Below are 114,255 nucleotides of genomic sequence, written 5' to 3'. Positions count from 1 at the left end.
ATCATTCGCAATGAAAATTTTCGGCAAGCAAGATTGAAGAAAGACCTGCAAAATACTAAGGAATTATAAAAAACGACCGAAATGTGCTTCACAGTACACAGACATCTTTTCAAATTTGAAAACGAGGAAGTGTTTTGGTTATATGTCGTATTATATGCACCCAATATATCCAATTATTCATTAAATAACCAGTTTTCAACTGCGGGGATTTATGAGTCTGAAGGGATAATGCAAATTAAAGTTAATACATTAAAGGATGGTTACATGGTTTTATAGCCCCGATGATGTGGTGTTCCCCATGAGGTACCGTACACACTGTCATATCTCCTGGCGGCCTATCCTGTAGATCAGATAGCAGAGCTCACTCAGAACAGGACACGTAAGTAAGGGCCTCGCACAAGTTTTGTCATTTCTTATCGTTGTACGAACAACAAGTATCACAATGATTTGTTTACTTATTTTGATTGTCTTCAATTTTCATTGTTTTTATTTCCATCTTCCATCTTTCCTTGTCACGCCTTTGTATATACTGGTCTACAGAAGATGACACAAGGAAGTATGAAATACAAATAAATTCAATTAAGGCAGCCGATAACAGACGAATACTTATCAAATGTATTACATTGCACTTTCGTCTTTTTTAGAAGTTGAACAATGACAAAAATCGTATATAGTTGGTGACCATTGATACAATCTTTATAATGAAATGCAAAACCTGGACATGAAAGTATAACACCAAACCTGATCAAGGTAGTATAACACCAAACCTGGTCATGGTAGTATAACACCAAACCTGGTTATGGTAGTATAACACCTAACCTGGTCATGGTAGTATAACACCTAACCTGGTTATGGTAGTATAACACCTAACCTGGTCATGGCACATCTAACCTGGTTATGGTAGTATAACACCAAACCTGGTTATGGTAGTATAACACCAAACCTGGTTATGGTAGTATAACACCTAACCTGAACATGGTAGTATAACACCTAACCTGGTTATGGTAGTATAACACCAAACCTGGTTATGGTAGTATAACACCTAACCTGGTTATAGTAGTATAACACCTAACCTGGTTATGGTAGTATAACACCTAACCTTAAAACCAAACCTGGTTATGGTAGTATAACACCTAACCTGGTTATGGTAGTATAACACCAAACCTGCTTATGGTAGTATAACACCTAACCTGGTTATAGTAGTATAACACCTAACCTGGTTATGGTAGTATAACACCTAACCTGGTTATGGCAATATTACACATAACCTGGTTATGGGGTAGTATAACACCAAACCTTAAAACCAAACCTGGTTATGGTAGTATAACACTAAACCTGGTCATGGCACATCTAACCTGGTTATGGTAGTATAACACCAAACCTGGTTATGGTAGTATAACACCAAACCTGGTTATGGTAGTATAACACCTAACCTGAACATGGTAGTATAACACCTAACCTGGTTATGGTAGTATAACACCAAACCTGCTTATGGTAGTATAACACCTAACCTGGTTATAGTAGTATAACACCTAACCTGGTTATGGTAGTATAACACCTAACCTGGTTATGGCAATATTATACATAACCTGGTTATGGGGTAGTATAACACCAAACCTTAAAACCAAACCTGGTTATGGTAGTATAACACTAAACCTGGTCATGGCACATCTAACCTGGTTATGGTAGTATAACACCAAACCTGGTTATGGTAGTATAACACCAAACCTGGTTATGGTAGTATAACACCTAACCTGAACATGGTAGTATAACACCTAACCTGGTTATGGTAGTATAACACCAAACCTGGTTATGGTAGTATAACACCTAACCTGGTTATGGTAGTATAACACCTAACCTTAAAACCAAACCTGGTTATGGTAGTATAACACCAAACCTGGTTATGGTAGTATAACACCTAACCTGGTTATGGTAGTATAACACCAAACCTGCTTATGGTAGTATAACACCTAACCTGGTTATAGTAGTATAACACCTAACCTGGTTATGGTAGTATAACACCTAACCTGGTTATGGCAATATTACACATAACCTGGTTATGGGGTAGTATAACACCAAACCTTAAAACCAAACCTGGTTATGGTAGTATAACACTAAACCTGGTCATGGTAGTATAACACCTAACCTGGTCATATTGGAATAACACCACGACATGGCACCTGCAAGCTACAATAAGAACCTTTGTCACTTGATGAATAATTCTTTGATGACATTTTTCTTACCTACTCTTATGTGTAACATTACAAACAAGGGGTTATGACTACAGTTTACGGCACCGAGACTGATCGTCCGCCAGTACCTTGTGGCGTACGTAATAGTCAGAAAATAATCTGCAGTGGATTATTCCTGCCAAATATTGTCAACTTAGCACGACAGCCGCGGTGATATTGGTCTGTTATTACAGAATATATAACAAAACACAATATATTAAATTCCCAGTTTATTAATTGTTTGCAATATGTGTGGTCACGACTGAAGTTATTAACTATTTTTATTTAGTTCACAATGTAATTTTGTGTCGCCGCTTCTTGGCTAACACATCAATTTTAACATAATACTGAGCACTACGCTCCACATAAACAACAACAACAACATCAGTTTCCAAAGTCAAATCAAAAGTTCACAAATGAAAGTCACGAAATAAGTAAAGTGGAATATTATAAATGTTACCCTGGAAACAGCAGTAACATGCCTTAATACTTGAGAAAAATAATAACTGAAGGTTATGCTGCCGCGTAACGCCAACTGGCCGCAGCATGACTATTTTAGTCAAGTCAGGCCACCGCCACCCTAAAACGCTATTTTATATAGTTACTTTGACCTTAATCGCTTGACGACATCGATGTCGGTCATGCCTATTCAAAACTAGCATGGCTGCCGGATATGGCCTTCCAATGGTCATCGCCCGATACCTAACAAGTTTGCTTAACAGTTGATATCGTTCGGAGTCCATACACAAGCGATAACTATAGAACTCTTATCCAAGTAAAAGGTTGACGACGTGGAAGATAAGCATGTAACAAAACATGTTTTATCCTCATATAAGTTTATAATATCTTGGGCATAAAAACAACAGAAAATACCGACATGATAACGAAACCGTAATTCTAGCTCAAAATCGATAAGAAATGGGCAAAATGTAAACGATAGGCCAGACACTGAAGCCACAGACATGCCGCCCTCAGATATTGAGGACATTCCCCATACTTAAATTCTATAATATACAACGCGTGGAGATATGCCGGGTAGATATTTGCAGGAAGACTCCTTAAAAAGTACAAGGATAATTCACTCAGGTGCTGGGGGAGAGCTAGCATCTCCTGCTTTATCAAAGACTGTCCCATTCTCAATAAGAAAACTAAGTCCTTTACAACGGTACCACTACGCATATCAACAAGCATAGAGCACGTCTGATTTAATTTCGTATAAGGAAATAAAATACAATAAAGCTTTCCCATGGCCTTATCAACCTGCATCTCTCGCAAATTTGTGTTGATATTTTTGTCAGTAGCTGATATCTGTCACGACAATTATGGTAATGAGAACAAATCTTTAAATGTCAAAGTAACTAGGACATGTAACCACCATACGTAATGACAGTAGGTATGCTACTATCGAGAAGTTCCCTGCAGTAAGGGTGTACGAATTGTGCTACCCCCATTGCATGATCATAAAAAGCGACTTTAGAGATATGATCTTTTCTCCTCTTTCTAAACATCTTCCGTCTTCCTAATGTCTCCCTTGACACTGTCTCACGTTTGGCCTCTTGTGGAGCGTTCCCCCAATGAGGAAGGGGTTGGGTTCTGTCCCCTGACCAAGACATATCAGAGTCTATTAAATGTTAGTTGCTACTCCTGCTAAGCACTCAGTATTTCTGAAGTGGGACGACTAGTTTGTCCGTTTGTCATAATAATATGACCGGGTTGGGTGTCCTGCTGGATGTCTTTGACGTTGATGTAGAATAATAAAGTTGATATCACATTCGAGATATCACAAGATGACAAACACAAACATACCACAGCCTCCCAAAACACGCTATACACACTACACGCATTCGTTTCGCACACATAGGAGATTGTCCTTAAATGACCATATCTGTTGATAGGGCTGTTAGCAATAAAAAAAAAAACCCAGTCCAGACTATCCAGAAATGGAAAATTCAACACTAGGGCGCATTATACAGCTTGGTTATAAAATGACGCCTTCACATTGGGTAGGATGAAAAATTACCACAATAAGAGATAAGTATATAAATGTTCGTTAATCTTTCTTGATTAATCAATCATCTTGCATTTTTTTTAGATACTTATATGATTTTATCATAGTTGCAATCGTATAGATTCAACCTTAAATTTCCTTCAAATGATCCATGTGTTACAATATATTGCATACAGAAACATACTCGCAAGTAGTAGTAAATGTTATACCAGTAGGTTTAGATTGCGAAAAAAATGCAATTGTATTACTACCATGGCAATGGGATTTGTGACGTTTGATATGAATTTGTGGACAGTATTACGTATCTTGTCATTTTACACTATGTCACGTGATACATAGAATTGTATTCATGGGGGTTGTCAATGAATACATAATTGCGATTTATTTGATATTTCAGACACTATATACAACGATGATTTGGCACATTATCGTGTTCATTAACATCATCCACCGTACGATTGCGGAAGATGGGCACTGTGCTTGCGCTATTGGAAATGTAGCCGTTTACCGTGAAGCGGGGCGGTTGGAGACACAATTTTCGGTAATTCCATCAGGCCAGTGTGTACAGCACAGAGATGAGTTGAGATTCGTGACTCTGAGCAACACTACGTGGACATCGCTGGAGTATGCAGGACAGGTAAGAATACTCAGACCATGTGTATTCGCTGTTTCAATAAATGGTGTATTAAAATCACAATATACAATCATTGAATATGCGTGGTACAAAAACAGAAAATATCGACATGTGTTTTAACCATAGTGTTAAGCATGGTCTTAACCATATTCTTAACCACAGCCTTAATGATAGTCTTAACCATGGTCTTATCCATAGTCTTTTCAATGGTCTTAACTATGGTGTTAACCATAGTCTTAAGTTTAGTCTTATCCATGGTCTTAATAATAGTCTTATGCATGGTCTTAACAATAGTCTTAACCATAGTCTTAATCATGGTCTTAACCATAGCCTTAACCATAGTCTTATCCATGGTCTTAACCATAGCCTTAACCATAGTATTAACCATGGTCTTAACCATAGTCTTATCTATAGTCTAAACTATAATCTTAACCGAAGTCTTCACCATGGACTTAACCATAGCCTTAACCATAGTCTTATCCATGGTCTTAACCATAGTCTTATCTATAGTCTAAACTATAATCTTAACCATAGTCTTCACCATGGACTTAACCATAGCCTTAACCATAGTCTTATCCATGGTCTTAACCATAGTATTAACCATGATCTGAACCATAGTCTTATCTATAGTCTAAACTATAGCCTTAACCATAGTCTTATCCATGGTCTTAACCATAGTCTTATCTATAGTCTAAACTATAATCTTAACCATAGTCTTCACCATGGACTTAACCATAGCCTTAACCATAGTCTTATCCATGGTCTTAACCATAGTCTTATCTATAGTCTAAACTATAATCTTAACCATAGTCTTCACCATGGACTTAACCATAGTCTAACTACACTGGATCTCAGGAAACAATGCCATCATCATAATTACAAGACAATATAAAAATTGTTTAATATAACAGTTATCGTATCTAAGCTCGCCTTGTCTGAAAAACAAAATAATCTTTAGAGAAAGTGTGAATGCGTTCTGTCAGTTTTGTATGATTTATTGTAAAACGTTAAAAGGATACATTTGGAGGAAATGGGTTTAATCTTGTTGTGAGGATTCTGTATTAAATTATACTACGGTTTGATGTACTGATTAATATCGGTTATGTACATGTAGGTATTGTCTTTTAGAATATCATTTGTTTATTTTATGACAGATTGGATTCGTTGATTCTAACATGCTGTCCCCTGAAGTTTGGAATGGTAAGATATCAGTATATGGCCACCGGCAATTAACAATAACTAGAATACATGTATCAAGATTTTTAAGATATGCATGTATTGAAAAATTGTATAGATGAATTCCTGGCAATGGGGTTAACGTTTGATTATCTAACGTATTAATTGCGTGTGTAGAAGTACAGTAAATATAATACAATGATACCAAAATTGGCGCCAAGATTCAAAATATTGAAACAACTACATTTTTTGTACCATTGCCTACGGCATTAGCAAATCCATGAAATTCCTTTAAAAGGGAACGTTTCTGAAAAGTTGATTAAATCTTTGTTTTATCTGACTTTTATCAAGTATCTGTTCCATGTATATTTAGCTGATATATTTCACAAACCGGTTTGTGAATAAATGGTTGATAAGTTTCCCTGGGCATTTGATTATCGTTTTATGGTAGTAGATCTATATATTATATAATATTACACTTATGTTCGGACCTCAGTTGTCCACTACATCTCATCTTACAGCCGAATGATATCTAAAGATTGTATAAAAGACAAATTATCAGTACCTGTCAATATAAATCGAGAGTAAGATAGAAAGAGCGAAAACATGATTAGATAGAAACACAAATTATCAGTATCTGTCAATATAAATCGAAATTGCGATAGAGAGAGCAAAAAGTAATTAGATAGAAACACAAATAATCAGTACCTTTCAATATATATCGAGAGTGTGATAGAGAAAGCAAAAAATGATTATCTAGAAGCACAGGTTATCAGCCAGAGAGAGAGAGAGAACATAAAATAATCAAGAGGAAAAGTTATCACCACCTTTCAATACCAATCGAAACTAAGATAGAGCGAGCAAAAAATTAACTCAAAGAATTTCATCGATAAGGTATAAACGCTTTTAAACATTTAGGACCAGAAAATATTACTTCCTTTTTAAATAACAACTTTGAATGATAAACATAATCGGCCTGTGATCCATTGAATTATCCCGGATAATATTTTACACGTGTCACGAGCGTAAGAAACACAGGAGCCTTTGGGTATGGTAGTCAGAAATCTATTGTGACGGCATAATATGGACAATGACGTGACGTCACAATATGTAAAGGCTGTCTCATTTTGATCAATGCCTTCGCATTTTAACTTTAAAACCTGTCAAAATGTAAATTTTATTAAATCTCACGAAATGAAAACTCATTTAAGATCCTATACATCTTATTCTTGTTTAGTTGTAAACGTGTTGTTAGATTATAGATAACTATGGGCTATAATGCTGTCAAAGAATGCTAAGACACTGACAGCTGTATGGTGACGTTTTATATTTGTCATTTGCCATAACTTTAAGCATTAGATTCTCTTGTTTGGGAAATGTTTGCCCTATCATTCTCACAGAATACCAGTCACAGTGTTGCCGAAATCTAACATCAAATTTAACGCTGTTAATTGGACCGATTCTTGTGACGTCACGAGAACACAGGACTGTTCCTGAAAATTCATATTTCCCTTCTGGGTCTTTTATACAATCTTTTCATCCATTTTTCATGCTAAAAAAATATTGAAATTTGAAATAACATATTTACATTTTTATCAAACATTTACACCAAGGGGGGTGTCCAGATAGATCACAAAGTGTCCGAGATGTTCCAAATCAATGTCCACGGATCATCACACGACAGGAATGGGGAGCTCGGCCACCTTCACATCTAATTAGCAACCTTCCGGCTACCCCGCAGTATGTATTCATACACCACGGGGCAGGTTCACGTTGTTTTACTGAGAGCGCATGCTCAGACAAGGTTAAATCCTATCAGGACTTCCACATGGACACACGTGGTAAGGACACACTTACACATGTTTCTACCACAATACCCTGTGTTGTTCCACTCTCAAGTCATTGTATAAATGTGCCGACTGTTGGATATATATATGTTATATTTACATGTTTTGTTGCATTTGCCTATATGTCGTTTGTAAACCAAATTGTATTCATGAGACTGTATACTAAAATTTACAGTGATTCGGTCAGAGTAGGAATACAGCCCCAGGTGTTGCTGGTCAAAACAATGGCCGCCAGTTACTTTCGGCCTGGAGAGATTTCGAATACTAGCATTTATAATCCACAACAACAAAATAAAGCAACTTCACAAGTTATGAGAGTAATATTTTATAATTAAAACGAAATGTAGTTAACACAAAATAATTTTAAGCGCCGTTCTAGATCTAGGAATTATCAAATTGTCAATGTCGTCACACTCACAGGGGCTCGTTTTCGAATATTTAGAAATGTAAGATACGACAACATTAAAAGTCCAGTATCTATATATAAAAAAAAAATCTTGTGAACAATCAGGAGTATCAACATGGTTTCCGGTTGTGTATCTATATTGGATTTTAGTTGTGTGGTTATTCACTGATGTCAAAGGCCTACCTCACAAAATCGAGCCCCTGTAAAGTTGAAAATCGTCTGCTAGGTTGCGACTGGTTAGACTTGAATCTGTTTCGAACGAAATATCCTTGGAATCGTTTTCACCTACTGTCAAGGCGACTTTCTTTTAGAATTTAAGAACTGATATTCTTCTGAAAATAACGTCAATCCAGTCGAAAGAAACTTAAGCATTTCCGAGGAATCCAGACTGTCCTGTGCAATACCCGTTGACAGCCGCATCACTTCTAATTGTTAACCGTATAGCATTGCGCCCAAAAACGGCTTTGAATAATAAAAAAAATATGCAATTGTGAATAATTTGACGATATCTACAAACGTATATGACATAGAAAATAAAGCTAAATTTACGCAAAACCATTTGATGTGTTTGCTGTTAATAACGACACGAGGGGCTATATTATTCTATCTGGAAATTTCGGCTGTTCCTGCATTTGAAGTAGATAACGTCAGTGATAGGGTAAGCGGCAAATTTAAACGCGTCATAATCTACAGTAAATAAAAAAAAATTAATGAATGTAAATATAAGCATTGAACTGTTACCAAATGGTAGTATACAGTCGATATGAATACAATTTGGGTGACAGATAAATAGAATGTCGCTCGTTAGCGTTGCAAAAAGTCGCTAAAGCTCGTGTCTTTTTGTAACTTTTAAAAAATAACTTACTCGTGTGAAATAAATTCCATATCCAACAACCACTCGTTGTGTAACCTCTATTTATTCCACAGTTGCGCCGAGATTATACACAAATCTGGAGCAATTGAATCTGTAAATAACATTGGATGACTTTCTAAAATAGTATATTATTAAAAGAAATGCATGGTTGAATAACTCTGAGCCGCATAACTTTCACTATTTAAAAAAAATATGTATGAACAGGACCACTTACATAGGATGGTGAGATACCGGATATGATACAATTCCTTTTGTTATAACATACTGTAATTGACATTAATTATGCAATGAGTAGTCCGATATCAGCTTAAACCAACGTTTGTTTGTCAGGGTGAATTAGATATCGGATACAATCTACCTTTTTTTGTCAAGGTTGGTGGGATATCGGCTACAGTTTCGTTGTGGGTGAAGATGGTAACGTTTACGAGGCTAGAGGTTGGGACAAGATAGGCGCCCACACCTATGGTCATAATTCAGTGGGAATAGGTAAGTCTACACACGTAATACAAGGTGTATACCATACCAACAGAAGCTGAAGGTCATATACTTATGTTGAAGGTCATACTGGTGATGAAGGTAATATACAAATGGCAAAACAAATCTGAATTAGATACAAAGTATCGTGACTGTTTACTAGGTTGAAATGATTAAAAATGTTTTATCATGTCAGTTTCGACAATCTAATACGAAATATGTCTGTTTTTGTTAAGCGTGTATTTATTCAAATGTGTAAATTATTTTCGTTCTACACGATTTTCATTTACACACAGGTATATCAGTCATTGGAGACTTTCGAACGGTCACTCCAAACCAGGCAGCTTTGAATGCTGTAACACAGCTAATCGCGTGTGGTGTAAACACTGGCAAGATTCAGACCAATTACACCATGCAGGGACACTGTGACGTAGTACGTACTGAATGCCCAGGGAAATCCTTCTTGGACATCCTCAACACTTGGCCACATTACCACCGTCCTAATGGCAGCTACTGTCCTCCATTTGATGAATCAATTCAAATGAAATAAATTATTACTCCAAAGAACACACTTTGAATTTTGAGTGTATATTGTGGAAAGGCATTGTAATGACATTGATCCTGGTTTAGCGCCTTCGTCGTTACTTTTATCATGTTCAATTGATTCCACCTCTTGCCTGGATACGGGGCGGGGCGGTTTAAGAATAAGTATAAGTAAGAGTAAGAATCAGTCATAACTGTGGTGTAACATCATAAAACACTGTGCAGAAAAAGTAAGTCACGTGACATTAGTTTATAAACGTATCAGACAACAATATAATGCAACCCATTTGTTTGTACCATGGGTCATTTTTCATGAATTCGTTCATTCATTGGCGAAACCGGTAGACGTTTGGAAATAAAGAAAAAGTCACCCTATCCCGAGCGTGTTGTGATTGATTCCTACGATTGGTCCGTCCTTCTACGACTCGTCGGTGGTGTATAGTCTATATATAGTCTGTATGTGTAGCCTGTATGTGTAGTCTATATAGTCTGTATGTGTAGTCTATATAGTCTGTATGTGTAGTCTATATAGTCTGTATGTGTAGTCTATATAGTCTGTATGTGTAGCCTGTATGTATAGTCTGTATGTGTAGCCTGTATGTAAAGTCTATATAGTCTGTATGTATAGTCTATATAGTCTGTATGTGTAGCCTGTATGTATAGTCTATAAATAGTCTGTATGTGTAGTCTATATAGTCTGTAGGTATAGTCTATATAGTCTGTATGTGTAGCCTGTATGTATAGTCTATATAGTCTGTATGTATAGTCTATATATAGTCTGTATGTGTAGCCTGTATGTATAGTCTATATATAGTCTGTATGTGTAGCCTGTATGTGTAATCTATATAGTCTGTATGTGTAGCCTGTATGTGTAGTCTATATAGTCTGTATGTATAGTCTATATATAGTCTGTATGTGTAGCCTGTATGTGTAGTCTATATAGTCTGTATGTATAGTCTATATAGTCTGTATGTGTAGCCTGTATGTATAGTCTATATAGTCTGTATGTATAGTCTATATAGTCTGTATGTGTAGCCTGTATGTATAGTCTATATATAGTCTGTATGTGTAGCCTGTATGTATAGTCTATATATAGTCTGTATGTGTAGCCTGTATGTATAGTCTATATATAGTCTGTATGTGTAGCCTGTATGTATAGTCTATATATAGTCTGTATGTGTAGCCTGTATGTATAGTCTATATATAGTCTGTATGTGTAGCCTGTATGTATAGTCTATATATAGTCTGTATGTGTAGCCTGTATGTGTAGTCTATATAGTCTGTATGTGTAGCCTGTATGTGTAGTCTATATAGTCTGTATGTATAGTCTATATATAGTCTGTATGTGTAGCCTGTATGTGTAGTCTATATAGTCTGTATGTATAGTCTATATAGTCTGTATGTGTAGCCTGTATGTATAGTCAATATAGTCTGTATGTATAGTCTATATAGTCTGTATGTGTAGCCTGTATGTATAGTCTATATATAGTCTGTATGTGTAGCCTGTATGTATAGTCTATATATAGTCTGTATGTGTAGCCTGTATGTATAGTCTATATATAGTCTGTATGTGTAGCCTGTATGTATAGTCTATATATAGTCTGTATGTGTAGCCTGTATGTATAGTCTATATATAGTCTGTATGTGTAGCCTGTATGTATAGTCTATATATAGTCTGTATGTGTAGCCTGTATGTATAGTCTATATAGCCTGTATGTATAGTCTATAAAGTCTGTATGTGTAGTCTATATAGTCTGTATGTGTAGTCTATATAGTCTGTATGTATAGTCTATATAGTCTGTATGTGTAGTCTATATGTATAGTCTATATAGTCTGTATGTGTAGTCTATATGGTCTGTATGTGTAGTCTATATGTATAGTCTATATAGTCTGTATGTGTAGCCTGTATGTATAGTCTATATATAGTCTGTATGTGTAGTCTATATGTATAGTCTATATAGTCTGTATGTGTAGCCTGTATGTATAGTCTATATAGTCTGTATGTGTAGTCTATATGGTCTGTATGTGTAGTCTATATGTATAGTCTATATAGTCTGTATGTGTAGCCTGTATGTATAGTCTATATATAGTCTGTATGTGTAGTCTATATAGTCTGTATGTGTAGTCTATATAGTCTATATAGTCTGTATGTATAGTCTATATAGTCTGTATGTATAGTCTATATAGTCTGTATGTGTAGCCTGTATGTATATTCTATATAGTCTGTATATGTAGCCTGTATGTGTAGTCTGTATGTGTAGTCTGTATGTGTAGTCTATATAGTCTATATAGTCTGTATGTATAGTCTATATAGTCTGTATGTATAGTCTATATAGTCTGTATGTATAGTCTATATAGTCTGTATGTGTAGCCTGTATGTATAGTCTATATAGTCTGTATATGTAGCCTGTATGTATAATCTGTATGTGTAGCCTGTATGTATAGTCTATATAGTCTGTATGTATAGTCTATATGTATAGTCTATATGTGTAGTGTATATAGTCTGTATGTATAGTCGATATAGTATGTATGTGTAGCCTGTATCTATAGTCTGTATGTGTAGCCTGAATGTATAGTCTATATGTATAGTCTATATAGTCTGTATGTATAGTCTATATAGTCTGTATGTGTAGCCTGTATGTATAGTCTATATGTGTAGCCTGTATGTGTAGTCTATATAGTCTGTATGTGTAGCCTGTATGTATAGTCTATATAGTCTGTATGTGTAGCCTGTATGTATAGTCTGTATGTGTAGCCTGTATGTATAGTCTATATAGTCTGTATGTATAGTCTATATAGTCTGTATGTGTAGCCTGTATGTATAGTCTATATATAGTCTGTATGTGTAGCCTGTATGTATAGTCTATATATAGTCTGTATGTGTAGCCTGTATGTATAGTCTATATATAGTCTGTATGTGTAGCCTGTATGTATAGTCTATATATAGTCTGTATGTGTAGCCTGTATGTATAGTCTATATATAGTCTGTATGTGTAGCCTGTATGTATAGTCTATATATAGTCTGTATGTGTAGCCTGTATGTATAGTCTATATATAGTCTGTATGTGTAGCCTGTATGTATAGTCTATATAGCCTGTATGTATAGTCTATAAAGTCTGTATGTGTAGTCTATAGTCTGTATGTGTAGTCTATATAGTCTGTATGTATAGTCTATATAGTCTGTATGTGTAGTCTATATGTATAGTCTATATAGTCTGTATGTGTAGTCTATATGGTCTGTATGTGTAGTCTATATGTATAGTCTATATAGTCTGTATGTGTAGCCTGTATGTATAGTCTATATAGTCTGTATGTATAGTCTATATATAGTCTGTATGTGTAGCCTGTATGTATAGTCTATATATAGTCTGTATGTGTAGCCTGTATGATATAGTCTATGTACTTATATAGTCTGTATGTGTAGCCTGTATGTGTAGTCTATATAGTCTGTATGTATAGTCTATATATGTCTGTATGTGCCTGTATGTATATCTATATAGTCTGTAGTGTCTATATAGTCGTGTGTATCGTATGTATAGTCTATATAGTCTGTATGTGTAGCCTGTATGTATAGTCTATATGTGTAGCCTGTATGTATAGTCTATATAGTCTGTATGTGTAGCCTGTATGTATAGTCTATATATAGTCTGTATGTGTAGCCTGTATGTATAGTCTATATAGTCTGTATGTGTAGCCTGTATGTATAGTCTGTATGTATAGTCTGTATGTGTAGCCTGTATGTAGTCTATATAGTCTGTATGTGTAGCCTGTATGTATAGTCTATATATAGTCCTGTATGTGTTAAGCCGTGTGTTTGCGTATGTATAGTCTATATAGTCTGTATGTGTAGCCTGGTATGTATAGTCTTTTATATAGTCTGTATGTGTAGCCTGTATGTATAGTCTATATAGTCTGTATGTTACCTGTATGTATGTCTATATGCTGTATTTGCCTTATGTATGTCTATTAGTCTGTATGTTAGCCTGTATGTTATGTCTATATAGTCTGTATGTGTAGTCTATATAGTCTGTATGTGTAGCCTGTATGTATAGTCTATATAGTCTGTATGTGTACTATTGTAGTCTATATAGTCTGTATGTATAGTCTTTATAGTCTGTATGTATAGTCTATATAGTCTGTATGTATAGTCTGTATGTATAGTCTATATAGTCTGTATGTGTAGCCTGTATGTATAGTCTATATAGTCTGTATGTATAGTCTATATGGTCTGTATGTGTAGCCTGTATGTATAGTCTATATAGTCTGTATGTGTAGCCTGTATGTATAGTCTATATATAGTCTGTATGTGTAGCCTGTATGTATAGTCTATATATGTCTGTATGTTGTAGCCTGTATGTATAGTCTATTATACGTATGTAGCTTATGTTGTATGTATAGTCTATATTATAGTCTATAGGTATGTATGTATGTATCTATATAGTCTGTATGTGTAGTCTATATAGTCTGTATGTATAGTCTATATAGTCTTATGTGTATGTGTAGTCTTATAGTCTGTATGTATAGTCTATATAGTCTGTATGTTAGCTTATGTTATCATATAGTCTGTATTTACTGTATGTTAGTCTATATGTAGTCTGTATGTGTAGTCTTATATGTATAGTCTATATAGTCTGTATGTTAGTCATAGTCTGTATGTATAGTCTATATATCTGTATGTTAGTCTATATGCTGTATGTCTAGGTATGTGTAGTCTATATAGTCTGTATGTATAGCCTGTATGTATAGTCTATATAGTCTGTATGTATAGTCTATATAGTCTGTATGTATAGTCTGTATGTATAGTCTATATAGCCTGTATGTATAGTCTATATAGTCTGTATGTGTAGTCTATATAGTCTGTATGTGTAGCCTGTATGTATAGTCTATATAGTCTGTATGTATAGTCTATATAGTCTGTATGTATAGTCTATATAGTCTGTATGTGTAGTCTATATCTGATGTGTAGCTGTATTATAGTCTATATAGTCTGTATAGTATGTATAGTCTGTATGTGTAGTCCTGTATGATAGTTTAGTCTGTATGTATAGTCTATATAGTCTATATAGTGCTGTATGTATAGTCTATAGTCGTATGTGTCCTGTATGTATAGTCTTTATAGTCTGTATGTATAGTCTATATAGTCTGTTTGTATAGTCTATATGTATAGTCTATATAGTCTGTATGTATAGTCTGTATGTGTAGCCTGTATGTATAGTCTATATAGTCTGTATGTATAGTCTGTATGTATAGTCTAATATGTCTGTATGTGTATAGTCTGTATGTATAGTCATAGTATGTATGCCTGTATGTTAGTCTATAGTCTGTATGTGTAGCCTGTATGTATAGTCTATAGTCTGTATGTATAGTCTATATAGTCTGTATTGTAGCTGTATGTATAGTCTATATAGTCTGTATGTGTAGTCTTAGTATAGTCTATATGTGTAGCCTGTATGTGTAGTCCTATTAGTCTGTATGTGTAGCCTGTATGTATAGTCTATTATAGTGCTGTATGTGTAGCCTGTATGTATAGTCATATGTCTGTATGTGTAGCCTGTATGTATAGTCTATATAAGTCTGTATGTGATAGTCTATATGTCTGTATGTGTAGCCTGTATGTATAGTCTATATATAGTCTGTATGTGTAGCCTGTATGTATAGTCTATTATAGTCTTGTGTATGTTAAGCCTGTATGTTAATGTCTATAGTCATATAGTCCTGTATGTATGTCTGATAGCCTGTATGTTAGTCTATAAGTCTGTATGGTAGCGTATGTCTATATAGTCTGTATGTGTAGCCTGTATGTATAGTCTGTATGTTAGTCTGTATGTGTAGCTCTGTATGTATAGTCTATATTAGTCTGTATCTGTATGATAGTCATAAGTCTATGTATAGTCTATATATAGTCTGTATGTGTAGCCTGTATGTATAGTCTATATAGCCTGTATGTATAGTCTATAAGTCTGTATGTGTAGTGTATAGTATAGTCTAGTATGTGTTAGTCTATATATGTCCTGTATAGTCTTATGTATAGTCTATATAGTCTGTATGTATAGTCTGTATGTATAGTCTATATGTATGTATGTATAGCCTGTATCTATAGTCTGTATGTGTAGTCTGTATGTATAGTCTATATAGTCTGTATGTGTCTGTATGTATAGTCTATATATAGTCTGTATGTGTAGTCTATATGTATAGTCTATATTAGTGCTGTATGTGTAGTCTAAGTCTGTATGTGTAGTCTATAGTCATATGTCTGTATGTGTAGTCTGATTGTAGTCTGTATTGTGCCTGTATGTATGTCTAATACGTATGTATAGTCTATATAGTCTGTATGTGTAGCCTGTATGTATAGTCTATAGTATAGTCTGTAGTGTGTAGTCTATATAGTCTGTATGTGTAGCCGTATTATAGTCTATATAGTGTCCTGTATGTATAGTCTATATAGTCTGTATGGTACCTAGTCGTAGTATAGTCTGTATGTGTAGCCTGTATGTCTTATGTCTAGTATTAGTCTGTATGTGTAGCCTGTTATGCTATAGTCTGTATGTTGTAAGTCTGTATGTGTAGTCGATATAGTTATGTGTAGTCTGTATGTATAGTCTATATAGTCTGTATGTATAGTCTAATATAGTCTGTAGTGTATAGTTCGTAGTCATATACTGATGTTAGCCTGATGTTAGATGTTGTAGCCTCTGTATGTATGTCTATAGTCTGTATTGTAGCCTGTATGTATAATCTCGTATGTGTAGCCTGTATGTATAGTCTTATATAGTCTGTATGTATAGTCTATATAGTGTGAGCCTTATGTATAGTCTATATGTATAGTCGTATATAGTCTGTATTAGCTATAGTCTGTATGGTATGGTATAGTCTGTATGTATAGTCTATATGTGTAGCCTGTATGTAGTCTATATAGTCTGTATGTGTAGCCTGTATGTATAGCCTGTATGTATAGTCTATATAGTCTGTATGTGTAGTCTATATAGTCTGTATGTGTAGTCTATATAGTCTGTATGTATAGTCTATAAAGTCTGTATGTGTAGTCTATATAGTCTGTATGTGTAGCCTGTATGTATAGTCTATATAGTCTGTATGTGTAGCCTGTATGTATAGTCTGTATGTGTAGCCTGTATGTATAGTCTATATAGTCTGTATTTGTAGCCTGTATGTATAGTCTGTATGTGTAGCCTGTATGTATAGTCTATATGTATAGTCTATATAGTCTGTATGTATAGTCTGTATATGTAGCCTGTATGTATAGTCTATATGTGTAGCCTGTATGTATAGTCTATATAGCCTGTATGTGTAGCCTGTATGTATATGTATATGTCTGTATGTGTAGCCTAGTATATCTAATAGCTGTATGTAGCCTGTATGTATAGTCTATATAGTCTGTAATGTGTAGCCTGTATATAGCTTATAGTCTGATTGTATTATTAGTCTGTATGCCTTATAGTCTATATATGTAGTCTGTATAGTTAAGTCTTATAGTCTGTAGTGTAGCCTGTATGTATAGTCTATATGTCTGTATGTGTAGCCTGTATGTATAGTCTATATAGTCTGTATTGTATAGTAGCATAGTCTGTATGTATAGTCTATATAGTCTGTATGTGTAGCCTGTATGTATAGTCGATATAGTCTGTATGTGTAGCCTGTATGTATAGTCGATATAGTCTGTATGTGTAGCCTGTATGTATAGTCTATATAGTCTGTATGTGTAGCCTGTATGTATAGTCTGTATGTATAGTCTGTATGTATAGTCTATATAGCCTGTATGTGTAGCCTTTATGTATAGTCTATATGTATAGTCTATATAGTCTGTATGTGTAGTCTATATAGTCTGTATGTGTAGCCTTTATGTATAGTCTGTATATGTATAGACTGTATGTGTAGCCTGTATGTAAAGTCTATATAGTCTGTATGTGTAGCCTGTATGTATAGTCTATATAGTCTGTATGTGTAGCCTGTATGTATAGTCTATATAGTCTGTATGTGTAGCCTGTATGTAAAGTCTATATAGTCTGTATGTGTAGCCTGTATGTATAGTCTATATAGTCTGTATGTGTAGCCTGTATGTATAGTCTATAGTCTGTATGTGTATGTATGTCTAATGTACTTATGTTAGCCTGTATTAAGTCATAAGCTGTATGTGTAGCCTGTATGTATAGTCCTGTATGTATAGTCTATATAGTCTGTATGTAAGTAAGTCTGTATGTATAGTCTATATGAGTCTGTATGTGTAGCCTGTATGTAAAGTTAATAGTCTTATGTGTATGTATAGTCTATATATCTGTATGTGTAGTCTATATGGTGCTGAGTATAGTTATAGCCTGTATGTATAGTCTATATATGATGTTATTAGTCTGATGTTTAAGTCTATAAGTCTGTATGCCTTGTAAGTCTATTTCGTGTTGTTTTGATGTCTATATAGTCTGTATGTGTAGCCTGTATGTAAAGTCTATATAGTCTGTATGTGTAGCCTGTATGTATAGTCTATATAGTCTGTATGTGTAGCCTGTATGTATAGTCTATATAGTCTGTATATGTAGCCTGTATATATAGTCTATATAGTCTGTATGTGTAGCCTGTATATATAGTCTGTATGTGTAGCCTGTATGTATAGTCTATATAGTCTGTATGTGTAGCCTGTATGTGTATCCTGTATGTGTAGTCTGTATAGCCTGTATGTATAGTCTATATGTGTAGCCTGTATGTGTAGCCTGTATGTAAAGTCTATATAGTCTGTATGTGTAGCCTGTATGTATAGTCTATATAGTCTGTATGTATAGTCTATATAGTCTGTATGTAAAGTCTATATAGTCTGTATGTATAGTCTATATGGTCTGTATGTGTAGCCTGTATGTAAAGTCTATATAGTCTGTATGTGTAGCCTGTATGTATAGTCTATATAGTCTGTATGTGTAGTCTGTATGTGTAGCCTGTATGTATAGTCTATATAGTCTGTATGTATAGTCTATATAGTCTGTATGTAAAGTCTATTTAGTCTGTATGTGTAGCCTGTATGTAAAGTCTATATAGTCTGTATGTGTAGCCTGTATGTATAGTCTATATAGTCTGTATGTGTAGCCTGTATGTATAGTCTATATAGCCTGTATGTGTAGCCTGTATGTGTAGCCTGTATGTATAAAGTCTGTATGTGTAGCCTGTATGTATAGTCTATATAGTCTGTATGTGTAGCCTGTATGTATAGTCTATATAGTCTGTATGTGTAGTCTATATAGTATGTATGTATAGTCTATATGGTCTGTATGTATAGCCTGTATGTATAGTCTGTATGTATAGTCTGTATGTATAGCCTGTATGTATAGTCTATATAGTCTGTATGTGTAGCCTGTATGTATAGTCTATATAGTCTGTATGTATAGTCTGTATGTATAGTCTGTATGTATAGTCTATATAGTCTGTATGTGTAGCCTGTATGTATAGTCTATATAGTATGTATGTATAGTCTATATGGTCTGTATGTATAGCCTGTATGTGTAGTCTGTATGTATAGCCTGTATGTATAGTCTGTATGTATAGCCTGTATGTATAGTCTGTATGTATAGTCTGTATGTATAGTCTGTATGTATAGCCTGTATGTATAGTCTGTATGTATAGCCTGTATGTATAGTCTGTATGTATAGTCTGTATGTATAGACTATAACATTATGTGTAGCCTGTATAGTATGTAATTACTACAATGGTGAACTGAAGGCATGACTTAAAATATTTGCAAGGTGACCTTAGAAAAGTACAGAGGGAATAATACCATGTGCTCCGGGAGAGTAAGCGTCTTCAACTACGCCCGCATCGAACATGTCTGACCTCAATTCGCTTCAGGAAATAGAATATATTTCCAAATGAGATCATGATATCGACCATAACACTTCGTAGAGTATGTATTGCCCAAATATCTTTGTTTTCTCTCAACATAAAACTCAACACATGAATAACATTGGGGACGACTTTTACTCAATATTTACATAGCAGACGGGATTACGCAGCATCTGAAGCATCGCTATGTTAATATTTGGTCTGATACACACTGTCAATCTCATACCAAATGGAACAGGTAAGACCTTTGATGTAAACACTTTAAAACAACATTACACTACGCTCTGTAGGTACTAGAGTCCGGACTCAATTTTGAAACTTATCTGATTTAAAAAAAGTATCTGCTTTGCCTCAATTAGTCCTTTTGATTTTAATGAATGCAATCAATGCAATCCAACACACACCCGCATTTTTTGATGACATGATATACAGGATGAACCATGTCAAATAGGACACTTGATTTTACATTGATATGACGGACTACAACGCGACCTAATATACAGATAAGGCAGGGAGCCGTTTATTATTTTACGTTACGACATTTTATCATGACGTCATACTTATCACTACTATCATCAATCTACCAAGTAATGTATGCAAATATGAAACCAGTTTCTCAGCGACAAATTCATACTTACAGAAATACGAAGTCAGTATAGCACTAACTGGACTCATTCAAACTCTTACAGTCAACTTAACTTTCCACTTCTTAGTGAACACATAAGATAAATACGGCTTTTTTACTCACATCAATCACATAAATGTATTGTGTTTGTGTCAGGTTTTACAAACATTCATCCTACAAAAATAAATTACTCATTGTAACACTAAATAAATAATTCCCTAATATATACCAAGCACCTGTCATGTATTAATGTCCTATTACCAGAGGTCACTCCTCGTAGTCGTCAATGTCCTTCCATAAAACGTGCATTGCCCATGGAGTGAACATTGTCAAGGATTTCTATGCCCATTAAACAAGAATATAGCACTTTCCTACATGTAAAATATTTCTCCAAGTCATTTACCATTAAAACGTAATTTCTCAAAATCAACACATTCTTATCAAGCATCTCCTGAATCAAGTCTTTTATCGCCTTCTAATGACATCCTGCATATACATTTATGAACACATTAGGTCACCAATTTTCTATTTCTCCTTGCTGTAGTTTTGGCGGGAGAATGTAATAAACACACATTCCCATGCTGATTTAATCACGTCTCAGCCGTACATTAAAGGATACAGCTACATTCGGGATTCCGTATGCCATGATGGTAACATGCAAGAAGATGTAAGCTCATATCAATGTGAAATTTTTAAACATTCAAACTTATTGAAACGTTTCTTACTAGACAAGTGTTCAAACAACTCAGCATACACGGCGGTCCCATATCAATCGAGTATTTTACAGATGAAAATGAACAAGAACTGCTGTCAAACTGAGTATTTTTCTAGACGTCACACTCTAATGATCAAGCACAATCTGAGTCTGGATCACTGATAATTGACAATAAAACAGACATACATGTCGTGGTAGACTCGCGAAGAATCAAATTTGTTCAAGATGGCCGTATAAGATTATACGTCATCTTAGATAGTGAATAGGCGAAATTCCATGTTGTGCTAGATTAAGGATCACGCATGCGTCATACACCTGCGTGGATCACGTGATAGATCGAAGATCATTATTACTGGTCATACATCTGTGATCTTTTTTGTCGCCAGTAATGGCAGTGGTAGATCAAGACTATAAGAATCGCTCACTGTAACATTATCGATGTCTATATCATCATACATGTCAATATCCATGTCACTTACAGGTTCCATGGCGAAGAAGTCATCATCACTCATCATACCTGGTCTGTAGTTATCGTACTCGGACTCATAAGCGGTTGAACCGGAATCAAGGTTAATAGCAGGATCACTCCGCGACATTTCACTGCTGCTAGCCAACGAGGAAATACTTAAACTCTCTAGTCCAAGCGCGTTCCTACCCGACAGGAATTGTTCTATTCTATTAGCATACAAAATACTGTTCATAAACGCCCGCTGCTTTGACTTTGGACTACCACAAGTGGAAGACGCCGCGGAGGATGCGTAGTCCTCTCTATCACTAGGAATATAGTCCAGGCTCCTACAATGCCTCGGAGGAGCATTCATGTGACCACGACGTTTTACTTGGAACGGGTTTATATTCCTGTTGGGAACTTTGTTCGAAGATTCTCCTAATAATTGTAACTGGCCTGGTTTCTTAACTGGAGAGGTCGTGGTTGCCGGCTTCCGTTTCGGATTTCCCTGGTTTCTCGATGCTCCTTGCCGGGCACCGAATTCATTAGACCCCGCACCGTTACCGTGAGCTGGGGGTTTACCATGCAGGGCGTGTTTCACACCATTTGTTTGACTTTGTTTCTCCAAATCACAGTCCTGTGACTGGTCGGTAGTACGGAGTTTATCGAGATCGGAGGAAACTGGTCGCTCTGCTGCCAGTTCCTGGAGTAACTGTGTGAGTGATGAAGAGGCTGCACTACTAAGAATGGGAAATTTTGGGGTTGGTGGTCCACGTGGTATGCTACATATAGTGTCACTCGACCTTGAGAAGTTTCTGTCCAAATGGGGCACCATGAAATCAGTGTTTGCCAGAAATGCTCGAGTATAATTGCTCGTAACCGCCCTCAGAAGGAAATGATAGCTGTTTGACATACGCTGGCCTAGATAGCTTCAGTTCTATTGGTTGAAGCAGTACAACTGATGAATGTTCACTCATTTGTTTAGAACTAGTTGATTCTTTGTCATCGTCTGAATGAATAACAGGGCACAGAAAATCCATATGTCTAAATGTTGGTTGTAATGCCATCGACTTCATTCTAGGACTAGAGTTACTTCGCCTGACACTAGGTGGTTTAGATTCTAGACTTTGTCCATGTGTCACATCTGATGGTATACGCCTCAATGGGAGAGCATTCCCTACATTTGGTGTTGGTTGTATGGTCTCAGGGACTTGGGAGAATGGACATCGTTCTGCCATCAATATTAGCTACGAGAGCAGATGTAGAGGTAAGAGTTGATTGGGACGAGCTACTACTTGTTCGCGAGCTCGAGGACTTACGACGTGATTCCTTTGCAACCAGTTTGGGAGGCACAGGTGGTGGAGGGGGCGAACATGTAGGTGGAGACGTCCTACACTGTTGTGGTACGTAATCAAGCCGCGACTTTTCTATTAAAGCGGCCTTAGTCGGGGTACCTACTGGACTTAGGTGTGGGGAGGAGGTGGTGGTAGCCTTCTGTGGGCTCAATGGTTCTCTGTATGTCGCCGTAACGAATCTTTCCTCTGGAGGCGGCGAGGGAGCTTTGAATTTATCTAATGGAGAATGCTTCTGGACGGATTTCAGAGGTCTGTTAGGTTGAGTTGGATCTACCACTCTACCAAGCTCTTTCATTATGTTCGACATAGCAAATCGAGTTTCGGGGGAAATTTCCTCTTCGACTGCGATATCTTGAGGATTATAATCATTTGGCATGTAGGAGGGATAGTGACTAGAATGAAGGCTTTGAACATTTCTTGGTTGGTGGCATGGAGCTGGACGCATGGCATTCTTCATTGGTGGGACTAGTCCGGAGAGTACTAGTGGTGTTGGCCGAATGATGGGAACCGTAGGGTTGACAACCTGACACGGCTTTGACGTGGCAATGGGCTGATGCATCTCCCTGCCAGACTCCTTTGAAGATTTTCTCATAGGTTGTACCTGTGCATACTGCGGTGGCTGTATCCGTTTCTTTGAGCTGTTGCTGTCAGCCGAGTTGTGAGAAGACTGTGAAACGTTAGAAAGGTTGCTATGATTGCGGCGAATATTTGTTGGCGCGAAATCACGTGACCTCCCTGATGCGTCGCTATGCGCACCCATGTTTACAATTATACCCATACTATCAGCGTGATAATCGTCCTCGTATATGTCCGACATCCCTCGAGTCTTGTACCTCGGACTCATCTGAGACAGTTGTCCATTGGATGATGTGGGCGACATCTGGCCTACGGGAGCAGACGACCTATGATTGCTCCTTTTATTACTGTTAGTACAGCGGGAAGGACTTGCTGGACTATTTTGTATTTCTCCAAATCGTCCTCTTGGTACATGCGTGGGCTGTCCGATATTACACTGTTCTAAAGACATGTTGGCTCCGTTTCCGTCCTTAAGGCCATCAAACATTGAATTATGTATAGGTCGCATGTTTGCGGACTTTTTATTTGCGAAGTGTATAACGGGGAGTTCAGGCGAGTCAATGCCTCCGTATGTAGATTCTGTCTCCGTTTCTGAAATGTGACCCGTAAGACAGGTCGGTAAAGCATGATTTGTAGACTTGCGGGCAGTGTTTCGAGGACTATCGTTCGTGTTTGTGCTACTGTATCGTTTTCTATTGAGACTACCAGGTGGTGTTGGTAGACCCTTAGACGAATCCAGACTGTTTTGTCTCTCACCAACTACAGCAGGATACCCGATGCCAAGTCTTGTTTGGGACTTAAGGGACTCACTTCTGGAAACATCCCGCGGCTGTGTGCTGTCTTGAGACGACAAACTTAGACCACTCTGATTTCTAGCTACGCCTGTATGAGTTTCCTGTTGAACATGTCCACCACTGAGCGTGCTTCCATTGAATGACTCCTTAGAAGGAGGCCGGAATAGTAGCTGGTTCCCCGCCGTTAAAGATGGCGATGATGGGCTAGACAGGGCGCCCAGACCTCTTCGACCCAGCAGGAAATAGGTGACCATCTCCCCCTTTCCCTTGACTTTGATTCTACCTCTACATTTGAAGTCATATTGATGCTTTAGAACACTGTACACATCCTCCGTAACCTGTTAACATAAAATGGGAAACATATTACTTCTATACATATAAACAATACTGCTAACGTACATTTTAGCGGTACTCTTATTTTAGCGGTTTTCGCGCTAGAAGCATTACGCTATATTATGATTGTGCTAATTGTACTGTCAATCAACTGTTACTATATAAAACAATTTTGGCGCGCAAATTCATCAATGCGCTAATCAATTAAAATTCGAAAGATTTGAGTACGCCAAATAATGTAAGCTTATAGTATTGCTTTAGTTTTTACTTCTAAATCAGACTGCAGTTCAGACTGGATTACAAACATGACAATTACCTGTATATAGTTGGATTTCCCGGTACTCTCCATACGGCTGGCTACATTAACGGTATTTCCCCAGATATCATACTGTGGTTTTCTCGCGCCTATCACTCCCGCCACCACCGGTCCGATATTCATACCTACAACAAAATATCAAGAAATATAATTTTTTTCTCTCGTTTTCTGTGCATTACATCGTAAGAGTAAACATATTTTGCATTGGATGTTAAGAATCAACAAACGAACTACTATTTTGCTGTACATTGTATCATTTGCAGGAAGGTTTAAACATTGCAAGTCAAGTTTCAAGTTTTATTAAAAACATTAGGCCATTGGCCCATCAGTATAACGGAGCAAAAATACAGTAGAGATACAATGCAAAACAATGTATAGAGAATGAATCCCCTAGTAGTCAGTACAGTGTATGATTGACATACAACCAATACCTACTGCATATCTACTCAGTCAGTTACGGGGTACCTGACATATCTGTACACTAGCTTTTTGCGACGGACGGACGGATGGACGGACGCATATAGATCAGGCGACACACTGCCCCTTTCTCCTAAGTGGGGGTTAATTACCAATGCCTTTAATAAATTCCATATCATATCAACACTCTTGTGAGTGCTTGTATCTGTCAAAAGCCGACACTTATCACGAACAATATTGGGAATTATTAGATAAACTCGGACATTACATAGCATAGATTGGGAACTATATCACCTGCGGAGCGTTTTCCGGGACGAAGTAGCCTTACTCAGGTATACTCACCTACTTTCAGCATAAAGCTATTATAAGAGTTTTCATTGATGACTTTCAGTTTTTCCTTCATGATAAATATAAATTCCACAAGTAGTCCTAAGTAGTGGATCATGGACACCTCACTGTCGGACTGCGGATAAAAACAGAAATAGATTAGTCTTACACGTGCCTCATCAGATACTGTTTATCAGCTTCTGATCACATCAAGTACAGATCGACAGCCGATATGAATTTCAACATTTTTTATTGATTTAATTACTTTTCTATCTTTTATTTTATTTTATTTTATATTACATTTTTTTCAGTGGAGATTATACGTAATGTAATAAAACATCAAATCATTGTAGACTGAAGATCACCCAACAGCTGATTTCAAGTGCATGTATCATATTTCATCATAAAGTTAAAGGTGAAATGGGATTTTGTCAAGTGATAAACTTGGCTGGTTGACAGGACGTTTCTTGACGTTTAAGTGTTGAATACATTTAGAATATTGATGTTTTATATCAATTGAATTTTCCGAAATAGAGGGGGAAAAAAGAATGAAAAAAGATAAGATTAAGATAACTGAAGAAATCATAGTTATCTCCCTTCCTACCTGTATCATCATATCCGGCATCAGGCCAACCGCCGCCATGTAGGTACTGCCGATCGTCTTAATCTTGTCGATTCCACGAAAACGGGGCTCGTTTAGGGACTGTCAAACAAATAATCAATAACCAATCAATACAAAGGAATGGCTGATCAATTCAAACATAATCTTCATTGTTATATGTTATCATGGCGATTGGAAGCTGGTATCTGTTAATTCCGACATCAAATTTTCTACTTAAAGTGTTGCTTGATGAAAATACATATTCACAGAAATGGGTAAGTTCTAAAGAGGACAAATAACCCGAAATTTTAAAGGAAAGAAATATCTGAATTACCTCATCAAAATCAACAATAATTTCGTTGAGAACCCTTAAACATTCCATCCCTTGGTTATTTGCAACAAGTTCTATGTAGAAATCCGAGAAGTTTGGAATGGATGCGAAGAACACTCCGACTTTTGGGTACTGCTGGCTATACAGCTCCTGGAAAAAATAAATTTCATCTCAATATAACAGTTAAGTATTACATTGCTTTTGAAGGCATCCAAATTGTGTCTATAATATTGATAAATATGAGATCTTTTTACAGCAGGGAACGTTGATTTAAGACACTAAAGAACAGTACAAAAAGAACGCAAACGAATTAAATGACGGATGTAGAAATTAATTTAAACGGGTTCAGTTCTTGATAGCAAACCGAAAATAGATATGAATTGTAATAAAAATTGGTATTATTTTACTTGAAACAAAGTGATAAGAATCTTGTTACTGAAAATTAACCATGACCATTCTTTCTCAAAAACAAGAAATTTTCAGTTTGTGACACATTAATATAGCAGGAAAAATGTCATATATTTGATTTAATATTTTTCGACACATATTTTATATCAAACATATCTATTGAGAATATGTATCCAACCTGGTATTTATGAATGTTCAGATAAATTTGGAAAAAAACAACTCAATATTCCGCTTGTAAACATTTATATTGCCATATTTCGTAGGTTTTTTTTTTGCACTATGCACATTGAGCTCGTATTATGAGAAATAAGCATGACTAATCCATATCAAATTATATATGGAAGAGATGTTGAGATTTCAGGTTATAGAATTACCATGTGACTCTTGGTCTGTGTGTCGATGAAATGGGCTGCCACGTGAGCAGGTAACAGGTTACACAATATTTGTCTGTTATTATCCTGAAGCTCGGTCATCCCTATCTTCTCCTTGGTGGCCGTGGTCTTCCACAGAAAATCCAGACGAGCCGTCCATTCCTGTTGTCGGCCCTGGAGGTACAGCATTAGCATGAAGGCTACCAAGGCAACGATCCCGGTCACGTGGGTTGGAATCACAGACCTATTTATAAAAACATTATAGTTGCACTGTAATAGATTATTCGAAAACACATATGAAATTGTAAAGTTACTTAACATTTATATGTTACATAAACACTGATACTGTTGATTTTCTCCAGATTAAATAACAAAACTGTTTAGATGTTCTGTAAGTCATGTTTATATATACCTTATAATACATTAACATGCACACTACTTGCCTTGACTGCTGATCAAATCCGTCAAATAGTCCACGATGTGTGATCTCCATCGCTAATATATACACAGAAGCCATGATAGCCATGAGGATAAGTTTGATGAGAGCGGCCAGTCTGAGAAATATGGACACGCATACGTAACCAACAATACAGCTCAGGAAGATGTATGGCGGGATAGAGCACGTGAGATGTCCTTCATCCAGCATCTGGATGAAATTGACGCTTATAAGTGTCCGGTACCCGATGGCGTCGCGACAGCAGAACTGTAAAAAGAAAGAGCATTATTCAGTTTTTCTTTGTACAATTGTGATTGTTATAGTAACCTTACCAACTCAATTTCACGTCATATTTCGTCATTTAATACTACTGAACAGAGATTACAATTTACTTACCACATTTACTTGCGATGTTGCATATACTAGTACAATTGTCGTAATCATTGTGAAATGACGCAAGCCCGACGATTTCCGAATGTCGAATAGAGTACACTGTAATAATAATAATACAAAGATAGAACAAAAGGAATATATAAGAATACGTTAACAATGGTTGACACGTACAACAGAACAACAACTGTTAGACAATTGACTCAATGTCTACGATTCCGTCCACAGATATAACAAAAGGAAACTCAATGTATACAAGAGAGATAGCAAAGGGGACATAAACAGGTATGTCAACTAACCAGGTTGAAATTGAATCTGATATCTACTGGAACAGATGAGACACAAATACGGTGGATTTTGATCTCAGTCAGATTCAGATTCTTTTATTTCACATCAGAGAGAAGACATTACAAAACAATACAATGTAATATGTACAGAATACACAATTACAAAAGTACATGTCCATAACGCCCACATATATATGTATGTATACGTACATTTTAGTATTACTATATATTATAAAAATGAACATAACATCATTATGATAGTACAAAATAGTTCATGAACGTTATAAATAGACAACATATAGTAAATAAAACAATTAAATGGCGTTATTATGTTGTTTTGTCGCTAAATAAAGGTATTTTCCTAGCTTACTCAATTCATAACCATTTTGAACACTTTCCCTTACCTTAAGTTTGACGCTGAGAATCAGCATTAGGACGATCGCGATCCAACAGAAGGACGCTAGGAACAGCATCAGCAGCAGCAACGTCCTGAAATAAACAGGTTTAACAAACATCAGTTTCAACGAACAAACACTCCTGCTCATATCTACATAATGATCTTTTCGTTTATACGGATACAAAATAAAAGTGCAAGTATGAAAAACACAATGAGAGAAATCGTGGTATGATCAATACTAACTTGGATTTGAATATAGCTTACCTAGGAAGGATGACGGTTTGGAGTCCAGCTGTACACATCAACATGACAAGGGCACACATCATACTACTGCTGAAGGCGCAGTCATTGGAGGCTTGGTACTGTAAGGGACAAAAGGTCATAACAATGGTCTGGTACATACGTTATACATATATACGTTAATGTCTACAGGTATACAAACATTATTCTATCGAACTCGCTAATATGATATCTCACTAATTCAACATTTTTCATACTAAAACAAAATACGTCAATGAAATCTGACACAAGCAAATCTTACTTTCTAACACCGAGAGACGCCATCTTACTCCTCTGAAGTGAAGGAAACAGCTTACCACGTTTAACAATTACTCATCAATAGACATCGTCTCGAAACTACCCTATATTTATAACGTACTTCGATAGAAACTGCTGTCCCCTGGCATGACCAAAGATCGTTCTTGCGTCCAGTTTAGGAACATATAGGCCTGAATCAGATATCAAGTATTGTATCCATGTGATCGTATTTTTTGCCCTTTCCGACAAACAAGACAATCATACATACCCGTTTTTCTTTGGAAGATTCTTTGAACCTCAGAGTTATAAAGCCAACGTGATCTTTCTTTTCCTTATCTACACTGCGAGCCATCAGGGCGGTGGCTAGATACTTATTTGCTCGGTCCTCCAAAGCTGGCTTGTTGGAATGTCTATAGGGTAGACATATTGGACTATATAGTTTCATTATCAATTGGCAGGATTGTTTTACCTTTTATGTCAATTATGAAAATAAGCGACCTTTTTTCATTGATGACATGTATTATGAAATGTACATCTTGAAACATAAATCCATGTACACAAAACTAATGGGCAAACTGTAACTTATTTCTTGTTTTGTTTTGTATTGTTTTACGGACAATCGACAGTTGGAGTCATTTATGACAAAAAAAACACTTATGAAAAGAACAACACAAATCTAAACAATTAAAAATGATCAAAAATCTTATCGGTACATCAAAGTGTACAATCGTCACTTTATAAGTATATAAAGTAGTCATTGTAATCGAACTCGTCTTCAGAAATCATATTGAGTTTCATTTGTGTTTTCACTAGTCGCGTTATAAAATCCGTCACCTAATTGTTTAGATCATGATATCAAACCTAAAACAGAACCGAGAGGCGATAGAGTATTACACCGTTATACCTACCTTTCCTTAATTGGTTTTCGGCGCTTGTCTGTTACGGAATACCCGAAGGGGCTCTGTAGGAAATGTAAACAATGTCAATTATTTCTGCAGTTTTACGATCCAACTAAAACAATTCGGTATCAATAAAACTATTATGTTTTAAAAAGTAAAGATGTTACTTTCATGCGGAATCGCCTTAATCACCAGTACTACTATGTTTAAGATATGGTTACCGAACGGTTAATATCAAACTAAATGAAAAAGGACTTTTAAAATTAACTGTTACGTCGAATATCCAATTTAAATAATTATACAATATCCTATGCTTGCCTTATCCTAAATTATCAAAAACCACATTTTTATACTAATTCATCCTTGCTTGTAACAAGCATTTTCATTTGTTTATAATTCAGAATATCAGTTCATAACGTAAACAATATGTCGCCATTTGTAACGTCGCCTTTGATTGGCTGATACATGCACAGCGGCGTAATAATTTCTATGAGAAAAGACTTCATCAATAAAAGTAGATTTTCAGAGGGATTGTGTAGAGGAGATTAACTTATATTATAGAGTAATATACTTCAAGCAGTAAATCATTTAATCCAGTCTATGTAAAGAGGCATAATTACAAAAAGGCTGTTCTTGAGTTTCTTGCCCTCCTCGTTGGTTGGCGTGAGTACATTGGAGAAAGGGATCTCGGCGTTGAACCTTACGGACTGCATTAGCCTCACCACACAGTTGGACACATTTCGGAAGGACAGTCGCTTTGGTTTGATGTTCTCCAAGTTTTTGTCAAGAAACCGGTTTGAAGCCTGTATTGGGATAAACGTAACATGTATTCCTACCTATATCAGTTGTACCATTGATTTTGTGTTTAGGCATTCGTGTCTATTAAAGATATTCCGGAAGATCAATCTTAATATTAAAAGAAATATTACTACGATATCAAAAAAACATACGTATCTCATTTTCATAACATTCGTTACATTGAAATTTCATACGAGTAATTAAGGTCCTAGCTGGACAAATACATTTTAAAAACGTTAAGAGAATACATAGATGAAAATCACCGTTTTTCGACTTGATTCAAACACGACTTATAAAGTATAGTCTACCCTAGAATATACAACCTAATCTGTAAATTACTTCTTGATTTCAAAACATTTGCCCCTACCATATTCCTGACAACTCCGAGAAGGTGGAAACAGTGGTACGTCGCAATAAAGAGCTATTACTAGACACTACTCAATGTTAACATGTTCAGATCACCGTGACGAGGCCTTACCATGCGTGACGGCACATCCTTGATGAGGAAGGTCTGAACGCCATGTTCCCGGAGGTAAGGGTCCCGATCTCCGCCGTTACCTGGCTCGACCTCGTACTGGTCATCGAGGTGTCGAAGGGTCTCTTTGGTCAAGTGTACACGTCTGTGGAGAGCCATATGCTTAGATGTTAGGGTCTAACAGATATTTTACGATATTTAATTACTACAGGCACATACCTTTACATAAAACATCAATAAAGGGTCAGAAAACAACAAAGAAATATGATATACAATAATTCAAAAACGATTAAATAAGGACAAAATATAAACAAAAATAAAATTCACACGGAGACTCTTGAAAAAAGGTACAAGAAGAATAAGGCAAAGTGGACCGGGAGAGCAAGCGTCTTTTGGTCAACGACTGAAGGACAGTACATATTTCTTTCTACATAATAATATACTATTTTCATATTAAAGAAGACGTTCATTTATTTAAGGAATGATTGTAAATTGTCTTGCTCGATGGACGGTGTAAGGAAATGAGTCTCCTACAAATGATTTGAACTGCGAAACTGTTGTTCATTTGCCATTTAAGGATTTATGTGATATTATTGAAATATGGGATTATATTGTCGCATTGTAAATTGTGAAAGAAGTAAGCAAAGAACCATTTATTGGACAATTGGCGGTATTTGGCAGCCACGAATGTGTCTTTCAATGTCACACGTCAAATGCAGGGAAATCTTACGTAAGTGACGTGTCCAAGCGCATGATTATGTGCTATCTAACAGTGTTTGGACAGTACCTTTTCACATATATCCAATATCGCATTCGATAGATTAAAGGTCATGAACTCGGAACTATCAGGACTGTCAGTGTTCTGTCACATGCATATCTAAACTGTCTACATTAACCTGCCATTTTTTTGTTCATAATTCAGCGACTCCACAAAATTTACAAAATGAATGTGGATTCAAGTCGGCAGCGGTATAAAACAATATCGCCAACGTTTTCAATGTCCAAATGTATCACACTGAATAGCCGGTAAGGACAGCAGCGACTAACCCCAAACAATTCCCCGGGAAATGAAGTAATCGGAGTGAAAATGTAAATATTCCTTACTACATAGCAGTATACAATATATAATACTGCGATCCAACAGGTTCGTATATGTCACCATTAATATGAAGGAGGGCCAACGCCTTCAACTAATACTGTCTGTAATTTGTACAACACACATAAACCATGCGCCATGATTAATGCTAAGAGTTCAGTTTCAGCAGAGCGAAACAAAGCCAAAAGGTCAATCTAGGCCAACAAGTAAATTTGTCATTTTTTTTTCATCACAGACACATTTTGCTGACACTTATAGCGAATCGGTCTCTTTGCGGCTAGAGCATAACAAACGTACAGTAAAGATGTTCCAAATTTTCGCTTTTTAGAAAAGCAAGAAAAGTTTTTAACGGAAGTAATGAAAGAAGTTAACACCTCTTCAACATATTTGTGATGTCTCTTTTTCGCGAGAATTTGGCACCTTGGAAAACATGTAATTGAACCCTAAAAATTCTAGATATATAAAATTATCATCTAAATAAGGACATATGCCAACATCATACCACTTACTTCTGACGTCATTAGAATGATGTGTCTGTCATGAAATGTTTTATCCGTGCATTTTTTTCAGTCATCAAAGCAACCTACCCTGGTATGCCTCCAGATTCCATGTGGTTTGCTAGCGTGACGTCATTACTCCAAACGTCATACTGCCATTTCTTCAATCCCAGAACTCCACAAAGAACTCTTCCGGTGTGTAGACCAACGCGCATGTTCAGACGTGCATCGCTAGTTTCACACACAGAACTGTAACAGACATTTAGAAGAAAAAAACATCAAATAAAATCTGGAAACGGAAACTATTCTTTGTTGCAGCAATTGATACATATCCTGCAGTTAAACTTTATTACTGGTACTACCAGTTAAAACTCATGAACTCTGAGAGATTTTATCATGTTTTGAGGTACTGTAAAAGTCCTATTAAATTAAAGGTTCAGTATCTGATAGGGCACAGAAGTGGGTCGTCACTGGGTCGTTAGTGTACACGGTGATGGCTTCGCTGACAGGACACAGACAGACAAAGATGGATGGAACAAATCAAGATTACAAGTTTAAAACCATAAAACCTACAATCAAACAAAGCTGGTTAAGTTTTTATATTATATGTTCCAGACAGAACCGGAGGCTAATAAGCAATTATACTGCCTAGTAAGTGTTGCTCAGACTAAACTACCAATATCTTTGGTAAGAAATCCCAGAAAGTAAACCTATAGACGTATGTCGTGAAAAATACATTAGCCATTGTAACCTGTCGAGCATGATTTTATAGTTTCGATAACGATAGAACATTGCCTGTGGGCATATGAAGAATGAAGAGCCAAAATAAATAGCTAAGGAGATAATTCGTTTTTTCCTTTTTTTTCTTTTGTTGAAAATACAATAGAAATATTAACGTATTGTTTAATGAGTATGCTGTTGATCACGTCACATTTACCAAGACTGTCGCCATTAAGACGAGCTAATACTTCAATACTTAAATGACCATTTGAACTTTAGCTATCAACGTAGAGAAGGCGTGTTAATGATTTTATACGCTTACATGTAAAATTACAGTACAAGGCATGTAACTCATACACGATATTGATGTATGTATCACATGCATACAGGCAGGGCTTGGCTTTGTATTGTTTAATGTTCTATCAACACCTACGGCCCCCCTATACTTGTCGACCTCCCTATACTGTCGACCTCCCTATACTGTCGGCCTCCCCTGTCTGCGCGATACATGTAAGTATATGTTTTTTGGGTGGCTCCGGTAGTGCTACTCCACTGAAGCATACTGTCGAAGGCACCAAGCAAGTCACGGTCATATTGTACTGACAACGGGCAATCCAGGCCTCCCACTCCCTACACGCTGCGCGCTAGGCAGGGGCAGTAACCAATTTTTTTATAGTCTTTTATGTATAGCGGGAAACGCGACATTGGCGAGCCATGTATTTTATACAAATGCACATGATATATAGATATTTGTTCTAATTTTTTTCCTTTAATTCGTAAATTATTTCACGAATGTAGAAAGTTTACTTTCACTAGTCTAAAGGTGACGTTACATGTGAACAGCCTATATATATGAAGACATAGTCACTTAAGGAAGGCTATGAAGTAGAAAGAAGAAAACTTTGTCCGTTTGTTTCGTTAGGGCTAAACGTCATTATAACATCTAAGGTCATATGAACATGGTGTCCACTGTTGAAGGGCCCGCCGACAGGCACTTTTAATAGTGCCATCACACTGAAATGTCACCCCTGTAGCAGAATACCATCCCCACCTGGTCATATTATCATGACAATGTGCTAAGCAGCCCGCTTCGCCAATTTAATGTTGAACGTCAAGCTGTGACTTCGGTTTGTCTAGGCAATGAGCCAGAACCCCTAATGTTTAAGCCAAAATCGGAATAATGTGAGGTGAGACCAAGGTGGGAAATTCCTATCAGAAAGATAGGTCAAATATTGATTTCAGAGGTTACAATGGAAACAGCATATCCACAGTGAGAGGGCACAAAAGAAATTCCACAACAAGCTAGCGGTTACCTCATCATTCATAACGTTTATCTTTCACAACTATTTGATAGCAGAGATTAGTCTGAATTAATTAAACAAACGTAAAGAAAAGTTATTAAATAGTAATTCAAAGTATTACATTGATGAATTATGTTTAAAAGATTACAAAGAAAACTTGTGTTGCTCTGATTTTCCTTTGTGTGTATCTCATATAAAACTTAACAACAATGAAACGAACGAACGTTGCACAATATTACAAATTAGAACTGACTGGAAAGGCTGTTCTCCGTAAGTAACATCTGGAAACATTTATCACTTGGCAGGTAAAAACAGATAGCAGTTAAAAGAGACCTCTTCGTGGATGGCAAGGAATATACAACATACCATGACAAAGGGTATTTGTTTTACTATTAAACCATGTCTGACGATTCACCAAACAGCCTTTGTTGGCTGTATTGGCTATACATCCACATTGAAACAAGAATTGATAGGTGAAACATCTGGCATATAGCATCGCGTTCTTGGTGACTTTAATGTACTAGCGTTAATTAATATTTTCATCGTAACACATATACCACAAGTGTATGGCTGTAATCATTCGTAATTTGTGAGAAAGTCCGACATTAAAACAGAGATCTTGGCTTGTCTCCAGAAAAATATGATTCAGTAAACTATACGACCTAAGTGATAGTGTAAAAAATGTAATTTCTCGCCATCGTTAAATGTAGCGGCCATGTATGCACTTTATTTACCTGACACCGTGTCGGATACTATACCAACATTCCGTTTTTCTTTTAAGTTACAGCTTTAAGCAACAGTTTGAGGTGATAAAGCCTACCTAGTTATAAGGAAATTTGATGGGCAGAAAAAGACACTAGTTATGGGGGGGGGGGGGGGGGGGGGGGACATGATGCCTCAAATGCAAATGGTGGAAATAAATATCAATAATATATCTGTGATGTGAGTGACATTCAATGCCGATGATGCGTCGTATCAGGCGCCAGAGCAATTCTATAGAAACTTAATAACTACTTGTGGACATTGTTCTTGATTAAGGTTAGGCAGAAGTTATCCTGGTAATATGTGCCCGGACTGATAGAGAAAGACATACAGTATGGAATGAAAAAGTGTAGAATCGGAGTCAATGTATGGGTGTTTGGAGAACTGCTGCCAGCGTTGCTGTATGGGTGTACGGGAAGGTTCTGACAGAGTACACGTCTGACACCAAATTAGTGTGTATATGCTGTATATGTAGCAGTAAGTAGTCGCATTTTGGCATTCCGACATTGTTAATTATTATAATGTGGGTTTACTGTTACAGTTTATCCATGTTTTATGCCCTACACAGCAAGATGGCATTAATTCCGATAGTTCGGGATCAACACATTTCGGAAATGTTTTTATACATATCTACTGTATTTCTATTTAACTTAACTGCTTAACCAGATAATACACCCCCTCCCCCTTTAATTCCCCTCATTCCAATGTCTTGATGGTAAAGTGAAAGTGTTGATTTATTCTATGTTTTCAGGATTGTAGGTGATGATAGTAGTGCACGAAACCTATGGTATGTGTTGGTTGGAAAGAGTTGTCTCGCCGAAGGAAGTTTGGAATTCGCCCGTCAACCGACGATCTGCTATTGGATCATTGACAAGCATCCATTGCCGAATCTCAATGGGAAAAAGGTTTCTGTCAGACACGTGGTTATCAGTCACTTGTATTGTATCGACCATAATAAAGCACTAGCTGCAGTCGGTTATTATCTACATAACAATGTTGCGCTATAATTGATAAATGGTTTATGTTCGTTTGAATGTGTGAATTAGAACATAACATGTAAAGATAAAACCTTATCTAAAATAACTCCACTTTTCAGAGCAATATATACAGGACGACATTGTCAGACGAAAATAGAAAGTCTTCTTTCAAGTTTACTGCGCCAAAAAATGGCGTCTATGACGGAGGCTTGATGCTTTTCATCAATGGCTCGCCTGCTGTCTGCTTTCTGTTTTTTATATTCGGTCTTGAGAGGTGCTTGACTTCCACTGAGGTACGGTAGGCATAGCCCTCAATAATAAACACCACTTTCAAAGGCGCGTGGGCTGGTCCTGATTAGTTGGCTTGAACAGCTTTATTACAAATGTGCAATGTTACCCCAAACCTAGCTGTCAGAACTTCGATGAACCTTACTCTCCTCTACTTATACCGATACCCTGTCACAAAGATTACTTGTTCTTTTGATGTACATTTGTACTTGGATATGACTCGTGGCCCTAGGTCAGCTGATCCCCCTTGTAAACAGATAGTTTGTAGACTTTTTCAAGCATAATGATTAGTTTTGATCTTCGGCCTGACAGAAAATTGTGTCCTACACATGAGAAATTCAAAATTATACCAGTAGTGTGATTCAGGGGAGATTTTCTTTGTTTGAAGGCGTTTCGTACGGACGGGTATCAAGGGAGGCAGCGCTCATGTTCTAGGAGAGCGTGTGATTACACATATCGCCTTTTATCCTCCAGGAATGTATGCATGGGAGATAAGACACATTTATGATATTTCTGAAGTGCTTTATGGAGATGTCTATAATTAGGAAATAAATGAAGGTTACCATACAGATAATTGCCACTTTAATATGACCTCGTTTACGAGATCAATGTCAAAACACGAATTAGGATCAAATGATGATCCACTGTTGTTCTTAGTAGATATAATGTTCGCCTGTTTTAATTATTGTACAGAAGTGGTTACTTTTGAGACAATTCTTTGAGGAATTAGATATATGTTTATACAAATGAGCATACATTTTCATTAGCTTTAAAGTATAATATCATCATGTTGACCAAAGGAATACCCAACGATCATCTCGTTAACTTTTGTTTTATACGAGTTTGATATGGAACAGATCCATTACACACATATATAGAGTTTCCGAAGATAGAAAACCTGAGAATGTAATGACTAAAACGTGTGACTACTGTAGTCTGTAGTTTGACCACTCTATACAATAGACTAAGTCGCTGGCCGTTAAGTTACTAATACTTAGCTACTTAACATTACGATCCTTAGACTATTCGATTTACGAAGATCTGTTGTCTGTCATTGAATACATGCTAGATGGGTCGTGCGAACAGCACGTGAGATATTAGCACTTTCCAACACAATTGAGAGTTATGTACAGTAGAGCCAAACATTTATTTAAACATCTAGGAATCGTCAGTGATGCTAAGGACCTTAAGTGTATAGATACCTAGCAGGCGACGGATGACACTCGAAATAAGTGGAAAGAAAATGTCAAAATCTTGAAAGGTGAAAATCAACATCATTCAGGCATAGACGCAAGTCTGCATTTCTTTGTTCGTACATCTAGAATAATGGCTTCATTTTAATGTAGCTATTGCTACTCAATATTGGATTCCAAAAGACCGCCATGTACATGAACTGTGTCACTATTCCAATGGATTAAAATGTGGCATGAAGATAAAGGGTTTATTGTCGAACAGGTGAATAACACCTTCAGATATGAGTTGCCTACCGGGACCCATCGATAACACGCAATCGCCAAAAGTGAGGACCTCTAAGTATGACGTGAACATGGGAGATTACGAAGAGGATAAATAGTTACTATCTTAACTTACTGTATGGCATCTATCATGTCAAGGCCCATATCCACACAACATTTCGCGTGGTCAGCTCTGGGCTCGGGCAGTCCACTCACACAGTAGTAACAGTCTCCTAAGATCTTGATGCGAATATTGTGATTTTTCTACAAACAGAAATACATTCCATCAGCATTTAAATATTTTATAAATTAAAACTCTAAACTACAAACCCTTGTCACAAATCGAAGACTTTAACGAAAAGCATTGGCACAAAAAAGCATCTGAACGTTTCTTTTCCAAATCGCCATGTATTCGTAAGGGCTCTCTAATCTTGGTTCCGCAAAAGAATTGATTAAAATTGACTGTCGATACAGTTTTTTTTGTCTTTTTTTTAACAATTAATACACATATATACATATATAATCAAAGTTTGTTCCGTAACTTTTTTCAATGTCCGAGTTTGGTCATTACATAATTTGTAAAAAAATATCAAAGGTCATTTTTATTTTCTATACTTTCTTATTTCTTATATCTTTTAAATCACGGGACACACTGAAACATCAATTGAAAAAAGGTGACATAATAAGTATAAAGATACGGTTTGCGTGCATGGTTACCGTGGCTAGATAGTCGAAGCGTCCGAACAATTCATTCAGGATACGGACCAGATCCTGTGCGGAACAGTGGGAGGACAAACTGGTGAAGCCTACTATATCTGCAAACAGGATGCTGCAAAAGTGATCAGATAGGATATGGATTTACTATCAGCAGTTTTCATATTTCCTTTTCAATTAGAAGGTGGAACGTTTCGGATTAACGTTTCGGATTAGTTAAGACAATGAAGACAGTTTAGACACAAACAATTCGTTAATCAGATCACAGGCGTCTGCACTTGGTTAGTATTTATTTAAAAAAAATATATTAGTCCCTACTCCAATAATATCAACAAGGTATAACACTCGAAAAATTGGAAGTTGGAGTGAGTTTTAATTCACTTTTAATTAAAGTTCAATCCGACTACAGTATCAAATGTACACAGATTTCAGTAATATACCTTGGTTTAGAAAAATTAGATACTAATTCTTGTTCGTGTGACAATGATTTAAAGACGAGAAAATTGACCAAAAGCAGCCGTGATAGCCGACAATGCATCGACTGTGGGACGGAAGTAAGCTAAATATTTTAAAGCAGTTTTTAACGGGCAAACTGATTGGTCGACAGCTCTATACAAAATACTAACTATAATTGTTGACCAATCAGACTGTCCGTTTTAAAATAGTTCGAAGATAGATAGTCTACTTCCGTTCAAAGTCGATGCATCGTCCGATCTGTAAGTGTTACACCTTGTTGATAAATTAGGAGTATTTTCTATTCATACTAATCAGATGTAAATCTAGAGATGTCGGAATGTTTCTGTCCCTGGTTTTCAGCTTTTGCTCCCAGACATACCCTAACTCTTCTATTATTGACCATCTTATATTTCACCTTACTTTCTTTTCATCAAGTAATTGCTTAATGATCATCTTCGTGTCCATGTTTTCGCCCTACAGAAACGGCATATGGATTATCTAATTATTACAAATGGTAATGCCAATACTATACGCTGTAACAATAAAGATTGAGACGCTTAATGCCATTCCACGAGCTGATTTAGCGATACCTGACGTTGTTGTGTCGTTGGATGTAGATCTGATGGAATTGCGTCATTTGAGGATTCTGGGTAATATTCTTTTTCACTTCCACAGCGATGTGTTCCGGAAGGACACTGAGGAGCAATTTTTCCTGAAATTGACAAAATGCAAATGTGAATAATTTGATTGTGTGTAACTACGTTTGGGAATCTCAACTGTCCGTCTCGACAAAGGGTCTGACTTCTGGAACTAGTGTTCGCCACAATCCGTCTACTTGGAGTTATTTGTCTTAATCAACAGCATACATGCGCCATTCCTATCTATGATGGACATTTATAGTGTTGTTTATTGTAAGAACTAACAACTACAATTAAATGATTTTACTACATTTATCACTTAACTATCAACCATTACAGCGCGCATTCTGTTGCCTTCGTATTCGTCATGCTGGGATTTTCTAGAATATTAACGGATTTATTCTTCTGTACAAAAGATCACAATCGGCTATTTCTGTAAAGCCTAAAGTGTTATTTAATAACTCGTGACTGAGCTTTTTATAAGAAAAAAAATGGAGTATAACAGGATTTAGCTTAAAATATATGAAAGTCAGTCAAATACGTAGGATCCTTAACTATGGGGTTGTAAATTGATACAGAATATGCCTGATAATGAATGAAATAAAAATGTATCACATGGTCGTCAGTAAAGATAGGGGCCAAAATGTTCTGCCTTGCAGGTTATGACCTATGATTGTACATGCTGTCCCATTGCATGATCGTAAGAGGCGACTTAATTTGGGATCCTTTCCTTTCTCTTCTTTCTTCCAATTTTATTCTTCCTTATAATGTCTCCCTTGACGCAGCCTTACATTTGATCTTTCTCATAGCTCGCCCTTGTGAGGAATACTTTAGGTTCTGTCCTCTGGCCGAGATATAGCTGAGTCTATAGAAATGGTAGTTGCTACTCCTGCTTAGAGCTCAGCAGTTTTGAGAGAAGGACAACTGCTTTGACCGTTTCGAGTATAATGTGACCGGGTTGGTTGTCCTGCTGGTTTGTCTTTGGCTGTATGCTTCAGTGAGGCAGCACTATAAAGTCGGCATCAGTTGAGCACTATCGCAAGAAGACATATTCATCACCAGCATGTATCTCGAACATAGGGAGCCCGTCTTCAAATGACCTTAGCTGTTGATAGGACGTTAAACAAAACCAAACCAAAACCTAACCAAAAATGTAAAAAGGTCGAAGAGGTCCCTAGTGAATGGTATTTCAATACCTTCTTTTACATCTAAATACCTTGAGTTATCATCGGCTACGCAATTCATAATATAAGATCTACGACAAGTATTTCGGACACACATTACCATCATAGCGCTCCCTTCCTTCCGAGAACGACATTCTTACAAGTGCACTACATCGATGGTATTATTGAACGGAATCCATACAAGTACATTATAATCGGATATTTACTCGACAAAGCTGTCTCCATGTCACTGCAGAGAGTGCATTTTAATGACAGCCTCATTACATCACTCTTCCATTGCAGAGCGACACGAGAACCAGTTAAACAAAACGTTATAAACCCTATTCATAATCCTACTAGTTCTCGAACACGGTAGTGTCACTTCACTGTCTCTAACAACAGAGACTGGGATTGTCAAACACAATAATCACTTGTTCGTTACAAAGACATGACATTCCAAAAATATTGTTTTCATGATCACATGGATTAAAATCGGGATATAAATATCTTTTATGATGATGAAGATACGTTCAGGCAAATGAATCCGTCTACAAATCGATACACATTAATCGTCATGTACTCTATTTGTTTATAGTGACAGTCTCGTGCCCTCGTGTCAACCAGTGCTGCGTCATTATCCAATCTATCCAATTAATTGAGGAAGGTATTACGGACTTTTAAATGAATGCTTTTGTTAAAGAGCGAGTGGTGATTTCATACACCGACAACTTGATTTACGAAATAATCCGTACCAAATAAAACATGATGTATCTTAAAATACAAATTATAAGATGTATATCGCTTCACTTGTCTGCCTTGTTTTGTTAGAAAGCTGAATTTATCGGAGGGCTTATCCGGATGTGTCACAAAGACCTTTTATATTGCTTTAATCGATTATGTGTTGTTTTAACTGGAACGGTATAGACCATTTCGGCCACGCATCTTACATTCTGGACACGACAGATTTGTCTACGTCACGGGTTTCATTATCTCAATTCCAATTAGAAAACGTAATTATCACGACATTTTACCATTACTTTGTCGTGTAATCAACGCGATCATTACATATTTAACATCCCTATATGGAACTCTCCATAGAAAGTTATGTTTCCCCAGCCTCACAAATTAAACAAATGTAACTGAGGTTGACAGTCAATTACTTGTTAATGACGAACAATGTAACTGAGGTTGACAGTCAATTACTTGTTAATGACGAACAATGTAACTGAGATTGACAGTCAATTACTTGTAAATGATGAACAATGTAACTGAGATTGACAGTCAATTACTTGTTAATGTGAACAATGTAACTGAGATTGACAGTCAATTACTCGTTTATGATGAACAATGTAACTGAGGTTGACAATCAATTACTTGTTAATGACGAATAATGTAACTGAGGTTGACAATACAATCAATTACTTGTTAATGATGAACAATGTAACTGAGATTGACAGTCAATTACTTGTTTATGATGAACAATGTAACTGAGGTTGACAGTCAATTACTTGTTAATGACGATCAATGTTACTGATGTTGACAATACAATCAATTACTTGTTAATGAAGAACAATGCAACTGGGGTTGACAATACAGTCAATTACTTGTTCATGACGGACAATGTAACTGAGGTTGACAATACAATCGATTACTTGTTACTGAACAATGTAACTAAGGTTGACAATACAATCAATTACTTGTTAATGAACAATGTAACTAAGGTTGACAATACAATCAATTACTTGTTAATGACGAATAATGTAACTGAAGTTGACAATACATGTAAATGAGGTCCAAATATGTGGTTAGTTGGCATACATCGGAGAGAATTTGAAGGGTTTAGCATTAATAATTTGAAAATAGGAGTAAAGTTAATCAAAATTTGAGCGAAACAAATATACAAAATGTATGTCACCAACTATTCTTAATAAACATAATCTGTAGATGGTCAATACGCTGATCATTCTGATTGCGTTCGTAAACTTCTGACACAGCAAAAGATGTCGATATAATTAGTAATGAGCTCATATTTAACGGGTCGCCCTATAGCTACGACATGTCAATACTCTTACCAGCTTTTCGTTCTCATCCTCGATGTCCTGACGGGCTGCTATGCAGTTCCGCGTGTCCACAAAGGTCTTCCGCTGTGAACGCTGAGTAACGTTATGGATGAAAATGCCCGCCACATTCACACACAAGAACAGGATTCCATTGGCTACCAGCTGAAAAATTATAAACAATATTATTATATACATGTATATTTATAGGTAAGCTCACTCAAACACTATTTTCTTCTTTTATAACTGTACCACTTTGAAAATATGGACTTAAAACAACAGAGAGTGACGAAACCGTATTTCCAACTAAAAAATTGATGAAAAGAGGGTAAAACACCAACAAAATAAAGATTTGACACGAGACCATTGAAAAATTAACAGGAGAAAAAGAAGCGGTTGGACAAGGAAGCTGGATAGACAATTTAAAGGTATCTGTAACATTGCTGTACAACTGCAAGTGCATGTCACTTAGAGAGAACAAAGCTGGATAATCATTCACTGCCAATAATATCACTTTAAACATTTAAATAGTTATTAATTTACACGGTTGTTACAAGTCCATCGGATTACTATTTTTTTATATTTTATTGAAGAACTTCTTTCCAGACATTGATATCAACAAAAGCTGATATTTCCTTTTCATTTATAAACAACGACGATAATGATGTAAAACTCTGTGCTGAGGACAATAAATATGTCTATTCGAGGCGACGAAATACCCACACTATAGTTATAAGTCAGATCAACATTCTATTTTTCAAAAAAATAAAATAAATAATAACGAAACCATAATTCCAACTTAAAATCGAAAAACAAAGAAGCAACAAAAGAAGATAAACCAAAGACAAGCTATGAGCAAAATGATTCGCACCGAGACTCCTGGAAAAGTACAAAGAACGTAAGACCAGATGTTCTGAAAGAATGAGATTCATCGAAGACACTCGGCATACAAATCTACGTCAAATCCAGGTTAAGTCACATTCTCCAAATGGGAACAAGGATGGTGACAACGGAACCGCCAGACACATCAACAAGGACCTAACACGTCGAACTCGCATAAGGAAACAGGATATTTTCAGATCATGATGTCGGCCATAACAGTTGCCCATGATCTTCATCGACCTGCATCTCTCAGGGCCTTGAGTTGTTAATTTCTCAGTTAGTAATCGACATATGTCACGGAAATCGTTATAACTAGTACAAGCTCTATCCTACCAAATCAACTGGGCATGTAACCCCCGTAAGTATTGGTACCAGCTCTATCTTACTGAATCAACTGGTCATGTCATCCTCGTAGGTAGGAGGAGCAGGGATATTACTATTTAGAAATGGAAAATTCATAATTGGGAAATCGAAATCATCACGGTTATCATACCGCTGTGGGATTAGGGTCCGTCGCTACACAATACATACAGATACACGTATCGAAATAATGATCCAAAAGGAGACAACATACATCGCCGTTTCGGCATCAAGATTTATTGCTCCTACATTTGAAATCGGACAAGATTGGACTTCTTTGCGTTTCTCTGTATGTGACAAAAAAGAACATTAGCAATCGACCTCACTGAATGTTACACCAATTTGCAAAGCTGTGAGAGTGATTTTCTTGGATTCCAAAATGACAGGAGCATTAATCGGTAATAGCGCCCGTACTGTGAAACACATAATTCAGAGAGACGTGGCAGTCAGGATGAATGTCAGAGGCATATTTGATTATTTGTGTTGTCATTGGAATGAACAGTTGTTTGTCTTCTGATTACAACATCAATGTCCAACTTAAAAAAAAAGATTGTCAGCAAAACTAAGGGATAAGGAGAGTTCCAAGGAGAGTACCAATGGAAACTCCGTCTATACTCAACACAAACTGCAATATGTCCGATATCGATATAACCACAAAAACAATCGTTTCCGTGCATCAGTTAAGTAATATAGATACAATTATCAATGTGGTGTAACCAGTTCTATTCCTTGTTGATATTGGTCACTGTTCCGTCCTTTAATGACCTGTTGTTGACGTTAAAGAATACCAGCTTCAGTAACTGTAATCACGCTCGGAAAGTCCGAGAGAGAGAGTGACATGGAATAACGGCTGACGGAGACATCTCATTATCGGTGTCGAGATAGAACCGACCGAAATTTAGTTTCACGTTATCAAATACTACACTATTGGCAGAGGAAGAAAATCAAGGAATCAAATCTCCATTAAGACGTCACTGCCTATTCACAGTAGGAAAATAACAGCCTCTTTCGGTTTACCAACACCATTCCAGTCGCCTGCCATTAGGGACGTTGGCAACTTCATTTGATCAATGTCTCGCCCAAATACAACTTATCACCTTGATTTCTCGCTGGAATTATCCCAAGTCCATTTTCATTAGAATCTCAGCTCGACTTTTATTAGACAGTTTTATAAACGGCAGATGGTTTTCAAATAAAACATATACACATAGATACATTTAGAACGCAATATCTCTGATCTGATAGCGTTTTATGAATGGAGAAAGTATCTAACAGTAAGTGCTTCGAGACAGAGCGCACGAATAAAACAATTGATGTTATGCCACGCATTAGTGTTGTTAATTTGTCTTCAAGATTTCAACAAAGGACTCATGTGAGGAAAGCATTATATAGGGGCCACACCATTAGACGCTTCCTTTTGCCCGGTTTAGTAAATAGTTTTCTTGACATTTAAGATAAGGGCTTGCTTGTTTTTCTAAAACCTAAAGGTCGTATTTAGATTGGTAGTGTAGTGCTCTTCTTCAGACTAAATTAATGTATTTTGTACACTATTTACGGACTAAGCGTTCTTTCTCATGGAATATATACACTTATTCGTTTACGCTGAAAGTTCTATACAATATAGGTGTATCGCAACAGCGTTAATATACAATTGAATTTCTATGTTAAAGCCAACACAAAAATATTTAGGGCAAAGTATGTACCATACATGTATCTGTAATGAAACATCGAGAGACTAAGAAATTCCCGGCGCAAAACTAGGTGGTCAATTAAGATGATCCATAAAAATATCAGATTTTCAGAGTACACAAATCACAGAATTGAAAAAAAGTAGTTTTAAGTATCTGATGTTAAGGTCCTGATTAATTACATAATTTAATGTTGATTGGCGAACATATTGAAAAGAAGGAAAGCGACAAGAATTTTTTTTTTTTTTCAATACGGGAATTAAATGGAAAGGGGCAACTAAAACGCGACAACGAAAATGTTACAACTATGGCAAGATAACATAACTCTATATCGGTGTTATTATTCAGAGGATTATTACGAAGGGGGGGGGGGGGGTGGTTATATGAGGAACTGAGGGTACTTTGGTTTATTTGCTGAACGTCCTATTTACAGCCAGGGTCATGTAAGGACGTTTCTGGTTTTGGAGGTAGAGGAAAGCCGGAGAAACCCGGAGGAAAACCACCAACCTACGATCAGTACCTGGCAACTGCCCCAAGTAGCTTTCGAACTCGCAAACCAGAGGTGGGGGGCTAGTGATAAAGTGTTGGGACACCTTAACCACTCGGCCACCGCGGCCCCTTGTAGGTACATAGATGAAATACAGAGATCCAGTCTTAAACAGTGTACGCAAGCAATGCTTCATTTGGAGGTGTATTTGTAGTACTGTTCCGTAAGAGAATCAACAGCACCCCACAAAGATTAGCTACACATATGCGATGTATAGCTGTTGATTGGGCAAACTTGGTTATTCCATCGCGGCTCCCATATGAAAACACTCTCGTATTTGATACCTGGAAATATCTGGGTGTGCCACCAAATCTAACAAGTTTTATTATAACAAAGGAACGTTCGGCGCATGTTATTTATCTTACTGAATTCCCAATTGTTCTGGCATCAACCAAACATACACAACAAATGCTGAAGCCGCTCATTAGGAGCGTGCATTACACTGGATGTTTGATCTCATTACGGTAATCACGTTTATACCACGAACAGACAAGTCTTTTATTCCATTACCTTCTTTCAGCTGCAATGTTGATGAAAGCCATCTTGGACCTAACGGGAGAGCACATAACCAATGTGGAGCGGGACTTATCATTAACGATAGGTAGTATTAGATTTAACTCACATTCCTAGTGAATATAAGGTGTAAATGTAAAATGGGATGAGGTTCCCATAGTACGTAAATACAAAATGGAAAAATAATACATTCTTAATGTTACCTGTACGCTGCAGAATTAAACATACCACCATAATACAAAATAGGTCTATAAACTGGTCCAGACAAACTGGATTAATGATCTATATCAAACGAGAGTTACAGCCACGCATATTGCTGGTCCTCAGACTAAGATCTGGAATTACAGCACATGCAGGGAGACACTTTCGTTACTAAGGCTGAAAATTAGAGCAAGAGAGACGCTCATTGTACTATGGCTGTAAACAAGAGTTTCGACTCAAGAAAGGAGACAGTTTCGGTAACAATTAAAACACGAAGGGGACACTTTCGGTACTATGGCTGCAAACTAGAGTTACAACACAAGAGGGGGGACACTTTCGGTTCCAAAGCTGCAAAACAAGAGTTACGACTCAAAAAAGGAGACAGCTTCGGTAGTAAGGCTGTAAATTAAAACACGAGAGGTCAGGGGACACTTTCTGTACTAAGGCTGCAAGCTAGAGTTACAATACAAGAGAGGGGGCACTTTCGGTTCCAAAGTTGCAAAACAAGAGTTTTGACTCCAGAATGGAGACAGTTTCGGTAATAAGACTGCAAACTAGAACAAGAGATGACACACATTTGGTAATCGGGCTCGTGACGCCCAACAAGAGACAGGCCCGCTCCTACTTCATACAACTACAAACAAGAGTGAAGGGGTTATTCAGATATAAGGACTTCCATTCACGACCTTGGAAAGACAGAACCTATGATACAAATGTGCAATGTCTTTAACAATATACGGATGCTTTCGGAAACAAGTAATCCATGACATGTTTGATTATGACTTAAAGAAAACAGCATTTTACCAACATCTAAGACATGCATCGGTTCAGAAGGTTTTAGAAATTATAGATACTTTATAACTTTCAGATAAAACCTAACTGTAACATTTTAAATGTGGAAGAAAATTCTAGTCTTTCCAATATTCAAATCTAATATAAATAGAAAACGAATTCGAACCTAAATAACATAATTCAAACCTGCCGAGTTAATATATGGGGGCACATAAGCTTTAGCGTTACGCAAATGAACGTAAACAAATTACATAATTCCACAGGGTTTACACTTCTATTTGTCACAGCAGGTGGTAGAGCACAATACTTGGTTGTAAAAGGCAATTAGACTTTGGCTCTTCTCTTCTCTTTTTCGTCTTAACGTTTTGTTTTGTATTCGCTCCCGTGACGACACGCTGCGTCACTTTGACCTTTTGTTATTCCTGTGAACGAGCGATTGCCACATTCAACTTGTTTCGTTCTCAATTACCTTGTACTGTTAATAGAACATTGAACATTACAACTAGGCAACAATAGCCGATTTGAGAAATAGTATCTGCCTTATTTAGGCTTAAACCTCGGGTTAATATTCGATCTCATCACTGGTGTTGTTTTAAACCGATCTGTATGAGCTATGAATTTATCTTTTTGAATATTGATGCTCGCACCCTTATTTTTAAAATTTCACATGCATCCCGATATGTAGGATTAATGTATGTTTGTTATATAGGAGTAATGTATGTTTGTTATATAGGAGTAATGTTTGTCTGATATATAGGGGTAATGTTTGTCTGATATATAGGAGTAATGTCTGTCTGATATATAGGAGTAATGTCTGTCTGATATATAGGAGTAATGTCTGTCTGATATATAGGAGTAATGTCTGTCTGATATGTAGGAGTAATGTTTGTCTGATATGTAGGAGTAATGTCTGTCTGATATATAGGGGTAATGTCTGTCTGATATATAGTAGTAATGTCTGTCTGATATATAGGAGTAATGTCTGATATATAGTAGTAATGTCTGTCTGATATATAGAGGTAATGTTTGTCTGATATATAGGAGTAATGTATGTTTGTTATATAGGAGTTATGTCTGTCTGATATATAGGATTAATGTATGTTTGTTATATAGGATTAATGTATGTTTGTTATATAGGAGTAATGTATGTTTGTTATATAGGAGTTATGTCTGTCTGATATATAGGATTAATGTATGTTTGTTATATAGGATTAATGTATGTTTGTTATATAGGATTAATGTATGTTTGTTATATAGGAGTAATGTTTGTCTGATATATAGGAGTAATGTCTGTCTGATATATAGGAGTTATGTCTGTCTGATATGTAGGATTAATGTATGTTTGTTATATAGGAGTAATGTCTGTCTGATATATAGGGGTAATGTTTGTCTGATATATAGGAGTAATGTCTGTCTGATATGTAGGATTAATGTATGTTTGTTATATAGGAGTAATGTTTGTCTGATATATAGGAGTAATGTCTGTCTGATATATAGGAGTAATGTCTGTCTGATATATAGGAGTAATGTCTGTCTGATATATAGGAGTAACGTCTGTCTGTATAGGAGTAATGTCTGTCTGATCTATAGGGGAAATGTTTGTCTGATATATAGGAGTAATGTCTGTCTGATATATAGAGGATATGTCTGTCTGATATGTAGGAGTAATGTCTGATATATAGGAGTAATGTCTGTCTGATATATAGGAGTAATGTCTGTCTGATATATAGATGTAGGAGTAATGTCTGTCTGATATATAGATGTAGGAATAATGTCTGTCTGATATATAGGAGTAATGTCTGTCTGATATATAGGAGTAATGTCTGTCTGATATGTAGGAGTAATGTCTGTCTGATATGTAGGAGTAATGTCAGATATATAGGAGTAATGTCTGTCTGATATGTAGGAGTAATGTCTGTCTGATATATAGGAGTAATGTCTGTCTGATATATAGAGGATATGTTTGTCTGATATATAGGAGTAATGTCTGTCTGATATGTAGGAGTAATGTCTGTCTGATATATAGGAGTAATATCGTTCTGATATGTAGGAGTAATGTCTGTCTGATATATAGTAGTAATGTCTGTCTGATATGTAGGAGTAATGTCTGTCTGATATGTAGGAGTAATGTCTGTCTGATATGTAGGAGTAATGTCTGATATATAGGAGTAATGTCTGTCTGATATATAGGAGTAATGTCTGTCTGATATGTAGGAGTAATGTCTGTCTGATATATAGGAGTAATGTCTGTCTGATATATAGGAGTAATGTCTGTCTGATATATAGTAGAAATGTCTGTCTGATATATAGGGGTAATGTTTGTCTGATATATAGGGGAAATGTTTGTCTGATATATAGGAGTAATGTCTGTCTGATATATAGGGGAAATGTTTGTCTGATATATAGGAGTAATGTCTGTCTGATATATAGTAGTAATGTCTGATATGTAGGAGTAATGTCTGTCTGATATGTAGGAGTAATGTCTGTCTGATATATCCTCTATATGTGTGTATATAGAGGATACGTTTGTCTGATATGTAGAGAATATGTCTGTCTGATATATATACAGGAGTAATGTCTGTCTGATATATAGGAGTAATGTCTGTCTTATATGTAGGAGTAATGTCTGATATATAGGAGTAATGTCTGTCTGATATATAGAGGATATGTTTGTCTGATATATATACAGGAGTAATGTCTGTCTGATATATAGAGGATATGTTTGTCTGATATGTAGGAGTAATGTCTGTCTGATATGTAGGAGTAATGTCTGTCTGATATGTAGGAGTAATGTCTGTCTGATATATCCTCTATATGTGTGTATATAGAGGATATGTTTGTCTGATATGTAGAGAATATGTCTGTCTGATGTATAGGAGTAATGTCTGTCTGATATATAGAGGATATGTCTGTCTGATATATAGGAGTAATGTCTGTCTGATATATAGAGGATACGTTTGTCTGATATATAGGAGTAATGTCTGTCTGATATATCCTCTATATGTGTGTATATAGAGGATACGTTTGTCCGATATGTAGAGAATATGTCTGTTTGGCATGTAGTGGTCTGTAGAGCAGTTGTCTGTCTGGTTTTCTGATTTTAAAAGATGGCTTGCACCACGAAATATAGGAGGGATGTCTATATGATTCTGGACTCAGCCTTATAAAGTTGGTTTACGCCTGTCGGATGGTTTACTTGGATTTCTAGTATGGGTACGCGGTGTTCTTGCTCTATTTCTGAATGCGTATACCCGATGCCTGCTTGACCTAGATTTTCATCCCTAAATGTGTTCACAGGTTTATTTTTGTTCCGGACTAAAATATACAACGTCTGGAAAATGTATCTGCCGGAAGAGGTTAACTGTGGGTGAAATATGACTTTTAATCATTTAATAAGTAGAACATTATCCTCCCAAGGTCACAGGGCAAATGTGTTATGTTTCTCAATCATCAGCAATGCACGTGCGCGTATCTATCAATCTATAAGACTGTCTGGTTCATGTTTATAGAGAAAGGATCTCTATACAAGAATAGACTGACAAAGGGCTAGGTTCTGACACACACATCCCTATCACATGAAGCTGATCGTGAAGGCCTTGAATTTTGATATGTGTAAGATACAAGCAGACAAAGGAAGTATTTCTACTTTCGGTTTGTATTGACTCAATACACCGTTCCTGTCACGTCCTATCCGCCTCTCAAACAAGATATATAAAAGGACCCGAGAGTAAACAGAGGAGATATGTGGAGCGAGGTTAAGTTACTGACAGCATCCATGCCAATCGTTGACAGATCCCAGTTTTTATCTTAGGCTGTCATGATAACTACTGACCCACAACGCATTGCCAAATAGTAATAGCATCATCAAACACGACATCAATTAGATCAAGGAGCTGCATTAATATATATCCCCATTCAGGTCGTAAAATCAAATTGAAACATGGACGGAATCGAATCTCTCGAATGGTTTGTGCAAAGAATCTGGTCCACTGCGCATGTGCAGTGTAACAGTTTATTTACAATGTATTGTGCGCTAATACAGAAATGAAATAAAAATGTGTTGTTTCATAATACCAGGGTAAATTAAAAACCCTTCATTGAGATTTACATTCCTAATATCATAACGGTAGCGCCCCCTGGTAAATTTGGTTAACAACAAAATTAATTTGCATAACACAAAGTAGTGCGTTCTGATCACGAAACAACATTTCGTCTGAAAGATGTATCGGGCCTTAGTACTGTGCTATATATCCTACGCTATCAAACATATTTTCACGGGCGATTTTTATTTCTATAAAATGAATACACTGTTTTAGAATCACGGGTGCTTTTGGTCTGTCGTCCACGTTATTGAGTGTCGTAACTAACCTAACTCTTATCACAATCACATATAAACACACAATATATCGTTTTTAAGTTAGTTGGAAGACTTTCAATACACAGGGTTAAGTGCCGTGCCAGGAAAAAACACCAGATCTGTAAAACATACGTATTCCCCTACTGTGACCTTCATTTCCAGTCACACAATCGAACAATAAATCTTGTCATTTTTGCTCAATCAGAGATCGCCGGATTTAGACCAAAAGGATATAGGTTTCATATATCTTATCACTTCATGCCTTGCCTATAGGATTAAACCGCCGTTGTCTGTCCGAATGGCTGGTGCATTCATCAATTCAGCAATCGGTGTTTAGCAAACTCGGGGTAAATACCGGAAACTGAAGTATGCAGTGCGCCTGCGCCAATCTCGATATGTTCAGTTCCGGTATTAACAGTACTCATCGTCTGGTCCTACGTACACAACACACAGACAAATGTTTCCACTTCACATCCTACCGGATCGATTAAAGTTGTGTAAGCGAAGTTCGACTGAAATCTATTTATTTCAATTTTATTGTCAAATAGTAATGTTCTTCTAATTTTGTTTTTAAACATCATTTCCGTTTTCAGGTTACGCAATGAAGATCGGGACTAATCGAATCCTGCTTCCGAAGACGTGACAGCCTACACAGATCAATTCATGGAGGCAGCGCAGAGAGAGCACATACATCAAGATAGGACACGGCATCATATATTTACCAAAGAGGTCCAAAATCAAATTGAACTGCAGAAAATAGCACAGGAGCATCGAACGCATGAAAAGGCGGCACAGATCCCACAGAATACAATAACATTAATAACAATATGCGAAATTTAATAAACTATTTTACCAAAGAACAGTAGTGCTTCCTTTTCACAATTATTCTCGATAGAGATTTGCCAATAGGGAGTAAATTCATTATTGTGTGCTCCTTTATATCATAAGTCATCCGGCATTTTCAGAACATTTGCGAACGCGTCAAATTGCATGTAGTTATGATGTTGTACGATAACAATGTCAATATAACCAATTCGATTTTGAGTCTTTTGGTTGTTATTCAAACTGACTAAGATTGCATGTGAATTGTATTGAAACTGTAAATCCCCCCTAACAACATCGTAACATGATTTCCGGGGGAAATGAAGCAAACTCGTCAATATTTTCTAATAACCTGAAACGTTATGAACAAAATTTAAATCTAATCTTATTTCATAGATTTAGCCGTGTACCAGGTTGGTAAACCTGGGGAAAAAATAAAACCAGATTAATTTTAACACTACACGAAATGCAAGGATGCAGCAAATGTTGCCAAGACAATTTAATAGCAGAATCAGTAATGATTGATTTACATAAAAAAAATTTACTGTATATAGATTTTATCAAAATGAGGTTTCTGTTGACTTGAAATTGGGAATACTAAAAAAAAAAAAAGAACAAAATACTCTGGACACAATAAGTGGTCGTTCATTGTGTCCGATTATCAGCTTGCATTGCTACATAAAAATATGTCAAGATATATGACACCGTGATATAAATCCAGGGAAACATATCTTTCCTACAGACGTATGTAGCCAACAGCTCAACAATGGCTTTTCAATTATGACTTTACAGCTAACAGTTGCTGGTCACTTTGCAAACCTCTATAGGTCATTGGTCACTCTTATCATTTATTGACACAAACCTAAACTTATATTCAAGTTATTCGTCATCAAGTAGAGGTGCGTTTCTACTTCCGTTACTTTACCACTACTCCTTCATATTCCTTTTGAAACAACACATTATTTAATTACGCTGTCTGACGGCAAAGCGATCTACGCGCTATGCTTCTACTTCCTGTCCTTATCACGGCGCGTTCGATTGATGGCTCCTTTCTATAGATCACAGCAGTCCAGAAACGACTTCAAACCACCTCTTATCAAAATGACAAAAAATCCTTAACCAAAGTCGCACGGTTTTTATGTTGTAGATAAATAGGATACGTTATGTTAAAAATAGCATCGTCTAATCATGGTAAATGGCTTTCAGTGCGTTTTTCAATAAGTCTGAAGATGTATATAAAACTGCATTTTTCCTTGATGATGTGCACAACATCCGGCAATATATCACAACTTGAGATTTTTACATATTCTGACATTTTGTTTTAATAGGAAATGTGAACATTACTAAAGATAAAGCGACAGTGTTCTAACACTTTGCCGCATTGAGGCAATTTGTCACAAAAGGAACAAGTTTCAGTGAAATCGTGGTATTGCCCCACCAGGCAATATGAGAAGTATCTGTAAGTCTTACTTTGTGATGCACAGGAAATGAAATATTTTTAACCTGATTATGATCACGACGTCGGCCATTACATGTTCCTGTGGTCTTCACTCCGCATCTCTTGAAACCTTCTTTTTTTCTGTCATAAGTCGAAACTACCACAGAAATTACAATATACGTATTTGAAACATGCCCTTGGATATCAAATCAACTCCTACATGTAGACAGCGGACGTGGAATGGAAATCAAAACTACACAAGTTGAAATTATTGTAGAGGAGTGGTATGTTTAGTATGTTAGAATTTGGATGAAGGACATGACGATATCTTCCTTGATAACATCTCCGATAAATTCAGTCTTAAACAAAAATAAAAACAAAGTTATCCTCGTGGTAAAACTATTGTTTTTGAATTATTCATTCATTTATTTATTTATCTGTTTAAACCTTTCTTAAACTGTATAAAGGATATGCTAGTCATGTTGTTTTCATATGTTGAAATGACAAAATAGCACAGATCAGTCATCGGTGTTCGTTTCAAATCCTCATTATGAGCTGGAAATATTCCGATTCTAATGTGTCTCCCATACCAACCAAACAGGTTGTAATTTAAAAAAGCATACGAACACAAATTATTCATATGTTGTTTTACCTCTGTCGGATATTTAGTCCTTCCTGACAGCAGACTCGCAAGCAAATGTCTGTTGCTGCTTCGCTTCGTCAATAGAGGTCAATCGCTGTACCGAAATACCATCATCAACCCTTACGGTACCGCCAAATACCATCATCAACCCTTACGGTACCGCCCATCAACCCTTACGGTACCGCCAAATACCATCATCAACCCTTACGGTACCGCCAAATACCATCATCAACCCTTACGGTACCGCCCATCAACCCTTACGGTACCGCCAAATACCATCATCAACCCTTACGGTACCGCCAAATACACCTCGGGATTGGGAGAGGTTTGATGGTGTTCGTGGGGTTCGTTTCGAGTTGTTAGCATTCCGATTGTTTCTGAGTAAACATCAAACATTTGAGAATGAACCTGAATGTGAGAATTGTTTCTCTACGTGGTTCTTAAGTCACACGGATGTAATGATGGAGTAGCACACGATGTGGATTACCGGGATTAGGGCCAATGGCTGACTTACGTCAGAGCACGCGCTACCTCCTGTTTAGTCAGGAAATATAAAACATATCAGTCAGTCTTGTCAAATTAAAGCTCCCCGAACATATGGAAAACTAAACCATCGAAATCAAATAAAAAATTAAGGAACTATTTCCTCTTTTATCGATTCAAACAGAGAAAGTTCATATGAACGTTGTTTTTTTCTAACTGTATAAAATCACATCTGTATTGTCGGAGAATTGGAAATATAAATCGGTGTATTTGGGACCAATGCAGGAAAGATATATAGCGAAAGAAAAAACATACACAAATTGTACGGCGTCTGTATTGTGAGGTAACGAAAGAGGCATATCCTTGGTATCAGGATAAAACATGTTCTGGATTGCTTTCCATTATATAGGAATGATTGATGGAACTTATCACGAAGTCGTCTGTTTTATGCTCTAGAAAGTTCGGTAGATCTTCGCTAGAATGTAATCGTCCACGCTCCTTTTTTAAATCTCGTATATAACAGAATTTCTCTTCGTACGAGATTACAACGAGACAAGGAACACTGATACTTTGTCCTGGTGTTTAGCTGAACAGTACTAGTGCTCGCTACACTGATTCCAGATGCAATAAATAGAGAAATCCTATCGTAAAATCTTTTAAAAAAATCTTTTAATTACGGTTTTGCCAAAAGATTAAATTGATTAGGTCTTCGCAACTACAGAATTTAATAGCTATTTACACAATATATACAGGACTTATCGCGTGATCTACTTCATGATTAGCTGCACGTGAAGGGTGTTGTGCGGCACTATACTATCGCGAGATCTGAGTGAGATCTCGTGGATCAGTGAGAGTGGACACATGCTGTAATACCGGGGTCAGTGACCCGGTAGTTAAATGAAAACAGGTGTTCCGACCGACTTACGGCAGCATGACGGGTAGAATTACACGCGCGAGAGTTGGACTATGGAATACAATACAATTAAGCAATTATCTTGTACTTCCATACACTAAATAGGCTGGTGTTGGTTATAAGTATCAGATCCTTTGTTCGGTTTACTAACGTTATATCACAGAGTGGGTTCATTAGCTGGAAACTCAACACTTCGTGAAAAGCACACCGCAGAGTTCAATGACTGCCTTCTAGTTGTCAATGCAACGCAATCACACTCTCTATCAATAAAACAAAGAAAAGCGTGTAATAATTATATATAATAGGATTACTTATCATTATGTAAACACAGGAACCAGTTTTAATATCGAAGATAAATAAATGAAAAAAAAACGTGTGCGTAAAATCCACAGAACAGCGCTATATACAAATGTAGGTCGCTGGTTTACATGAAAGCCTCGATTTATATAAATCGCTGGAGTGGAAGACATGATAATTGTTCAGAGTAAATTGATGATAAATATCCACGGCGCATTTACTTACTTACAATTTACCCACGGGTACATTTATACTTTGGTATCGTGCTTGTCTGTGCTACAGACAGAGAGGCGTGCATTACGCCCGCCGGGGATGGCTATTCCTGTAGACTACGACCGGTCATCAAGCTTGGTGGGGCGTACATTTTGGTGTTAAGCAATTTCATTCCATCAAAAAGATATGTCAGTCACCGGTGATTTGTCACCATAGTAACAGCCAGACAATCATAGTTCCCGCGTAATTTGATTAACCGTCATTAGCCGTCATCGGCCCGTCATTGTGTCTTACAAATCACTGTCTGATGACCACTTTACACACGTATTTAATTTAAGGTGTAACAGGCCTGACGAGATATATGGTCACATGACATGCCTGCAAAGACACGTGGTCACATGACATACCTACAAAGATACATTGTCACCTGACAGACTTGTAGAAACAAATGCTCATCACGCGACATCTTTGTTGAGACACGTGATCACAAAACAGACTTTTAGAGGACAAATGTTAAAATAGTCTAGATCTGTATTATTGGGTTTTTACACATATAAATTTATAGTTACAAAATACGAACGCGTCCCTTTACCTCCTCCCAGAGTCGGCCAACACATGCTAACATACATGTAGCATAAATGATGGACTTAGTAATGAAGGCTTTGCATTATTCATTAATGCCACCGTAATATCTCAGGTTTGGGACAGAATTTTACGACACCCAATAACATCTAAATTGGGTAAATTATCGCGAAGGAATATCATACTCTAACAAATTTGAGACGAAATCGATAAACAATATCTTATAAGATGTAATATGGTCGATACATAATCAGGAGCAAATTCTGCATGTATATAATGATTATCAATACTTCCTCAAGCTATGTCAAATTGGTACATCGCCAGGCACGCAGCTCGCCAAATGGCACCCAATTTGATGTATTCAAGAACTAATATCATCAAAGTATCTTGGTAAGGTACAAAGAAACAGCAGAGGACTCATAATTCTAGCTTCATATTTATATAACCAGTCCATTAGTGAATGTTTACGTGACGGAGTGTAGTATAGCAGATTCCACGTTATTTATGTATTAGATTTCAAATTTCCCAATAACCCTTATAACTGATCGATTCGAGGACGTAAATTTATAGGCCTATATCAGCCATGTTTTCTTCGTGTCAAAACCAATGACGGTCTAAAATAACTCAAATTCCCAACGTGGGCTTTGCGTTATCTGATGAAACGGCCATTTCTATGGGGAATGCTGGGACGTGGTGGGCGAGTTAACTACCCTTATTGATAGATCTGTCCGTGTAAAATGATACTAAAATCTCGGCATCGATATGGCTACTCAGCAAATAGAAGGTTCGGTTCTCCCCAGACGCCTTTACGAAACAATTACCAAATCATAACTCCACTCGGAAGGTACCGCCTATTACTGAAAGGAATGTACGAAGGTCAAGGTCAAGTCACCATCGTGAATTTTCCATTCTTTTAATGCACAAAGATATACCGAAATGAGGGAACCCGAAGAACACGACTGACAAGGATGGAGGACGTTTTCTTTTCTCGTCTAGAAATAAATAACTGAACGGATATTAACATCCAGAATTTGAAATATCTCGGGTTCGTTACCTGTGGCATGGTGTTGTCGCTGCCATCTTGGCACATATCTGTGTGAAATAACCGGAACTAAAACTACCCCAACTAAACGAAATTTAAAAAAAACGGCATTATTTGATATAAAGACCAAGAGAATGCTGGTGGTCCTTTAACTCAATCCGGCGGTGTTACATGCGTCAGTGCTCAGCAACACTCCCGGATAGCAGCATTACATAGCGGGGCACGCGATCCTGTCAAATCAGTCTATCCGTGTTTATAGCCAATTGTGAGGCCGACTCTCTATAATTAGGTCGAGTAGTCGTGTAAATAGCTCGTCAATTTTAAACATGTATTTATATAAAGCGAACATGTACCTGTCCGCTCTTTATCGTATCTGTATAGACTGGATTGCATCTATAATATACCGCTTAACCTTGAATTACGAGGTCGCTCTAAATGCAGTGAGAAGAACAGAAGTGCGCCGGAACTTAAAATATCATTTGAAATTGCACAAAAATCTTTTCCCTCTAGAATATTTTTGATTTTACACAATTAAAATAAGGCTACTGTTGTTATTTTCGAAGAAAGTTTATGTCTTAACAGTTATGGAGAAAGATATGTATATATACATTCTATTTGGCAAGTACAAAGCACGTAGCGTAAATGGGAACTCCAAACCGGAGTATCGAGACTTAATAATGTACGAAAAGAATAAAACTCGACAACAGCGTTAAAACGCGGTAAAAACGTAAAATTAGGATAAACGCTGATTCCCGTGTCACACGAAACAATACATAATCCCCAAGGTTTCCATACAATCACGCACTAACACAGCGTTCTCACTTTTCGTGATTTTTTCTTTGGATGTCAACATCTCCCTTACAATTCCTTTCTCCGGGGAAGACAGATAAAAACAGGACCATTAAATTCTCCAATACAGTAACCGCAACGTCCTCTCCCAGGGGGAGAAATAGGTCATCTCAAAATACGCTATGGCGCTATCTATTTCTCATCTAAAGGATTTTAAAGTTCATTTAGGTTGAAACACGAAAATTGTTTTATCTCTTTTCAGCAGATCGATGCCAGTTTGTGTCTCTGAGAGCCCTGTGTATGGTTAAACTAAGCACAGCGGGAACCGCTACAAACCGCTGACTTCCTGTTCTAAAAGGGAAACGAGAAAAAAATTCACTGCACGTGCTTTTCATATCTATAGATATAACTCGTCCGACCATTTCTGGAGCATGAGTGGGATACATAAATTAGGTAATTCTTCTCTGATCCTGCTGTGCCGGGCCGCTGGGACGGGGTGCAAGCCAACACAAACATCTGAGTCCAAGTGCGCCGAGCCAACATGTTCCATGTTTTGTTTTTATTGTGATCCGTAGACTGGAAGAATTCATAACCGTAGGTGGATAACGTTTACACTGACCGGCGTTCCGAGGATGGAGAAGGTTATTTTGATTTCCCGGTATTCTGTTAATCTAGAGCTGTACCTGTCTGTTTGGCTACGATAGATTTTGAATGATATAGGGTTAATTAACCATTGTTTTCAGAATCCACGTGACAGGAACTGCTGCTTGTCTGAGCAGCCATTATGCACACGTACGTATACGTACGACATGTGTTTTATTCGATGATAGCCACACGATTAGCAAGTGTACGGCTGATATTGGTAGATAGAAACAGCCATTGGCTGCTGGCCACCTCTCATGTCGGAATAAACCATCTTAACACGTGTAATTAGCTCCATTAGCTTCATCAGGTGTAGACAATGGGAATGTCGAGAAACAACTACCCTCGTCTTACTGGGATACTATGTGTATTATACACTGTCATATATTAATCAAACTACACCAAGAGAGACGTGATGACTGTTCAGACCATTTCGACCCCCCTATACGGCTTTTTTCGATTTCAAACTTCACGTATGTTGCCGTTATCGCTACATGGGGGTCGGCAGATGTTCTGTACCAATGTTGTGTCGTGTAAATTTGGGTTTGGCGCGCGCCATCGGGGCAAACGAACATGAAGATATCAAACACATGTTGATGGATAAAGATCGCATGTAATGTTGTGTAAATAGCGGGAGGGGTAAACTGGCGGCTATATATACCCACTTTAGTCTTACATGTATCGAAAACGCAGTTTTCACATCTGCAAATGCAGAAGTTTAAGCCAAACGCAGCATATACTGCACGTGAGCAACAAATGTGTAAAGTAACGCGAGAGGCTTAATTACTGAACCTATTGTAAAGAGGATGTGTCGATATGCATTGTACACGTGTTAATTAATTAAAAGTTATAAGCACACGCACGTTAATGAATTACAGATATGTCTGCAATGCTCTGCTTCGTGGTTTTAATTTCAAAGTTACATCTACTATTATAAAGCATTACATGCAGCAATCTAATGTACATCACTTGAAAATCCAATCACGAATTTCTATTCTCGTGAGCCTAAATACTTTCGAACACCTTCTCCCGAGTATCAACGGTCTGTAACGGTTGGTAAGTATTTTATTACCCCAACCAAACCCAATCGTTTCTTATTACCCCCATCCATACTGCCCGACAATCAACTTCCTTTCCATCTGACCCAGACGAAGCAGGGTGGCGACCGATGTACGTGTTAATAGGCCCAGACAGCTGACTACCGACACGGCTCGAACTTGTGTCGAACAACTGCATGACATTGCCCACTCATGCGTGCAACGTCAAATAGTCGATTAAGAACGTGAGTAGGAGATCACCGCTGGCTTATTCAAGAGTACATGTGGATAGTAGGAAAGTCAGACAGGCACTAGACGAGCCGGACAGACAAAAACGGTCAAGGAGAGGAACAAACGACGATATTCAAAGCTGTCATGGACATCATGACTGCGAGAGGGCAAGGGAGTTTACAGGGGAGGGCGAAACTACGAGAGGGCAAGGGAGTTTACAGGGGAGCCCGAGACTACGAGAGGGCAAAGGCGTTTACAGGGGAGGGCGAGACTACGACAGGACAAGGGAGTTTACAGGGAAGGGCGGGACTACGAGAGACAATAGAGTTTACAGGGGAGGGCGAGACTACGAGAGACAATGGAGTTTGCAGGGGAGCCCGAGACTACGAGAGGGCAAGGGAGTTTACAGGGAAGGGCGGGACTACGACAGGACAAGGGAGTTTACAGGGAAGGGCGGGACTACGACAGGACAAGGGAGTTTACAGGGGAGGGCGAGACTACGAGAGGCTATGGAGTTTGCAGGGGAAGGCGAGACTACGAGAGGCGATGGAGTTTGCAGGGGAGCCCGAGACTACGACAGGACAAGGGAGTTTACAGGGAATGGCGGGACTACGACAGGACAAGGGAGTTTACAGGGAAGGGCGGGACTACGACAGGACAAGGGAGTTTACAGGGGAGGGCGGGACTACGAGAGGCGATGGAGTTTGCAGGGGAGGGCGAGACTACGACAGGACAAGGGAGTTTACAGGGAAGGGCGGGACTACGACAGGACAAGGGAGTTTACAGGGGAGGGCGGGACTACGAGAGGGCAAAGGAGTTTACAGGGGAGCCCGAGACTACGAGAGGGCAAAGGCGTTTACAGGGGAGGGCGAAACTACGACAGGACAAGGGAGTTTACAGGGGAGGGCGAGACTACGACAGGGCAAAGGCGTTTACAGGGAAGGGCGGGACTACGACAGGACAAGGGAGTTTACAGGGAAGGGCGGGACTACGAGAGGCAATATAGTTTACAGGGGAGGGCGAGACTGCGAGAGGCCAAGGAAATTTACAGGGGAGGGCGAGACTACGACAGGGCAAAGGCGTTTACAGGGGAGGGCGAGACTACGACAGGACAAGGGAGTTTACAGGGAAGGGCGGGACTACGAGAGGCTATGGAGTTTGCAGGGGAGGGCGAGACTACGAGAGGCTATGGAGTTTTCAGACAGGCACTAGACGAGCCGGACAGACAAAAACGGTCAAGGAGAGGAACAAACGACGATATTCAAAGCTGTCATGGACATCATGACTGCGAGAGGGCAAGGGAGTTTACAGGGGAGGGCGAAACTACGAGAGGGCAAGGGAGTTTACAGGGGAGGGCGGGACTACGACAGGACAAGGGAGTTTACAGGGAAGGGCGGGACTACGAGAGGACAAGGGAGTTTACAGGGGAGGGCGAGACTACGACAGGACAAGGGATTTTAAAGGGAAGGGCGGGACTACGAGAGGGCAAAGGCGTTTACAGGGGAGCCCGAGACTACGACAGGACAAGGGAGTTTACAGGGAAGGGCGGGACTACGACAGGACAAGGGAGTTTACAGGGAAGGGCGGGACTACGACAGGACAAGGGAGTTTACAGGGGAGGGCGAGACTACGAGAGACAATGGAGTTTGCAGGGGAGCCCGAGACTACGAGAGGGCAAGGAAATTTACAGGGGAGGGCGAGACTACGAGAGACAATAGAGTTTACAGGGGAGGGCGAGACTACGACAGGGCAAAGGCGTTTACAGGGGAGGGCGAGACTACGACAGGACAAGGGAGTTTACAGGGGAGGGCGAGACTACGACAGGGCAAAGGCGTTTACAGGGAAGGGCGGGACTACGACAGGACAAGGGAGTTTACAGGGAAGGGCGGGACTACGACAGGCAATATAGTTTACAGGGGAGGGCGAGACTACGAGAGACAATTGAGTTTACAGGGGAGGGCGAGACTACGACAGGGCAAGGAAATTTACAGGGGAGGGCGAGACTACGACAGGGCAAAGGCGTTTACAGGGGAGGGCGAGACTACGACAGGACAAGGGAGTTTACAGGGAAGGGCGGGACTACGAGAGGCTATGGAGTTTGCAGGGGAGGGCGAGACTACGAGAGGCTATGGAGTTTTCAGACAGGCACTAGACGAGCCGGACAGACAAAAACGGTCAAGGAGAGGAACAAACGACGATATTCAAAGCTGTCATGGACATCATGACTGCGAGAGGGCAAGGGAGTTTACAGGGGAGGGCGAAACTACGAGAGGGCAAGGGAGTTTACAGGGGAGGGCGGGACTACGACAGGACAAGGGAGTTTACAGGGAAGGGCGGGACTACGAGAGGACAAGGGAGTTTACAGGGGAGGGCGAGACTACGACAGGACAAGGGATTTTAAAGGGAAGGGCGGGACTACGAGAGGGCAAAGGCGTTTACAGGGGAGCCCGAGACTACGACAGGACAAGGGAGTTTACAGGGAAGGGCGGGACTACGACAGGACAAGGGAGTTTACAGGGAAGGGCGGGACTACGGCAGGACAAGGGAGTTTACAGGGGAGGGCGAGACTACGAGAGACAATGGAGTTTGCAGGGGAGCCCGAGACTACGAGAGGGCAAGGAAATTTACAGGGGAGGGCGAGACTACGAGAGACAATAGAGTTTACAGGGGAGGGCGAGACTACGACAGGGCAAAGGCGTTTACAGGGGAGCCCGAGACTACGAGAGGGCAAAGGCGTTTACAGGGGAGCCCGAGACTACGACAGGACAAGGGAGTTTACAGGGAAGGGCGGGACTACGACAGGACAAGGGAGTTTACAGGGAAGGGCGGGACTACGACAGGACAAGGGAGTTTACAGGGGAGGGGCGAGACTACGAGAGACAATGGAGTTTGCAGGGGAGCCCGAGACTACGAGAGGGCAAGGAAATTTACAGGGGAGGGCGAGACTACGAGAGACAATAGAGTTTACAGGGGAGGGCGAGACTACGACAGGGCAAAGGCGTTTACAGGGAAGGGCGGGACTACGAGAGGCAATATAGTTTACAGGGGAGGGCGAGACTACGAGAGGCTATGGAGTTTACAGGGGAAGGCGAGACTACGAGAGGCGATGGAGTTTGCAGGGGAGGGCGAGACTACGAGAGGGCAAGGTAGTTTACAGGGAAGGGCAAGACTACGAGAGGCTATGGAGTTTACAGGGGAGGGCGAGACTCCGAGAGGCAATAGAGTTTGCAGGGGAGGGCGAGACTACGAGAGGCCAAGGAAATTTACGGGGGGGGGGGGGGGGGGGGGGGGGGGGGGGAGACTACGACAGGGCAAAGGCGTTTACAGGAGAGGGTGAGGCTACGGCAGGACAAGGGAGTCCAGAGGGGAGGGCGAGACTACTGGAGGGTTTACAGGGGAGGGCGAGACGACTGCGAGAGGACAAGGGAGTCCAGAGGGAAGGGCGAGACTACTGGAGGGTTTACAGGGGAGGGCGAGACTGCGAGGGGACAAGGGAGTTTAGAGGGGAGAGCGATATTAAGACTTCATTGGGAAATGTAGCTGAGAGTGTGAGCCTAGGAGGGAGGAAACGTAGACAGGAGGACAAGACTAAGGAAGAGAGGGGAGGGGTGGTAGGGGAAAGGTCGAGACTAAGGGGAGAGGAGAGGAAGAGGAAGAGGAAGAGGCAGGAGTTGTGGGGACGGGAAATGGAAGAGATTTACAGAGGAAGGAGGAAGGATAAGAGAGAGATGGTGATGTTACTGGAACGTGACTTAGAGTAAAGAGAGAGAACCAGGAGAAGATGAAGGAGACTTTGAGGAGTCTGTAAGGAATCTATAACATACTATTGTGTAATAAATGTCTCTAACACATGTCACGACCGAGACAGTGATTGGTGGCATCTGCCTGTAATACATCTGGTACCTCAGCCTAATTCTTACCGTTAGTAAATTACATCGCTAGGGTTAATTTAAAGGTGTATGTTAATCACTGCCAACTATCGGAAGCTGGGGATTGTTTTTTGAAACAATTATGTTGGGAAAATGAAATAGCACGTATGTGCATTGCATTCTATGACAACTACAGCCGGGCTTGGTAAAGAGCAAAAGAGTAATACTAAATAAATCGCTTGACCAGACCATCCATCACCTACATGTCCAAATGTCTACACAAGAGGTCAAAGTGGCCTGTATCGCTCCCCTGCTTCTAATGCAAATTTGAAGTTGAACTAGGTCATGTATAAGGATGTTTACCTGTTTAAATATAATAGTAGGTTAGGTTTTTCTTTTTAATATTTTAGACAATGGACAGAAAGTAAAAGCAGTTTTGTGTTAAAGCGTTTGTATTTTCTCGTAAACGATATGACAATCGGCTTAAAACGTTTACAAATATGATGTCAGATTACACGCATTGACGTAATCAGGTAAGATCTTTTAAACATTGCCATAACTAGACAGTTGTCTTGTGATGATGTTGATAGAACATCATCAGAATTTGTATAACAAAATTACACACAAATAGAATTGATCAGTATATATAGTCCGGTGGCATCTCAACCTTAATCATCTCTTAAAAGATACAGAGAACGTGATCATGTTTGGTCAGTGTAATTAGATATTAAGAACGTTACGGTATTCGATCACTTTCGAGACAATTTGAGAGTGATAGTTGGAAATGAGCGTGGGAACGATGTGTATACAAGAGAAATGATGAAGGTTACTGCTGAAGTATGTGGATACTGAGGAAGACTATATAGTGATATATAGCATACCTATATCGGCTACACAAGTGGTAAGTATTGAGGCGTGATCAATGGGGAAAACTAAATGATTGCACGTGTAAATGTCACAACATGGGAACGTGTACCACAGAAATCGTTGTTCTGACGTAAGGTCAAGTTACGGTCACGTGTACCTCACAGGGACCAGTGAAAAAGTAGCTAATATTTCAGTATCGGGGTATGTTATTTCTGTAACGACACCCGTGAATGGATGTGGGAGTTTATGACGGAATAATCAGCTGTACTTCGCACGCTCTCTTTAAATATGGACGCCCTCTGCCCAAAGAGTGAGTTGGTGAAACTCTTCGCCAAAGTACACCCCGTTGTTAGATAGGGATCTCTAGCTTCCCCACTCCTTCATACAGATGTGTGTAGATAGTGGTGAGGTGCATGTTGTCTGTGAGACGGACATTCCTATTACAAGCTTTCGTCCAGCTTAATTAGCTTCATATCTCACACCTGGACTCGGGTAGAACCTGGTCAGGGCATGGCCGAGAAGGGTGAGGGGGGAGGGGGAGGGGGTGGTGGTGATGGGGTTTTTATACTACTCTGCGAAAATCACAACAAACGTGCATTCAACAAACAAAAATGTTTCAATGAGTACTTGTATAATTTACCTGGCGTCCATGACACCAAACAGACGATACAGTAATCGATGTCTACACACGAATTAAACTTTCCTTATACGACAAATGTTCATATTTATTTCAGGATTGTCTAGACTACATCAACACGGTGTGTCTAATCTTATACCATAAGTACCTTTCGGGTCGGTAGCCATTTTAGGACCTTTCACATCGTCAAGTTTCCAATAAGTCTAGATATTTATATTCATACTTAAGACATAAAAGGAAGATTTTCATATATTCTATTCTGTGACCTCCGATCAATGCTTGTGGCAAAGAGAAAATTAATATCTCAACGACAGACCACGATGCCGTTATATGTCTCTCGCAAGCGTTTTGTTGACGCTGACTGGAGTGTATATATCCGGTGATGTATGAATGTATGAAGGAGATTGATCCAGACGTGTTACACAATCGCTGACGCCTCGCAAAAATTCGGTAACGTCTTCTGGTGACCCCGACCAATATTGCATATGACCCGTCAGAAGCCCGTGCCAAGACGAGCGGACAGCTCCACATTGCGGATATTGACTGGCCATTATGATGGATTAGTTGAACATGTTGCGGATAGATGGCGATAAGTCATCATCGCATTTTATATGTGTAACTAATAACCAGTTTGATATGTTTCCAAAGTGTGTCAATACGATAATAACACACGCTGCCATGAACGCTGTTAGCTCCATATCGTTTGGAGCAAATGACTTGCCTTTATTCGCAGTTAATAGACTGTGTGTTTTGTTAGATTGCTCCAACCAGTCGCCTGGTTTACTCGTTGTGTTAAACGTTTCAGCAAATTGATGTATATTACTGACATTAGACTTACGCTTTGGCGGAAACGTGATTGGACCAAGCCTTTAATTCTATATCCATCATACACACAACCCTACAAGTATTGCCCCATCCTTTACACTAGTATATTACCGGTAGAGGGACTGTCAGTTCCTATTACTGCTAGCGTATCATTTTTGTTCTGCCCAGGGTTGGAAACATTTCTATGGTGCAGATACAAACGGTGTATAATGCTTTCCAATATTCAGATATTCCATATATCTGATAGTGGTTTTATATAGGACTTTATTTTCTATGTACTCTAGATATGGTTCCGACTCCTCGCTGTGCTATACATTGTTATTCAGAATCTACTGACCACAGCTCTGTTGTTTGCCGAGATATTGGATACTTGACGCTCTTTGCTTGAGGTGATGATATTGAATATCAATGGCCTTAATTAAATTCTGTTCCTGTGATATGCGTGTGTTCAAGGTCCTATGTCGATTTGGCAACTACTCAACAGCACGCTGATTTGATTTCAAGAGGGTAACTGACGTACAGTGCAGCTTAGTTTCAAACATATTACTGACGAATGCAAAAATCAGAATGTCAAGCGTTTGGATGACTCCGTTGGCGTGTTGGCCTTTCCGTGTTGCCGGAAGGTGCGACCGACCTCAACCTGCGCTGGTTTGCAGGTATACCCGGCATGACTGATGTTTAGTTCACTGATTACATGTTAGTGCCCAGGACAAAATAAAATATCCATGCCACCTTAATTTCCCTATTTGAGATCGATAAAACACATTTTGCGACTATATCGGGCGGTTTAATTGCCGTCTAAATTACAGAGTTCGTACCCTGTTATCCAATACTGAGAATACCAAAGGGGAATATGTTACAGGTATCGCAGTCTGCGGACAAGAGCTGGAGAGAAGCAGACGACATCAATTGTCTAATGACAGGGGGTTGGTAGTTGAAGTGGGCGATGAACGTCTGGGTTAGACGGAGGTTTATGTAGATAAAGCATTCAATTAATCGACAGTTTTCTGAATCAAATCAACCGGTAGTTACGTTATAGGTCTGGACAACCCGCATTCCTCGCCACCAGTTCAGTCGTTAAGGAGTAAAGGGTCAATACGGGTAGATTGAAGGGCTGATAGCTCCATTTTAAGTCGGAGAATGATTGGAGGAAGCGTAGAAATGTGGGGAGGGGGTTCTAATTGAATCATTCTTGCGTGAGGATAAAGTCTGTCAAGAAAAGGTTTACAGTTCTAACTGGTAATACATGTTTTAAGTAATTATATTTCAAGGACCTCATTGTCTGAAATCAAATGACTCAGGTGTACCATCTACCGGTATCCCAGGTGTACCGCCTCCCGGTGTCCCAGGTGTACCATCTCCCGGTGTCCCAGGTGTACCATATGCCGGTGTCCCAGGTGTACCATATGCCGGTGTCCCAGGTGTACCGTCTCCCGGTGTCCCAGGTGTCCCATCTCCCGGTGTCCCAGGTGTACCATATGCCGGTGTCCCAGGTGTACCATATCCCGGTATCCCAAGTGTACCGTCCCCCGGTGTCCCAGGTGTACCATCTCCCGGTGTCCCAGGTGTACCGTCTCCCGGTGAACCAGGTGAACCATCTCCCGATGTCCCAGGTGTACCGTCTCCCGGTGTCCCATGTGTACCATATGCCGGTGTCCCAGGTGTACCATCTCCCGGTGTCCCAAGTGTACCGTCCCCCGGTGTCCCAGGTGTACCGTCTCCCGGTGAACCAGGTGAACCATCTTCCGGTGTACCATGTGTACCATATGCCGGTGTCCCAGGTGTACCATCTCCCGGTGTCCCAGGTGTCCCGTCTCCCGGTGTACCATGTGTACCATATCCGGTGTCCCAGGTGTACGTGATGTACCATCTCCCGGTGTCCCAGGTGTACCATCTCCCGGTGTCCCAGGTGTACCATATCCCGGTGTCCCAGGTGTACCATATGCCGGTGTCCCAGGTGTACCATATCCGGTGTCCCAGGTGTCCCGTCTCCCGGTGTCCCAGGTGTACCGTCTCCCGGTGTCCCAGGTGTACCATCTCCCGGTGTCCCAGGTGTACCGTCTCCCGGTGTCCCAGGTGTACCATATCCGGTGTCCCAGGTGTACATCTCCCGGTGTCCCAGGTGTACCATCTCCCGTTGTCCCAGGTGTACCATCTCCCGGTGTCCCAGGTGTACCATCTCCCGGTGTCCCAGGTGTACCATCTCCCGGTGTCCCAGGTGTACCATCTCCCGGTGTCCCAGGTACGTGCCACATTAGGCGAAGTCATCCCGTTTTTTTCCCGCGCAATGTCCCGATTTTGGTTTGCGTGTGAAAATGTATACATTTATATGTGACACCTAAATAATGTCACGTGATTCACCTGTATTTTTAATGTCTACCTACCCTATAGAAATATGGTAGAGAACATAACCGCCCATACATATTATTTTAGATAAATTTTTTTTATATATATGCTCTTTAACGTTTTAAACCACAGCAACATTGGCAATGATTCCTATTAATACGTCATGTCATTCATCTCTTATGGTCGTCTGTCATTGATGTGACGTCACCAAAGAAATGAGAATGAGACTGACCGCCAGTATAGGTGGCACATTACGAACTACTGGAGAAGGTTGTCCTCGACCAAATCATTCCGGGATCAATGTCCGGACGGGATTCAGCGTAAAAAAAGTCAGTAGGCCATTGGTTCGGGAACGTTGTATATTATGAGTACGGAATATAAAATGAGATAAGCGTGTCTGACGATCCTGCTTTATCTGGCGGTATTATATGTCATTATGCCAAGTAAACAATATCGTTAATCGTTGAAAATGGCGATCCATTACAGGAAATCATTAGAGAACTTCACCATGGATTAGTTTCGTACTAAGTGGATCGCACGTGACAAAAAGCGACATTATTGTGGAAAATCGCACGTCACTACATTGTGAACACATTACCGATTTGGGTGTGAGGGGAGGGGGGGGGGGGGGGGGGGGGGGGTTGTTACGGTTCTCTGTAAATGTGTGAAACAGTCCATTCAATATATCTCCTAGGTGGGTTTCCATGTGTGAAAGCAGTGCCGTACAGCCCGTTAATTAATGGCAAAGCGTACACAGTGTATGAAATATTCCCAAACAAATCGGCGTTTCTTTCGAACGTCCCTAGAAAATAATGGCAATGTTTAGAAACATCACCCTGGTGGGGGTTAAAAGTGACGAAGCTGATGTGTCAAAGTTCTGTACAGATACAAGTTTGTGTGTGTCAGTATGAATGATATAGATCTAGGTACACTATCTTCTTCTTCATCCTCCGCCACAGCTGTGAGATGCACATCCGCCTTTGTCATCTCACGATACATACGTCTGTATACATCACAGCTGACTGTCAGTTTCGCGTTCTGCTAGGGTTCCAAGGAGGACAAAGAACATAATTCATTAAAACTACTTCATTTGCTTTTCTTTTTTTCTTTTTTTTTTTTTTTCATTTTCCTATCAAAAAGGAGAAGTCCCAAAGTATATCACGTGACTGAGCGGTATTCAATACTCCAGACTCCAGATGTTGAACAGTATATAAAACATGCACTTGGCGTAAAATGGCAGACAACTGTTTGGTTTTCGATTCATCATCACGACCAATTGTTCATTATCCTGATCTATTGTTTATTTTCTCGACCTACTGTTCATTATCCCGAATTCGTATTTTGGGGCGTTATAACTCCTTTAATGGAATGGAAATACTGTATGGGTATACAGGCCTAGGATTCTGAATGATTGTTGATGATTTCAAAAGAGCAACTTTGCGCGTGTCAACCAACAGATCGTAATGATTAAAATCTATCTACTAACTTTGGATAAACATTTTTTGAAAAGTTGAACCATACATTTAATCGGACTATGGAAATGGGAACGACCTAAACCAGGAGAAACAATGTACAAGTATCTAGGAAATAATACAATGTCTAGAGCATTGGCCATCTAAAAGCAATGTTACGGTGTCTACAGCATTGGGAGTAATATTACTTTTGCACAATATTGAGCATGATTCTACCGAATGCGTCTGATCTGCGGCCGAAACAAGTGAAGCACAAAGGCAAAGACACAATGCCCCAATTAATGGTTAGCGAAATGGAATGCGAAGAAATTTAAATACTAACCTGTGCGATTTGGTTCAATAACTTAACAAATTGTTCGTTCTTACTATAAACGAGTTCAAATTTCAATGAACAGAAGATAGAACCAAATTAAACAATCACATCGATTACAATGAGGCACGGTAGCGGTATACGTAGGACGCAACCTTAAGGCTATGTTACTGAAGTCCCGGCACAAGTGTTGTGTTGTTTCCTCGAGCTTGAACAAGATACTGTACTCCGTTGTGTTCCAGTCGACACAACAGTAAATGAGTACTAAGTAGGGCAGTACAAGAAATGTCGTTTGAAAAATGTTCGCGCCGAAACGGCAGCTCCGGCAGCTGTATGCGGAGACTGACATTGGCTGATTATTAAAGGCCCAATAACTACGGATAGTAATTTGTGGACAGCTTTATGACGACTATATTGATGCGGTATATAAAACTCCAAATTATCAGTATTATTGTTATCATCGTTACCATACAGGTGTCTAAAACCCACACCATCCCCGACCCCAGCCTATTCCAAATCCGCCATAGGTCATCTGGCCTTCGATCCGTCAGGTTTTATATAATTACCATTCAAGATAAGATTACTGCTGACAATGCAATGAAACAACAAAGAATAACCGAATACTATCACTAGTCTAATGGATTCGGTATCTGACAGTGCATTAACATTGCTTCTCAACGCCCCAAAACATCACTGTTACAGTTTCACCGGAAGTTATTAACGCACGCCCGGGTCAGTTTCCGGTACAACAATAATTACCATACTTATTTATATTTTGTTGAAAATGTATCGATTTCCGAACACTAAGTACACAGAGAATTAGACATTTAAAGGTCAACAAAAAATTGAATTTGTTTCTCTTTAGACGTCCTACAAATACTACAGATTATGATATATTCAATGTCTAGGTGGCTATTGTCTATATATGCAGACAGAGCAAGATGGCGAGATGAGCTGCAGAAACACGGGGTCACGGAGGGAAATAAAATAAAAGTCTACCAGACAAACTCCAGTCGTTAATACCACAAAGGTTAGAGAGTTCATGCGTATTTATATACATTTCTCTTTGTGTGGATGCCAAATCCTGAATCAGGTTTTCCGTTCCGTAATGGAAACTTCACCGTTATCGTGTATAAGGGTATAAAACATCCCCGCTTACGTAAATATTTTTTAGTGAAAAGAATAAAAAAAAATATGTAGCATGTTAGAAATGATTCCCGAAAATGCATCTGTGTGGTTTGCAAAAGTGTTCTTCCAAACGTGATTTTGATCGCGCCATTTAATTCATATAGAACACATAATGAGGTGAATGGATTCTGACTATAGAAGCAATAAATGACGTTATGTTGGTTTAACATGAAGTCGCTAATTACATTGAGTATTTTGATGTGTGTCCTGCATGGCACGGCCACATCACAATGTAATTTACAACAACCCGATAGTTTATTCGTAAACCCGTGTATAGTTACATCTATCGGTCCCAGTAACGCCATCGTTTCCATGGACAACAATTCCATTATGTCTTAACAACCGTCAATCAATATTGATCAAGTCTGATTTATATCATTCTTTTTCAAAAAAAAAATCAGTTTGAAACTTCGACATCAGATTGTTTTCCACCGCAATATTTTAGCGTATATATCTTACCTATGAATTACATTGTTGGCTGTGAATTGTCAATATACAGTAAAACAAATGCTATTTCAAATGTACAATGTACATAGTAAATATAAACGGGGAATGTATCACAGAGGCAGTACATGGATCTGACTTATATGACGGGTGGCTGTCGATGAAGTAGAAGACGCTTTCTCCTCCCAAACACCTGGTCTTATTCTCATTGTACTGTTTTCCAAGGGTCTCCATGTAAGTTAAAAACATATTGTGTTCACATTATAGCCTTGTTTTATCGATTTTGAGATAGAATTACGGTTTCGTTTTTACTAAACAACCGGACCAGAACAACCGGACCAGTACAACCGGACCAGAACAACCGGACCAGAACAACCGGACCTGAACAACCGGACCAGAACAACCGGACCTGAACAACCGGACCTTAACAACCGGACCAGAACAACCGGACCAGAACAACCGGACCTGAACAACCGGACCAGTACAACCGGACCAGAACAACCGGACCAGTACAACCGGACCAGTACAACCGGACCTGAACAACCGGACCAGAACAACCGGACCAGTACAACCGGACCTGAACAACCTGACCAGTGCATACTGCACATAGACGACACTATCAAACTCGAACACACCTTGTAACAATTACTTTTTAGTTTTCCATACTGACTAAATGTACTTCCATAAACATGTATATCATAAAATATTTTAAGTGCGAAGATTTTTTTTCTAAATAAGTTCATGCTTTACAAAAATCTTCAATATTCCGAGATAATTTTTTTTTTTTTTTGAAATGTAAATCTGTATTGAAAACAAAATCGACTTACCTGTCTCCATAGAAAATCCGGAAAGTTGTTGGCGATAAAGGCGGAAACGGCAATGTGACACACCGGAAGTATAATCCCACTTATGATAGCGACATACGTCATCAGCGGCATCAGAGAATATATCATGAACACAACAAACATTACCTCCCATACACCATCCATAGGTCCCAACAGAGGGCGCTCACGACCGGGAATATCCGGGTCCAACTGTAGCGGAAATGACATCACAGCAAAACACAATAGGAATATCAACAATAAATAGCAGACGATCTTAAAATAGGATTCTTTCATCAACCTTGTATGGAGGAATATAAATATAGCTATAAATATCACACACTGGATTGCCAGGTAGATTCCTCGCACACTTCAGACTGGACATATACACAAAGGTTAGGACCGAGAGGGTCGCCGTTAACAATATCAGAACCCCCAGCATATATCCTATGGCGGACTGTTGAAGCTTAAATACGTAACGTTTGTAGAGTATCTCCAAGTCGTCGTTGTCGAACTTGTATCGGTTGAGGACTTTCTGGAGACTCGACTTGGCGCGATGTTTTAACATCGGCGTAGTCTCTATACTATTCCTGTCCCCTTCCTCCATACCGCCCACCATCTTGTAGAAGTTCCGGTCAAACTGTCACGCTCAGAATCGCTATCCCTTTCGTTCCGGTCAAGACGCTCCATCATTAACCGTCCGCCAACAATCTGAAAAGATAAAATACATATTATATCATGAGGTGTTCATTACACGAAAAACATCTTCAAACCCGTGTGAAACAAAATAATAACTGCCAAATAACCGTCTATATCTAATCACTGTTATATACATGCATAACCTCCGTACAGGAATAAAAAAAAATATGACACCTACATGTATAACAGAAATGAGAGTACGTCATGCAGATTGTTTCGTTTTACGCGAGATAAGCTGAGAACTCATAACCCCAATAGCGTTCAATAATCAATAATATTGTAAACCAACAGGTTCTATGACGGCCAGCAATGCACATCTTCTCCACAAGTATAAGTTGTACAACTTGTGCCTAACCCCGATGCTAAAAAGGCAATGAAATATGTTTAAATCAATAACAATCTACACGATCTAATGACAACATGTCGCTTATAATGTACACGGTGACAAGCAGAAATATTGCAATTTGTCTCGACAAAACGGACACTGTCTTTATAGATCAATATATATGTACATGGAAGAGTTATGAAATGTTTCTCTTCAAAAATGCTACGATGTTTGTTATGACATATAATAGAGTGTGTGTGATAGCACAATTAACGTTACACGAACTGCGCACAAAAGAAAAACTGGACGAAAACGGCCAGGCAGTAATCTTGGTTGTCTCACATTCGTAAATGCCAAAAATGGGCAAAATGTTGTGTAAGAAAGGACAATGGATACATGTGTGTTTATACAGGGTTTTCTCACATACCTTACAGAGTGATCCCCAAGTTACTAGAAATGTTATAAGTCGATATCTCATGGGCCGATGTACTTTTTTATTCTCTTTTCTAAGACTGGGATATACACAATTTTAGCGAATGAGATTTTCCTATGTCACCCTAGGGTTGAGAAAAGCTACATGTGCTTTTGGCAAGTTCTCGACAATTGCATGATGCCGCAACAACAACACAATCACGTCATGGCAACAATACAACGATAACATGTCGACAATACATCGACATCACGTCTACGATTGCATCAATAAATCAGGACAGGTCAATGTAACAGGAGAGGAAAATGCAACGTCCAGACCGGGACTCGAACCCGGGACCTTCGAACTCTAGACAGACGCTAATACTGTTTGATCTACTGCCCCCCCCCCCCCCCCCCCCCTCCTTTATTCAGGGATATCCACAATTTCACCGGTGCGACATTTTCTTACCTCACCCTAGGGTTGAGGCCAACTACAAGTCCTCTTTGTATGTTCACAACCATGGTTGGACGTCATGACAATACAACGATGTCACGTTAACAATTCAATCACGTCGCATCAACAATAGTGTTCAACAACCTCACATATACGTGTAGAAAGATAATCCCTAAGTTTTCGAGTGTATGACGTCATCGATTTATGCGGTCTCGCATCTGCTGAACGTTATAACAACTAGTGGGGTAGTGATTACAAGTAAGAATTACGGCTTTCCCCAAAGAATTCTTCTGTAAATTTTGGTTTTGAGCATCTGCATTTTCATGCACAAAGTGGTTTGGTAACAACATATCGAGAATCTGATACTTGCAGCATACCTACATATACAATGTACATACACACCACATTTTATGACGTACCGAATGACGTCACCGTGTATGCGTACGTACATACACTGTAAGGTTACCTAAACTCTCTTTTAACTTGCATTGATGTCAATATTAGATATAAGATGGTAAACAGGGTAAGAGAAAACTAACCACCCACCCCTTTGGGAGATACAGGGGGTCCCAACCCTCGACAAGCATCATATTTGGCAACTTAACAATACCCCCTCGGGTAGAGATCCCTCTGTCTCACCCCAACAGGGAGGGGGGGGGGGGGGTAGATTTCATTATCCTTATCTTAATGTATACGAGATCCACCAAGTACATTTCCTAATTAATTCATATGTCGAATATACATGAACAATTATATAACCCCTCAACATCCACGTGTGCGCCTAGTATTCACTATTCTTCTAAATCTGTGATACCAGTTCTTCATTTACGCTATATTTTGTCGCTTCGATATGGACTAAATGCCTTGGATTACCTGTTGAGGGAAGCAGTTTTTTAACTCCAGAGAGTTCTGACGATCCATGCTGTATATTATACTACATAACAAAGTTATGTAGTCCGGTACGAACATGTAAAATTTGTACGCCCAAATATTTCATATATGTCTGATATCAGCGTGCACATCTCCAGTCAACACTACTGAACAGAACAGCGCTGAATTACAAATTATCTAATTTGGAACGTTTCATAGCAGCGGTATTTTACTGAAGATGTTCACCGCGAGATAGGGGTCTCTAACTCGGGCTTCGATTCCTCTCTAATATGAAGTGGGGCCAGTCCAACATCTCACTATACACACATAATATAAACCACTCAATGTGCTCAACAAACATTCACTGTAGTATATAGGGAAACCGTTTTATAAACCGTTTTATAAACCAATAACATGTTACATGGTAAAAGCTATTCAGTAATACAGCAGTTCTATCATGTTTTAAACTGGCGTACGATGGACATTGTCTGTCTGCATTTCAACTTCACTCATCACAAGTAACCGGTACTCTCAGATACCGGTATACATGTGTTATAAATCGACAGTTTGCCTGCAATCTGGATAATTTCAAGATAATCAGTTAAGAATTTGACGTGATGTTTATTTTTTGTTTGTTCATACTATCATGACCCTGCAACAGTTAAAAGGTGACGACTGAGGCACCTCAAAGAGAGAAGAAAGAGTCCCACGTGTGCAATCGGGCAGCTGATCAATAGCGATGGCCTCGATCTCAAATTAACAGAATAACTGGAAGAATAGGAAACACACCCATGTAGGGTCGTGAGGATGTCAGTGTCGATTATTATTTTAAATCGAAGATCTGATAAACTGGACGGCTCAGAGAGACATTTCTGCCACCTGCTTTGATTTGCACGTGGCTTATTATAAGAATTCGGTCATTACGCAAGTGTCCATGTTGCATTCAATTTTCTAAATATACACCGATCGATAACAGCGTCATTGCGATCCCACTTGTCGTTAGGGACGACATACACTTCCGGTATGAAGAGCTCCGCTATGCATGCATCGACACCATTTCCGGTTAAATGGCAATCAGTCGGTTGACTATACTCAACAGAATCTTCGGTAGATACTCTAATCTTCGGTCTTGATGATGACAAACGCGGAGTGGTAAAACCCTGTCCCGTCTCGTTATGTTGGAATATAGGGTAAACTTCCTATGTATGAATCTTACGAACATTTTATCTATTAAGTGAAATCCATGGCGCTTTACTGGGTCTGCCATTGCACCTAAATCAACTGATGACTAATGGTACTGACAGGCGAGGAGATAGTGTACAGTGTGTGGGGGGGGTGGGGGGTTATATCATCACATATACCGCATTGTTTATTTTCATATCATACACCGTGTACGCGATTCATATCATCTACAGTCGTTAATGTCTTATCAGAAAAATGATAGCAGTCAAAATTCAACAAAATGAATGTATTTGCTCTCAAGCGTCATTTAAGATGCAGCGAACAAGATATAATGAAGTGAACATGTGTCAGTGAAGACGAGGTCTGTAGCCGGTACTAAACATGGAGCCTCATCAATGTATTGTTCTGGTCTGATATTGACATATTATACACTGTCCAGGGCCGATACTGATATATATATACTGCCCAGGGCCGGTTACTGACATATACACTGTTCAGGGCCGGATATTGACATAAATACACTTTACAGGGCCGATACTGATATATATACACTGCCCAGGGCCGGTTACTGACATATACACTGTCCAGGGCCGGATACTGACATATACACTGTCCAGGGCCGGATACTGACATATACACTGTCCAGGGCCGGATACTGACATATACACTGTCCAGGGCCGGATATTGACATATATACACTGCCCAGGGCCGGATACTGACATAAACACTGTCCAGGGCCGGATACTGACATATACACTGTCCATGTCCGTCCCTGACAAATAGTGCTCGGGGCCGATACTGTCTATAGCGGCCATGTCTAATGCAGATATCGACAATTACACTTTCTTGTGGCGATACTGACAATATACAACTCAATGGCCCCTATGGTTAAACACATATAAGAGTGGTTGATTCTTTTTGACAGATACACACTACATGTAGAAATTATCTTACCAAAAATCACATCCAAAACCATTCGTCTGATGTGCATAGATTGCAACGTTTATTTTCCTGGTCACCATGACAGCCGGTAGTTTGTACTTATGATCTCGGCGATACGTATTTACGGTGTGTGCAGTCGTTGGAAGTTTGAGAAGTAGGTCACTGTGATCTATCACTACTGAATATTGCAGGTTCCGGTTGGTGTATTTTACACGAAGACAAATCACTTCCCGGAAAATAAAAAAGTTAAAACAGATTGGAAAATGTGCACACAGAGCTACCGCTGCAGACTCGCGGAGATTGGATCAAATCGGCGGTTTAATGGAGTGTTATGAATTATTGGTACCTGCTGTTGTCGACAGATGGCGCTGCGTACAACAAACACAATACACATTATATACGTACATACACGCGCACAGTCTTTACCTTTTAGATATACAGTCGTAAGATATAGATAATGAGGTTGTTACAGGTATGCCCAGGTATATGGACAATGCTTAATAGCTCCTGTATATGTTATAATGTTGGCGGAGACTGCTCGGTGACAACACGGTCGTGAATTTGTGGTGGAATTATCACTTTGACGTTTATTAATATCATCAATCATGGAGCTCGTTACATGACTTCGTGTGTTAGTGACATTAGCGAAATCCCCGTAATTACACGGTAATTAATCCATCACGTGCTCTTAAATATTTGTGTAAAGCACTATAATGGTTTAGAAATATATTACAACAAATTTCCTGTCAGTACAGTATTTACTCTTCCGAGATTACATAAAACAGCACATGCCCGTATCTTTTAAGACAATGAGTAGGATATTTAGGAATGGACAGAAGACAGCGACCTGTCCATCCTCAGTTACAACATCAACCCATTTAAACTAGCAGACCAACAAGTCAACTACTGGACAATTTCGGAGTTCGACTACATCTATTTCATCCCTGTGGTAGAAATAGACCTCTTTAACAGAGATTTTAACCATTAATTGCATAACTGCCATCAATGTCCAGCAATTTTTTTTATTCTTTTTTTCTTTTGTTAAATATGGAGAGAGGAAATACACTTAATTTTACCTGACCTACATGTTACAGTTCACAGTTTTGTTTGCAATTTCATCTGTATATAATGTATATTGTTTAAAATGCATACGGACCCACTAAACCCCATCAAGACGTCGAGTGACACAGTGGTAACACAAGTTGCCTTTCATCTATACTAGACGGCCGAGGTTCGATTCCCTCAATTGGACCTGAAAAGGTATGAGGTCACCTGCCTGACCGGGTGTGCTTTCCCCCCTGTACTCCGGTTTCCACCCATCGTAAATACATGCAAGACCCCTTGCGCTTCCATTCCAGAAAACAAGCGTGATAAATATAAGTTAATTTAACTTGTTTCGCGTTTGTTGTAAAAATAATACAGTTTACAGCTACACAAGATGTAAACATGCTTAAACAATGCTTTTCATTATATACTATATACGTGTCCCTACAAATGAAAATATTCATTCGAGTTCACTTCAGGCAGAGACCTATATACTAAATAGTATATAGGTCTCTGCTTCAGGTCAACTTAACGCATGGTAACTATTGGAATATATCCCCGCTATTACCACTACCAGAATCACCGCAGAACGTGCCCAACAACCACACAGACGTCTTTCGTAAAACCCAGTGATATAATTATAAGAGAAACAATTTCATACCCGACGACTACATCAACGGCGATATATTTACCTGGCCTCTATAGCGGTTTCCTTATTCTACACCAGTACAATGAGTTGGAAGTCACATGACCCTCGAACAACAAACGCTAGTTTGCTAGGTGTTGTGTACAAACACATACAGAATTTGAAATGTTCATTCATAAAATGTTTCAATGGCTTAACCCGCGAGGTGTCAGTAATACTGACCTGCATCGCCGGATTCCTACAACAGCTGCGTGTCATGAGATCCTCGCTCCCATAACAAATGTTTTAGTCAAAATACTTCATGCAAATCAGGAACGTAGGAAGTTAAACTCTTTTTTCTCTCCACGTTGTTGATATAATTTAGACAAAGTGTTTCGATAGCGTTATATACTCATTGCCAAGTCCTTACCATAACAATGCTAGTTTGACCAGCCGTAGATAGCCAAGTCTATGAGGTTCAGCTGAAGCGCTGGTCCGAAACTTTCTATAAAACTCCCGATTTATTTCCGTAATCTTTCCCTTTGTATTCGTGTCATAATCTCGATATCCTGTGTATCGACACTGATGGCCCAGTGACATATTTTTACTGAGGTTCCAATATTCCTTTGTAAATATTGTCGATGTGATTCTACCAGAAACATGACATGATATTTCTATCAACTTAAGGAGATGCTGTATACTAAACACTAACAAAACCGTGGCTATTGTATATATACTACTTTGAGAATGGCCTTACCTCCATCCGATTGGGAATACTCTCCGTTGTCCAGTAGTCAGCGATTTGTGTGGACCCTAGCACATTCTGTCTTACCATAACACAAACACTCTAGAGATTTACTCTGTAAATAACACTGCCAACGAGGTCGACATTTCCTCCATGATTTGATCCCTGCGTTCCCTGAGCCGTCCGATTGGTATTTACAAGGAATGTAAGTGTGATAGGTTGATACAGCTCACAGCAACTCTCACGTGTGCCTATGCAGAGCTACTTTCACAACACAACTTTGCAAGTCGTAGCAATTTTCCCTCGGCTGTTAAAGACATAAAACTTATTCAAAGTATAAATCAATGGTCACATTGTGTTGTGTTACTATTCTTAGCTGTCCGCGAAGGGAGTTTCCACGTGTTGTAGAAGCATATGTCCCGGAGAGGGGGACTCTATCTATACAATACAGATTTAAATTACACAGATGGGGTCGCCGTGAGTCATGGCTGTGTAAACAAACACAAGAATAAGGGGGGCAGTCGGTACGGCAGGGCTACCGTTGTCACACCGGCAAATCGCGTTAGGTCCTAAAGGAGTCCCGGAGAGAGGCTGCTAGGGTCAGCCGTCCATGGCAACATCTGCACGGGGTAGCCAATGGTCTAAGGTCTGACGAGGCGACAGGGTCACAACAGCGGCTGGCCGATAGATCTCGCCCATGTTACACGCTTCGCTGACGATAGTGTGTCCATCACAATTATCAGTCCCTCCTTCAACAAAAGGCGAGTCCTAACCGTTATCAGACAATTTTGTATACGGAATTCGTGATAAAAGCCGAAAGTAATACGCACGCTGATAAAAAGCTGATAATAAAAGCTAATAATCCCAGCGATGGTATCGCCATGGCTCGCAACACAAAACGTCTTATAGATTCTACCACTTGTTAAAAATTCTCCTTTATTTTCCTTCTTTATTCAGGCCCTCGTCCCGCCAGTGTGAACAACTTGTCGGTCAATAGGTGACTTGATGGATGGTACCTGCTGGGATATTCTTTATATCCAATACCGTAATAGTTCATAATAGACTGATAATCATACACTGCTAGCCAAGGGAAGCCTCGGTCAGTGTCCCTAAGAGGGGTGTTTACAGAATATAAATGTAGATTAAATTTATCTAAAATGACAGAGCCGTAATCTATGGAAAAACCTTGGTCGGTGTCGGGTAGTTACAGATAACTGTCTAAATGACGGTACCGTTACATACCTCGGTCAGTGTCGGGTAGTTACAGAGTACAGATTACTGTCTAAATGACGGTACCGTTACATACCTCGGTCAGTGTCGGGTAGTTACAGAGTACAGATTACTGTCTAAATGACGGTACCGTTACATACCTCGGTCAGTGTCGGGTAGTTACAGATTACTGTCTAAATGACGGTACCGTTACATACCTCGGTCAGTGTCGGGTAGTTACAGAGTACAGATTACTGTCTAAATGACGGTACCGTTACATACCTCGGTCAGTGTCGGGTAGTTACAGAGTACAGATTACTGTCTAAATGACGGTACCGTTACATACCTCGGTCAGTGTCGGGTTAAGAGTACAGATTACTGTCTAAATGACGGTACCGTTACATACCTCGGTCAGTGTCGGGTAGTTACAGATTACTGTCTAAATGACGGTACCGTTACATACCTCGGTCAGTGTCGGGTAGTTACAGATTACAGATTACTGTCTAAATGACGGTACCGTTACATACCTCGGTCAGTGTCGGGTAGTTACAGATTACTGTCTAAATGACGGTACCGTTACATACCTCGGTCAGTGTCGGGTAGTTACAGAGTACAGATTACTGTCTAAATGACGGTACCGTTACATACCTCGGTCAGTGTCGGGTAGTTACAGATTACTGTCTAAATGACGGTACCGTTACATACCTCGGTCAGTGTCGGGTAGTTACAGATTACTGTCTAAATGACGGTACCGTTACATACCTCGGTCAGTGTCGGGTAGTTACAGATTACTGTCTAAATGACGGTACCGTTACATACCTCGGTCAGTGTCGGGTAGTTACAGATTACTGTCTAAATGACGGTACCGTTACATACCTCGGTCAGTGTCGGGTAGTTAAGTACAGATTACTGTCTAAATGACGGTACCGTTACATACCTCGGTCAGTGTCGGGTAGTTACAGATTACTGTCTAAATGACGGTACCGTTACATACCTCGGTCAGTGTCGGGTAGTTACAGATTACTGTCTAAATGACGGTACCGTTACATACCTCGGTCAGTGTCGGGTAGTTACAGATTACTGTCTAAATGACGGTACCGTTACATACCTCGGTCAGTGTCGGGTAGTTACAGATTACTGTCTAAATGACGGTACCGTTACATACCTCGGTCAGTGTCGGGTAGTTACAGATTACTGTCTAAATGACGGTACCGTTACATACCTCGGTCAGTGTCGGGTAGTTACAGATTACTGTCTAAATGACGGTACCGTTACATACCTCGGTCAGTGTCGGGTAGTTACAGATTACTGTCTAAATGACGGTACCGTTACATACCTCGGTCAGTGTCGGGTAGTTACAGATTACTGTCTAAATGACGGTACCGTTACATACCTCGGTCAGTGTCGGGTAGTTACAGATTACTGTCTAAATGACGGTACCGTTACATACCTCGGTCAGTGTCGGGTAGTTACAGAGTACTGTCTAAATGACGGTACCGTTACATACCTCGGTCAGTGTCGGGTAGTTACAGAGTACAGATTACTGTCTAAATGACGGTACCGTTACATACCTCGGTCAGTGTCGGGTAGTTACAGATTACTGTCTAAATGACGGTACCGTTACATACCTCGGTCAGTGTCGGGTAGTTACAGATTACTGTCTAAATGACGGTACCGTTACATACCTCGGTCAGTGTCGGGTAGTTACAGATTACTGTCTAAATGACGGTACCGTTACATACCTCGGTCGGTGTCGGGTAGTTACAGATTACTGTCTAAATGACGGTACCGTTACATACCTCGGTCAGTGTCGGGTAGTTACAGATTACTGTCTAAATGACGGTACCGTTACATACCTCGGTCAGTGTCGGGTAGTTACAGATTACTGTCTAAATGACGGTACCGTTACATACCTCGGTCAGTGTCGGGTAGTTACAGATTACTGTCTAAATGACGGTACCGTTACATACCTCGGTCAGTGTCGGGTAGTTACAGATTACTGTCTAAATGACGGTACCGTTACATACCTCGGTCAGTGTCGGGTAGTTACAGATTACTGTCTAAATGACGGTACCGTTACATACCTCGGTCAGTGTCGGGTAGTTACAGATTACTGTCTAAATGACGGTACCGTTACATACCTCGGTCAGTGTCGGGTAGTTACAGAGTACAGATTACTGTCTAAATGACGGTACCGTTACATACCTCGGTCAGTGTCGGGTAGTTACAGATTACTGTCTAAATGACGGTACCGTTACATACCTCGGTCAGTGTCGGGTAGTTACAGAGTACAGATTACTGTCTAAATGACGGTACCGTTACATACCTCGGTCAGTGGCGGGTAGTTACAGATTACTGTCTAAATGACGGTACCGTTACATACCTCGGTCAGTGTCGGGTAGTTACAGATTACTGTCTAAATGACGGTACCGTTACATACCTCGGTCAGTGTCGGGTAGTTACAGATTACTGTCTAAATGACGGTACCGTTACATACCTCGGTCAGTGTCGGGTAGTTACAGATTACTGTCTAAATGACGGTACCGTTACATACCTCGGTCAGTGTCGGGTAGTTACAGATTACTGTCTAAATGACGGTACCGTTACATACCTCGGTCAGTGTCGGGTAGTTACAGATTACTGTCTAAATGACGGTACCGTTACATACCTCGGTCAGTGTCGGGTAGTTACAGATTACTGTCTAAATGACGGTACCGTTACATACCTCGGTCAGTGTCGGGTAGTTACAGATTACTGTCTAAATGACGGTACCGTTACATACCTCGGTCAGTGTCGGGTAGTTACAGATTACTGTCTAAATGACGGTACCGTTACATACCTCGGTCAGTGTCGGGTAGTTACAGATTACTGTCTAAATGACGGTACCGTTACATACCTCGGTCAGTGTCGGGTAGTTACAGATTACTGTCTAAATGACGGTACCGTTACATACCTCGGTCAGTGTCGGGTAGTTACAGATTACTGTCTAAATGACGGTACCGTTACATACCTCGGTCAGTGTCGGGTAGTTACAGATTACTGTCTAAATGACGGTACCGTTACATACCTCGGTCAGTGTCGGGTAGTTACAGATTACTGTCTAAATGACGGTACCGTTACATACCTCGGTCAGTGTCGGGTAGTTACAGATTACTGTCTAAATGACGGTACCGTTACATACCTCGGTCGGTGTCGGGTAGTTACAGAGTACAGATTACTGTCTAAATGACGGTACCGTTACATACCTCGGTCGGTGTCGGGTAGTTACAGATTACTGTCTAAATGACGGTACCGTTACATACCTCGGTCAGTGTCGGGTAGTTACAGATTACTGTCTAAATGACGGTACCGTTACATACCTCGGTCAGTGTCGGGTAGTTACAGATTACTGTCTAAATGACGGTACCGTTACATACCTCGGTCAGTGTCGGGTAGTTACAGATTACTGTCTAAATGACGGTACCGTTACATACCTCGGTCAGTGTCGGGTAGTTACAGATTACTGTCTAAATGACGGTACCGTTACATACCTCGGTCAGTGTCGGGTAGTTACAGATTACTGTCTAAATGACGGTACCGTTACATACCTCGGTCAGTGTCGGGTAGTTACAGATTACTGTCTAAATGACGGTACCGTTACATACCTCGGTCAGTGTCGGGTAGTTACAGATTACTGTCTAAATGACGGTACCGTTACATACCTCGGTCAGTGTCGGGTAGTTACAGATTACTGTCTAAATGACGGTACCGTTACATACCTCGGTCAGTGTCGGGTAGTTACAGATTACTGTCTAAATGACGGTACCGTTACATACCTCGGTCAGTGTCGGGTAGTTACAGATTACTGTCTAAATGACGGTACCGTTACATACCTCGGTCAGTGTCGGGTAGTTACAGATTACTGTCTAAATGACGGTACCGTTACATACCTCGGTCAGTGTCGGGTAGTTACAGATTACTGTCTAAATGACGGTACCGTTACATACCTCGGTCAGTGTCGGGTAGTTACAGATTACTGTCTAAATGACGGTACCGTTACATACCTCGGTCAGTGTCGGGTAGTTACAGATTACTGTCTAAATGACGGTACCGTTACATACCTCGGTCAGTGTCGGGTAGTTACAGATTACTGTCTAAATGACGGTACCGTTACATACCTCGGTCAGTGTCGGGTAGTTACAGATTACTGTCTAAATGACGGTACCGTTACATACCTCGGTCAGTGTCGGGTAGTTACAGATTACTGTCTAAATGACGGTACCGTTACATACCTCGGTCAGTGTCGGGTAGTTACAGATTACTGTCTAAATGACGGTACCGTTACATACCTCGGTCAGTGTCGGGTAGTTACAGATTACTGTCTAAATGACGGTACCGTTACATACCTCGGTCAGTGTCGGGTAGTTACAGATTACTGTCTAAATGACGGTACCGTTACATACCTCGGTCAGTGTCGGGTAGTTACAGATTACTGTCTAAATGACGGTACCGTTACATACCTCGGTCAGTGTCGGGTAGTTACAGATTACTGTCTAAATGACGGTACCGTTACATACCTCGGTCAGTGTCGGGTAGTTACAGATTACTGTCTAAATGACGGTACCGTTACATACCTCGGTCAGTGTCGGGTAGTTACAGATTACTGTCTAAATGACGGTACCGTTACATACCTCGGTCAGTGTCGGGTAGTTACAGATTACTGTCTAAATGACGGTACCGTTACATACCTCGGTCGGTGTCGGGTAGTTACAGATTACTGTCTAAATGACGGTACCGTTACATACCTCGGTCGGTGTCGGGTAGTTACAGAGTACAGATTACTGTCTAAATGACGGTACCGTTACATACCTCGGTCAGTGTCGGGTAGTTACAGATTACTGTCTAAATGACGGTACCGTTACATACCTCGGTCAGTGTCGGGTAGTTACAGAGTACAGATTACTGTCTAAATGACGGTACCGTTACATACCTCGGTCGGTGTCGGGTAGTTACAGATTACTGTCTAAATGACGGTACCGTTACATACCTCGGTCAGTGTCGGGTAGTTACAGATTACTGTCTAAATGACGGTACCGTTACATACCTCGGTCAGTGTCGGGTAGTTACAGAGTACTGTCTAAATGACGGTACCGTTACATACCTCGGTCAGTGTCGGGTAGTTACAGATTACTGTCTAAATGACGGTACCGTTACATACCTCGGTCAGTGTCGGGTAGTTACAGATTACTGTCTAAATGACGGTACCGTTACATACCTCGGTCAGTGTCGGGTAGTTACAGATTACTGTCTAAATGACGGTACCGTTACATACCTCGGTCAGTGTCGGGTAGGTACAGATTACTGTCTAAATGACGGTACCGTTACATACCTCGGTCAGTGTCGGGTAGTTACAGATTACTGTCTAAATGACGGTACCGTTACATACCTCGGTCAGTGTCGGGTAGTTACAGATTACTGTCTAAATGACGGTACCGTTACATACCTCGGTCAGTGTCGGGTAGTTACAGAGTACAGATTACTGTCTAAATGACGGTACCGTTACATACCTCGGTCGGTGTCGGGTAGTTACAGATTACTGTCTAAATGACGGTACCGTTACATACCTCGGTCAGTGTCGGGTAGTTACAGATTACTGTCTAAATGACGGTACCGTTACATACCTCGGTCAGTGTCGGGTAGTTACAGATTACTGTCTAAATGACGGTACCGTTACATACCTCGGTCAGTGTCGGGTAGTTACAGATTACTGTCTAAATGACGGTACCGTTACATACCTCGGTCAGTGTCGGGTAGTTACAGATTACTGTCTAAATGACGGTACCGTTACATACCTCGGTCAGTGTCGGGTAGTTACAGATTACTGTCTAAATGACGGTACCGTTACATACCTCGGTCAGTGTCGGGTAGTTACAGATTACTGTCTAAATGACGGTACCGTTACATACCTCGGTCAGTGTCGGGTAGTTACAGATTACTGTCTAAATGACGGTACCGTTACATACCTCGGTCAGTGTCGGGTAGTTACAGATTACTGTCTAAATGACGGTACCGTTACATACCTCGGTCAGTGTCGGGTAGTTACAGATTACTGTCTAAATGACGGTACCGTTACATACCTCGGTCAGTGTCGGGTAGTTACAGATTACTGTCTAAATGACGGTACCGTTACATACCTCGGTCAGTGTCGGGTAGTTACAGAGTACAGATTACTGTCTAAATGACGGTACCGTTACATACCTCGGTCGGTGTCGGGTAGTTACAGATTACTGTCTAAATGACGGTACCGTTACATACCTCGGTCAGTGTCGGGTAGTTACAGATTACTGTCTAAATGACGGTACCGTTACATACCTCGGTCAGTGTCGGGTAGTTACAGATTACTGTCTAAATGACGGTACCGTTACATACCTCGGTCAGTGTCGGGTAGTTAGTACAGATTACTGTCTAAATGACGGTACCGTTACATACCTCGGTCAGTGTCGGGTAGTTACAGATTACTGTCTAAATGACGGTACCGTTACATACCTCGGTCAGTGTCGGGTAGTTACAGATTACTGTCTAAATGACGGTACCGTTACATACCTCGGTCAGTGTCGGGTAGTTACAGATTACTGTCTAAATGACGGTACCGTTACATACCTCGGTCAGTGTCGGGTAGTTACAGATTACTGTCTAAATGACGGTACCGTTACATACCTCGGTCAGTGTCGGGTAGTTACAGATTACTGTCTAAATGACGGTACCGTTACATACCTCGGTCAGTGTCGGGTAGTTACAGATTACTGTCTAAATGACGGTACCGTTACATACCTCGGTCAGTGTCGGGTAGTTACAGATTACTGTCTAAATGACGGTACCGTTACATACCTCGGTCAGTGTCGGGTAGTTACAGATTACTGTCTAAATGACGGTACCGTTACATACCTCGGTCAGTGTCGGGTAGTTACAGATTACTGTCTAAATGACGGTACCGTTACATACCTCGGTCAGTGTCGGGTAGTTACAGATTACTGTCTAAATGACGGTACCGTTACATACCTCGGTCAGTGTCGGGTAGTTACAGATTACTGTCTAAATGACGGTACCGTTACATACCTCGGTCAGTGTCGGGTAGTTACAGAGTACAGATTACTGTCTAAATGACGGTACCGTTACATACCTCGGTCAGTGTCGGGTAGTTACAGATTACTGTCTAAATGACGGTACCGTTACATACCTCGGTCAGTGTCGGGTAGTTACAGAGTACTGTCTAAATGACGGTACCGTTACATACCTCGGTCAGTGTCGGGTAGTTACAGATTACTGTCTAAATGACGGTACCGTTACATACCTCGGTCAGTGTCGGGTAGTTACAGATTACTGTCTAAATGACGGTACCGTTACATACCTCGGTCAGTGTCGGGTAGTTACAGATTACTGTCTCTAAATGACGGTACCGTTACATACCTCGGTCAGTGTCGGGTAGTTACAGATTACTGTCTAAATGACGGTACCGTTACATACCTCGGTCAGTGTCGGGTAGTTACAGATTACTGTCTAAATGACGGTACCGTTACATACCTCGGTCAGTGTCGGGTAGTTACAGATTACTGTCTAAATGACGGTACCGTTACATACCTCGGTCAGTGTCGGGTAGTTACAGATTACTGTCTAAATGACGGTACCGTTACATACCTCGGTCAGTGTCGGGTAGTTACAGATTACTGTCTAAATGACGGTACCGTTACATACCTCGGTCAGTGTCGGGTAGTTACAGATTACTGTCTAAATGACGGTACCGTTACATACCTCGGTCAGTGTCTGGTAGTTACAGATTACTGTCTAAATGACGGTACCGTTACATACCCCGGTCAGTGTCGGGTAGTTACAGATTACTGTCTAAATGACGGTACCGTTACATACCTCGGTCAGTGTCGGGTAGTTACAGACAGATTACTGTCTAAATGACGGTACCGTTACATACCTCGGTCAGTGTCGGGTAGTTACAGATTACTGTCTAAATGACGGTACCGTTACATACCTCGGTCAGTGTCGGGTAGTTACAGATTACTGTCTAAATGACGGTACCGTTACATACCTCGGTCAGTGTCGGGTAGTTACAGATTACTGTCTAAATGACGGTACCGTTACATACCTCGGTCAGTGTCGGGTAGTTACAGATTACTGTCTAAATGACGGTACCGTTTACATACCTCGGTCAGTGTCGGGTAGTTACAGATTACTGTCTAAATGACGGTACCGTTACATACCTCGGTCAGTGTCGGGTAGTTACAGATTACTGTCTAAATGACGGTACCGTTACATACCTCGGTCAGTGTCGGGTAGTTACAGATTACTGTCTAAATGACGGTACCGTTACATACCTCGGTCAGTGTCGGGTAGTTACAGATTACTGTCTAAATGACGGTACCGTTACATACCTCGGTCAGTGTCGGGTAGTTACAGTAGATTACTGTCTAAATGACGGTACCGTTACATACCTCGGTCGGTGTCGGGTAGTTACAGATTACTGTCTAAATGACGGTACCGTTACATACCTCGGTCAGTGTCGGGTAGTTACAGATTACTGTCTAAATGACGGTACCGTTACATACCTCGGTCAGTGTCGGGTAGTTACAGATTACTGTCTAAATGACGGTACCGTTACATACCTCGGTCAGTGTCGGGTAGTTACAGATTACTGTCTAAATGACGGTACCGTTACATACCTCGGTCAGTGTCGGGTAGTTACAGATTACTGTCTAAATGACGGTACCGTTACATACCTCGGTCAGTGTCGGGTAGTTACAGATTACTGTCTAAATGACGGTACCGTTACATACCTCGGTCAGTGTCGGGTAGTTACAGATTACTGTCTAAATGACGGTACCGTTACATACCTCGGTCAGTGTCGGGTAGTTACAGATTACTGTCTAAATGACGGTACCGTTACATACCTCGGTAGTGTCGGGTAGTTACAGATTACTGTCTAAATGACGGTACCGTTACATACCTCGGTCAGTGTCGGGTAGTTACAGATTACTGTCTAAATGACGGTACCGTTACATACCTCGGTCAGTGTCGGGTAGTTACAGATTACTGTCTAAATGACGGTACCGTTACATACCTCGGTCAGTGTCGGGTAGTTACAGAGTACAGATTACTGTCTAAATGACGGTACCGTTACATACCTCGGTCGGTGTCGGGTAGTTACAGATTACTGTCTAAATGACGGTACCGTTACATACCTCGGTCAGGTGTCGGGTAGTTACAGATTACTGTCTAAATGACGGTACCGTTACATACCTCGGTCAGTGTCGGGTAGTTACAGATTACTGTCTAAATGACGGTACCGTTACATACCTCGGTCAGTGTCGGGTAGTTACAGATTACTGTCTAAATGACGGTACCGTTACATACCTCGGTCAGTGTCGGGTAGTTACAGATTACTGTCTAAATGACGGTACCGTTACATACCTCGGTCAGTGTCGGGTAGTTACAGATTACTGTCTAAATGACGGTACCGTTACATACCTCGGTCAGTGTCGGGTAGTTACAGAGTACAGATTACTGTCTAAATGACGGTACCGTTACATACCTCGGTCAGTGTCGGGTAGTTACAGATTACTGTCTAAATGACGGTACCGTTACATACCTCGGTCAGTGTCGGGTAGTTACAGATTACTGTCTAAATGACGGTACCGTTACATACCTCGGTCAGTGTCGGGTAGTTACAGATTACTGTCTAAATGACGGTACCGTTACATACCTCGGTCAGTGTCGGGTAGTTACAGATTACTGTCTAAATGACGGTACCGTTACATACCTCGGTCAGTGTCGGGTAGTTACAGATTACTGTCTAAATGACGGTACCGTTACATACCTCGGTCAGTGTCGGGTAGTTACAGATTACTGTCTAAATGACGGTACCGTTACATACCTCGGTCAGTGTCGGGTAGTTACAGATTACTGTCTAAATGACGGTACCGTTACATACCTCGGTCAGTGTCGGGTAGTTACAGATTACTGTCTAAATGACGGTACCGTTACATACCTCGGTCAGTGTCGGGTAGTTACAGATTACTGTCTAAATGACGGTACCGTTACATACCTCGGTCAGTGTCGGGTAGTTACAGATTACTGTCTAAATGACGGTACCGTTACATACCTCGGTCAGTGTCGGGTAGTTACAGATTACTGTCTAAATGACGGTACCGTTACATACCTCGGTCAGTGTCGGGTAGTTACAGAGTACTGTCTAAATGACGGTACCGTTACATACCTCGGTCAGTGTCGGGTAGTTACAGATTACTGTCTAAATGACGGTACCGTTACATACCTCGGTCAGTGTCGGGTAGTTACAGATTACTGTCTAAATGACGGTACCGTTACATACCTCGGTCGGTGTCGGGTAGTTACAGAGTACAGATTACTGTCTAAATGACGGTACCGTTACATACCTCGGTCAGTGTCGGGTAGTTACAGATTACTGTCTAAATGACGGTACCGTTACATACCTCGGTCAGTGTCGGGTAGTTACAGAGTACAGATTACTGTCTAAATGACGGTACCGTTACATACCTCGGTCAGTGTCGGGTAGTTACAGATTACTGTCTAAATGACGGTACCGTTACATACCTCGGTCAGTGTCGGGTAGTTACAGATTACTGTCTAAATGACGGTACCGTTACATACCTCGGTCGGTGTCGGGTAGTTACAGAGTACAGATTACTGTCTAAATGACGGTACCGTTACATACCTCGGTCAGTGTCGGGTAGTTACAGATTACTGTCTAAATGACGGTACCGTTACATACCTCGGTCGGTGTCGGGTAGTTACAGATTACTGTCTAAATGACGGTACCGTTACATACCTCGGTCGGTGTCGGGTAGTTACAGATTACTGTCTAAATGACGGTACCGTTACATACCTCGGTCAGTGTCGGGTAGTTACAGATTACTGTCTAAATGACGGTACCGTTACATACCTCGGTCAGTGTCGGGTAGTTACAGATTACTGTCTAAATGACGGTACCGTTACATACCTCGGTCAGTGTCGGGTAGTTACAGATTACTGTCTAAATGACGGTACCGTTACATACCTCGGTCGGTGTCGGGTAGTTACAGATTACTGTCTAAATGACGGTACCGTTACATACCTCGGTCAGTGTCGGGTAGTTACAGATTACTGTCTAAATGACGGTACCGTTACATACCTCGGTCAGTGTCGGGTAGTTACAGATTACTGTCTAAATGACGGTACCGTTACATACCTCGGTCGGTGTCGCTTACTTACAGAGTACAGATTACTGTCTACTGATGACAAGAACGTGCGATTTTGTGCCAATGTTTGATTTCATTTGTTTCTGTTATGGCCGCCATGTTACATTTACATCCGCTATTTTGATTGGCAGAAATAAAATTGCTATATATCTATAACACTTAATAAAATTGTAGTTAAGATCAACAAGTGTAAAATTTTCAGTAACTTCCCAGCAGGTATGAATATTGTTTATATTACCGCGACCTGTTCCTACGAATTCCGACTGTCATTGCATATTTCGATGGGACAGTGTTACAATACCAGTCGCCTACTAAGTAAACAACGAGACAGTGACAAACAATTAATACAGGCCCACATACCTGTCATGGTCAACACAAACGCGAGAAGGATATATAACTAAGGCCTTGTTCGGCCAACATCATTTGTCAACTGTTCGTGACCTCTCGGATTTCATTCATCAAATCTTCGTTCGTTACCTCTCGGAAGTCACCTCCCAACTGCAGGAGCATCTGTATATGTGTAACCCCCGGGACATTGCTGACCATGTGCTTGTGACCACTCGGACACCGTCTCCTGTCATTAGAGACGTGTGTGGTATATATGTAATATCTGTGGCGTTACCAGTGACTTTTGTGAGCAAGACAATTTAAGAGACAGCGAACATACCTGAGTGATGTAGAAGTTTAATATACCTAGTGAACATAACCTGCCGTAGGTGATAGTGTAACATCGACGTGACCATAACGTCACAAATTACATACATCTGACACCTTGGGGGATATACTACACACCGACTAGGTCACACACCAGGGGGCACTGTCTACAGACTAGGTCACATACCAGGGTGCACTGTCTATAGACTAGGTCACACACCAGGGGGCACTATCTACAGACTAGGTCACACACCAGGGGGCACGGTCCACCGACTAGGTCACACACCAGGGCGCGGTCCACCGACTAGGTCACACACCAGGGGTCACTGTCCACCGACTAGATCACACACCAGGGGGTACTATCCACCGACTAGGTCACACACCAGGGGTCACTGTCCAACGACTGGGTCACAAACCAGGGGGCACTGTCCACCGACTGGGTCATACACCAGGGGGCATTACCACCGACTAGGTAACACACCAGGGGGCACTACACACCGACTAGGTAACACACCAGGGGGCACTACCACCGACTGGATGACACACCAGGGGGCACTTCACACCGACCAGGTAACACACCAGGGGGCACTACCCACCGACCAGGTAACACACCAGGGGGCACTACACACCGACTAGGTCACACACCAGGGGGCACTTCACATCGACTAGATCACACACCAGGGGGCACTACCACCTACTGGATCACATACCAGGGGGCACTACACACCGACCAGGGAACACACCAGGGGGCACTACACACCGACTGGGTCACACACCAGGGGGTACTACACACCGACTGGGTCACACACCAGGGGGTACTACACACCGACTGGGTTACACACCAGGGGGCACTGTCCACCGACCAGGTTACACACCAGGGGGCGCTGTCCACTGACCAGGTATCACACCAGGGGGCGCTGTCCACTGACCAGGTAACACACCAGGGGGCGCTGTCTGCCAGTTTGGTCACGCACCAGAAACAATCACAAGCAAGATGTTTGTTTGTTTGTTTGTTTTTGTTTAACGTCCTACTAACAGCCAGGGTCATTTAAGGACGTGCCAGGTTTGGTTAAACATACCGTTTAACAACAGAATAAGTAACAATGCTCTCACTACATCAAAAATGCTGACGTAGCACGAGTTTCTTCTGGCCCTGACACCATGTCAGGACCAGAGGAAACTCGGGCTAATACAAAGCCACCTTACTCTTGTATGCACGGTGTAGCGTGTAAGAACACTGCTAACCTTCTCCACCGTGGGTTTTGCCCCTCTGGTATAGACCAAAACACTTCGACATTTTGCTTTGATCAAGACCCCACGTACTGTTTACAAACAAAACAATATGCAGATGTGTTCAAGCTTTGATTTTCTGGTCAAGTATGAATAGACATGTTAAAACTGACCACTACATCCAATTAGTATGCATATAATGTAACTGACCGGCATATGTAATTAGCTACCGATCTCGTCCACGGCAACTTTCAGTGGATGCATACGTATATATACTCTATACCACCTCTCACAACAACCCTCCAACTCTGCAACAAATTATACCAAATGAAATATCAGCCCTTAAATTCTGTAACAAGCAAGATTTCAAAAGATATGCAGGTTCCTGGCTTAGTCTACGAGTGCAGTATCAGGAAAATAAACATTCCTGCCTTAAAGTTAATACCGATAAAATAAGTATTCTATGCTCGCTTGCTTTTTGGAGAATGTGGGAATATATCCGAGACAAAATCTTTCTAGTTTTATTCACCCATACAATCAAGACGTCACTTGAAATCGTATTTGTTTTGTGGTACACGTATATTCATTTCAGCTTCAGAGTGAATTACATTCATTACAAATGTGTTTAACTTAACAAGTACCTACATGTACGTCCCAGTATGAACGTCCCTATATGTACGTCCCTGTATGTACGTCCCTGTATGTACGTCCCTGTATGTACGTCCCTGTATGTATGTTCCTGTATATATGTCCCTGTGTGTACGTCCCTGTATGTACGACTCTCTTTGTACGTCCCTGTATGTACGTCCCTGTATGTATGTCCCTGTATGTATGTTCCTGTATATATGTCCCTGTGTGTACGTCCCTGTATGTACGTCCCTGTGTGTACGTCCCTGTATGTACGTCCCTGTATGTATGTCCCTGTATGTACATCCCTGTATGTACATTTGCATGTCCCTGTATGTATGGCTCGTATGTACGTCCCTGTATGTACGTCCCTGTATGTACGCCCCTGTATGTACGTCCCTGTATGTATGTTCCTGTATATATGTCCCAGTGTGTACGTTCCTGTATGTACGTCCCTATATGTACGTCCCTGTATGTACGTCCCTGTATGTACGTCCCCGTTATGTACGTCCCTGTATTTACGTCCCTGTATTTACGTCCCTGTATGTACGTCCCTGTAAGTCCCTATATGTACGTCCCTGTATGTACGTCCCTGTCTGTACGTCCTTGTATGTACGTCCCTGTATGTATGTCCCTGTATGTATGTCCCTGTATGTACGACTGTTTGTACGTACCTGTATGTACATTTGCATGTCCCTGTATGTATGTCCCTGTATGTACGTCTCTGTGTGTACGTCCCTGTATGTACGTCCCTGTATGTACGTCCCTGTGTGTACGTCCCTGTGTGTACGTCCCTATGTGTACGTCCATGTATATACGTCCCTGTGTGTACGTCCCTGTATGTGCGTCCCTGTTTGTACGTCCCAAATATGTCCCTGTATGTACGTCCCTGTATATACGTCCCTGTATGTACGTCCCTATGTGTACGTCCCTGTGTGTACGTCCCTGTGTGTGTACGTCCCTGTTTTTCCTCTGGCCTGACTCCCTGTCCTACAACAGACATGGTGTCGGGACCAGAGGAAACTCGGACAGTCCGTACAACACCCTCGGTGTATCCCTCAGATGACTACAGTGACGAGGTCATACATGTCTACCATGATTTATTACCCGTGAAGACAGACCGCATTGGGTTTTGTCCTGTGTTCAAAGCGGACAGATAGCATCTGTTTTCCTGTCAACTAGACAGCCATTGAACTGGATTTGTAGAGAGTATGATAGCGCGCGCTCTGATTACTAATTGGAAATATAATGTATATTTATTAAATCGGGTAATAAACTATAGGTAAGTATATTAATACCTGGTCGTAAAAATTGAGAAATAAGAAATTAGTGTCATGTTGATATGGGCTGGTATGTATAATGTAAGTCGGTCAATCACATCACGACATGGTTCACGTATATACAGGTATTAAATTGTCAACAAATTAGTGATGAATTTTATTATCTACTTGAATGTACAGCATTATCTGCTCATAGAATTGTATATATAGACCAAAAGTATTGGTCAAGACCAAATATTATTAAGTTTAACGAACTAATGAATATAATCAATGTTAAAATATTAATGGAAATGCGTACTTTTATCAGCATAATTAATAACATGATCTGTCCTCCTTGATAAAAATGAAAATGTTTTGTTGTTTAATTGTATATATTATATTGTTGTACATCATGTCAGTATGTGAAAAGAGATTAAAAATGAATTTGAGTTTGCATATTACTCTCGGAGAACCAGGATCGTCAATTAATTCGCTCACAAATAAAACAAAATACTTATGTATGTGCAGCACTTTCAGGATTTCGTGGGGTTCCTTGATACTTAAAGGGAAAGCAAACGACAATATTATATCCTAAAAGTATTTTAGAGCGACCGGACGGCGTGTGGGAGGCACACCTTTTAGTATTTCAATGGGTCATACCGCAAGTAAACTTTTCTCCCTAAACTTGTCCTTCAACAGAACAAGACCAGCATAATTGACCGGGTATGCCTGCCAGTTATATTAGAGCAACCAATTCGAGTGTAAAGAATTGGCATTAGCCTTTAAATTCACATAGAATGTAATACTATTTTACTATATATGTGTAGTTGTCACAACACGAGTGTGTTCTAGTGGTAAAAGAACAGACTGGTTTGACGTATTCGTCCAGGACTGGTCATCAGTGATCATGGAGTGACCATGGATATAGTTATCAAAATTAATATATTCGCACCATCCTTTTTTTAAATGTGATATTTGTAGCACATGTCGGGTGTAACATCGCGATATTTAAACATTTGTACATTTATAAACTCTGACAAGCATCATAACAATTTTCTACTGAAATTAAACACGTGCAATTTTAACCTTCAAGTTCAGTATGTGAAATATTCATTAAATCATTTATAAAGTTCGCATATAATATAACACCTGTAACATTACGCCAACGGTACACAACACAAATTCAACAATGCTTGCACGTGTGCATGCTCTCAATAGCTTACAACACGTTACATATATCAACTCTGTATACTAGTCTCCAACTTGACAGTATAACTTAATATACCTGATGTCTGGGGGAACATTGGCCGTAGTTAGTTTTAATCAATAACTAGTGCGTTAATGACTTTATCTAGTACCTCTTAGATATTTCGTTAAAGCAGGGCATTTCTCAAGTTAGCGAAACCACGGATACTGTACGTAAGTAATAAAAGTCCGTGGTAAAACTCGTTTTCTCCACTTTGATCCACGAGGAACCACCGGAAAAGGCAATCCGAAAACAGTAGCATGGAAAGCTTTCAATTATTTGTAATAAAACATACTTTCCAATAGATGCTATTTTTCTCAAGTGTAGCAGTTACTAGGCCGAGAAGTATTTCCGCCCGTTAGTTGGGTTTATTTATCGTCAAACTGTTGAATCGTTCTCTCTGCGTGCCACCAACAGCGATTAGTAAACTTGATGAACACATAAAAGATTTATATATATTTTTTTTACAAACTTCCTGTTTATCAGAAGTTTGAAATAAATCCTTACAATTTGAGAACTTGTAGATTTATCATGCTAGGTTATGTGCGAGTTTGATCACTCAAGCTTGTAATTACACCTACAGCACAGCGATAAACCAGCTCACTGTGTCGGTAAACCTCCGAACCAACAGTATATATTGACTTATTACAACAGACAGCCAAGTTCGTGACCTTCCCCATATAATTACATCCCGTCAAACCAAACTGACCAACGGTCATTGTTGACACTACACACCATAAGTATGTACAACGGATATTGGACACGCATGTTTGAAACTACTTACATTTGAACTATGACCCGTTGTGGTTTCCTTGTGTGAGTATGGTCCATTGAACGGTATCCCTAACATTTACATCCAATCAGACAATGTTCATAATGTAAGCCCACTTTCACACAAACTTGCTCCGCTGAATTTCCTTACTCTACACAGTACACAATATTCCGCAGCCTTGTGCGATCCACCACACAGATGTTGGGGTAACCTCTCAATGGGGTCTGTAAATAGTACCCCAAGAACCCAGACTCACGCACTGTGAAATGACGTCACACAACAGCATAACCGAAAAGAAGAGCAAAAATAGTGTACCGATACAGGATTTCCAGTCTAACAGCTGTTTCAATTTTCTGTTGTTGGTACTGAATAGTGTAGACTATAATTACACATTAAAACATTCTCATACAGGTCTTTATCTGGTCGACAGGCAGTGTGAAAAGCTGCATCATTTAATTATGACTTTTGATAAATGATACCCTATACCGTTTGAGAAACTAGCCTTGCGGCACCAAAACAAACCACGGCGGAGGTAAGAGAGTCCAGCCGATCGTCAGCACATGACGAGAGGTGCTGAAAACAGTGTGCTGATGTTTTTAATAGCGGACAGGTGTGAACAGCGTACACATAAGCCGGCTGCTGATTACAATATTACAGCTGGTCACATTGAACATTAGGTATGGTTAAAACAGGGACGTAAACATCAGAAACATGCATTAGGTTATTGTGTTGTGTATGTTTCTGGTAAATATGTATAAAATAAGGGTTTGTTCGTAAGCTGTAGAGGCCTCTATAGATGAATTTCTGTAACATAAATAGCATGCCCAGTAAACTAGCACACATATATGTTATACGCATAGAACCAATTCAGAACGAGGTGGGGAAAAAAGACCGGCGTTCCGCCTGGCGATGTGTGACACCATTGTTTCACCATCAGATCTGTGTCATCGTGATGTTTTACCTGTAGAAGAATAAGACAGGTGTGTGTCGATACACACGACAAATCAGTAAAAATCTGTCAATTTCCTGTCAATCAACTACAGATAGGTTTTATAATCAGGTATTACCACCATTCCGGTTCTATACTTTGGATATATACATACCCGAACAAGTGCCCCCTAGTGGAGAACGCTGTGCTAAACCAAACTAATCTTATCGAAGTAGGGTATCACTGTATATAATACATTGTGTGCTTAACTATTTCACATGTACAGTACCGCTGTTTAGACTTTCATTATTTTCGACAACTTGACTCCAATTGCGTGTCATTGTTTGATAAGAGGCGACTAATGTGGGAAAATCATGGCGACACGAAAGCGACCAAACTACATCTGCTACTCACAGAAATATTTTAGATCCCAAGTGCTGTAACGGGAGCAGAAGATCTATTTTGGTCATGTACTCGGTGCTATTGAAAGTGCCAATGTTCTGTCGCATCACGTTTTTTTTCTAAATTGTCTACATTATACTTGCATTTTTTATCATGACATATGACAATGTAACTGAAAGTGCATTCAAGTCTGAGGCGGTACAAAACCTGATCGCCAATGCAAAAAACAGTGAATGTATTCAAAACGCGAATCGCCTCTCAGAATAGAAGCACGCGCCCCAAAAGTTTCATAGAGGAGGCGCGAAACGAAAATGTAAATGTTATGACATATTGTGGGTAAGAACTATACAAGTGTGCGTACTTGATGGGTGGCATGGAGTCGAGTATTAGCTATACATGTATAGTAACGTGATGGGTGGCAGGGAGTCGAGTATTAGCTACATGTATAGTCACGTGATGGGTGGCAGGGAGTCGAGTATTAGCTACATGTATAGTCACGTGATGGGTGGCAGGGAGTCGAGTATTAGCTACATGTATAGTCACGTGATGGGTGGCAGGGAGTCGAGTATTAGCTACATGTATAGTCACGTGATGGGTGGCAGGGAGTCGAGTATTAGCTACATGTATAGTCACGTGATGGGTGGCAGGGAGTCGAGTATTAGCTACATGATTAGTCACGTGATGGGTGGCAGGGAGTCGAGTATTAGCTACATGTATAGTCACGTGATGGGTGGCAGGGAGTCGAGTATTAGCTACATGTATAGTCACGTGATGGGTGGCAGGGAGTCGAGTATTAGCTACATGTATAGTCACGTGATGGGTGGCAGGGAGTCGAGTATTAGCTACATGTATAGTCACGTGATGGGTGGCAGGGAGTCGAGTATTAGCTACATGATTAGCCTCCCATATCCATTTCACATCCATTACATTATGGGGAACAGAAACGTTGCTAATCCCTGTGTAAGGTCCTCTCGGGCGCATTCAATTCCGACCCATCTCTCGAGCTTTGAGATATTTTATTTGATCATTTGTTGATACCTAAACCATATCTTTTGAAAACGAAGTAAAATTCCAACGTTCATAAAACGCTAGGGTATTGCACATACCATATTGTGCCCGTTCAGGTCCACTCGATCCCTTTCCATAAACCGGTCTATATGTCGAGCTTTAAAATGCTTGTATATCATAAAAATCTGTTTCTTAATAAAAAGTTATAATCACCTTTTCATAAAACATCAAGATATTGCACATGAATTGGCGATAACATTGGTACCTATTCAGATCCTGTAGAATCCGTTCAGGTCCTCCATATTTGTCGGGTTGATATATGACCCTATATCGAGCTTTAAAACCTAGTATAAAATGTTTCTTGATTAAAACTATTAGTAACACTCCTTTCTTTCATATAACACCGAGATAGTATGCAAACCTAGTCAGGTCATTTAAGGTAAATTCATGTCTTTAGGAGGACCCCGCTTTGATCAGCACCACCGCAACAATGTCGAGATAAGTGAACATCACTTTGCCATACATAACAACGTAATGTTTAACTCAATAACCTGTTGAGATCTCATGACATACATGTCCACATGACACTATGACTTATTAACTCAACATAATGACATACTGCCCCAACATAATGACATATTAACCCAACATAATGACATATCAACCCAACATTATGACATACTAACCCAACATAATGACTTATTAACCCAACATGATGACATACTAACCCAACATAATGACATGCTAACCCAACATAATGACATGCTAACCCAACATAATGACATACTAACGCAACATTATGACATATTAACCCAACATAATGACATATCAACCCAACATTATGACATAATAACCCAACATAATGACATACCAACCCAACATAATGACATACCAACCCAACATAATGACATATTAACCCAACATAATGACATATCAACCCAACATAATGACATATCAACCCAACATAATGACATACTAACCCAACATAATGACATGTCAACCCAACATAATGACATATTAACCCAACATAATGACATACTAACTCAACATAATGACATATCAACCCAACATAATGACATATCAACCCAACATAATGACATATCAACCCAACATTATGACATATCAACCCAACATAATGATACACTGACCCAACATAATGACATATTAACCCAACATTATGACATATCAACCCAACATAATGACATATCAACCCAACATAATGACATATTAACCAAACATAATGACATATCAACCCAACATAATGACATATCAACCCAACATTATGACATATCAACCCAACATAATGACATACTAACCCAACATAATGTCATATCAACCCAACATAATATCATACCAACCCAACATAATGACATATCAACCCAACATAATGACATATCAACCCAACATAATGACATACTAACCCAACATAATGGCATATCAACCCAACATAATGACATACTGACCCAACATAATGGCATATCAACCCAACATAATGGCATATCAACCCAACATAATGACATACTAACCCAACATAATGGCATATCAACCCAACATAATGGCATATCAACCCAACAAAATGACATATCAACCCAACATAATGACATACTAACCCAACATAATGGCATATCAACCCAACATAATGGCATATCAACCCAACATAATGACATACTGACCCCAACATAATGACATATTAATTCAACATAATGACATACTGACCCAACATAATGACATATTAACTCAACATAATGACATATCAACCCAACATAATATCATACCAACCTAACATAATGACATATTAACCCAACATAATGGCATATCAACCCAACATAATGACATACTAACTCAACATAATGACATATCAACCCAACATAATGACATACTAACCCAACATAATGGCATATCAACCCAACATAATGACATACTGACCCAACATAATGACATATCAACCCAACATAATGACATACTAACCCAACATAATGGCATATCAACCCAACATAATGGCATATCAACCCAACATAATGACATATTAACCCAACATCATGACATACTGACCCAACATAATGACATATTAACCCAACATAATGACATACTGACCCAACATAATGACATACTAACCAAACGTAATGGCATATCAACCCAACATAATGACATACTAACCCAACATAATGACATATCAACCCAACATATGGATGGAGTGGTCATCCTGTAGGTCGGGTGGAGTGGTCATCCTGTAGGTCGGATGGAGTGGTCATCCTGTAGGTCGGGCGGAGTGGTCATCCTGTAGGTCGGATGTAGTGACCACAATTATTATCTGGATGTTTTGATAATGATACGACTGGACATGTCTTTTGATAACTTTTAATTAATGCGGGTCAGTGCCCAGATAAAGTAAACATACGAACAATGCTAAGTCAGGACGGCGTGAAAAGCCGATAAGTCTGTCCACTTAGCCGTAATCTCGTGTCGACAAGACTGGCCGGAATGTGTACTGGACAAGGTATGAAACGTAAGCACAGATAGGGAATAGCGCCAGGTCTTCTCGGCTATCTTAAAGGGATTATTACGTGGAACAGTCCGTTCTTGGTATAGATGGACATTTAATTCCAATAGATAAATAACGTTATTCACGGATCGGCTTATTTAAAGAGTTACATAATCGCCCCACCCTATATGGACACCGTCCTATGAAGACGGTCGTTTAAATAGTGTCATCAAACTTGAATAACAATTTTGTTTTGTATAGTTTCACGTCCTATCAACAGCTATGTTTTTGGGAGGCTTAAGTACATTTTGTACATTCGTGTTTGTCTCGTTGTGATAGCGCGAATCTGACGTCGACTTTATAGTGCTATCCTCACTGAAACATACTGCCGAGGACACCCAACACGGTCACATTATACTGACAACTGGCAAACCAGTCGTCCCATTCCCAAAATGATGAGCATTGTTTTTGTTTTCAGTGGTTCAACGCCCTCGCATCAGCCGAGGTCATATGAGAACGGGTGTCAAGGTTCCTCAGGGGCCTACTCTTTAAGTGTGTGTGTGTGTGTTTTGGGAGACTGCTGTATGTTCGTGTTTGTGTCCTTGTGGTAGTGCGTGCGGAACTGTACCGACTTATATGAACACATCCCAGGCGGAAACAACAGAGTGTCGATTATCTTTTATATGTTTATGGACACCGGCTTCCCTGCATGTAGGGAGTAAAAATTATACACCACCACCGCCGCCGTCGCCGCCGTCACCGACTCCACCAGTAAGGAGGAAACGGAGTTTCGATAACATGTCTGCCACGTATTGTGTCGAAGGCAAGATGTATGATTACTTCAAATGTGTCATCTTCCGATTTTTTTTTAGGCGATTTTAGTACATTTTTGTGACTCCAGCTTAAAACAGCTGAATATTGTTTTTTGTTTTTTTTTGCTCCAGAGACACTTATATATCAATAGCTTTAATTGTATTCTTGACTTTATTTGCTCATTATTACTAAAGTCGATCACAGTTTGACTTCAAGTCAGTCGAGACACACAAGGTACCAAGCGAGGTAACTCTCAATAACTGTTGAACCGCAGAGTAAGACTCTGAGGAGACCACCACCTAATGCAGCTGTGCAAGGTGATATTGGTTGGGTCCCGACGGATGTAAAGCTTTTGGACTCAGTGTACACACATTGGAATCGTTTATACAGAAGTAATACCAACAGACTTAATAGAAAGGTTTTTGTTTGGTCCAGTAATAAAAGTGGACGTACTGTCGAAATTGGAATTTCCAGATAAAAGAACATTTTCGTACATTAGGATTTCCTGATAATCAATTAGATGTTTCAAATTCCAATCACGATTTTATAACTACTAGATCGCTATTTTTACAAAGAATCTTTGACAAATATGTTAGCAAATGGAAAGAAGATATTAGTAGAACCTCATCTGTCAGAGGAAACGGTAGAAATAAATTAAGAACATATCATACTTTTAAACGTGATTTATAACTGAGAAATATGTTTATAATGTAATGGCACCCGGTACACGTGGTGCCCTTTCAAAATTCAGACGTGGAGTTGCTCCTATTCGTGTTGAGACTGGTCGGTATGAAAATTTAGATTTTAATTTGAGAACTTGTTTTAATTGTGCCATTGATGTGGAAGACGAGCTTCATGTTTTAATTCACTGTCCATTGTATAATGAAATAAGAGATGCACTGTTTTTAAGAGCCAGTCAACTAGATAGTAATTTTGATAATTTTTGTGATACGGATAAATTTAACTTCATACTCCACAACAGTGATATGTGTTTTTACAGTGCCAAAGCCTGCAAACAAATTTTAGATAAAAGGAAAAATGTGTTTTATAGGATTTAATCGTTTTACTGTATTCTTTATCTTAATCATGTTTTTATAGTCTCTCATAACTCTATATAGAGTGGCCTCTATGTATTTTTTTTTAAATATTGTACATGTATGTTGATATTCTTGTCTATATGTAAATATTTTATTGAGGGTGAGACTTTAATAAATTATTTGAATTGAATTGATATTTAATTAGATCTGGCCTGCAGTATATTCACAGATTATATAATTGCTGTGATCATAACCAACGTTCAACCGTGAAGTCAGTCTCGGGGGGAAATAACACTGAGCTTAATGTCCTATCAACTCTGATCACGTGCTCCAATTTCAAACTGACTCGTGGCATCCTTTTAAAGTTATACCTATGAAATGCGTATTTGAAACTGTTAAATGCTGAGCGTTTAGGAGGATTATATTTTTTTAATTATCTTGTACCATTTTCAGAGACTAGAAGGTCTCGGCCAGGGGACAGAACTCATAGCCTTCCTCACAGGGGCGAATGTTCAGCTAAAGGCAAAAAGTGAGGCAATGTCAAGGAAGACAAGAAAAATAAAGTTACTAGAAAGAAGATGAAAAATAAGAAAATTTGACCTTGACCTTTAACCTGGACATTTAGTCTGTTAACGCTTTGATTAATTCCAGCCATTTGCTCTGGATGGTATTGCCTCGTATGTTTTACCTCGAGGTTGTCACCAACTACTTCAAGGAGACCCCGCCTAAAATAGCCTTGACTGTTCGCGGGCGATAAATCAAGCAATCAACAAATACGGGAAACTAAAGAGAATACATGGTCAGTGTCTTAAAATATAAGCTTGTTTTATTGGTCTGACGTATATAGGCTCATCGACACCAGGCATGTTTACCTTATATGGTAAATTGACTACTGACCAACTACAGAACCAAATAAAAATTATTTCTTTATTTCCTCCAAGTTGAGGAGTTACATACAAAATACAAATATATATAATATACGAATACAGAAGTGCTAACGCTTACATGTAAATCAGAAAATTGTTAATTACAGACAAAATTAGAAAATATAAATATATACATAATATACATGTAGTTACAATGCATTGTTCATATCAAATTCCATCAACACTGATGTGACATAAATGTAACAGTATGCCAATAAAAATTGCACAGTCTAGGGTAAATTTCACACGATCTTGAAATTTTACATGTGAGGAGGGATTCCTCCCAGAAGTACATGGATTAAGTTGTAATCAGACAACGAGTGTAGAAGGGTGTTTAATTCAAAAACAAAATCTAAGCAAAGTAGACATCATTATACATCATCTCTTATGCTTTCAGTTTTTGTACACTGTAATATGACATGTGTTATACGGTCATTATGAAAAATACCACAATAATGACAGCTCAAAGGAATTTGATAAACGTAAATTAACGCAAAACCGAACAATACTGTTAATCTTATTGAGGTGTTCAGGAAACATTTGTGCGACTCTCCATAGAATATTTGGAGTAATTACATCGTGAATGAGACGAAATCTATCAAAATCTGAATCATTATTCATTCTATTACACATGGTTGTTTCTTCCATATGACGGACAGTTTTATAAACAATTGACTTCCATGATGAACGACTTGGAGAAAGCTGTATCTACAGAATATTGTAATAGGTAACTAAACAGATCGTACCTTTGTAGTATTCTTACAATGTCAGGATAAAACTATTTTGACAAGAATTATTAAAAAAATACAGGAACAACCACTTGAGAAAAATAGTGTGACATAAATATTTACTATAATTTCTACAAAGCCGACCAAGAAACAAAAGTTTCTTAATATCAATATAGCCTTCTATATATGACATCTCACTACGACATCATCCCCCAACGACATTTTCTAGAGACTTCTGACACTGCAGGTGGACCTTCATCATGCTGGAATTCAGGGAGTGTACTTTTCAGAGATCGTGTATATAGTATATAATAATATAAATGTCCAAGTCCTTTTAAATGTTTAATTCCTTTTGATGTTTTGTGTACTACTTTGTTGTATATAAAAATATATCAAACTTGCCATTGATAACAATATATATCACAATTAATCATAATTAATTTTCATAGTTACAGTATACCTGCGTGTAGCCAAGTTATTTCGTATGTGTATGAAGAGAAATGAAAGGAGGGGTGAATGAGAACCGTATTATGATATACAGTTAAGTGTTTGGACAATTTAAGTCCGTCATTTAATGTCCGAATAGTTACGTTGTCCTGTTTTCTTGAAACGACGAGCTTTGTACAGCATTTAGAATGATAATTTGTATTGACTTTACATGTACCTTATTTTGCACGCTTGGAACACGTTTACATAATGTCCGAATATGTGTTCAATAACCATACGTACATAACCATAGTCCATTGGGCAAAGCAATACCTTTCCTTTGGGAAGGGCTGTAAAAGAAAGAAATCAAGATCATAAACCTGAGATAAACCATGTATTTAAGTCGCGTTACCGTAACACGACGTTTTGGGATGATCATTGCGACAATGGGCGATGTTTTCATGACGGTATGTGTAGGTAAAATTCATTTATATATAAAAGTACAGTTGTAGTTATAAAAGTTCCAGTAAAGTCGAATTGAATTTAATATAAATTAATCTTTCAACTGTACCGGTGGTCATAACATAGCAGGACATGTGTTCTAGAGTTAAGTTAAAAGTTGGAATTATAACGATTATCATTATACTCAGATAGGGGTTGATTGGTGGAGCTTAATAGTCCTTGTTCCGGTTATAGCCGTACATAGGACACTCTCTGAGATAGGGGTCAGAGTTCAGAAGCTTAAATACAAGGGAACTGTGTTCATGTGACAACCCAGGCAAGCCAGGAAAATCACACTTGGTCTCGTTTGGAGACGTTAATCCCACTATTTAGCAGTCTTGATATATAAGGCAAAACATTCGTGACAGCGTTGGTGTGCAAACCTAATGATTTAAAAATACGTTAATTTACTAATTTCATCAAAGATCAAACAGAGGGTACATATATAATATCAAAATCTGTACATTTGAAAATTAGATTTCTGTGTCTATTTGCGTTCAGAAAGCTGTGCTTTTATTATATTCAATAGCATTCCTTAGCATGCGTATAGTAACGTTCACCCAACGTTTGAAAGCAAACGATTTCTTTAAAAGTATTGATTCATTTCTGCATCTTACCAACTGTCATGTAGTGAGGAAAATTCCAATAGTGAATTTTGTACTCTATGCGCATATATAACTCCGGACCTGTTCTTTTTGTTAATGTTTTATCATTTATTTTTAGATTAAAAGTAACAAATATGTAAATCAGACTTCACCCTCGTTTCCGGTTGTAAGTAGTCATTTATAGCAATGGCACCAATGGGAGGATGGGGGGCTAGATCAGACCCCAGAAAAATTTAAATGTTACTATGCCAAAATTTTTAATCATATTTAAATGAGCAATTTAAATATGTAAATGAGATATTATCTCCAATTTTCACTATTCGCTCATTCACTACATGTGCGTTTAACAATAGATGATATAGGCGCTTATTTTACTATCAGATTATTTTGTCTACAAGTTTCATGCAATTTGTGCCGAAAAACATGCACACATATTTGAAAAAAAAAAAGTTTTTCTCGTTGTGTATAATTATTATAATGGAATGAGTTAAATTATAATTCTATGTTGTATTGTGTTTCAGCATATTATCGTGATAACATATCTTATATGGGATAATACATTTTAAGGGATAGGAGATCTAACAATGCTATATAGTTTACATTCAGCACGTATCTGAATATAGTAGTTAGATTGTCTGACATGTGTAAGGAGCTTTCAGATACCCCTTTTCCTCGTGGAATCAATTGAAATCTACCCCTTTTCCTCGTGGAATCAATTGAAATCTACTTTTACCTGAAATGGTTTTACATGTACGTCTAACTGCAAAAAAGCAAATACGTGTACTTGAGACATATTTAAAAATATAATCTGTTTAGTATAAAAAAGATAATCTGAATTGTATAAAATAAATATGTATTGTAAAAGGGAATGGTAGGAGTACGGAAGCCGAATAGGACCAATGAAAAAAATAAACTTAGTTGGTATCATTAAAAAATAAATAAAAAATCTCGTATATACGAGTTTCTTTCTCGTAATAACGAGATTATTTCTCGTATATACGAGTTTCCTTCTCGTAATAACGAGTTTATTTCTCGTATATACGAGATTATTTCTCGTAATAACGAGATTATTTCTCGTATATACGAGTTTCTTTCTCGTAATAACGAGTTTATTTCTCGTATATACGAGTTTATTTCTCGTATATACGAGTTTCTTTCTCGTATATACGAGTTTCTTTCTCGTATATACGAGATTATTTCTCGTATATACGGGATTCTTTCTGGTTTGAACTATCTAACTTGCGAGTTCTTCTTTTTCGTTATCGCGATATGGAAATTCGGTTATCACCATATTTACATAAATTAAGTCACATAACAACTTAACTGATATAATGAAAACGATATTATGATATAGAAGCTTCATTTAAGTCGCTAGTGTGATATATAAAAGTTGCGAAGACAACTTTTAAGTAGGTTGTTCGACATAATAAGCTAGTGTACCCGGAACGATTTGCTATATTAAGCTTATAAAATGTAATTTAGGATGAAACTAAAAATGCTGAAAGTGCGACTTTTATGACGACTTTAGTTTTAGAGTTATTGCGATTTTTCTCGAAAACACACCTGAAGCCCAAAGTCGTTGACCTCGTTTCGGTGACCTATGACCTGTGGCGTCACAGATTTAAAGGAATCAGAGCCGCCAGAAAGAAAAAATATAGAAACAAACGTGAACACGTGCCTGCAATTTATACAAATTAGACAAAAATCATATAAGTGCTGGATAAACGTTTTGAGTAATATTTGTGAATTAGTTAATAATAAGTCCTACCGAAACCAGGGACATAATTTTCTTTTAAAACTGGAAGTATACAACATGTAACATCTTAATTATTTTCTATTATAACGGGCCAAATACGACGAGTATCATCTTACTAATATTCTATTATAACGGGTCGTATATAACATGTAAATTTTGTGATTTTCTATTTCAACGGGTCGTATATAACATGTATAACGTTAGAATCATGTTCTATTATAACGGGCCGTTACAACATATGTAACGACTTACATTAATATTATATCCTTTATTATGAGGTTTGTTGCACACAAATATTTATTTCGCTTATAATACTTCTAGCATTAGAAGTTTAATAAATGCTGAAGAATTTTAATTCTTACTAGCCAAAACAGCAATGGATACGTTTGAAATCCACTTGAAGAATTGTCTAAAATTGATCTGTATCTATAGAAGTACGTTGTAAGTTCCAACACTGGTTTTCATACGGGAGAGATTAAGTCTATTGTAGATCACACTATGAATCTATATAATACATTACTTATTTTACTTTTTGAAAGTAGTGTCCTTCATGCGCGGGTTTTTGTATAGAATACAATACATACCTTTACTGTACGTGTGTATCGTCTTGTCACACAAACCAGAGTACCCAGAACTGTTGATTTGTTGGTATGTTTATTTGAATTTTAATTTGCGAATAAAATGACATATTATTTTACAAAAAAAACTAATGTTGATGCGGTGTTCCTTTTTATAGTAAAGAGTAAGGAATGGTAAATACATTTATATTTTGTGTATTGGTGATTGACTGATTATTGCATCGTGTATAACATCCATCTGTAGGCCTACATCAGTCTGTGTTATCCAAGCGGTCATTTTCAGAGTTCATTTCACTTAAATTTAATTTTCTTAAAAGCTCAAACTGATATTGTTGGATTACGACTTCTTGTCGACAATATTCGCCAAAGCCATCAACCTCAAATCTCATTTCCAGATCGTATTCTATAAAAGGCCGTTCATGTCAAAAACGAGATACATTTAACGCGTTAGCATTTAACGTGTTAAACACATTTAAAGCGGTAAATCTTAACACGATGTTTTCTTGGAATTCTAACGCGTTTAAAGTCCTAGCTTTTGTTTTAACGCGTTAAAATGACTAACATAACAGAAACAATCGAATACCTTGTTTCATATATCTACTACGTATTTAAAGGACTCGTTAAATCTTAAATGTTATGTTTAACGCGTTAAATAGTACCAGGTTTTGACATGAACGGCCTTTCATAGTCTTCACACATGTCTGTGTTGCTAGTGGTTACACTGTCGAAGACAGTGTCACTAGATGTATTAATTGAATATCAGACTTAAAACGTGTAGCTATATAATGTTAGTACAAGTAGATATGTCTATGTATATGAGTGGTTTTTCCTTCTTGACAAATGTTCTGTCATAAGAACCTTCTCAGTGTCTATCTACTAATAACACAGTAAGACGAAATCGCCAAAGACGACAGTATATCATCGTTACTAATTCCCTTGTAAGAGTAATATTCCACTGTGTCGGTTACAACTGCCATTCCGTAGAGTTGTACTAAACAAGTTCCGGTTTCATGATGGAGCACACTGTTAGATGTAATACGAGAAATAAACGCGTTATTACGAGAAATAAACTCGTATATACGAGAAATAAACTCGTATATACGAGAAATAAACGCGTTATTACGAGAAATAAACTCGTATATACGAGTAATAAACTCGTATATACGAGAAATAAACTCGTTATTACGAGAAATAATCTCGTATATACGAGAAAGAAACTCGTATATACGAGAAATAAACTCGTATATACGAGAAAGAAACTCGTATATAC

At 39.2% G+C, this 114,255-nt stretch overlaps 2 protein-coding genes across 3 annotated transcripts; one reads left to right on the top strand and one right to left on the bottom strand.

The window, feature by feature from the left end:
- The first annotated feature begins 324 nt into the window (after positions 1-324).
- Positions 325-10,568, top strand: LOC117343253 (peptidoglycan-recognition protein SC2-like). 2 transcript variants are annotated; one of them, XM_033905597.1, is made up of 6 exons: positions 325-383; positions 4,637-4,876; positions 6,028-6,073; positions 7,663-7,890; positions 9,549-9,662; positions 9,947-10,568. In XM_033905597.1, the coding sequence occupies exons 2-6, from the start codon at positions 4,652-4,654 to the stop codon at positions 10,198-10,200; spliced, it is 867 nt and encodes a 288-aa protein (XP_033761488.1). In that variant the 5' UTR covers positions 325-383; positions 4,637-4,651; the 3' UTR covers positions 10,201-10,568. The 2 variants fall into 2 exon arrangements, with proteins under 2 accessions (XP_033761488.1, XP_033761487.1); XM_033905596.1 differs by having other exon boundaries at positions 327-379.
- Positions 10,569-20,146: 9,578 nt separating this feature from the next.
- LOC117343252 lies at positions 20,147-83,156 on the bottom strand. Its single transcript, XM_033905595.1, is given in 24 exon segments — positions 20,147-22,686; positions 22,688-23,024; positions 23,026-24,881; positions 25,193-25,317; positions 25,952-26,072; positions 26,541-26,639; positions 26,872-27,018; positions 27,651-27,891; positions 28,091-28,350; positions 28,480-28,575; positions 29,165-29,249; positions 29,422-29,519; positions 29,963-30,104; positions 30,603-30,655; positions 31,214-31,396; positions 31,870-32,011; positions 33,550-33,708; positions 39,098-39,225; positions 39,679-39,790; positions 40,722-40,843; positions 44,005-44,154; positions 75,247-75,612; positions 75,614-75,951; positions 82,550-83,156. Coding segments are annotated over 23 exon segments (6,228 nt in total). The 5' UTR covers positions 75,860-75,951; positions 82,550-83,156; the 3' UTR covers positions 20,147-21,726.
- Positions 83,157-114,255: the final 31,099 nt, after the last annotated feature.

Source organism: Pecten maximus, chromosome 15 (assembly GCF_902652985.1).
Source record: "Pecten maximus chromosome 15, xPecMax1.1, whole genome shotgun sequence".
Taxonomy (NCBI): Eukaryota; Metazoa; Mollusca; class Bivalvia; order Pectinida; family Pectinidae; genus Pecten; species Pecten maximus.
The sequence above is the reverse complement of the archived record's forward strand: the minus strand, read 5'-3'. Positions and strand labels throughout refer to the sequence as shown.

Bases quoted from the DNA above. Each gene is read 5' to 3' on its own strand.
- LOC117343253 (XM_033905597.1), top strand. From the start codon at position 4,652: ATGATTTGGCACATTATCGTGTTCATTAACATCATCCACCGTACGATT. The intron at 4,877-6,027 runs GTAAGAATACTC...ATTTTATGACAG, and splicing joins CGCTGGAGTATGCAGGACAG to ATTGGATTCGTTGATTCTAA. The intron at 9,663-9,946 runs GTAAGTCTACAC...ATTTACACACAG, and splicing joins TCATAATTCAGTGGGAATAG to GTATATCAGTCATTGGAGAC.